At 31.8% G+C, this 144,179-nt stretch overlaps 2 protein-coding genes across 3 annotated transcripts; one reads left to right on the forward strand and one right to left on the reverse strand.

Annotated features, from left to right (window-relative positions):
- Positions 1-8,212: 8,212 nt before the first annotated feature.
- LOC139481740 (uncharacterized) lies at positions 8,213-80,022 on the forward strand. 2 transcript variants are annotated; one of them, XM_071265232.1, is made up of 12 exons: positions 8,213-8,577; positions 58,361-58,585; positions 61,945-62,037; positions 64,276-64,455; positions 66,474-66,521; positions 69,536-69,598; positions 71,526-71,741; positions 72,597-72,650; positions 73,356-73,595; positions 74,224-74,253; positions 75,495-75,980; positions 76,760-80,022. In XM_071265232.1, exons 1-12 carry the CDS (start codon positions 8,490-8,492, stop codon positions 77,449-77,451), a joined length of 2,415 nt encoding a protein of 804 aa, XP_071121333.1. In that variant the 5' UTR covers positions 8,213-8,489; the 3' UTR covers positions 77,452-80,022. The 2 variants fall into 2 exon arrangements, with proteins under 2 accessions (XP_071121333.1, XP_071121332.1); XM_071265231.1 differs by having other exon boundaries at positions 8,284-8,577; positions 58,361-58,600.
- A 4,729-nt stretch (positions 80,023-84,751) lies between these two features.
- Positions 84,752-113,641, reverse strand: LOC139483202 (GTPase IMAP family member 9-like). Its single transcript, XM_071267233.1, has 3 exons — positions 113,560-113,641; positions 108,313-108,399; positions 84,752-85,596 (listed from the first exon to the last, which is right to left on the reverse strand). The coding sequence occupies exons 1-3, from the start codon at positions 113,639-113,641 to the stop codon at positions 84,752-84,754; spliced, it is 1,014 nt and encodes a 337-aa protein (XP_071123334.1).
- Between the last annotated feature and the right edge of the window lie 30,538 nt (positions 113,642-144,179).

Genomic DNA, 144,179 nt, shown 5'->3' on the forward strand with positions numbered 1-144,179 from the left:
GCCTTCAACAATGAGCAAAGCCCATACCGCATAGTCAGCTATAATAGGCCCCGATAAGTTTCTCCCATTCCCTCATTGGGAAAGTAATATTAGTGAGTATGATGACTTGTGCCAATGTCAATAACACAAGTCATGTTTAATTCTTAAAACTTGGCAGTCTAAGTTTATTTTCTTATAAATGAGTTCCATCGATTTTTTTCAGTGTCCTGGTGGTAAGCAGTGCTTTTCCTTTTCTTTTTTTTTACATATCATGTTGAGTAAACTTTTCCAATTTCATATTTTAACAAAGTTGATGTGGTCAACGAAATGTTAAGTAAACGGTCAATTTTCTGTTGAAAGTATATGGTAAAGGGGGGGAGGGGTTTTTATCCCGAAATCCCGGGCTTAAAAAAACGAAATCCCGAGGTCCCGAATTTAAATAAATTTAAATCCCGACATCCCGAAATTCGAAAAAAGAATTCCCGTATCCCGAAAGGGTCAATTCTGAAACCCCGGGCTTATAAACACCCGATCCCGGAGTCCCGATAAAGGTCCTATCCCCATCAGTATTATATATTCTGTGCTAGAAATATGCAGTTTGGTCTTTTAAAAAGCCTTCCCAATGTCCACATTTGACACTATGGTGGTTAAACATTTGTTACATATACAATTTGGGTGTAGAAATAATATAAAAGTTTTACTGTAACAGATATGGATGGGTCTTTTTTGAAAAATGCCTATTTAAGCACTGAGTAATGGTGGCTTTAAACTTCGCAGATTTGGTTAATAAAAAAGTTGAATAAGAAACATGTACTAGTATAATATAACAGACCGCATGAACCGCATGTAGCCGCATGAACCGCATGTAGCCGCATGAACAAAACACTAGAAATAAACGTGTTGACAGAACCGTATATGCATCTTCTCCTGTTGCAATGTAAAGTCACGAACAGAAGTATTAGCTTTCCATAAAGCTTGTCTTATTTAAGCATCTATGAAATATAAGCGAAAGTGCGTTTGAAGGTATAATTGCAAATTCTTGCACAGATTTCAGCTACGATTGTTATTTAGGTTAGGCTGTGATAGCCATGTTATAATATGAAAATCGAATATGAAATCATGGCAAATATATAATTTACAACAGATGACTGTGAAATAATAAAATGTATAAGGGTATTGAAGACATCATTTCATTCATTATTTTATTTTGTTATAGTGATTTGAATTTAGTTTCAGTCATATACACCGAATGCTGCTGGTAATTTTTTTTATCAAATACTGCATAACATGACAATAATTTGTAAACTACTAGAAGAGTATGATAGGCTAATAAATATAAGAAGATGTGTATATTTGGACATTAAATTAAAAAAGTTTGCTTTGTTTATCAATCGATTTTTCAGTGTATAAATGAAGGAAATGAAATATCAGGTTCTTCTCTTGGATATACTGGAAATGTTCTTATAAATCTGAAAATATAGTATACGGTCAAATTGTTATATTTCAATAATTTTATTTGATAATATTATTAGTAAATATATGTTGTACTACGTGTGGTTTTGTTGTGTTGTCTTGTTGGTTTTTGGTTTTTTTTTTATATAAAGCAGTCTGCAACTTTTTTAATATCGCTCCTTTTGAGTACACAACTGCCCCCCCCCCCCCCCCCCCCCCCAAAAAAAAAAAAAAAAAAAACCAAAACCAAAAACACTAAATACGATAAGCACAAAGAAACCAAACATAAAGGTGCATGTTTTGCAAATGTTAGAATTATGTGTAACAGTGTTTGAAGTCGTTTAAATTTTTCAACGGATTCTTTAATGATGAGACAAATTTCGATTTATTGGTTTATCAATGAAACAAGTACAGGGGAGTCGGCACCTTTTTATTTATTTTATGATCACAAATTTATAATTCAACACTTTTATAAAAGACGGTGAATACCTTTGAAAAGTTCTTATAATGATTTCGAACAAAATTTAAATGAAACCTACGGTGCATGAAAACATATATAAAATCAATAGTTAGAATAATAAAATATATATATCATCATACGTAATATTTAAAACATCTATTTTTACGTAGAAAATTCCGTTATAAATTAGGGGAAGCAATTGTAAATTTCAAAAAAATATGATGCTGCATAAGTCTTCCATTAAGTGATGATTTCGTGAAATAAATGAATATATTTGTTTATTTAATTACCTTGGATACATTTTCAGTTAGTGGATTCACAAATATTAAGACACAATATGATTTTTTGCAAACTTCTATATACTTTTAATACCTTAAAATTCTTTTACGGAAAATATGATGGGTATATAAGCCGAACAGGAAGTATGTTAAGTGTGATGCAAGTGGAAAATGAATTGACTTCCTGCTCTATTTGTATCCAGCAGCTCAGTCAATATAGTGAAATGGTTTGCATAAATATGTACACAAAGTGTAATCATATATATCATGAACACTGTATAAAGCAGTGGATAGCTACCTGCAAAGGTAAACAGCAAACACCTACATGCCCTCTATGTAGACACAAATGGAAAAGTATAGCATACTAGTAAAGGGTGTTGAAAAACATCGAAAGATTTCTAGTATGACTAGAGAGGGTGTGTGAATGGACTATATTAACTGAGCTTCTGAACAAACTAAAACCAAATTGTAAATTAAATAGACTAATTGTCTATTTTTCTGCTATCCATTTCATTTATTGAATCATTTCATATAAAAATAGTTGATATCGATCTATAGCAAACGATTTAGAAGGATAAACAAAACATATTCAAAGGCTCATAAGAAAAGACACACTATTGACTATATAAATTGCGTCTGTCCAAAGATTTTTTTACTAGATTTACCTTCATCAGGAACACTTAAACCTAAACATTCAAAATATAGGAATGTTGAAATACGTGCGTATAAGTCTCTTTCCGACCAAAAATGTGTGTTTGTAGATCTGTGCGACAGAAATGATACAATGTTGGATACGCAATACCTGTACTCCGTAAGGTTACAGATGTTTAGCGACATGTACTACGATTTACCATCCAAAGACCAAACACGTCAATGATGAAAATAATAACTGTAGGTAACTATATGGCATTCAACAATGAGCAAAATTCATAACTTATAGTAAGCTATAAAAGACATGACAAATGGTAATTAAAAAAAATCGTCTGAACAAAAGAATACAAATTTGTGTATATAATGAAAACTTGCTAGTGTGTACGTTACGCCCAACAAAGTGTCATATAGTATAGTCTGTCAAGAACCATCTGAAGTTACATAAAAAAAAATAGGACGACTGAGTAAAATATTTGCAAGTTTCTTGAAACAAACAACATAGAATCATATTCAAAACAGTGTGGTCCTGGCCATTGATTGACGACCTAAATTATCCCAGTGACTGGGACAGATTAGGTGAACGTTTGTCTGTAACGACCATTGCTCACCTCTTACTTATTATAGAATTTAAACTATGGGGTCACCAAAGGTTCTTAACGCCTTTAATAATAAAATAATTCGAAAAATTATTCAGGAATAACCTTTATGTTTTGATTTATATTATTGATATAAATCAACACATCGTATTATTCCGGATTCGTTTTTCGAATTTTTTTTATTTAGGTGTTGAGAACCTTTGGTGACCTCACAGATTCAGTGTCTTTAACAAGTACATAGTGAGCAGTGATTGTTACCGACAAACGTTCACCTAATCTGTCCCAGTCAATGGGATAATTTAGGTCGTCAATCAATGGCCAGGACCACACTGTTTTGAATATGATTCTACTAGGTAGAGAATTAAACTACTGAATAAAATTCAATGAACTAAAGAGTTAATATGCAGTTAAAGGTATGTTTGAATTTTTCAGCACAAACCAGGAAAAGATATAGTTTTGACATGAAATGACTGCCACTTTATTTGAACCTTCAATAGGATAAAATAGTCATTAATCCTTGCACTTTCCGATTTTAACATAAAAAACATTTTTCTCCTATTTGTACTGAGTAGATTTTTTTTTTCCAGTATATTCAGTCGGCCTTTCAAGGAAATGGGTATAATTTTGTGAGCTTTACCACTATGATGTATAAGATCAATTCTTACATTTTGACCTGCAGTTTAATATTAGATAAACTTGCCTTATTGAGTAATCAGACTTAAAAGCATGGAAAAATGCATGCATATATTTTATCACTTTTTGTTTTAGCTAAGAGCAATTCAATAACCAATTTCATGTCAGATAAGGGAATTAAAGATATGCATGATTGCACATTCACCATCCCTTTATATCATTTTATACATGTATTATTCATGACACAACTTAGGTTAAATCGATGATAAAATATCTATTGAAACAGAATACAAGCATTTTGTTTGCATGTAAAATTGCAATGAGCTAAAAGTATAGAATGAGTTCATGCAATTTGCCTCGACATTTCTAACCAATGTGAAATTATTTTTTTTAAAGCACGAGGTATCGAAGTAAATATTTCATGTACAAACCTAGATAGACTTAGTAACAGTACGAAATTAATTAAAATCTAAACGATATGCAATACTAAAGAATTTTGTTCAAAGGAGTTGGGAGAAAGAAACAATTTGTAAATACAAAATACAATGTAGATGTTAAAGATGAACGATTAGTTGGTGAAAATAAAATTTTGAATGCCAATAAACATGATTATAAGTAATATATATAATTGTTTTAAAAAAGTTTATTATCTGAAATCATTGAAATTATACTCCTTTAAATACGTCATTGGTTGATGTGATCTGTTGTATTGTCCAGTATTTTTGTTGATTCAAATTATTCTTTTTACGATTTAACAATTGATATTAAATAAATCACATATCCATTGAAGACCTTCGAACTCTATTTTAAAAATATAAAGCTCTTTTTCATTGTCAAGGTATTGCATGAACCAACATCAAACCGCATGGCTACCCAAGCTATGATTGAGTAGTTAGAATATAAAACAAAATAAAACGAAAAATGAAAATATGAAAATGCTTCAAAAGATTATTTTATTTCTATTCATCACAAAAAGTGCGACCGATACTGAGTGTTTAGTTTCTATTTTATATAAAGATACCTCTTTATGTATGTCAAAGAATGACCTTTTTCATCTAAGATACATGGTAGTCATCACGACATGTCTCGGTACACGCAGTATTTTAATATTTGATAATAAAAATTAAGATCTTTTAAACAAGTAAGTAAACGTGTATCTGAGAAGACATGCTAATATGGTCATCAGCCTCTAATTCACTCTTATACAAGATATTGTATGGCATATTAAACTTGAATCGTGCTTTTGATATAATAATTGAAATGATAATTTCATTTATTATCTATGTGATACAATGTGCCTTGACGTCATTTGATGTGAGTATTATCCACAAAATTCTAAGTCTAAATCAATAGTCTGATGTCTATTAAATTATAGAGTGCAAGCGGTACATGTTAAAATTATATTACTAAGAGGCAAAGTTCCAGAAATTGGTCAGTATCCAATATCATATAAAAGGGCATACGTTCCTGTATATATATCTTACATAAAAGAGCATATAAGAGCATAAAAACAAAACAAATTACAATTTAAGTCAAAAGAACTTCACAAAGTGTAGACATGTAATGATGTTGGAGAATAAAAATGTGCTGTGTCTTCTGTAATAACAGGAAGTAGAGGCCGAGCATTACCCAGGAAGGGGTTAATTGATGCCACTGAAGTCACCTTAGACTCAATGGCAGGAGAGTGAATAACTTTGAATGTAAGCAATTGCAAAGAAACTAAATTAAAAGATTGTGCAACATGAACGCCTCCTGCTAATTAGTTGTGCCCATCTTGTTGCTCGTGACAAATAAAATCAAAATTGAAGACATCAAACACAAACAATAGACAACCAATTAAACATTTAAAAAGATGTCCAAGATATTTTTTTTTTTTTTTTTTTTTTTATTTGTTCACGTTTGTCCTGAGTAACAGCAATTAAAGAACACAAACATCAAAGCAATTTCTTTAATGTAAATAACATATATAACACTATGTAAAAATACAAAACAATAACACATTGTAATATAAACTCATGTGAAAAGTATAAAACATATGGTAGCGGTAAATACGGAACTCTGAAAAAAAGTAAAATCACAAAAATGCTGAACTCAGAGGAAAATCAATTTGGGAAGTCCATAATCACATGGCAAAATCAAATAACAAAACACATCATAAACGAATGGACAAGAACTGTCATATTCCTGACTTCGTACAGGCATTTTCAAATGTAAAAAATGGTGGATTAAACCTGGTTTTAAAGCGCTAACCCTCTCACTTTGAAAGTCTCATCAAATTCCGTTAACTAAACAGACACAATAAATAAAATAGTCAAAATATTGGTACAGCAGTCATCATCGTGTAACAATTTTAAAAGGAACAATTTAACAGACCTAAAGTGAATGTAGAGGCACTACAGAATTTTAGTATCAGTTTAAACTCTTAGATTTTCAAGGCATATAAATGCTGAAAATATTTAGCTCTGTCTTTTGACCTCTGAATAAAATAGTAGTGCTTAAAAAATTTCGTTCTAGGATATGATTTTGTTACGAAACTTAATAGTAAAAGTGGCACAGTCTTCGCCACAAAGGAAGTTCCTATCATGGGAAATTACATTGTCTAGATTGACAGAAGTGCAACATCTAGCATTAAACATATGATAAGTTCACAACACCAATGCTTGGAGGACAAGGATGTTTAAAAGAGCTAGTTTAATCAGGGTTTGCACAGTTTATACAAATTGGTTCGGTTAAATAAAGGAAGTTAGTAGAAATTTTATCTTTATTTCTTTTTACAACATGAACATCAGAAGAACTTTAAGACGGCAGATATATGTAACTATCATTTTGTCATAATTACATTAGATGTATGTTTCATTATAATACGTTATTCTGATTGGCTAACTGCACATCACATGTTATTCCGTAAGCAATTGTATTAGACAATAAAATTTATCATTCATGATGACACGAGGTCCCACAATAAAGTGCACAGGTGAATTAAATAAAACTTGATAAAAATCGTGTTTTCATGATCCTAGCTAAATAAATGTAATTATAAGTATTGAATGCTTCTTTTTGTAACTTTATAGGGTTGTAAAAGCGTTGACCGTGCGTACATTTTTAGAATGAAGCGCTTCTGCGCTTCATACAAAATGTACTTCGGTCAACGCTTTTACACCGAAATAAATTTACAAAAAGAAGCATTCACTTCTTAAATACATCTGATAGGATATTAATACTTTTGGTGAACAAAAAGATTTAGACTAAGTGAAATTCTAAAAAAAATTGAAAACAACACGTTTAAAATTTCAAGCATCATAAGCGCTTTTCTGGATTTACGTTCATCAGGAATTAACGCTCAAAGCCGAACATTTGAAATCCGAGGATGTATAAGTACCGAAACCGTTGAATAGCTATATGACAAACACACCTAAAGGAAATAGCCAAATTCATTTATAGTCAACTTTGCCTGAGGGAGTTGAAACCTTAGTTTCTTAATAATTTCAAAATGTATAAACGGACAATTTTAGAAAGGTTTGTTAAATCATGTCAGTACCGAAGTAATAACTCCTGAGCTGATGATAGTACCATCGGGGACTGATAGTCCCTCAGCAGAGGTATCGACCCAGTGATATAAAAAAATGTGTATACTCGTTTTACCTCAGACTTACAATTTTGCTTCTATTCCTCTATGTAACCATGTAATACACCTGTTATACTGGCCTTGTGGTCTTCGTCTGTCATCGCAAAGGAACATTTATGGCAGTCCTAAAACTATAAAAATCAGTGCAAACTTTGGTCTTGAAAGAAAACATCATAAAGTTGAAATACATGATGAATAATAGAAAATACCTATTAAAACCAACTACATGGTATGTATTTTTCTCATTGTTGAGGGGCGTATGGTGACCTATAAATGCTCAAAAACCACCTCATTTTATCTCTAGTGGATATTTGTCGCATTGGCAAAAAAAAACAAATCTCCTTGTTTTATATCACATACATTTTCCCTACTTCTTAAAGTTAAGATAACATACCATATTTGAGATTTACGTTATTGGCCCCACATTTCAATGGTTAAAAACCTTAATTAAAAACATAAAAATCAAGAACGCTACGTATACTGCTGTTTGTCATTGCATGCTTCAACTTGATGACTTATATTATTAATGCCAATGACTAAGTTTGGATCAATAAAATGTCTGCATCACTTCTTCAATAATTTTTACCAATATTGTAATGATACGGGCATGTGAATCTAGATCGATCAAAGGAATTCTGCCGGCATCCACGCGATGAGAGGTTGAAAGGTGTAAAATAGCCAATCTTCCAACAAAGATTCTTCGGATTTCTTCATGATTTAGTCCGGTAGACATTTTTTTCAAGTTGAGTATTGACGGAGAAGTAAGGAATACGGACATTTATTAGGAAACAGGATTGATTTTGTGGACGTCTAGAATGAATAGCATCTTTAGACTTGCTTTAGTTTGTGGACTTTTTGTTAGCTGTGTAATTTCTAAAAATATAGAAAAGGAACAAAATAAAGGTAGGTCTATTTGATTTTTCGCATCTGATTAGACTTCCTACATTTTGTCTGTTCCTGGCATTTCAAATCTCACTGTACAGTGCGGGCTTTTTATCAATGTTGAAGGGTGTCTGGTGACCTTAGCACTTTACAACTTCGTCTCATGGATAGTTTTCCCCTTGTCACTCATACGACACCTCTTTTGTGTATTAAATGTTTTGAACAAGTATTTTGTTGGTTTTTTTTTTATTTTCTACAGTACATAAGTAAAAATAAAACCGTCAAAATTTTGTGACAAATATATTTTTACACAAAACCTTAATTTATCTAATAAATTAATTAAATTGAGAACGGAAATTGGGAATATGTCAAAAACAAAACCCAACCAAAAAGCAGATTACAGCCGAAAAACACGAACGCAGCGAGAAAAATCCCGCACTGGGAGGTTGACCTCGGCCTCCTCCTAGAATGTGTACTAGTTCAGTGAACATGTTTAGGACATTTAACTTCAATTAATTGTATGTGCGTTTGAAAAGTTTGATGATAATCGTAAAAAAACAATCCATTTAAGGGGGTTTTTCACAAAGTTTTGACAAAATATTCACTTTGACCTGTTTACAAAAATATGAAAAATTCTAGAAATTTGAACCGTTCAATTAACAGGAATAATATGGTTGGCTATATAGCAGTTTGACTAACACTAATTTTGATCGTTGAAACGCTTGATTTCTCCTTATTAAAACACTCAGCTGATTTTTAAGAGTTAATTCCCTTAGGTGTTTTGTACCCCCTTAAATATATGTTGAATTAAAATAATTGGAACATGAAAATATTTAAACCCTTTGAATCCAGAGTTATATTGACCCTTTTTCTGGGTCTCGTTTGATTGTTGTCCCATTGACGTATATTTTCATACTTTTATTAAATTACTTTTCTTTTAATTTTCTTTTTGACATTTTTGTTGTTATACATCGATCGAGTTACAACGCTTTCATAGATATTCGGGAACTACTTGTATGTTTAAGCTTTAATATGGTATTCTTACATGTACATGTGCTGCATTTAACAAGTAAAGCAGGATCTGTTTACCCTTCCTGGGCGCAAGAGATCACTCTTGGTTTATATGAGACAGAAGGTTACACGGTGTTACACGGTGTTGCTCTATGTTGTGTTTTTTATACTGTTGTTTGGTTTTTTTTGTTTATAGTTTGTCATCGTATTATAAGTTTGCGTATCTCTTCAAGTATTTTCTGCCTCTCTCCTGCTGTTGATTGGATCTGTCCACTACAATAACTTGACGAAATATGACAACACATGCATGATTTTTAAAAGACACTTTATTTCGTACTTAGCATTTTTGCACCGGTTTTTAAAACATCTTAAATTATGCGAAGCATACAATCCTATAAAAGGCAACGATATCTTGGTAATGGATAAGTATTAAAGAATATAATTAGAAAAAAAATCTTAAAAAATGAAATATTTTCAATTTACTTGAGACCATTAAAAGTCAATTGTTGCGACTATTTTCATTTCAATGAGAATTTTATCTTAAAAGATGACTGACTATTATAAATGTTTTATAGACTCACAGAATCCTCGTGTGTCTATCTACAACTATTTCTTATGTCTACCATTATAAAACAAGTCTGCAATAATTGGCGTAAAGATATCCTACAATCGGTCCAAGGAAACCAAAGGAAAATATTGTGATCAAGATTTAGTTGTAGTTTGTTGTATCAAACTATAACTTATAACTTTGTTAGAATCAAATAAAAAGAATTAAGAACTGAAGGAGAGGCTGAAGGTCTCAAAAGGATATTTACACCCGTGAGTCCAAGAAACATAAGACAAATAGGTGTCCATAAAACAAAACATAGATAACTAACGACTGAGCAACACAACTGAGGTAAAAACTAGGGTTGATCTCAGTTGCTCCTCATTTTGTGATGCTCATATAAGTTCTAGTATCTAGTGATAGTTTCCACAGTCGCCATGACGACCTGGTTGGTCACTTATTGTCTTGCTTTGTAAACGTTCTGTTATATAAAACATGGAGATATGGTTTGATTGCCTATGGAAACACATTACAACAGAGTCCATATGACGTGGATAAAAGCAACAATTATTGGTGACCGGACGGCCTTTAACGATGAGCAACACCCATACCTTATAGTAAGCTTTAAAAAGCTCTGACAACATGTGGAACAATTCAAACGGCATGGTTAATGATGATACAACTAACCAAAAACAATTAGGACAGAAAGTCGCTGAATAACACCTTGACTTCGGTCATGGACATATATATAGAACGTTGTAGGCTTCAACAGTTTTTTAGCACTCAACCTAGTTTGGAATGGCTTGACTAGTCAGATTGGCACGACGCACAAACAACAGTTTACAATAAGACAAAAGATAAAAAAAATTGCGAGAAAGTGTAAATTGTTGTTATTTTAGAATCGCGATATAGCATCTATTGAGACTAGTTATATTTGTTGTCTTATTGTTTGCTACATGTTAACGTCCAGTGGCAAATATTGTATGCAATTTTGGACGAGTGTTATTTTTTGAGTTGCAGTTTGTTGATTACATGCTACACATAACACGAAAACTGAAGCCTATAACAATATAATAAGCTAGATTGTAATTACACATCCTTATTGACACTTTTATGTGTAATATCCTGTACAAATGTTTACAATAAAACATACATGACCTTTTTTATTTGAGGTGAAGTAACACTATGAATTATTTAACAACATATCAATTAAAAAATCAACAAATTTGTGTTATTGCTTTCAAATATGAAACTTATCTGATTTGCACTCCGGTACTGTCGTATTATCGACTAAGGGACTTATCATTATTTATCTGGAAGGAGGGGGGTGGGGGCTGGTCAAAATACAGGGGGGATCAAGTTTTTTTCTGTGTGTGAAAAAGGGGGGTTCAAATTTTTTTATAAATTGAAAGTGGGGGATCAATATTTTTTACACATGGAAAAAAGTATTTCACATACTTCAAGAGTCAACATGTCAAGAAGAACATTGCAACAGTCAAATCGAAGTATATTTTTAGCACCATTCATATACAGTTAAGTAAGATATCACAAGAATTTGATGTAGGAAGCTGCATAGGTGCCTCATTATCCAAATAATTCAGTCGTTGTACATGTATTTCACTCACTTTCATCACTAAATTAACAAGCATTACTGCCAAGTTTTGTTTTCATCAGCTCAATAGTTTGAGAGAAATTAAGTATATATTAAAGCGAAATCTGCATAAATACATATAGCATGCCGCATCATGAAAGAATATAATGTAGAGTAATAAATTCTCCAATAAATGATTAAATATTCATCTTAGAATCTGCAGCTGCATACAAACAGTTGAATATTGAATAAAAATTGATTCTGAGATGATGAACACCACTAATGTATCTTTTTGTTTTCATTACAAGATCCCTTCGGGTCCATTTATACCTCTTACTCCCGCAAAATTTGTACTTTTAGGCTAATAAATCAAAATTTTGAGGCTAATATCACACATTTATGAATGAAATGTGACAATTATTGAGTAACTTAATTGTTCAAGCTGAAAGCATGAACTATCTCCATATGAAAGTTTAGCGACTCAATTGACATTTCAATAAGGCCTTACGTAAAACTAAGCAGTGTTCAAGCGAAAAACATATAATAGATCCCTCTTTGTAAATAATGTGTTGTTACTGTTTAAAAAAGTAATTTTTTTAGAGTTACTAAGGATCAAGTTTTCTTTAATAGCACAATACAGGAAATGAGAAAAAAAATCAGAAAAAAATTACTCAAAGCACTGGCTTGTGCTACCTACTTAAATTCATGGAAGAGGCCTCATGGACGTGACCTATTTCAAGACAATTTTCCCTCAAATATGTTTTTTGACTTAATCCACTGAGAATATTTCATTTTCAATATTTTCGTGAAATAACATGATCAGTGTTTTGCATGTTAAAATTTTGGCATGTCTAATAGAGGGGGGATCAAAAATTTTTAAATGTTTTTACTGGGGGGATCAAATAAAAATAGTGAAATATTATAGTGGGGGTAAAGAAATTTTGTATGTTTGATTTCAAAATAACCAGCCCCCCCCCCCCCCTCCCCCTTACAAGGTAAAAAATGATAAGTCCCTAAATTCTTTCATAAATAAAACTCAGCAATACATTTGCATATTATGCAACTTATGCTCTGTCATTTATGTTTTAAAATTCATTACTATTGATTCGTTGTTGTTTGCATTAAAGCCCAGGGAAAATGATTCATGCAAATTCAGGACGAGTACATTAAACAAATAAAGCACTTACACGAATTGGTAGTTTGGGTCGGCTGGAATAAAGGGCGGGAAAGAGGTACATTTTTATGACCAGTTACCTAATATTTGTTTCATTCATATTTGATTCGGTAGTTGTTTTAGACACAGAACCTACGAAACATTATTTTTTGCCTCAAATTTCTACTATATAAATATCAATATGGCTTAAATGTTATTTCAGGTCACAAAATAAGTGTACGGAGGTCAGTTAAGGTCAAAGATGTCAACTTTAAGATGTTGATAACCTCATATGAAGATCTATGAAATATCCAGATTATTTCATCCTTTTTATTTTTCAATAAAACTAAACGTAACTTTGAAAGGATTGTAGAATTTATTATTAATATAAATTTCAAGGGCCAGACATACATAATTGTTTTCCGAATATTGATTATTTTTATACCTTACATATATTTTAAACAATTCTATTGGGTGAAACGTTATCACGTGTAATGGAATAATTCAGTTTGTTTTTCATTCAATTGCAAGGAAGGATGAATAACCCTAAAAATTTCCACAAGCTGTGAACCTATTATTCACCGGTGAATAGCCTTTTGAGTTTGTTGTTTTTTACTTGAGTTACCTCCCATGAAAATGACGTCACAGACGTAAATAAACAAAATTGCAGCGTTCACGTTAGACTGGAAGCCCATCGAAGAGGAAATAAGGCATTGGACATGAAAAGAGTGCCAGCAGCCGATGATGTCTCTTATAAAAAGGTCCTTTTCAGGGACATCAATATTTGAAAAAAAGATTTTACCTTTGTTGTACATTCGAGAAATTCTAGAACACAAAGCCGTCAAAGGTATTTTTGTGTGTGTTATGTAAAGTCCAAAGAATATAGTAAGTGTTCGAAAGACCTTTCCACTGTTAGTTCGGTATACTAAAACAATTGTGGCCCCTTAGAATCGATGAATTACCAAAATTGTCAACCCTAAAAGGTTATTTCACTTCGGGCTGCGCCCTCAATGAAAGAACCTTCTCGTGTTGACAATTTTGGATATTCACCTCTTCAACGGGCCATAATTGTATATTATTATACCTTACATATATTTTAAACAATTCTATTGGGTGAAACGTTATCACGTGACATGGAATAATTCAGTTGTTTTTCATTCAATTGCAAGGAAGGACGAATAACCCTAAAAATTGCCACCATCGGTGAATAACCCTATTATTCACCGGCGAATAACCTTTTGGGATTGTTGATTTGTACTTGAGTTATCTCCCATGAAAATGACGTCACAGACGTAAATAAACAAAATGGCAGCGTCACATTACACTGGAAGCCCACCGAGAGTCGAGGAAATAAGGCATTGGACATGAATTAGAGTGCCAGCAGCTGATGATAGCTCTTAAAGAGTAACGGTCCTTTTCAGGGCCATCAATATTTTACAAAAAGATTCTACCTTTGTTGTACACTCTAGAAATTCTAGAACACAAATGTATTTTTAAACGTCAGTTTGTCTTTGACTTTGTTATGTAAAGTTAAAAAATATAGAAAGTGTTCGAAAGGCTTTCCACTGTTAGTTCGGTATAATAAAACAATTGTAGCCCCCTAGAATCGATGAATATCCAAAATTGTCAACCCTTAAAAGTTATTTCACTTCGGGCTGCGCCCTCATTGAAATAACCTTCTCGTGTTGACAATTTTGGATATTCACCTTTTCAACGGGCCATAATAATATATTAAACTATTTCTTGCGACTGTGACAATTTAGAACGGCATAATTATTTATCAAGCTTCAGTTTAAAAGAGGATGACAGACTAAACTTTTATGATATAGCTATATTTTGCCACATATTTTCAGGAGGAGAGAGGCTTATGGATACTAATAACTTATAGTTGTCGTAAATTAACACAAACTTGATTTTAAAAACGTTTCTGTTTTTAGAAAAGAACCGATGTTATCGCTATTTAAAGAAATTTTCCTTTGATCTAATAATTTCCTTTCTCAGCAGAGTCGAGTGATATGAAAAGTATCACTAGGGTACGTGACAACATCGTCATAGGTAAAATAGCGATACACAGGTTATGTTTGGTCATATCAACTCGATTGCTTTTCTCGCTTTCGCCGTTCCGGCTCAAGCGATAGATTCAATCTCATTGAGATGATCAACGATAAAGTAGCACTCCACAGTTAGAAAATGAAATTAAAAATGAGCCACAAAATGTTTTATCATCTCCTATTTCTGGATTTTCAATACATTTACCTAACTGTTTGTGTTGTACATGTGCATATGTATGTAATCAGTATCTTCCATAGATTTGATTTTCAAAAGTTAAAAGGGTGAAAAATACTTCCTTGTATGTGTATCCATGGCAACATTCTGCATTTATTTACCATAAAATATTGCAAAAGGGGAGTGAACATGTCACATACCCCCCAAACAAAAATTTGGATCAAACTAGCATTTCAATGCCTTTCAGTGATAACTTTTTAGAAACTATTGACATTAATCTTCCTAATGATCAAATAAAATATTGTTGTCTTTCGCCTCATTTTTTCGTAAAATCTAATCACAAAGTTCGTGCGACAAAAAGTTGGAAAAACATTACAATAATTGCCGGACCAATGTATGGTATGGACATATAATACGGACAGTCATACAGTAAGCAGCCTATATAACATGTATGACATAATGTTGATGTTCATATAAACCCAATACGACGGCTATTTTAGTACTCAGTTATCCAAAATGAATTTTTTGCACACTAGTTCTCATATTTGAAAAATCCAAAATGCGAAACTACAGGTGGCACGGTAGTATACCCTGGCCCATAAGGGATAATGATAGCCTTTTTAAAATTTTCACTACTTTCTAACACTGCAAAAAATTCTACATTCACAGTTAACTGAGTACTTTCATTTTACTATTCAGAAATGAATTTGAATATGTATCATGACCGTTTACTTTTTTTGCTATTTTTAAAAACCTACGGCCACTAGTACGTTTAGGTCTTTTACGGTGCAGTGAATACAAAATTTAAAAAAAATTCTCAAAAATTCATTTTCATCTGTATGTAAAATTATTTCATATTTTTCTACACCTGATTCATCCCTCAGTTTGGGAATATATATAGTCCAATAACACTGTTTAGATATATTTACCTAAGTAGGGTACACAAAAGAGCAACCTAAATTCTGGAATGCAAATACTACCGTGCCACCTACACACCTAACTGGAGTGCTACATAATCTATAATTATTTGATTTAACCGGAATGGATATGATTTAATCCGGAATGGAATTTAAGAACAATAGATAATTCTTCAATGATAAATTAGCATTCGTTTAGATGACGCTTACAATTTGAAAATCACGACTTTACATTTAAAAAGTCTTAGCAATTCAATACTGTGGTTATAATAGATCGATGATAACTTAATAAGCTATCTAAATCGAGAATGGCAAAACTAGGAATGTTTTACTATCATGAATAAAAGACAAATCTTTACATCATGGTTATTTTATTATGACTGGCTATCTTCTTATTGAAAACTCTTGAAAAACAGTCATGACAGTCATCGATTACAAATTATTAGAAGATACCAATAAACGGATAAAAGAAATCTTATCCACGATTTTCATTGTTTGTGGACAATAATTGTTTCTCTACTTTTTATTTATTTCCTATGGTTTTATTCAATAAATGTGAAATAATCAATGAAATACCGCCGAGTCGAAAAAACGTTACATCATATAACCCATGTTTGAAAAGTGACACGCTCTCAGTACACATTAGATAACCCACTGAAACAAGCCTCCCTAAAACTCATAAATTACAAACTGTATTACATTTTAAACAAGAATGTGTCCTTAGTACACGGATGCCCCACTCGTACCATCATTTTCTATTGTCAATGGACCGTGAAATTTAGGTAAAATTTGTTAATCATGTCATAAGGAACATGTGTATTAAGTATTAAGTTGATTGAACATCAACTTGGAAAAAAAATAACTACCTTGACCAAAAACTTTAACATAAAGCGGGAAAGACAGACGGATTATTTTTATAAAAGCAGGAGCCAGACATATATTATTGTTTTTCGAAGTGTCAGGCTTCGAATTAAAAGACGATAACATGCTATACTTTATAAAGCTATATTTGGCCACCTACTAGTATATTTGGAGGATGAGAGAGAAAGAGTCTAACAGTTTTTGTAAATTAACACTAAAAATTGTTTTAAAACTTCCGTTTTCACCAAAAAAACCTACACTATTTGATTTAATCTGGAATGGGATTTAAGAGAAAAAGACAATTCTTTCGCGGAAAGAACATTTCAATTGTAGAATAGTTTTCGGTTAAGTGACAGATTACTATTTAGAAATCACGACTTTACATTTTAAAAGCATTAGCAATTTAATACCGTCGTTATAATAGATCGATAAAAACTTAATAAGCTATCTAAATCGAGAATTGCAAAACAAGGAATGTTTTACAATTATTGATAAAAGACAAATCTTTACATCATGGTAATTGTATTATGGCAGGCTATCTTATTATTGAAAATCTTGAAAAATGGTCATCGATTAGAAATTATAAGAAGATATCAATGAACAGATAAAAGAAGTCTTATGAGAGATTTTCATTGTTTGTGGACAATAATCGATTCTCTACTTTTTTAAACTTTTTCCAATGGTCTTATTCAATAAATGTGAAATAATCAATGAAATACCACACAGTCGAAAACAAACTTTACCTCCTATGACCCATGTTTGAAGAGTGCCACGCTCTAAATACACGTTAGATAACCCAATTAATCAAGTCTTTCAGAAACTCTAAGATTACAAATTTTATATCAATATAAACAAGAATGTGTCAATAATAAACGATGTCCCACTCGCACTATCATTTTCTATGTTCAGTGGATCTTGAATTGAGGTCAAAATTAAATTTGGCATAACAAATAGAACTCTCATATTATTATAAGTAACATGTGTACTAAGTTTCAAGTTATTTGGAATTCAACTTCATCAAAAACTACAATGAGCGAAAACTTTAATCTGAAACTGGGCAGACGGACGGATGGAAGGACGGACGCACAGACCGAAAAACATAATGCCCCTTAGTCCAATATTGTCGTACTCCCTCCATGTAGACTCACTTTGCTGAATTCATATATAATACCAGACAATTAAAGATTTTTCCACAGACTTTAATATTTGAAATTGAATTGCGTGTTAACTGATACAGCAAGTCTGAATATAGATAATATTTCCCTCTGGCATACCACAAGCGACAATTAATCAACCAATTAAAGAGGAACATGGATGCCGTTAGGGTATTGAAAGTCGTGGTTTAGAAGCGAAATGGTAGGATTATTATTCTTTAAACGTACTTCACATTAAATGCTTTAATATTTTATCCCATCCCTGAATGTTATATCAATAATTATATCAATATTTATATCGATGACCATAAACCACAGTTAAATTTATATGGTGTATATAAAAAAAGAAGATTGGGTATGATTGCCAATGAGACAACTCTTCACAAGAGACAACATGACAGAGAAATTAACGACGAAAGGTTACCGTTGCAACTTTATTTTGAATTAAAATAAATTCAATTCTTGCGTACGATATCTAAACTTTACTAGGTTTTGAATTCTGGAATTTTTAGGTACAGGGGAAAATGGCATTGCCTCTTTTTACTGAAATTGATTAAACATAAAAAATACATTGAAGCTCAGACTTTTCAAAATTGTTTATCCTACAATAACAACATACACCAACCTCAACCTCATAAAATATTATAGTTTCAAAATTTTGAGAACATTTAAAAGTCTGAGATTTGAACATGTCACTCTGCTTAATTATTTACAAAAAAGGTCTGTAATTGTTTGGTATATATGCATAATTATGTATTTTTCTGTATTCTTAAGTTGAAACATACAAGTCCAAGCATGTAATCATAGTCATGTTTGTTTCGACGATACCTTATACGTGTCCCTCCCTTTTCTTTATTTAAAGTTTGATAATGTTCATAAAAATAAGGTTTGAATATTTTTATTGTTTATTTCTCGCTATTTTGAACAAACCAACACGTTAAGCTTGTTGCCGATGGCTCCTACCATCCTTGATATTATTTTTGCATGTGCAGACTTTGTTGGTTTATACGTTACAAAGGATGGGAGCATTAAATCAATAATCTTTATTTTATAGTCCTTATGATATATTATATATTAATGTTGGTTATTGTTAGTTTTTTGTTGTGCCTAAGGCGATGATATTTTGATTGAAAAATAAGAATTTAATATTAACGTAATATTGAAGAGACAGGATTTTGTAATTTATTATAATTGGGTTATAACGAAGTATAATAACATGCGTATATTAAGTCGAAGGTATATAATGTACAATTATATCCAAGCTCCTTTGTTATCCCAGAAGTGATGTGAGCCAAACATTTATTTATCGTAACTATGATCAGTGATATAGATACAATGGACAAGCGTTGATTCTTCAAAAAGAAGCCATGAGCCCGACCGGCGCGACGGATTTAGGAAGCGTGGATTCTAGAAAAAGAAACCCACTGTTAATGAACAGGCTGACGTCCCCACAATGGTTTAAATCTGATTAAAATTCAGATCTATCGCAACTCGCTTACACGCCAGAGATGAGCATAACGAATCAGAGATCTATACTTTTATTCGATTGTCACATAATCATCGGTGCAATATACTTTTGTAGTTGTGTAGAATATCATAATGCTTGATGGAGATGTAGTATTTCCTTTGTTTTGGTTTAAGTGTATTTTAAATGTTTTTCTTTTAGCTCCTTTAATGGTAGTTTTTAATTTTGGTTTCTTGGGTTGACATTTCCTTTTCTTGTCTTTAATTCTACGTGCTTTTTCGAACAAAAACTTTCTTATAGGAATTTAAAAGAGAGAAGAGTGATTGTGTTATTCTGATTATAATTCTAAAATATAGATACATGTGTACTGTGGGAAATAAGCGATCCAAATATTTTCTCCTTTAAAGTAAAATTTAATATCCCATACTTATTCATAGACTCATAAATTCATAATGTACGTCAGGATAATCCTACGTGTTCATGACGTTTATGTTTATAAGCTGACGTTAATCGCTCCATAACGGATTTCAAAACCAGACAGACCTTGCTTTTGTAAACATGTAGGTAGCTCATCTTGCCATCCACTATTTTTATCAAACTATATTTAAATTTGGAGACACGAGACACGTTTTCAGTTCCTTAAATGTTTTTTCCAGTTTGCCAAAAATGATATTATATATATCTCGCATTTTCGTCAATTTTTTCGGCATCCACTGGTCTGCAGTTTAGTTTTATATCAAATGAAATGCTATCTTGGTAGTTCAAAGGTAGTGACACTGTTCCCTCTCATTCGATGTTCCACTTCCTGTTTGCTTAAAACTTCCATCATTAAGATATCAAGCACCTATTTGAAATTTTGATCGAATTAAGTCATCAACCATGATTGAGCGGGGATATTATTAATGAACATTTGTAATAGTGCATCTTGTTTAAATCTCGTTTCCTTAATGTTAATTCCATTTACTTGTTTTGTAAACGTTGATTTAGTTCAGAATGCGTGACTTTGTTTTAACTGCAGTGCAGTGAATTACGCAATTGTTCGGGTTTTTTTTTTTTAACTTTGTAGGAACTGTAGTATCAGTGATATTATTACTGTATTATCCATCAAAGCGTGACCCAATTTGCAAAGAAAATTATTACACAATCCACTACATCGCACTAGAGCTTTAGTATAAATTGATAAAAGCGATCGAAAACCATATTTTTGTCGTGTAATGATTGACGTTACGTAAGAGTAATTTGTTAAATTTCTATTTGAAAATTCTTCCATTTGCGTTAAATTCTAGTAACGACTTGAAAATGGGAGGAATCCGTGAAGTGTAATTGTAAAACAATGTTATAACATTGACGCTGTACATTCTATTTTATCTTGTTTGATTAATCTCTTCAGAGATGTTTTGACAGAGGTGCCGTGGAGTTAAAAAGACAAATCTAATTTAGCGTTTGCTAGATATGAGTAAGCAAAAAAAGATTTAAACCGATTTATTTTTCCGAACAAAGATTGCAATAAAAATCATGTAAAAAAATAGACTAATATATTGCCAAAAAGAAAATCGACAAAGTTCAAAATATATTCAATCGTCATTTGCCATACACAGAAAAGAGTAGACTTTTTCTAAGTGTTAATTTAAATAAAAATTAATTTGTACCGTACAAAGTTTATAGAAGAGGGACTAAAGAATAAACAACACGAACCCCATCAAATATAGCTGTTACTATATAGATATATTTCTGAAATAGAACATTTTAATCATGACCAGTGTTCTTCACAAAATGAAGAATAATCCAATTGAAATATACTATATTTTTAAATCTAAAAATGAAAATAATCTTTATATATAATGGTTTTGTTGTAGTGTAATGTAATACCGCTAGTAGTATAGCTACAGCGCTATTGTTCTTGTCACGAAGAATTAATAAAGTGAATAAAAAAAATTATTCTATATTGGAATTATTTTAGTAGGTTTCTCTATATGAATTGGATTTTGAATAAATCATATTCACCTGAGAAAGTGTTATTCACCGCGCTAAACGTCACGCGCTTTTACATGCAACGTTATGGTAAAATGTTTCGTGTAAAATTTGTTTTGGTATATGTTTGTCATTAAATACATTTTCTTTTCTCAGAATATGGAATAAAACAATTACTGTCTTTTGTTTCGGTAAATATGGGGTTTTATTGACTTTTGAAAAAACTGATATTCACTTCGGCCGTCGGCCTCAGTGAATATCATTTTTTCAAAAGTCAATAAAACCGCATATTTACCTCATCCAAAGACAGTAATTGTATATTGTTCTTGTCATCAAGAATGGTTTATGTGCATATGTTCTTGTTCATGATGAATGACTAAAGCACAAATGTTCTTTTCAAGAAGAATTCTTAAGATGCAAATATTCTAGATTTATTTTTCTAGATTTATTCGTTCAGTTTATGTTTATAAAGTATACTTGTTTTTGTTAATATTTATTTCTAATCGAGTTTTATAAAAGCCATTTCAATTGATATTATGTATTCTTATGTTGTAATGGTATACCTCTGTATCAGGTCAGGATAAAGGATGGCGCTTGTCAAATGTGTAAACCTGCTGCATTGGCCTTAGTCAGTAACCTGTTGTTTAGTGGTTGTCGGTTGTAGTGTGGTTCATAAGTGTTTCTAGTGTCTGTTGGAGTATCAAGGATATACGTTGAACGTATATGAGACAGAAATTTAAACATGTGTGCCTTCTAAAAACACATCAAAGTAAAACAAGAACAACATAAAACAAGTTTGTAGGGATATACTTTTTTTCCCTTTTGAACTATGTAAATGAATATTAGAATCTATCACATGTCTTTTTGCGTTTTTGTGTGTTCTGTTTGTGTGCGATTTTGTGTGTTTTTGTGTTTTTTGTTTTTGTTTATTTGTCACCTCATTGACCTGTTCACATTTAAGGAATAAAATCAGTTGCTGGAAATATATTATACTGGAAATGTCAATGATACCTTACCATGTATAATATGAACTGATGCCATCACGACTCTTTCTAATACATGTTAGTTTTCAATAGCGAGATCCGTTGGAAAAAACTACTAATGCATTCTCCTCTTGGAAAAGCTGATTAGGACCAATCTATGAAATATTAAGTTAATCCTTACATGCTATAGGATACTACAACGATTTCAGATCGATTTCTCTTTTCCTAGGATCTGCTAATGAAAGAACTATCCTTTATACTAACGTTATGAACTAACATTGCATGCGAGCAATATGATATCTTTCGGTATATGTTATTGGAATACTAATAAAACAAAAAAGCTTACGCTTGATTTGATTTGGAGAGTCACTAAAAAGTAATTTACCATGACGTTCAGATATGAAACCATTTAGTACATAGCCCCATTGCTTTCTATGCTAAATTCTGCAATTTCAAGTATTAATGGCTATGCTGCCAGAAGTTCAAATAGAGTGGCATTCCTTTCAGTTCAAAACTATACTTTGTTGAAAAAAAGGAGACTGCCATTGCGTTTGAGAACAACAAAGTATTTCGACCTAAAACTATAATGCAACAAATCAATCAAATGCAACCCCACCCTTCACCTGAACAACAAACGTTTTTAAAGTACATTGAACGGCATTACTAATCATTACTCTGAGGCATTACTAATTAATTACAAAATAAAAGAAATCACTTATTTTGAAGCCATATCTGTAAAATTTCTTTCGTCTTTCTGTCCATGCTTAATCTATACAAATGAGAAAGTTTCGCGAGGGAGCCTTCAGACATATCACTTTCGAGTATGTACATAACAGACGCGCTACTTCTTGTTACCAGAGTTTGCTTGACACATGGTCTAGACATACCATGCTGAAATGTACAAATTGATTCAAAGGTGTCTATTGGATTACTTGACCAGAAAAAGATTTAATTTTTATATCGGCAATGTTATAAAAGATCAAAAAATTTAAGGACAGGTATATGTCGAATCTCTATGACCTTGTCCCAGATATTCATGTCATCCGTCTCTTGAAGAATGATTGTTCAACAGTATTTTAAAAATACTACTCTAATATTCTTGTTAATGTAGAATTATATATATATGGTTGATAAGCAACAAACAGAACCCATCTTCATTTGCATATGTTTTATATTGAATTTTAATGGTGATAGATTATTACTAATGATATATGTTACATGCATTAGGGATACTGATTTTTATTATCTATGACTCGTTTTGCAGAATAATTTAGAATTATCTTTTTAAATCTATCATAAACTAGTAGTTAAAAAGCAATTTTTAGAAATCTCAAATTATCTCAAATTTTCTCTTTCTTTTTCAATAGAAAAAAATGTCAATTTTAGATTTATGAGAGAATCATTTCTTGCCAAATTTTTGATTGCTTATCTCACAAAACATGGACACAGACCTTTAATTTTTTATGCTTATTCTAGTTCTGTTATTCATAAACAATTAATCTATAACAATAGTTTAAACTTGGAAATTGTAAACATAGCTGCACAAATCGTTCAATAATTCCCTTTATTCCTAATATTGTTCATAAAAAAACAATCGGATTCATTCTGATGTTAGCCTTAACGTCATATAGAAATTCTATATTAGTTGAATCCCTTGATTACCATAATAATCTTATTTATAGGCTAATAGAACTGACCAGTTGAGCAGAATTGTTGTTGACGTAGATAATTTAGACAATTAGAAGAGGAGATAAAATTCACGGATTGAATTAAAATCTGCTCTTTGATAAGTTACATCGTCTCGGAGTTTAAATTCAAAAATATAGTTCTGAAAAAGAATATGGAAAAAGTATACTTTTTTGTTGTTTTTTTTTTTTTGTTTTTTTAGGGGGACAGCATTGTTGAAAATACAAAATCCAACATTTTTTTTCTATGAATCATGGCGTTAGTCTTATTAATTTCCTTGAGCAGAAATGAGTAATATCTGGAAGTTCATAGCAGAATGTCTTTTGAAAGCTGGATATATATAAATAGCGTGAATTATAAAAAAAAATCAGCCTTGCACATGCCGTAAGAATAATACATCAGTATGACAGATCATTAGAAATAGTTTTCCAATATTTTCCAGGTCTTCGTTTACCATAAAAGATCAGACCAGTGAAATGCATATTAGAATAAGGAGCATTCAGCATTGTTGAAAATACAAAATCATATCTTTAAAAAAAAAATCCAACATTTTTTTTTCTATGAATCATGGCGTTAGTCTTATTAATTTCCTTGAGCAGAAATGCGTAATATCTGGAAGTTCATAGCAGAATGTCTTTTGAAAGCTGGATATATATAAATAGCGTGAATTATAAAAAAAAAATCAGCCTTGCACATGCCGTAAGAATAATACATCAGTATGACAGATCATTAGAAATTGTTTTCCAATATTTTCCAGGTCTTCGTTTACCATAAAAGATCAGACCAGTGAAATGCATATTAGAATAAGGAGCATTCAGCATTGTTGAAAATACAAAATCATATCTTTAAAAAAAAAATCCAACATTTTTTTTTCTATGAATCATGGCGTTAGTCTTATTAATTTCCTTGAGCAGAAATGCGTAATATCTGGAAGTTCATAGCAGAATGTCTTTTGAAAGCTGGATATATATAAATAGTGTGAATTATAAAAAAATCAGCCTTGCACATGCCGTTAGAATAATACATCAGTATGACAGATCATTAGAAATTGTTTTCCAATATTTTCCAGGTCTTCGTTCACCATAAAAGATCAGACCAGTGAAATGCATATTAAAATAAGGAGAGCGATTATTAACTGTCATTTTCATATGTTTGTGTTTTTCAATTTTCATGGAAAAGATCTATTGAAAAGTATGATGATGTCATATTTATGCCATATATTTACTCCAGAGACAGTATCCGTCAATTGGATATCCGTCATATAGAATAACAAAGATACAAAACCGGATTTGAATATCCAGACGGAAGAAATTTTTAATAAATTGCAAAAGGGAAAGATCAAGCACACCAATCGCATGGAAAACATCTGTCATATTCCTGACTTGTTACAATCATTTCCTTATGTCGGAAATGGTTGTTAACAAAAGCTCATCATTTATTTGAAGGACTGCTATCTATGTTTGACCATCCGTATTCATATCCATATGTTTTTCTGTTTTCGTCATTTCGGTTTCAAACATCTGAACAGCATCGTTGCAACTCATGCATTACTCTTATTTATTGAACGCGTTTGGCGAAAATGTGTGGCCCTTTTGTTTTTGTTTTATTCGCTATTAATCACATGTTCTAAAGTGGCAGTTGTGGTATAAATGTGTATCTACGATTCATTTAACCTAATACTATTCGATATTGACGTTTTAAAGGTTTGAAGGGCAGGTTCACACTTTCCGTGTTTGTTTATTAGAGAGGTACTGATTAGCATAAAATACAGATTTTTGATAGGTTTCTGTCATATTTAGTGAAATGTCTTTCATTTAGTTTTTGAGTTTATCCAACATTAGAAACAATTGAAGTGGTAACAGCAGCGTGCCTTTCCTCTTGTATCGAGTCAGATCGTATTACCTTTGTAGAGTACATCGCTCTATAGATATAAGTATGCTCATTCCAGAAATAAACTCAAGAAAAGACATGCCAAATACTTGTGCAAGTCTGTACAACCATATATTCAAACTACCTATTATTGTCCGATAATACATATTATGTTTCACGGATTTTCCCCATTAATGAGTTGTCGAAGGAAATAGCTTTTTTGTATGAAACGGCATTGCTTTGCATTGGTAAATCAGGAAGACGAATCATCGTTTAGTTTTGTGTTTCTTTATGGTTATATCTAAATGTGTATTTTATGTACTTATTACAGTTCAAGACGTATTGTATATTTTATTAAATGTATATCAATATGCAGAAACCAGAAATGAAATACGGATAAAACATCCCTATTATTACTTGTGCCAGTTTGTGCAACCAATTATTCAAATTACCTATTATTGTCCGAAAATACATATTAATTTTGACAGAGCTTCCTCTTAATGAGTTGTGGAAGGAAATAGTTTTCTTTTGTATGAAACGGCATTGCTTTATTTTGGTAAATCAGGAAGACGAGAAAGACGTACGAATTATCGTTTATGTTTGTGTATTTGTTATATCGAATGAAAATTATTTTCAATAATTATGTAAGTTGCAACTTTCGCTTTTAAAATCCTTCGATCAGTCAGTCATTCCAAGGGTTTGCTTGAGGGATGATGTTTACCAATTGCGTTAACAATGAATCTTTTTATCCATAATTTGCTATAGGAATAGGAAAATAAAAATGATGATTCGGGTAAAATGACGTAACAACAATACTAATTTTTCAAATTTACAATTTTATTTCGATCGGAAATTATCTATGTGTATTCTATGTACTTCTTACAATTCAAGACATATTATATGTTTTATAAAATGTGCAAACACAATTGTTGCTGGTTGAAGGCTAAACAGAAAAAGCAACGTCCATACTTTTTCTGGCAATCTGTATCTTGAGCGGTTCTGGCTGTTTCTGTAAGATTTTTCTTTAGTTGTTTTACTATTGTACAAGTCACTTTAAGTTTTGAGATTCCCCTGTATAGTTTTGTCATAAATATTTTACCAGTACTAGCAAAGTGGCCTACCCTGTCAACACAAATGTTGAGAGTACGAACTTTTAACGCGGTAACGTCCAGTAGCAAGTATTTTTATGCATATTCAAAACGAGTGTTATTTTTTAAGTTGCAGTTTATTGATAACATGCTAGACAGAACACGAAAGCTGAGGCCTATAACAGTATGATAAGGCTGTGTTGTAATTACACATCCTTATTGACACTTTTATATGTAATATCCTGTACAAATATTTACAATAAAACAAACATGTCCTGTTTATTGGAGGTTAAGTGACACAATGAATTATTGAACATGTATACATTAAAAAATCAACAATTTTTTGTTATTGCTTTCAAATATGAAACCTTATTGGATTTGAGTTCTGGTACTGACGTATTATCGACTAAATGCTTTCATAAATTAAAAAAACTCTGCAAAAAATTAACATATTATGCAATACTATGCTCTGTCATTTATATTTAAAAATTCATTGCTATTGATTGCTAACCTTGTTTGCTTGATATCCTGTAGCAAATGATTCATGCAAACTCAGGACGAGTACAAATGAAACAAATAAAGCACTTAGACCAAGTTACCTAATATTTGTTTCATGCACATTTGATTCGGTAGTTGTTAAGACACAGAACCAAGAAACGCTATTTCTTCCTCAAAATTTCTACTATATTAATATAAATAAGGCTTGAATGTCATATCAAGTCACAAAATAAGTGTACGAAGGCCAGTTAATGTCAAAGATGTCAAATTCAAGTTGTTGATAACGTCATGTGAAATGTCCAGATTACTTTATCCGTTTCATTTACCAAAAACTAAACATAATTTTGAAAGGATGGAATTTATTCTTTTTGAAATTTAATAATTGTTAACCGAATATCGATTATTAACTTATTTTTGCAATTATTACAATATAGAACAACATATTTATAAGGCTTCGGTTTAATATGCATTCATATAACAATCATGTTTATGTTGTTCACCAGTGAACCGGAATATGACGTGATAAGTTCGTGCCAAACTTATCAACGTCGATGATATGGTCGGGTCAAAGTTGTTTTAAGTAGTTATCAAAGGTATCAGAATTATAATTTAATACGCCAGACGCGCGTTTCGTCTACATAATTAGACTCACCAGTGACGCTCAGATCAAAAAAGTTGAAAAGCCAAACAAGTACAAAGTTGAAGAGCATTGAGATCCCAAATTTCAAAAAGTTGTGCCAAATACGGCTAAGGTAAATCCTTAGTTTTTTGGAAAATTCAAAGTTTTGTTACAGGAAATTATTAAAAATGACCATATAATTGATATTCATGTCAATACCGAAGTGCTGACTACTGGGCTGGTGATACCCTCGTAACCTGACCTCACAAAGCCGATTTCATGAAGCGCGGAGCAGAGTGATAAAGAAAGTGGAAACACTTATATTTTCGGCACATTTTTATCAACATCTTCAAGTCAAAGTTTCTTGAGGTATGGCATCAAACAATATTTAAATTTGGAAACATAAGACACGTGTACAGTTCCTTCAATGTTTTTCTTCCACCTTGCCAAAAAGATATAATCTTTAATATCTCGCATTTTCGTCATTTTGATCGGCATCCACTAGTCTGAAGTTTCGTGTTATATGAGATGAAACTCTGTCTTGGAATATCAAAGATAGTGACACTTTTCCCGCCCCTTCGAGATACTACGTCCTGCTTACTTGAAATATCCATCATTAAAATATCACGCACATATTTGAAATTTTGATCAAATTAAGTCATCAATCGTGATTGAGCGGGGGTATAATTAATGAACATTTGTAATAGTGCATCTTGTTTAAATCTCATTTCCTAAATGTGAATTCAATTAACTTGTTTTGTAAATGTTGATTTAGTTCAAAATGCGTGCCTTTGTTTTAACTACAGTACAGTGAATTACGCAATTGTTCGTATTTTAATTTTGTAGGAGCTGTAGTATCAGTGATTTTATTACTGTATTATAAATCAAAGCGTCCCTCATTGACCAAATTTGCAAAGAAAATTATTATACAATCCACTTCATCTCACTAGAGCTTAAGTACAAATTAATAAAACCAATAGAAAACAACATCTTTGTCGTACTATGGTTGACGTTACGTAAGAGTAGTTTGTGAATTTTCTATTTGAAAAATCTTCCATTTACGTTAATTTCTAGTTATGACTTGGAAATGGAAGGAATCAGTGAAGTGCAATTGTAAAACAATTTTGTAAAATTAACGTTTTAAATTGTATTTTGTCTATGTTTGATTAATCTATTTAGAGAGATGTTCAAATGGTGTCGTAGAGTTGAAAAGACAAATCAAATTTAGTGTTTGCGAGATATGAGTTAGCAAACAAAGATTTTGCCGATTTATTTTTCCGGGCCAAGATGGCAATATGAAACCATGTAAAAAAACAGATCAATATATTGCCAAACAGATGAATGGTTAAAGCGCAAATGTTCTGTTCATGCAGAATTGTTAAGGTGCAAATGTACGTACGTGCATGTCATGAAAAATGGTTAAAGCGCAAATGTGTTTTTTATTTATTTTTCTAAATCTAATTGTTCTGTGCATGTTTGTAAACTATACTTTGGTGAGGATAAAGGATGGCGCCTGAATTTTTTTTAACTCACTGCATTGGCCTAAGTCAGTATTCTGTTGTTCATTGGTTGTCGTTTATAGTGTAGTTCTTACGTGTCTCTAGTTTCTCGTTTTTTTTTTTTTTTTGTATATATAGGTAGTTGTTTTCCCTGTTTGAATTGAGCGCACTTATCATTTTGGGGTCTTTTATAACTAACTGTACCGTGTGAGCAAAGGCTCTATGTTGAAGAAGGTATAAAGGTCAATTATTAATACAGTGTGACTTAAATAAAGAGTTCTCTCATTGGCACTCATACCACGTCTTTTTGTGTCTTTTTTCATAAAAAATGCATGGTTAAAGTTCAAATGTACTTGACATGACGAATGGTTCAAGGGCAAAAGTTTTCAGTCATGTGGTAAAGCTAAAGAATTTGCATTTTAGACGTAAAATAAGGTTTTAAATAAAACTAGAAATCAACATCGAGTTAAGAAAACATCCATTTCTTTTTACCGCCTAATTTCATGATGTTAGGTCAATTGTTTTTTTTATTTGATGTAACTATCTTTTTTTTTTCTTTTTAGTTGATTTTTTCATATTTAACCTATTTATTGTGATTTAAAGACATATGGTGCATTATAATTAACCTTAAGAAATAAATTTCAAACACTTGATAGTATGATTAAACCTTTCATGTTATGTAAACATGAAAACTGAGGAACTAAGCTTACTCTATGCATGCATGGACGAAGGCAACTAACGTTAACTTAGTACATGCTTGCATGGACTAACACAACAGAATAAGTCCATGTATGCATTGATGATGGCAACTAATGTTAATTTCGCCCATGCTTCATGGACTAACACAACAGACTGGGGAGTCCATGCAGGCATGGACGAAGGAAACTACTGTGGATGTTAGCATGAGCTAAACTAATTTTACAAATGTATTGGAAATTATTCACTTATTCAAGCAGACTTAGTTCATGCAAGCATAGGCTAAATTAACATTAGTTGCATTCGTCCATGCATGCATGGAGTAAGCTTAGTTCCTAAGTGTTATTGTTTACATAATATGAAAAGGTTTAGTCATACTATCAAGTGTTTGCAAGTTATTTCTTAATATAAGTTATAATGCACAATATGTCTTTAAATAATAATAAATAGGTTGAATATGAAAAAATCAAATAAGAAAAAAAGATGACAGTAACATAAAATTAAAAAATAATTGAACTAAAATCATGAAATTAAGCAGAAAGACGTAATGCAGGTTTTCAATATATGAAACAACCATTACAAGTGCTATTACATAAGTGCATTCTGATATAACCAAGATTATATGCAATTAATTGACCAAGTTGTAGTTGAATTTCTCTCATGAGAACATATATTGTATATAACATTAAATTTACTCTTGAAATTGTATTAGTTATTTAAACAAAAATCTAACAATAAATGGGATCTCAAGTTTAGTTACCGGAGTACGACAGTAACATTTCAAAAAGGAAATTACTTGCAGCAACTACAACGTTAGTAGTGTAATCGAGTTAGACAATATACGGAATGCTCTACAATTGTATTCTTAACTTTCATTCCGATGCTAATAAGGTCCAATTTGTTGGTTTCTGGTATATTATACCAGAGCTATTTTATACCTTGATAATGATTTTTTTTAAGTAAAAGAAAATTACTTACCGAATAAAAGGTATAAATAAATATGCTATCGTCTTTTTGGCTCCATTCACTGTCTGTCTAGACTTAAAAATAAGTTTGAATTGCCGAATTGTGTTTGCGCCGTCCATATGTAGATTTATCAACTTGACATTCTCTCTTATTAGTATTTTACTTAAATATACGATAATTAGTATGTACTGCATTCTTAGAACAAAAAATCGACCTTATAAGATTATAATTAAATTCCATAGTATGTTTCATGACGTGCAGTTTTATATTTCATATAGATACGAATGATTGATTGATTTCATTTTTGGTTGCTTAACGTCCAGTGGCAAATATTTCATGCAAGTTCAGGACGATACGTTCTACGAGTATAAGTAGACCACTTAAGTATGAGCTTAGTCATTTTGTGTTAGGGTTTTTATTTTTTTAATTGTTACCTCGAGCTCATTGACCTGTTCTGCTTTTAGAAATATAACATGTATAACATGTACATTTATTTTATATATAAAAACTATTAAAAAAAATGAGTTGCTGGAAACTGGAAATATCAATGGTACCTTATTATGTTTAATGTTAACTGATGCCACCATGACTCTCTCTAAATGTGAATTTTCAATAGCAAGATCAGTGTGAAAACTACTAATGCATTCCACTCTTGCAAAAGCTAAGTAGGACCAATCTATGAATTATTTATATGATTAAGTTGATCCTTATATGATACTACAACGATTTTTATACAGATCGATTTCTCTTTTCCTAAAATCTGCTAATGAATCAACTATCCATATACTAACGTTATGAACTAACATTGCGTGCGAGCAATATGAAATCTGTCGGTATATGTTATTGCAATACTAATAAGCGAAACGCTTACGCTTGATTTAATTTGGAGAGAAAATGGTATATATAATATACAACATTATCACAGAGGCAAAGAAATATTTTTTTGTTAGCGATTAAAGTCATGACAAAATACGCTACGATAACGTTAAGTAATAAAAACCATTAGTGCATAGCTAAATTGCTTTCTATGCTTAATTCTGAAATTTCAAGTATTAATGGCTACATTGTCAGAAGCTCAAATACAGTGGCATGCATTTGAAAACTATACCTTGTACTTTTGCTGAAAAATTCAACCTAATTATTACCTTAAATTGCATATTAGTGCATATCGGTTCATGGGAAGTTTAATAGTACAATACATGTTCTTCTGTTCGAAACAACATGCAAATGTGCTCTCCTATTATATTTGTATATACTTGTTTATTATTCAAAAGGATCTTTCAACAAGGTTCCTTGAGTGATCCCAGGTCTCCAATCTTTAATTTGATACCATAATTACCCAAATATTTCATCTATTGACACAGATACAGTAATGCGTAGGAAGTATTTCATTTTGTTTAAATATGTTGATTTATACCTTAAGAGGAATTATTTGTTAATGCAGATATTTCATATATTGTTTTGCTCTTCTTTATTGTACTTTATTCGATAGTGATATAAAATAAATAGAGTCTGCAATGAGTTGTTAAAGATATGAAACTTTATCCAAGATACTAGTCTTATAATTTAGTATGAATAAAGGCAATATTAGTATACCGATGTTTAAAAGTCTTAAATCGATTAAAAGAAAACAAATCTGGGTAACAAACTAAAACTGAGGACAACACATCAACTATAAGAGGGAAACAACCAAACAACAGAACAATGAAGTGCAATAAAAAAAAACGCATTACAACATATATACACAGAAACGAAAAACTAGATACAAATACCTCATTCCTTAGTACTAAGTACTTAGTACAGGACATATTAAGAACAAAATGTGGGTTGAACCTGGTTTTGTGGCTAGCTAAACCTCGCGCTGTATGGGAACGTTAAATATACCGCTGAAATGACAAGTGAAATAAAGTCACAGACACATGTTTTGTTTAAATAAGACTCATCTGTGGCCCTTAATGAAACCGACTGAAAGGCTGATGGGTCGAATCTTTGCGGTCGCTACTTTCTTTCATCAGCTGTATATATAAACGCTAAATTTAGATTTGTCTTCAAATACCCTTTTCTGGACATGACATTTACGTCTTATGTACTACAAACAAAGACATAAAATGTTTATCCGATACAAGGATTTGAAATCCCTTTGTTGCATCCAATTAAACTCAAAGGTAGATCTATATAGACATTAACTGCTTGATCCCGATTTATATATAAACGTCAATGAGACAACAACCCAAATAAAGTTTTGTCTTTTATATATGAAAATAATGTTAACAGTTGTTACAAAATAGGAAATGTATAGAGCCCCATCGACTCGGAACGAGAATAACCATGAATTTCACAATACAAAGATCTTGCTAGGAATATCAAAATTGTTGTTAAAAGTAATTGTTCGCGTCATTCAAAACAATTACAAAACAGCAGAGTATTGTTAGATAATTTAAACTTTATTCTGAAACTCATTTAAACCTGACAAACCATGTGTCAATAGCGTGTAAAATCAAATTAACAGATCTTTAAATCAGGAATTTGACTTCAAATTGAGCATGGACATAAAACAATTTCAAGGAAAAGAGTAGTCGTTCGCTTCGATAAAAAAAATCTCATTTCCGAATAACTAATGTTAAAATATTACACAAACTAATTTTGTTTTATATAATGCAATTTTAGGTGGTCACGAATACAATAAAATAGGATTTATGGAACTATTGGTCATATAAATCACACATTTTCTTGACATGAAAGAGCCCGTCAAAATCTATAGGGTATAACATAAGATTTAAAACATTTTGTAGCTTAGTATTTTTTGGGGGGTGGCGGGGGTTTTGTCTTTATTTATATCATACATTCCTATAGTTAAACACATATTGACATAATGTAACCCTTTGAAAAGTATTGGGGGGGGGGATATTTATAAAGCTTTTGGTATAGTCGGGTACCTTCAGATCGAAAATTATTGACAATTGTGCTGTCACTATGAAATATATATATATATAAACGGGAAAATACAACTGCGATTGAGAAAAATAAATCATTTCGATCGAAAAAAAAAAGAATCAACAAATCAATCAAAAGGAACCCCATCCTTCCACTGAACAATAGACGTTTTTATAAATACAAAGAACGGCATTACTCATAATTACTCTGAGACATTACTAATTAATTACAAAATAAAAGAAATCACTTATTTGGAAGACTCATCTGTGAATTTTCTTTCGTCTTGCTGTCCATGCTTAATCTGTTACAATAAGGAAGTCTCAAGAGGCATCCTCCAGACATATCTCTTTCGAGTATGTACATAACAGACGCGCCTCTTCTTGTTACGAGAGTTTGATTGACACATGGTCTAGACATACCATGCTGGAATGTGCGAATTGTTTCAAAGGTGTCTATTGGATTACTTGAACAGAACAAGACGTAATGTTTACACCAGATGATGAAAATTTTATGTCGAAGCTGGAAGACCTTGACCCAGAGAACCATTTCATCCTTATAATGAATTATTACTGTTAAAGTATTTTAAAAATACGACTTTAAGGTTTTTGTTAAAGTAAAATGATATAAATTAAACGATTGATAAGCAGCAAACAGAACCCATCGTCATGTGCATATGTTTTATATTGTTTTTTCGTGGTGATAAATTGTTACTAATGATATAGGTGGCATGCATTAGGGATACTGAATCTTTTAATCTATGCTTCGTTTTGCAGACTAATTTAGAATTATATTTTTAAATTTATCATATAGTTAAAAAGCAATTTTTAGATATCTTAAATTTTCTCTTTTTTTTTCACGACAAAAAAAGAAGTCAATGTTAGATATATGGGCCAACCATTTTAGCCAAATTTTCGAGTCCTTATTTCTCTTAAACACGGCTACATTTCTTTCATATTATTTTGTTCTGTAATTCATAAACAATAATATATAACAATAGTTTGAACTTGTAAATTCTAAACATAGCTGCCAAAATCGTTTACCAATTCCTTTGGTACCTAATATTGTTCATAAAAACATTCGAATTCTTTCAGATGTTAGCCTTAACGTCATATAGACATTCTATATTAGCTGAATCCCTTGCTTACCATAATTATCTTATTTATAGGCTAATAGAACTGACCAATTGATCAGAATTGTTGTTGAAGTCGATAATTCAGACAATTAGAAGAGAAGATAAAATTCTCAGATTGAAATATATTAGAAATCTGCTTCGTGAAATGTTACAGCGTCTAGGAGCTTTGAATACATAAATGTAGTTTTGAAAAATCATGTGGAAATAGTATTCTTATAGATAGAGACCCCAAGGCGGCATTTTTTGTGTTATTAATAAATTTAAATTTAGACGGAAATTCATTCATGAATATACTCATGTCAGTTGCTAACGTTGATTTATCTTACTCTCAATCTGAGTTTGTTTGTTTGTTTGTTTGTTTGCTTGGTTGGTTTTTTGTTGTTTTTTTTGTTGGGTTTTTTTTTTTTTTTTTTTTTTTTTGCATTACTGCGTTCATATAAAGACAAAATCGTATCTTTTATAAATTTCAACATATTTTTTTTTATGATTAAGCATGGCGATAGTCGAATCAATTTCATTGAGCAAAAATGCGTTATATCTGGAAGTTGACAGCACAATATTTTTGAAAGCTGGATATATAAATAGCATGATTTATCAAAAATCAGCCTTGAACATGCCGTTCTATAAATACATCAGTATGAAAAATCATCAGAAATTGTTTTCCAATATTTTCCATGTCTTCGTTTAACATAAAAGAACAGACCAGAAAATGGATATTAGAATAAGGAGAGCGATTATTAACTGTCATTTTCATATGTTTGTGTTTTTCAATTTTCATGGGAAAAAAATCTATTGAAAAGTATGATGGTATCATATTTATGCCATATATTTACTCCAGAGACAGTATCTATCAATTGGAAGTGCATATAGAATAACAAAAATACCAAACCGGATAGGAAAATCCAAGTAGAAAAATCCTTAATAAATGGCAAAAGGGAAAGATCAAGCACACAAACGCATGGAAAACATCCGTCATATTCCTTCCTTACGTTGGAAATGGTTGTTAGCAAAAGCTCATAATCGTTTTGAAGGACTGCTATATACGCAGTATGTTTGAACATCCGTATTCATATCCATATTTTTTCAGTTTTCGTCATTTCGGTTTCATACATCTGAACAGCATCGTTGCAACTCATGCATGCCTCTGATTTATGTGTGCCCTTTTTAGTTTTTTTCGCTATTCAACATTTGTAGATATGGTTTTGATTTTAAACCTTTTGGCATACAGGACTACATGTACTAAAGTGGCAGTTGTGGTGTAAATGTTAATCTTTGGCCCTTTAAACCTTATACTGTTTAATGCTATTAGATAATGACGTTTTAAAGGTTTGAAGGGCAGGTTCACACTCTCCGTGTTTGTTTATCAGAGATGTACTGATTAGCATAAAATACAGATTTTGCATAGGCTTTTGTCATATTAAGTGAATCGTCTTTCATATATTATTTGAATTTATCAAGCATTAGAAACAGGTGAAATGGTTACCTCATCGTGCCTTCCTCCTTTTTCGAGTCGGATCGTGTATCCTGTGTATAGAACATTTCTCTATAGATATAAACATGCTCATTCTAGAAATTAACTACGGAAAAGACATTTCAAATACTTGTACCAGTTTGTACAACCAATTATTCAAATTATCTATGATTGTCCAAAATTACATATTACTTGTGACGGAACTTCCTCATTAATGAGTTGTCGAATGAAATAGCTTTCCTTTGTATGAAATTGCATTGCTTTGACATACGAATCATAGTTTATTTTTGTGTTCCTTGTTATATCTAATGGTAAATATTGTCAACAATTATGTAAAGAACAACTTTCCCTTTTCGCACACCGTCATCAGTCATCACAACAGATTGCTTAATGGAGGATGTTTACAAATTGCGTGTTCATTCATTATTTTGACTCTGTATTTAATGACGGTAAAAACATAATTTCTTATTTTATATTTCGATAGCAAATCATCTATGTATATTTTATGTTCTTCTTACAGTTCAAGACATATTATATCGTTTGTTAAATGTGCAAACACAATTGTTTCTGGAGAGTACGAAATTTGCACGCGGAAATGTCCAGTGGCACGTATTTCATGCATATTCATAACGAGTGTTACTTTTTAAGATGTGTTTAATTGATTACATGCTAGACAAAACACGAAAACTGAAGCCTGCAACAGAATAATAACCTAGATTGTAAATACAAATCCTTATTGACACTTGTATATGTAATATCCTGTACAAATGTTTACAATAAAACATACATGACCTTCTTATTGAAGGTTAAGTGACACTATGAATTATTTAACAACATATCCATTAAAAAATCAACAAATTTTGTTTTTGCTTTCAAATATGAAACTTAATTGAATTTACATTCCGTATTATTGACTAAATTCTTTCATCAATAAATAAAACTTTGCAATAAATTTGCATATTATGCAACAGAATGCACTGTCATTTATGTTTTTAAATTCATTGCTATTGATTGCTTGGTTGTTTGATATCCTGTGGTAAAAAAACCATTTGGACGATTTGGTAGTTTGAGTCGACAGAGATAGAAGACTGGAAAACGGCATGACCGCACAATTTTGGCTGTAAAAATTATAATGTGGCTTATAATTTTAAAAGAATTGTAGAATTTATTCTTTTGGGAAATTCCAGGGTGCTAGACATATATAGTTGTTTTCCGAATGTCGATTACTTACAACTTACAACTCCCGTTAGCGCCATGTGCCGAATGTCGATTATTACACTATTTTTAGAGACTGTAACACTAAAAAACGACATATTTATCAGGATTCAATTTGAAAGGTGAAAACATACTATACTTTTAAAATATAGCTATATAATATGTTGCAACTTATTATCGGGAGGAGCGAACTTATGGATAATAGTTACTAACAGTTATCGTAAATTAACACCCACAATAATGTTAGAACAGTTCAATTATAAGATAACATTCAGTTAAGAGACAGATTACAATTCAGAAATCACGACTGTACAATTTAAAAAACCTAAGCTTTTTAATACTGTCGTTATAATAGATCGGTAAAAACTTAAAAAGCTATCCAAATCGAGAATTGCTAAACTTGGAATGTTGTAATATCATGGATAAAAAAAATCTTTACATCATGGTAATTCTATCATGCATGGCTATCTTCTTATTGAAAAATATTGAAAAACATTCATCGATTAAAAATTATAAGAAGATATCAATAAACGGTTAGATAAACGAATTCTTGTTCACGATTTTCATTGTTTGTGGACAATAATTGATTATCTACCTTTTTTATTTTTTCCTGTGGTCTTATTCAATAATCATAAAATAATCAATGACATATTGCCAAGTAAAAAAACATACGTTATCTCCTATAACCCGTGTTTGAAGAGTGTCAAATCACGTTAGATAAACCAATTAGGCAAGTCTTTCATAAACTCATAGATTCACAAAATTTACTTTAATAAAAACAAACAACGTCTTAATATGTTGTCGTACTCCTTTCCAGTAAATTCACTTTGCAGAAGTCATTTATGTAATCAGACAATCAATGATTTTTTTCCCACAGACTTTAATATTGAAATGGAATTGCGTATGAGACAACTAAACCAATCTTAAAATTTAATAGATAAAATATTTGCCACTGGACATATTACAAAAAACAAACACGAGTTGGTTGACCGTTATGGAATAATCGTTTCACAAATGATATCGGATATGTTCCTTTCATTTTTAGGCATGGCGTTGTCAGTTTATTTTCGATTTATGAGTTTGACTGTCCCTCTGGTATCTTTCGTTCCTCTTTTAATCAACAGAATAAGGGGGAATATTGATACCGTTTTGGGTACTGAAAGTCATGCCTAAAGCAAAAGTGGTATGACTATTATTCTTTGAATGTACTCAATATTATAATCGTTAATAAAAGTCATTGAACCACCCATCTTAATGAATGTACTTCACATCTCTGATTTTGTTATCAATATTTATGTCGAAGAGTAAAAGCTACAGTTAAATCTATATGGCTTAAATTTGCAACTTTGTTTGTTTCATATCAAAATGAATTCAATTTAGCATTTTATATAGTCCTCACTTTCCCTAAAAGTATTTTTTTGTGAACGATACCGAAATTTCACTAGATTATTAATTTTGGTAGAGTAAATGGGGGATTTGCATTGCCTTTTTTTACTAACATTGAAAAATCATAAAAAATACACTGGTGTTAAACAAGATTCCTTCAATTTTAATGGTAGACGAAAACTGCGCAGTTTTTATGCTTTAAGTACCAATACAATGCAAATATATGATGCATTAACTTTAAAAATACGTTGAAATATTTGGAAAAAAACAAAAGGCTCGTTTAATCTCGTAGTTACATGGTTTAAGACCTAATATGTAATTAAAACAATTGATTGTTTCTTTAATTGTAGTTTCATGAATTGAAAAATATGTTTATCGTGGACAAATTTGTAGTATGAAGCGCTTTCGCGATGCTCTGTTCGTTTTTGGATTCGAGCGTCACTAATGAGTCTTTTGTAGACGAAACGCGCGCGTCTGGCGTATATACAACATTTAGTCCTGGTATCTATGATCCGTTTATTCGACATAATTAAGCAACTACAAAACAATAAAAAAAAAAAAAACCATTTATGGACTAAGTATAATAAAAATTATATATTTTGTGCTTGCTTATTCAACAATAAATATTCCTTGATGGTATGATAAGTTCGCTCAGATTTATCAAAAAAATTCATCCTATAATAACAAAAGAATAATGATTTCAACAATCCTAAACTTATAAAAATCATAATTTGAAAACTATCAGAACATTAAAAACATCTAATATTATTTTGAACATTTGACTCTTTCAAATTCATTAAAAAACATTTCTTTTTAATGGTTTAAGCATATGAAGGTTGGTTTTTTTTTTTTTGCTGTAGTTATTCTTTAGTTGATAATATAAATGTCCCAAGTTATAATGCATACACATGTCTGTTCACAAGCACATCAGTAGAGTCCCTTCGTTTTCATTATTTTATGTTTAGTAAGTGTTTATTATAATAACTTTGTATATTGCTATGTTACACACACCAACACAAGCTTAATATTGCCGATGCTTCTTCCATTCTTGATATTATTTTTTACATCTGCATGTTCTGATTTTGTTGGTGTATACGTTATAAAGGAACACAGCATTAAATAAATTATTCCTTTTGATGTATTATATATTAAATGTTGGTTATTGTATTGTGTTTGTTGCTTTGCTTAAGGCAATGCTATTTTTGATTGAAAATTAAGGATTCAATCTAAACGTACTACTGAAGAGACATGATTTGTAATTACTTCCATGTGGGTTATAAACGAAGTATATCAATTTTAAGGTATAAGTTCTATGTAAAACTGTTAACGCAACGCCATGGTCAATCTTAATCAAATTCATATCTATCATAACTCGCTTACTCGTCGAAGATGAGCATAACGCAATCAGAGATCTATATTTAATTAGATTGTTGCATGATCATCGTATCCATATATTTGAGCGGGCAGGCATTATATTTTTTTTTTATGCAAAAGTGAAAAGAGTGACATTCATTTTCATTGAACTAGTACAGATTTCGTTTTTAAGCCAGATGAAACCCGCCTCCGGGGGCGGGATTTGTCTCGCTGATTTGTGTTGAAGACCCCTTAGTTGCTTTCAGCTGTGTTCTGCTCTTTGGTTGTGTTGTTGTCTCTTTGACACATTTACCATTTCAATTTTCAATTTTATTATTATTCCGATTATGATTCTAAAAAAAATACTGCATATAGTATGCGATCCTAGGGAAGTTATTTCAATGAAACTTCAAAAATATTAACGTAATACATTTTCTCCTTTATTATAAAGTTTGATATCGAATACTTATCCATAGACTCATAAATATAATATTAAATTATTAATTCATAATGAACGTCAGGATAATCCTACTTGTTCAGACGTTTACATTTATAAGCTGACGTTAATCGCTTGATAACGGATTTGAAAACCAGACAGACCTTGCTTTTGTAAACAAATGCTATATATAATGCGATCTGATAATGTTAAGGTCACTGACTTAATAATCTTATCGAGACATTTTAAATTATACATCTTTTTTATCATGATTATAGTAGCAGCATTGCACATTATACATTTATACTTGATCATACATGTAATGGCTATCCCGAACTTGCAGCACATATTTGCTACTGGGCGCTAATCAAACAACAGCCTATCAATAATTATTTGATTGCTTTGATTCTATATGCATTCATATAACAAGCGTGTTTATGTGAATCACTAATAAACCGGAATATGACGTCATAAGTTCGTGTAAAACTTATCAACGTCGATTCATTCATTATGTCGTCGATGATATGGTCGGGTCACAGTTGTTTTAAGGTCAGGTTAACTTATATACGTCACAAAGCCGATTTCATGAGGCGCAGAGCAGAGTGATAAAGACAGTGGAAACACCGATAAGTTATATTTACGGCACATTTTTATCAGCATCTACAAGCCAAAGTTAACGTTTCCGGTTCCGTCAATGTTTTTCTTCCAGTTTGCCAAAAATGATATAAAATATTTAATATATCGTATTTTTCGTCCTTTTTTATCGGCGTCTTCATGTTGAAGTTTTTTGTTATTAGGGATGAACCTCTGTCTTGATATATCAAAGAAAGTAACACTTTTCCCGCCCCTTCGAGGTTCTACTTCCTGTTTACTTAAAACGTCCCTCATTAAAATATCACGCACATATTTGAAATTTGATCAAATTTAGTCATCAACCGTGATTGAGCGGGGGTATAATTAATGATCATTTGTAATAATGCATCTTGTTTAAATCTCGTTTCCTAAATGCGAATTCAATTTACTTGTTCTGTAAACGTTGATTTAGTTCAAAATGCGTGACTTTGTTGTAACTGCAGTGCAGTGAATTACGCAATTGTTCGTTCTTTTAAATTTGTAGGAACTATAGTATCAGTGATTTTATTACTGTATCATCAATCAAAGCGTCCCTCAATTAACCAATTTACAAAGAAAATTATTCTACAATCCACTACATCTCACTAGAGCTTAGGTATAAATTGATAAAACCGATCGAAAACGATATTTTTTGTCATGTTATGTTTGACGTTACGTAAGAGTAGTTTGTGAAATTTCTATTTGGAAATTCCTCCATTTGCTGTAAATTCCAGTTAGGACTTAAACGCTACAAATGGAAAGGAATGCGTGAAGAATAATTGTAAACCAATTTTATAACTTTGACGCTGTAAATTCTATTGTATATAGGTTAATTTGTTCAGAGAGGTTTTGAAAGAGGTGTCGTAGAGTTTAAAAGACAAATCAAATTAAGTGTGTGCGAGATATGAGTTAAGCAAACAAAAATTTAACAGATTTATTTTCCGTAACAAGATAACGTTTAAATAATCATGTAAAAAAACAAACTATAAAATTTAGAATGGAAATGGGGAATGTGTCAAAGAAACAACACCCCGACCAAAGAGCAAATAACAGCCCAAGGGTCTTCAATACAGCGAGAAAATACCACATCTCGATGTGAGCCTCAGCCCCTCTTTTGCTCAAAGGAAATCGACAAAAATACACACTATATTCAATAGTCACCGGCCATAAAACACTACACAATATGCAGTCGATACTTTTTAATCATATTTTATTAACATACTATTTTAGTGGTGATCAGTGTTCTTGTAAACAAGAGGAATATACTCGTATTGAAAAAAAACTAATTCTTAAAAAGAAAATCATCTGTAAGTAAAATGGTTTTGTTGCATTAATATATTTATAATACTGTTGGTATAAATGAAGCGTAATTGTTCTGGTCATGAAGAATGGTCAAGGTGCAAATGTTCTTGTCATGATGGTTGTTAAAGATGCAGATGTTCGTTTCATTAAGAATGTCTAATTTGCAAATGCTCTTGCCATGAAGAAGGTGAAGGTTCAGATGTTCTTGTTATAAAGAATGATGAAGATGCAAAATGTTCTTGCCATGACAATGATAACAGGGCACAAAGATTGGTAAAATTGCAAATGTTCTTGCCATATATATAAAGAATGGTTAACGTGCACACACATGTTCTTGTCATTAAGAATGCATGATTGAAGTGCAAAAGTTTCCCGAGTCATGAGGAAAACATACATATGTCGCTAAAGTATTTGCATTTTAGACGTAAACAATCATTGATATATAAAGCAACCATTACATATGTTATTACATAAGTGCATTCCGATGTTTCCAAGATAAATACTAATTAATTGATCAAGTTGTAGTTAAAGAAAAATTTCTCTCATGAGAACATGCATTCGTGCAACATGAACATTTATTCTGAAATTGTATGAGTTATTTAAACAGAATTCTAACAATTAATGGGATCTCAACTTTAATTACCGGAGGACGACAGTAGAATTTCAAAAAGGAAATTACTTGCAGCAACTCCAACTGTAGTACTGTAATCGAATTAGACAATATAAGGAATGCAGTACAGTGCAATTCTGTTTTCCTTTTCTTGCAAAAAAATCATTACCAAATTAAAGGCATTTATTATGTTATCGTCTTTTTGACTCCATTCGGCACTTGTCTAGACTTTTAAAGAAAGTTTGAGTTGCTGATTGGAATTGTTTTGGCGACATCCATATGGCGATATTTAAACTTGATTTTGTTGTCTCGTCTTTTATAATATAATCATTGATTCTTATGGATGTTTTGCAAAACATATTCAAATCGAATCAATAAATATTCAAGTGTTGATGAATTTTATTCCATATTACTCTTTATGATGTGCAGTTTTCTATCATATATTTGTGTATGATTATAATTTGACCACTCTGAATAGTACCTATATTAAACTAGAATCATTGACCTCTAAATATTTGGCTGTGAGTGTTCATGGTGAAGGTAGACCACAGAAAGAGCATCAATCATGTATAAAGTGTTAATCTCATTTGTCGAAATGTTTGTAGAGTAAAATACTTTTCATTAAAAATAAAATAGCAAAAGATGACAAGCATGATAAGGTGCGTTTACACGGTACGATTTTCCATCCGATTTGATTCAGTCGCTCAGGTAAATCGTACAGCGTTGTGTTAAGTATTTTGTTTATGATATTATTTGAAGTTTTGATAAATTTATTGGTGAAAAAAGGGTATGCGTTGAATGTATATGAGAGAAAAATTCAAACATGTTTGCATCCTTAAAACACAGCAAACAAGATAACATAAATTCAAATGTTTCGGAATATACTTTTTGTCTTTTTGAACTATGAAAATGAACATTTTGAACTATCACATGTCTTTTTGGTGTTTTTGTGAGGTTTTTTGTGTGTGTTTTTGAGTGTTTTCTATTATTGGTACCTCACTGACCTGTTCCCCTTTTAGAAATAAAACATATATATAAAAAAGAAAAGCAAAATCATTTGATAGAAATATATTTAACTGGACGTTTCAATGATTCTTTATTGTGTATAATGTGAACTAATACCATCACCATTCTTTGATAGTTTTCAATAGCGAGAACAGTGTGATAATCACTAATGCATTCCCCTCTTGGAAAAGCTGTTTAAGACCAATCTATGAAATATTTTTATGATTAAAATGATCAGAAGATGCTATAGGATACTACAACGTTGTTCGCATACAGCGATTCCTCTTTTCTTAGATACTGCTCATGAAACAACTATCCATATACTAACGTTATGAACTAACATTGCGTGCGAGCAATATGAAATATGCCGGTATATGTTTTAGGAATACTTATCAAACGAAAAGCTTACGCTTGAATTGATTTGGAGAGGAAATGGTATACATAATATACGACATGATCACAGAGACAAGGACAGTTAGCATTTAGCATTTAAAGGACAGTCATGCAAAAGTAGGCTACTATAACGTTAAGGAATAAATTATTAGTGTATAGTCGCATCGCATTCTATGCTGAATTCTACAATTTCGAGTATCAATGGCTACGTTGTCAGAAGTTCAAACAAAGTGGTGCTCATTTCATTATCCTGACTTGTGCTGAAAAATTCAACGTACCTTTAATTGCGTATTATTTCACGGAAATGTTATAGTACAAAAAACATGTTCTTCTGTTAGGAACAACAGGCAAATGTGCTCTCTTGTTCTTCTGTCTTCTAACGTTTGGTTGCCGCCATCATTTCTGATTTTACTACCATGTTTGGTCAAATTACAGTTTGGGCATACGCTAAATTTACAAGGAATTTATCAAATTTAAAATTATTTCACAAAAGAGACAAGCAATAAATGTATTTTCTTGTTTATTCAAAAGGAACTTTCAACAAGGTTTCTTCAGTGATCATAAGTCCCCAATCTTTCCTTTTATACAGAAAGTACCTAAAATAGTTCACCTATATTAAAACAGGTAAAATGAATTGTTTAAGATCGATATATAACGTTATCCCAGATGCAAGTTTTATAATTTAGTATGAATAAAGTCGACAGTAGTTTACCCTTGTTCATATGTCATAAATCGATAGAGAGAAAACTCATCCGTATTACAAAGAAAAGGAGAGAAACTCGTCAACTATAAGAGGAAAACAACGAAACAACAGAACACTGAAGTACAAGAAAAACAAAAGACAATATAACATACATAGAAACGAACTATTAAATAACAACTGCCATATTCATGACTTGGTACAGGACATTTTATGAAAAAGTGAGGTTGAATCTTATCCTTTATGGCAATGTTAAATATACCGCTTAAATGACGAAGTCACAGACACATGTTTTGTTTACATAAGACTCATCTGTGGCTTCTTATGAAACAAGTTGAATGGCTACTGGATCGAACCTTTGCGGTCAAGACTTTCTTTCATCGGCTGTATATATTCACATTAAATTTAGATTTGATTTTTCAAATATCTTTTCTGGGCATGACATTTACGTCTTACGTACCTGATACAAGGATACGAAATTCCTTTATTGTATCTGATTAAAACTCAAAGGTAGACCTAACTAGATATACACTGTTGCTCAAGATGTCTAGTTAACGTCAATAAGACAGCAACCCACTTAAACTATTGTCTTTTTATATTTGACAATATAAATAATGCTAACAGTTATAAATGAGACAAAACCCAATTGAAGTTTTGTCTTTTTATATTTGAAAATAAGGCTAACAGTTGTTACCAAATAGGCAATGTATAATAAATCCATTTCGACTTGTAACAAGAATAACTATTAATTTCACAATGCAAAGATCTTGCTAGGAATATCAAATTTGTTGTTAAAAGTAATTGTTCGCTTCATTTAAAACAATTACAAAGCAGAAGAAGATTGTTGGATTATTTAAACTTCATATTGAAACAGAATTAACCCTTACAAACCATGTTTCAATGGCGTGTTAAATCAGAATAACAGATCTTAAAATCGGAAATTTGACTTCAAATTGAGCCTTGACATTCAATAATATCAAGGAAAAGAGTAGTTTGCGCTTCGATCAATACAAAATCATTTCCAAACAACAGATGTTAAGATATTACACAAACTAATTTTGTTTTATATCATGCAGTTTTAGGTGGTCACAAATACAACAAAATAGGATTTGTGGAACTATTGGTCATATAAATCACATATTTTTTTTAATTCATTTTCTTAACATGAAAGAGCTCGTCAAAATCTATAGGGTATTACATAAGGACACAAAACATTTTGTAGCTTGGTATATTTTTTGGGGGTTGAGGGGGGTTTCGTCTTTATTCATGCCATACATTTCTATAGTTCAACACATATAAAAATAAAGCAACCCTTTGAAAAGTATTTGAGTTTTTATTGATCAAAGCTTTTGGTAAAGTCGGGTACCTTCAGTGCTGAAAATTATTGTTAATTGTGCTGTCACTATGAAATATATATATATATATATAAACAATAGACTTCCGTTGCATTTGAGGAAAATAAAGCATTTCGATCTGAAATCAAATGCCACCAATCAATCAAAAGCAACCCCACCCTACTACTGAGTAATAAACGTTTTTAAAATACAGTAAATGGCATTACTAATTAATTACAAAATAAAAAAATTACTTATTTGGAAGACACATCTGTGAAATTTCTTACGTCTTGTTGTCCTTGCTTAATCTATACCAATAAGGAAGTCTCAAGAGGTAGCCTCCAGCCGTATCACTTTCGAGTATGTACATAACAGACGCGCCTCTTCTTGTTACGAGAGTTTGATTGACACATGGTCTATGCATACCATGCTCAAATATACCAATTAATTCATAGGTATCTATTTAATTACTTGACCAGCAAAAGGCTTGAATGTTTAAACTTGCGACGTGACGAATAATGAACATTTTGGACAGAAATACTGTTTGTCGAAGATCGAAGACCTTGACCAAGATATTTCTTTTATCATTCTGATGAATAAATATTACTGTTGCAGTTTTTTGAAAATACAACTGAAATGTTCTTTTTAATGGAGATTGATATAAATTATATGCTTGCTTAAGCGGCAAACAGAACCCATATTCATGTGCATATGTTTTTATATTGATTTTTAATGGTTATAAATTATTATTAATGATATAGGTGATATGCATTAGGAATAGCAAATCTTTTAATCTATGCCTCGTTTTGCAGACTAATTTAGAATTATATTTTCAAATTTATCATATAGTTAAAAAAGCATTTTTTGGAAATCTTAATTTTTCTCTTTTTTCCCCCTTAGAAAAAAATGTCAATGTTAGATCTATGAGAGAAATCAATCATTTTTTGCCAAATTTCTGATTGCTTATGTCTCAAAAACACGGACACAGACCTCTCATATTTTTTCTGCTTATTCTCGTTCTGTTATTCATAAACAATTAATCTATCACAATAGTTTTAACTTGTAAATTCTAAGCATTGCTGCCAAAATCGTTTAACAATTCCCTTGGTACCTAATATTGTTCCTAAAAACACTGGGATTAATTCTGATGTTAGCCTAAACGTCATATAGATATTCTATATTAGCTGAATCCCTTGATTACCATAATAATCTTATTTATAGGCTAATAGAACTGACCAATTGAGCAGAATTGTTGTTGAAGTCGATAATTCAGACAATTAGAAGAGAAGATAACATTCTCAGATTGAAATTTATTGGAAATCTTCTCAGTGAAATTTTTTATCGTCTAGGAGCTTTGAATACATAACTGTAGTTTTGAAAAGCCATGTGGAAATAGTAGTCTTATAAATAAATACCTTCTAGCGGCATTTTGTGTTGTTAATGAGTCTAGATTTAGACGGAAATTTGATTCATATATATACACATGGAAAAAAGTATTGCAACACCTTGATTTTTCAAAAATTGAAAAATCAGCCTCTTTTTTTGGATGATATATAATAAGATATTTGTATAATATTATTGAAACATAGTTTATGATAACATTGGCATTGAAACGAACAAAAAATGTTTAAAAAAAAATGATTTATATAACCACAAGTTTAATAACAAAATGAAGCGTTTTTTGTACAAAAAAATGCATTTTACAACTTTGACTGTAGTCGAACTTTACAATGTCAGACATTTCAAAATTAATCTTCAGATGACTGTTCACATCATGGTTGATCGTTATACGCCAAAGAATTAGTACTTTGTGCGCAGCCTCCATTCAAACAGATAACCGCATCTTAACGTCTTCTGATTCCTGCCAAAAATCGACTAATTTGTTGCTAAGGTAGCAGCAACCATTTCTGATGAAGGGCATTGTTTATTTCATGATGTGTTTGAACTGGGGTGTCCTTTCGCGCACTTCCCGCCCAAAAGTGTCCCATATATGCTCGATATGGTTCAAATCTGGGCTACGATCCGTCCACGGAAGATGACTCGAATTCCATTGGAACAATGAATCTTCCTCCATGATGCTAATTTTCAATTTTAGCGAGCTCTGCACTACATTGGATACGGAAAACTGTGTGTCTGTTATTGAACAAAGGTCTCCGAAATGGTTTTATCGCACGATAACCAGTAGCGATGAGTCAATCTCGAACAGTTCTTGTTAAAAGGTCCCTGTATGCCAAACACTCTCTTTTTTGGATTGTATTGTATGCAAGTGGTTTCCTTCTGACCAACCTTTTTTATGCTTGATTTTCCCTAGCAAATGGTATAGAGGGTCTTCTTTATTTCGGAAGGTCTTTAACATCGTTTAGTGCCATTTTTAATTCTCAAAACGACTTCTAGTGGAATAGTGATGACCAACAATACGTGCAGTTATTACAGCGACCTCCTGCTTCACTCATGCTGATAATCTGTCATCTTGCTGCAGTTAAGAGTTGTCGATGACCCATTACAAGGTGTCAATCACATAACTTTAAAATTTTGGTTATTTAAAGTGTTGAAAACAATGAGGATGAAAACACCTGTTTTGCTGTTTACGGGTAGAGTAGCTGCATGTGCAGATAAAAACTTACCGAGTCGATATTTATTGATTAAACTCAGGTGATACTTGAATAATGTTTAAGTAGTTCTATTTTACCAAATTATATCACAAAAAAAAAAGTGTTTTTTTAATTTCAATTTCAATTTGGTGTTGCAATACTTTTTTCCATGTGTATATATACTCATGTCAGTTGACAATGTTGATTTACCTTACTCTCAATCTGAGTTGTTTTTTTGGTTTGTTTTTTTAGGGAATTGTTTTTTGGTTTTTTTTTTGTAGTATTACCACGTTAATATAAAGACAAATCGTATCTTTTATAAATTCCAACTTTGAATTTGTTTATGAATCATGGTGTTAGTCCAATTAATTTCATTGAGTAGAAATGCGTTATATCTGGAAGTTGACAACAAAATGTTTTGGAAAGCTGGATATGTATATAAACAGCGTGATTTATCAAAAGATCAGCCTTGAACATGCCGTTACAATAATACATCAGTATGACAGATCATCAGAAATGTTTTCCCAATAGTTTTCATGTCTTCGTTTACCATAAAAGAACAGACCAGTGAATTGCATATTAAAATAAGAAGAGCGATTATTAACTGTCATTTTCATATGTTTGTGTTTTTCAATTTTAATAGAAAAAATCTATTGAAAAGGATGATGTTGTCATATTTATCATGTTAGTGCCATATATGTACTCCAGAGATAGTATTTAAAATATATGATATTTATTCAATCTGTCAATTGGAAGTGCATATAAAATAACTAAAATACCAAGATATAGTAAAATTCCAAATGAAAAGTTCCTTAATAAATTGCAAAAGGGAAATATCAAGCACACCAAACCAATAGAAAACATCTGTCATATGCATGACTTGTGACACACATTTCATTATGTAGTAAATGGTTGTTAACAAAAGCTCATAAACTATTTGAAAAACTGCTATAAACACAGTATGTTTAATCATACGTATTCATATTCATATTTTTCTGTTTTCGGCATTTTGGTTTCATAAATCTGAACAGCATCGTTTCAATTCATGCATAACATGAATGTATTGAACGCGTTTGGAAATTAACTTTGCTCATTTTGGTTTTATTCGCAATTTTTTTTTTTAGATTTTTTTCGATTTTTTAAACCTTTCGTCATCGAGGATTACTAAAGTGGTAGTTGTGGTCTAAATTTTTCTTTATGGTTCATTAAACCTTATACTGTTTTATGCTATTAGACATCGACTGTTTAAAGGTTTGAAGGACAGGTTTAATTAGTTCTTTCTTTGTTAACATTACAATATATTTTAATCTTATTATGGACTTACGTATAAAAAAAAGAAGATGTGCTATGATTGCCAAAACTCTCCACTAGAGACCCAATGACACCAAAATAAACAAATTTAGGTCATTGCACGGCCTTCAACAAATAACAAAGCACATACTGCAAAGTCAGCTATGTACGTGTTTGTTTATCAGAGAGGTGCTGATTAACATAAAATACAGATTTTCCATAGGCTTCTGCCATATTTACTAGTAGTGAATCATTACACGATACACAATAATCAACCTATCAAATTTGAAATGTGAAAACACTAGTTTACATACATATAGAACAAGCCACATCTATTTCTCAAGATTATTACACTGTACGATAGGGAATAAGTGTTTGGTGCCTTGATTTGAATGAGGCCGAGAAACAAGTGAAATGGAAACTTCAGCGTGCCTTTCCTCCTTTTTCGAGGCGGATCGTGTTACCTGTGCAGAGAACATTGCAAACTATTATATATGAATATGCTGAAACCAGAAATAAACTACAGAAAAGATATTTCCAAAACTTGTGCCAGTTTGTTCAACAAATTATTCAAATTACCAATTATTGTCCGAAAATGATTATTACTGTTGACGGAACTTCGTCTTAATGATTTGTCGAAGGAAAAAGATTTCTTTTGTATGAAATTGCATTGCTTTGCAATCCTAAATCAGGAAGACGTATGAATCATAGTTTATTTTATGTTCCTTGTTATATCTAATGGTAATTATTTTGAACTAAAGAACAACTGCCCCTTTTCGAACCCTGTCATAAGTCATCACAACAGTTTGCTTGGTAGAGTAGGTTTGCCAATTGCGTGCGCCATAATCATCCAGGCGATAACTTTCTATAAAATAGGTAAAAAGAAAAAGAAAGGCGTAGTTGAACGACAGGACAACACATAATGTCTTTTTTTTTAACATTATTTTAAAGTTTAATTTTGATAGAAAATTATATATGTGTATTTTATGTCACAATACTAGTTCTGAACGAATTATATGTTTCATGAAATGTGCAAAAAACAATTGTTTTTGAATTATAGCTAACTCGAAAAAGCAACGTTCCATCTTTTTTTCACATTTCTTATCCTGAACAGTAATGGCTATTCCTTTAAGATTTAATGTTTTCGTAATGCATCAATATTAAACATATCCTTTCATGTTTGAGGTTCCTCTATCTTGTATTGTCATAAAAATGTTGATAGTAGCAGCAGAAATACATACCTGTCCAAACTTAGGTTGTGAAATGTTATTTTTTAATAGCGAACTCTTAGGAAAATTTCAATTCGAAAAGTACCTTATCAAATGGTATAATATAAAACTCAAACACATCAAATTAATAGAAAAGATTCCTGACTTGGTAAAGGTATTTCCTTGTGTTGCAAATATGATTTGAAACTTCGTACGCTACAGGTTCGTTAGACTCACATTTCAATCAACCTTGATTAGTACTGCCAGTTATCTGCAATGTTCGATGGTTCTCTCCTGGTACTGCGAATTCATTTCTTTATAAAACCCGATGGCATGATATAATCAAAAGGACAAAAGGAAGATAGATATTTCACAACCATGCATCCTACCAAATTTTATTCTTACAAAAAAATGTACAAACATAACTACTCAAGGACAAAACACCAAGATTTATAATCAACTAATTGAAAACATCAGGAGAAATCACAGGCTGATACATAATATTCAGAAGCATTTTGTTCCTAATGAAATATGTGGAAATATAATGACTTCACTTAGCTGCAAGTGATCAGTTACAAAACCATTTCTTTCCACCACTAAACCTATAATATTTATCATTGTCTCAATTCAAAAAGCTAAATTGCTGTAACGACTCTGAACATCCAGGAGAATAAAATGATGACGGATCCCTTTTGTTAACTAGACATCATTATGGTCTGAATATTGACTATAGCATATGACTAATAGGTTTTATAAAAGAGCAAATGATCGGCATTTATTTTATTCTCATCAAAACAGGCTTTTTCTCATATTTCGAAATAGATACATTTGTTAGTACATCAATGTAAGTTGTCATAGTGTTGTGCATCCATTAAGTGTTGTTTTCAATTTTTACAGCACTGGGTCGATACCCTTGCTGGTAGACTATAAGTCCTTGAGGATATCATCAGCTAAGTAGTCAGTATTTCGATACTGACATGATTGGTATCAAACCGTTCTTTAATTGTCCCTTTAAAGATTAAGAAATCATTAGGAAACTAAGGTTCCAACTCATTTAGGTAAAGATTATCTTGGATGTATTTGGCTATTTGTTTAAGGTCATTTTTTGATCATATAACTCTTCTACTGCTTCGGATCTTATAGTACATCATTTGCTTTCAAATATTTACGCGTTCCTGATAAAAGACATTATAGAAAAGCGCTTCGGGCACATACAATTTATAAATTGAATTGTATTCCCTTCTTTTCTCAAGTGAGTAGTTGGTTTTTCTGTTCTGTTCTTCTTTTTTTTTTTGCTTTGGTGTGTACGGTTTTGATGATAATGGAGATTGCAAGCGGCACAATTCCTTTTACATTTGTGACATCATATTTACGACAAACGATTACCAATGATTTGGATAGTAGATTTTTCTATAATTAACATTCTTTTATGACTCCAATCGAACAATCATGTACACACCCGTGATTCAAAATGGATTTTGAGTAATTCTGAAATTATTACTCAGAATGCATTTGATTTGCATTTAGCTTTCGTCTCATTAAAATTGGTCAATACAATGGTTACAAAAGATACACGTAATAAAACCACAGATACATTGCAATTGATTCTAAAATGATACATTGAGAACTTCATTTCACCTCTTGTTTCGGATCCATGATAGAACTTAGAGGTCGTACGGCCAATTTGGTCAGAAGAACAATCTCATATTCTTACTATTTGTATGAATCTTTCGCTTATAATCTCCGTTTGGTGGTATCTTTTTCCTATTCTGCAATTTCTTCCCCTTTTTAAAACCCCTGGTTTCACCCCAGATTCACCGTGTGAACATGTAAAACGTAGACAGCGTAGTTAAATTGATATTTATTCATAATTGTCAATGATATTTTAACCACTTATCTATTTAGTTTTTGGTATTGAATAAGATTTCAAACTTGTAAAAGGTTCGACAAAATTTGGCAATTTAAGCTAAGAACTATACAAACCAAATTAAATATGTTATGATAGACAGTACACCGGGATGGTTCTGACCGCATATACGACTACGGGTCAATTGGTTAAAAAATAATAATATTCACGGTAAAATATTGGTTTATGTACGGCAGACTGTTATCTATCAGACTGTTTCCTACAGGAATGTCACAATCAGTAGAAAAGGGTAGCATTTGGTTGTCAATGATGTACATAAGATACTTAATGATCATCGAAATCCTTTCAAGTAGTGGATTAATTATTTCAATCAGTAAAGAAGTGTTAAAAACAGCTGATGCAGCTTTTCATAGCTCGTTAAGCCATAACTAATACGTTCATGAGATAAATCTGGACGTGTAACTTATGTCACAGATTTTGCGATATATTATCAGTCAAATTTTCTCGTTGATAAAAAGAGTTAAATGATGATGCCGTCATGCATAGTTCCGACTAAGGTATACTTTTAACATAACAGTAATTGTTTGTTAAACATAATACAGTCAAACTTATTTAGTGTAAATTTAAAAGAAAAATGGAAGATGATACCAGTAGGAAAACAAAACTCATAAGTAGAGATAACTGACAACAAAGAAAATATACTTTAACAAAATATTACATTGCAAGCTAAAGACCTATAATGATGAACCCCTCCAAAATCTGGGATTTACAAAGCAAAAAGACAAGTAAACGGTCCAACTGAATGACATAATTAAACAGAAAGAGGACACACAGACCTCATAGTGTTCGGTGTGAGCCAAGGCTCCTTGTTGAAGACCGTACTTTTACCTAGAATGTTTTTTCTTTTACAAATTGTTACATGAATTGAGAGTTGTCTCATTAGCACTCATACCTCATCTTCTTATATATATTAGATGGAAGCCGTTGTTTAACTTCTAATAATACGTAATGATACTGGAACCCTGTGTCCTCGGATAAGATGCTTAATCAAACATGATATTTGTCAATTTATATGATTTGGATAAATGATTTACCCTAACAGAAATTCGGTTAACTGAAAATAAACTGTTTTGGGACTACGCAAATCTTATAGCTCTCTTAGGTCACGATATGTTCCATATATAACATACAATTTACTAAAATTGCTAATGCATGCAAATTGTTCTAAGCTAGATACCGGAAATAAGCATAATAGATATATTGTAAATTTATTATGCACGAACTAGCTTTAAATCGGTGATTTTGACCTACATATTACCTTTGCAAACATATAGCAATGACTACTGTTGATATTTCGGATAGAAATCGACCTTATGCAAGTGCATATTTACATGTACATGTATACAACTTTGATTTGTTTTAGGAACATTCAACATGTTCATATACAAATAAAAGATGAATTGTGGTCTTTTTTATATGGGTCTTATAACAAACTCAATTTTCAAAACGTTACAGAGTTGTCAAGAATATTTTATTTCAAGTCGAAATACGATAGCAGTTATATTGATATCAACTTGCATAAGGTCGATTTTTATCCGACGGAGCCCATATTCAAAAGTTATAATGTTTGAGGTTTTAGATTTGTAGATTGTTTGTATAAATTAAAAAATAGGTCTGAAATATAAAACTATGCACGACTTAAAGTGTTTGGTTCTTTATCAACAAAATCATGTAAGGAATGACAATGTTGCAATCTTAATCAGATTCAATCCTTGAATTTTTCCCGTTCTGTTATGTCGAGCCTTTAAAGGATGCGTGACATATCAGAACTGGAGAAATTCAATGATTTCATTTTACTTGGATTTGACAATGTTGTGTTTCGTCGCGACAACGTTAATGTCCGTAGTGTCCTTGATATCATTTGAAACAAACTCATAAGTGAAATTGAGAATGGAAACGGGGAACTTCTCAAATGGAAAACAACCCGACAAAGGAGCTGAAAAAAAGCATAATGCCACCAAACTTTGAGGGTCTTCAAGACAGCGATAAAATTCCGCACCAGCAGGGATATCATAAAACACAGATGATCCAATATGCTTGAATAATTTAGCAATTATTCGTATGTCCCTTTCTGTGAAAAACAACACTTCATGCTTTTCGGTATTTTTACATCCCTTATTTTTAAATAATTTGGTGTTGGTCGATTTTAATGAAGGTAATCAAAAGATGCAATTCGGATGCATAAAATATGTATATTGATTTTTTCATTAATAATCAAAACAAAAGTTGGAAACTAAAAGCACTGACGAATTTTCAAATCTTTCTAACGTTGTAAAAATTTGCCTCTTTAGTCAACAACAGTTTTGTACTCTCATATCTCTCCGAGCGGAAAATTCAAGTGCAAATCAGTTTTTGTAGAGCTTGAATACTTTAAGATAAAATCGACACCACTTTTATCATAACTATTCTGTGTGTTGTGTATTTTCTATCAAAATTCGTTTTTTATTTGTTAATTAACGTTTTCATTATAGCTTCTTGTATATTTTCTTTTTAACTTTTTGTATATTTTGTTTGGCATAATTTTTTTCACATGCCCCTTAGAACGTGTTTATTCATATGTATGAATGTGTCCTTTTTTTATAACAATAAGGTACTAACAATCTGTGCTTTTGTATTCACTTATAAACATTTAAACAATAACAATGATAACGTGTCTGTGAAAAGTGTCGTATAATTTTAAATTTATCGTAATTTTCTTCTTGATATTTTTTAGGTTTCCTAAGTAATACAATCGCGCTTTCAAAGGTCGGCATAATGCCCTAATTTAAATGAGATTTTCACTTCCATTTTTTAGATACAGCTAAAACATTCGATGCACTAATCTCACTATGGTGTCAATTCTAAAGGCAATAACTAGGTTATAATTTATCGTTTTATCAACAAATGTTTTACCATAGAGATTTTGTCACTTGATGCAATTGATAATGGCATCTGTGTTTTTATCAAGTGTCTGGAACAACATCTCTTTTAATTTCAAATATTGCTTTTCTTGTTTTTGTATTGATTTTACAATGTTGAATTAGTTTCTATATTGCATTTGATTGTTTTCAGAAACGATAACTTCATTAAGTAGAATAGAAAATTCCCGCTTTCACTTAAACGTATTTTGTGCGATAATAGTATGTTTCAGGGCATGTTGTATGTTATAAATATTTTCTACGTTTCGATTTCTTCTTTTTTTAAACAGGTATTATGTAATTCTTATTCCTAGTGCTTTTAGATTTCTAGATAACAAGTTATTTCTATGCCCTAATGCAGGATTGTTACGTAACCATTTACTGCCGGATGTCAATTTCCTGTATTGTATCGCAATTTTATGTTTTCTCTCTCTTTCACGATTTATCAATTTCATCTTTCGATAATGAGATCGGAAATTGCAATCGCGGATTTATTCAAACTATTATTTTACTTTCAAATATATGCATATTAATTTCCGTACAAATAACTTGTAATTTGACTTTCAGATAAAAACTTACGGTACCACATTACTGTTGTTGTTAACCTTTGTATGAATTGAGAGTATTGCGACTGACTTTGCCAGTTATCATTGAAATGCACTTATATATTATATATATAGGTAGATAAATGAAAAGATGTATATAAAACTCTTAAAACGTTTGGTTTTTAAAAATGTTTTGGCACTGGCAATTACTCATGTGGTAAAAGGGTATGACAAAAATACCGAAAAACTTTGCAAATTCACAAAGGGAAAATCCATAAAAACTAACAAATTAAAACGCAATATTCAACGACTCATGTGAAAACAACTGCCATATTATTCATAAACAGTACTGAACCTGAATATGTGTAACCAGACATTATAAATTTTCGACAGAAGGGTTAATAAATTATATAGTTAATGTTTGGAATGAGAAAAAGCAATTTACATTCCTATTTTTTAACTTTTTGAGCGCAGAAAATTAAGCGTTGTTATGCTGATAATGTATTTCACCGGGTTATTATTTATGATTGTCCCCCTTTTTTATCTCATCCTTTGTATTTTTCTAAAACTTAGTCACTTAACCTTTTGAAAATAGACACACTATAATAAACTTAACTTATCTAATAATAACCTAATAATGACGTATCATTTTTCCGTTTACAGATTCCGTCACTTATGATATTGGAAATACCAATGGGTACGACATAAACATAGACGACAATTGGCTGAATGAAGTTCTTAATACAAATGTTAATGAAAGTAGTAAGAAGTACAACCAAATTATTATCGACCAGGAACCCAAACATGTGCAATTACCACGACTCGTATCTGATGACGAGGATAATGTCGATGGTTCCGGTTCCGGTGATGGGATGCAACTGGATAAAGGTAAAAGCGATGGAGGTACATACATATTTATAAGAACGTATTATGTGTTTTGGGCATTTCATAGCTTCTTTGTAATAGGAAAAGGTATAAAATGTGTGATAAGCCATTATTTGACACCTCAAATTTAAAAACTCAATAAACTTATTCAAACATTTAAAAGAAATTCGCATTTTTAGCCTGTCCCAAGTCAGAAAAAAAGTAAAATCACAAAAATACTGAACTTATAGGAAAATATAATCGGTAGTCCATAATCACATGGCAGCCTTTGTTAGTCTTGTATGATTTTTTTTTTTTGTTTTAGTTCATTTATATGTTTTTGAGTTTAGTATGACGTCCATGTTCACTAAACTAGTACATATTTTTATTAAGGGGCCAGCTGAGAACCACCTCCGGGTACGAGATTCTCCCATTGATGGCCTTCAGGTTTATCTGCTCTTTAATCGGGTTGTTGTCCTTTTGACATTGATGAATCACATATGAATTGTTCTTGGATGCTTTTGTCCTGAGAGGACGCAAGTGATGTCTCTTTAACGTCATTAGACCTGTTTTTTATGTAGTTTTAGTTGGATGATATCGTTGGTTGTATCCCACATAACTGCTATGCTGTAAAAACATAGCAACGAAAACTCATTGCATCACAAATATGATAAAATTATCGTAATTACTTGGTATATTGTGAAGGTTCTCTGTGTAGCTAGATAACGTGATTACTATAACGTCTGCTTCCAAATGATGTAAACTATATCATACCACAAAGTTGTAACTGTTAAAATGGTATTTTTAGTATTACCCCTGAAAACATCAACATTAAACTGGTACTATTTTTTTTTCTCATAAATTGATACTGACTGACACCTCACTGAAATAATGAGTCCTGAAACAAAACAGACCAATCAGTATCAAAGTCATTATATAGATGTAAAAAAAGTTCGACAAAATTCCAAACTTTAAAGTCAATCAAAAACATTTGAAGTTTATAAAAACTGATAACATCATACTTCTACAACCAACGACACGAGTAGAAATCAACCACAACAATCCAGTATTTGGTCTTGGCGCAGGTATTTTCCGAAGAAAATGTCGACTAAATCTGATCACAGCAGTACTGACATGACAGGAAGTATCATCATAGTTTTATTACATTGCCGTTCCATTATGATTTGCTCGAGAGTAGAAAAGTACAAGGAAAGTGTGACTAACTCCGTGGTTGTATAAGATAGATCATCACTTTGCATCGGTCTAAAGTTCAACATGCATTCTCATACAATTTATCAGCCCTTTTCTCTTCTCTCTTATATGTTATAAAGGGGAATTGGATACGGATATCAAATATAAATTTAAGCTCACATGTATGGTGTCAGCTGTCTTCATTACAAATCTATCATAAAAGACCTGTTATATATTTCCATACGACTTAAGTACTAGGCAAATTCGTTAAATAAAATTAAGAGAATTAAGGTGGAACCAAACACTTTCACTAAAATTAATTTGACTCGTTTAATTTTCATAAAATTTTGTCAAAGTATTTACTTTGACCCTTTATCAAAACTATAAAAATTTCAAAATTTTGAACCAATTGTTTTGTCAGAAAAATTACACTAGTTATATAGCAGTTTGACAAACACTAATTTTGATCATTGAGAAGCTTTTTATTCCTTTCACAACACAACGTTATTAAAACGTTTAGCTAACTTTACAGAGTTATCTCCGTGTAGTGTTAGGTACCGCCTTAAATGGGGCAGCAGAGAGAACAATCAACAGAAAATTAGACTTCCTTGTTATCAATTATTTAACATCAACGGTGAGACTTCTAACACTGTCGTAACTTTAAATGTCCAAACGGGACATATGTATACGTCACACAGGGCTCTCGATATGGAAAACTCGTCTATTCTAATAATGTAATGAATTACATAATGAATCCAGTGTACAGATTAGAGTTAAATCTTTAACCTAAAAATGGCACTTTTTAAATAGACAAGGATTAAAATTTGATCCGCCATGTGCGCGGTTTCACAGGCGCTTGGGTGTATGAAACAGATTTTTTTTTTTGATTTTTTTTTTTTGCTGATTAAAATATTCAATTTTCTATATTTATAATACATATTTATCACTTCTGTGCATGTCTCACCTAGTTTCGAGTGATTTAAACGACCCAGAGAAAATACCCAATTTTACTATCCATACTATTAGTTAAAAATCCAAAAAAAAAAATCTGTATCATACACCCAAGCGCCTGTGCGCGGTTTGTCCAAAGATTCACCAATGTCAATTTAATAAAAACTATTTACAACGCAAAATCAAATATAAATCTAAAAGGCATTACAAACCCAAAATTCAAAAAATGTCATATCGGAGCTGAGTCATTCAACTTGTACAAGAACGTTACTATATATCAGATGTATAACGACAAAATGCGCGTCTTGTTAAAACAGTTTTCAAACATGATATCTTTAATGAGTTTAAATCAATAATCCCTTAATTGTGACGCTTTTCATTATTGATCAAATGCGACACGAACTTAAAATCAATCAGCTAGAAAAATGTGTACGTTTTCTTCTTCTTCTTCTTCTTCTTCTTCTTCTTCTTCTTCTTCTTCTTCTTCTTCTTCTTCTTCTTCTTCTTCTTCTTCTTCTTCTTCTACTTCTTTTTCTTTTTTTTTGTTTTGTCTTTTACAGTTTTGTCCTCTTTTTATATTTAGATATTTTAGTGTTGATGACAGTTCTTTTGTGTGTTCTTGAAGTTTAAATTCAAGTCATTGCCGATTTAAACTTTAACATATTGAAAAGGAACTCTTTTTGTATTTGATCATTATATACCTGTGTGTGACATGTACATGTCTCATGTTATTATATGTCCTTTGAATGCTGTCTCATGCCCTTCATTTCACCTCAGGTTTTGCAATAGAAATGTCTAGATTTTTGCCTCAAAAACATCGCTTTTGCTATTGGTGGTGTTTGTTTTTCATTTTCGTCAGGGCATTGCTGATATGTAAATTGAAGTAGAAACGGAAATTACAAAGATAGATTATACTTTTAAGTGAAAGAAAACATTAATTTCGTGAGAATTAAGTGATACATCTTGTGTTAATTATCTGCGGAAATGATACTTTGATAGTTTCGTAGTTTGTCTGATATATGGTCCAAGCCCAAACAAGAAGAATTGCAAAATAAACGTTAGAATTTCGAATCGATGCCAGACATTCCAAGTATATTGTGATAGACATGTTACTTTATAGATGAAACAAATGTTTTATCTAAAAATCGATTCCGATCAAAGTCATGAAAAGATTGAAATTCAGGATCTGATACATTATTGATTACTTTGATGATTAAGTTAATATAACATTGATATTCCAGGCCATTTCACTGATCACACGCCAGGAAGACTAGAACAACAGACGATAGAAAAACAGCACGAGGCTATTCGTCGTCTGCCCGACTCTGATACAGGTATTGACGTTTAATTATAGATCAAACGTAACATTGATATGTTCGTCTCTTGATAACACAAAACAATTTACTGTTATATTGCTTATACCAAGGGAATGAAGAAATCTGAGGATTATTGATCGATTGAATCTATTATATTCAAATCATTAGATTAGTTTGAAATCATTCTTGATTTTTTTTATACTTGAGAACTGTCTCACTTCGACAGAGTTGTTTTAAAAAATTAACAAAAATAAGGGAATACAACAAAAATGTATATAAACATTTGAAATTAATATAGCAACGAAAGCAGAAACAAAACAGTCTATTTTACTATGTTGTTTGAATTATGAACGTGTTTGTCTAACATAGCTCTGCTTATAACAAGAACACTTTACCATATTAAGCATCCACGTGCAGAGGGATATTTTGCATTCTGCATATGAGGTTAAAACGTAGAATTGATCAATCAAATGTAAGCGGCAAACAACCGACCGTGCGAGGGATGTATAGCCAGTCAAAGTCGCTAAACAACAACATTATAATAACATGAATAAGCAAACACTTAATTAACCAAAGATAGATAGTTTGTATGCCCGAATAAAATGATATTTTTGAAAATAGAAACGTGTTTGCTAATTAGTTTCATCTATCAAATGACTGAATATTTCAAAATATTGCTTACTCACAACACTTTATACAGTTATCTTCCGAATGGTTTGGTCTCGAGTTTACCTAATGCAGAAAATTCAAAAACATCTGTCAAACACTGAAATTGGTATTTGTTTGCAATTCTCCAAACAACGCACTAACTGTGCGAATAAAACTACGACGCAATTGTCTAGTAGTATTAGTCCTCTGAGTATGGTACTAAACGGGATAATTACGTGACTTGATCGATAATGTTAAATAATATATATGTAGTTAAATTAATTTATTGTTTTGTATTCCTGTAAGACCTATTCAGAAGTACTATTATAGTATTACCCTCTTTACTGATTTATGTCATAAAAATGTAGCAGATTTTATCTAATTAGTTCGACATATATTAATTTTTTTTAACCGATCACAAAAAAAATGATCAAGTTTTATTTATAAACAATATTCGAAATTTTCTATATTCGAAAATGCCTGTACCAAGTCAGGAATATGAAAGTTCTTGTCCATTCGTTTTTGATGCGTTTTGTTATTTGATTTTGCCATGTAATTATGGACTTTCCGAATTGATTTTCCTCTAAGTTCAGTATTTTTGTGATTTTACTTTTTATATCACACTCGGACGTTTTCATAAAACCAATAGAAAAACAGTTACCCACTTCTCTCCTTTAATCACCATAGTTATCCACCATATTATATATAAGAAGATGTCGTATGAGCGCCAATTAGATAACTCTCGAACCATGTCACAATTTGTGAAAGTAAACCATTCTGCATACTAGTAGTAATGAAAATCATTTGAAAACGAAATAGATAATTTTTAATTTCGAACGTTTACATAAGTTATTGTCTGATTTCTAGCTCGGAAAAAATAGAAACAAGGAATAATACATTGGGCTTCAATCTTCATATTTTACAAAGGGTTGGTACTTAAGGCTAAATTTTTTACGACGAGCGAAAGCGAGGTGTTAAATATCAGTATAAAGGGCCAATCCGTGGTTTAATCAAAATAAATTCAAGCCCTACTGCATGAATGGTTTCTATTCTAAAACGACAAAAACAGAAATTATTTTGGTTCGAAGCGCTCTATGTGAAGAGACAAATGGAAGAAGTGACATTTCTAGACGATATTAATAACATACTGTGACATATCTGGATGAATCTATTTGAATATCTTACTTTAATTTAATTAGATAGGGATATTACACAAATTCATTTCATGGTTTTTTATTTATTCATGTGTTGACGACTTTCAGTTCCCATTCGTGCATTTTCCCGTAAAGTCCTTAACATTCGTATGTCATCGTTCAATGACGTCATTAACATAATCTGATGTGAGATGAATAATCTAGTAAGATTGGAACAATACAGCCCAAACAAATCATGACGCTGCCTATAAACTGACATACATATGACTGTATTCGAATTTTACCACGTTTGTACTCAAAGCTTTTGAAGAACGTCAACTTTGAATTACCACCCATAGCTATACTTGTATGCACTAGTTATATTTTATCAAAATGGGTGTGCTATTCAATTCTAAAATGAATAAACTGGTATGGCTTGATATTAATTTGTCTTCAAAAAATACTTTTTTTGTAGATGTAGACCTTTTTAATGTTGACAATGAAGAAATAAAAGAAAAATTACACCCATTAGCGACGATGGGTGCAGCAACAATCCCAACAACGCGAGTTGTCACTAAGACGTCGACAACACAAACAAATAATGCAGACATTAGCAAAGTAACAGATGATGAATTTGACGATGAAGACGACGATGGTGACTATATTTTTTATATAATTAAAAACATTAACATAAATCGTAAAAAAAAAACAATTAAACAATTACAATTTTTGACATTACAAGAATGGTGGTAAGAGATGTTCTTCCAGTATTGTTCAATAGCTATTCATCATAAGATTTAATGTTCTATCGAAATTGATATCATACATCATGTATCATATAATCCGATTAACTTTCCCCGAAGGAAAAAAACGACCTTGAAAAGTGCGGAAAATAAACTATATCTAGCAGTCAGAATATTGGATTTCAAGAATTCTGATAATAAATAAGCCCCAGGCAGTTATTCAAGTAATATGTTAAATGAATATATATTTGAAGTCAATACTTATTTTAATAAATAGTCTGCAAAGTTAAATTTGAATGTTATACACGTTATATGAATGTATGCCAAGTGTCAATAATAATTATAATGCAACAACGTTTGTAACGTTCATTTTGATTGGATAACGTCACTTATTTACATGGCATCAATTGACAATGATACTATGGGACGTACGCGCAAGCGCAGACGGCATATGACAGATTTTTAATACATGTTTTAACGTTGTTTTCTGTCAGTTTCATTAGAATGGAGATAACAATATTGTATTTTAAGCTCCGACGGCATTAATTGGGGATTTGATGGTCGCAAATTAAGTTTACTGGCGACGCGTTAGCCGTCGAAACTTAAAATACAATACAGTTATCTCCTAATTTTACTGTATATTGTGCAACTTTCGATTTAGACATGAAAGTTGTCATACGTTCACTGTAGGCATAATGATTGAAAAGTTTGGAGGCGTAAATTTAAACACATGCAATTCAAACACCACGCAATATATGTTGTTTTAGACGTGTATATTTGTTGTATATTTGTTATTCTCGTGGTGTTTTGTCTGATGCTTGGTCCGTTTCTGTGTGTGTTACGTTTCGGTGTTATGTCGTTGTTCTCCTCTTATATTTAATGCGTTTCCCTTGGTTTTAGTTTGTTACCCCGATTTTGTTTTTTGTCCCTGGATTTATGAGTTTTGAACAGCGGTATACTACTGTTGCCTTTATTTAGACGTGTATAAACTCTTTATTTCTACAAAATATGCAGTCTGTATAGAGCTAAAACACATATCAAGAAACTACAAATGTAATAGGGCCTAATTTTTTATTCATATTACAGAAATTTTTCGTTAACGAATTAATCAGAGAAACATAAGACAGTTAAACAGTTAAATTGGTTGTAATATTAGACATTTTATTCTGCTATAAAATTTTGATAATAACAGCAGCACTAGAAAATACTATTGCTTTCGCAAGGCATATTCATATTTCTAATTCCCAATACAATAATTGATAACTTGGTTTTCATCATAATTGTAATTTTCAACAAAATAATAATATGAAATATTATCTCCTATCACGGGGGAAATTAATTGTCTGATGTCTAAAACTTTGTCAGTTGCAGTAGATATTGGGAGATAATATGATGCTTATAATTAGGACTGTTTTGTTTAAATACTGCAAACCAACCTTGACAGAAAAATATATGTAATTTGTAGGAACAAATTAAGATGTAATATATATGAAAAGAACATCCATATTAAACATCAACAAATAAAATTACAAAAAGATAGAAAAAAATACATACTGATGCCCACGTTGCATGTATATATAATTACAGAAAAAGTATACAGTTTTAAGGAAAATCAGTAATTGATAACACGTAAATGATTGATTGATTTATATGTGCATTCAGTCTAGAAGAAATTATGTCATAGCTACCCACAATGAAGCTAAAGGTCAATCACACCATCAAAACAATTATGTATTCCAATTCAAATTTTAATTAAGAAGGCACACATGGTTACATATTTTCTTTTTTGACTTTTTTGTATTAGATGATATACTCTGATTTTTTGTCGCATATACTATGTACTACTAAACAAAAGATAAACAAAATTACCGAAATCTTAGGCAAAATATTGTAATAATTTAGTCTTATTATTATGATTATTTTTTTTAAGATTTTATTGAGGCCAGAACAGAACTTGGGTCTGGATTGGAAGACGAAGGTAAGAAATACAGTGTATAACGTATCAAATACGATGGTTTACCTCCACAGATCAACAATTGGCTTCCTCACAATTTATTGTGTTTCCCATAAAAGTATAAATTATCGGATTTTCTACACATTGATATCGTAAAATATCAGCCGCAAGCCCCTATGTGAACCTTTTTGACAAGTGAGCGCAGCAAACGAGCTAAAACGTTTCACATTGTGTCGAGCAGCTGATATTTTACGATATGTGTACAAAGAAAACCCGATTATCTGTTTATCGTTCTATTACTGGTTTTTTCCCTATTCCTTAGACAGTTTTACGCTTGACGAAAGCAAGCTTGACAACGTCTCCTCTCGCATTGTGACGTCGCTGATAACTTCTCCTCTCACATTATGACGTCGCTGATAATGCCTGGTCTCGTTTTGAAGCCTTGATACGAGAAATACGAAGCGACAGAGCAGGTGGTACCCAGTCTTTAGTGTTCTATGTTGCTTTTTCTGTGCTGTCGTTTGTCTGTTGATCTTTTTCTTTTTCTTTTTCAGCCATGGCGTTAACAGTTTATTTTCGACTGATGAGTTTGATAGTCTCTTTGGTATATTTTGCCTTTCTTTTACCTTTTCATTTATTTGAAATTTTCATCCTGATAAAAGGTTAACTTTAAAATCTAACAATAAAAAATATAACAAAGTTTTCAATTTAGGAATTTCTAGAACTATTCATATTCGCAATGAATAATGACCGCTTTTCTGATTTTCATAATAAATCCGATTAACTTGCAGAAAATTATTTCCCATGTTGTCTTAAAGTCATATGAAACGAGTGACTGATGAAAAATAATGTTTATCCAATTCTTGAACCAATGCATGCATATATTATAAACTTAGTCTTCTGTGCACGATTTTATCATTTTTTACGCAAAAATATCGTATAATCGTCATTTTTTTATTCTCTCTGTCTATTATGAAATAATTTAATTTTGGTTGTAACGCGTCTTCTGATTGGCTGACGTTATTTTGTTATCAGCCCGTAGACATTATTTAGTCATGTGACCGTGACGTCATCTACGTTTTTTCCTGGTTTTCTATGGTTTAAAATGGAATTTAGAATTAAATTATAAGAATAAACTCATCATAGATACCAGGACTAAATTTAGTATACGCCAGACGCTCGTTTCGTCTACAAAAGACTCATTAGTGACCCTCGAATCCAAAAAAGTTAATAAGGCCAAATAAAGTACGAAGTTGAAGAGCATTGAGGACCAAAATTCCTAAAAGTTTTGCAAAATACAGCTAAGGTAATCTATGCCTGAGGTAGAAAAGCCTTAGTGTTTCAAAAAATTCAAACATTTGTAAACAGTAAATTTATATAAATATAACCCTATCAATGATATTTCATTTTAGCACAAAAAGTGCTGACTAAATGATTGTAATAATTTTTCTGTCTATTCGAAATAACATAAAAAAATGTGATGCACACTGTTAAATAACCCGCGTTATTAAGTGTGCACCAAATTTATTATGTTATTTCTTCATAGACAGAAAAAATATTACAGTCATTCCTTAATTGAAAATATGGCCGCTCATTAATTGTCGTGTTTTGAAGCGGTAGTTTACCGATTATTACCTAATAGTAAACAATCAACAAAGAAGTATGATATTTAGCACGTGTATAACATATACAATCAGATAATAGTTTATTTAAATGACAGATCCATGCGTATTGCGATCACCGGATTTTTAGGGAAGGGTCACGCTAGGGTTACTTTGAATGCGGAAAATATGTCGGCGAATTGCTTCCAGAAGCAAGCAATTAAAAACAAGTAAACTTCTTCTAAATGTGGACAAATTAAAGATTTTTTTCAGAGAGAAAGTATATGTACATAAGTTTAATAATGACAACTATCCATGTTGTTATAAAAAAAAACATATGCATATTTTATTTTAATTTGAGGTTTCATATGACTTTAAATGAAAATGCAACGAAAATAACACTCGCTTATATTAATTTTCTACTTACATTACAAGCGCCTAAAAGATTAAACTTGTTATATTTAAGAGGACATAATATGACGAGTATTCAAATGTTTTGTTAGTTTTTCTGGCAATACTAATGGCGTGTCTGGGTGGGTTTTTTCTGCTTCACATTTGTATAGTATGTCCATGTTGATGTCCTCCCATTTCGTACTGTGAATTAAAAATCAAACTACTGTTATCATTTCTTTAATAACGCTTATAATTTGAGACCCCGGTCTAGACAACATACGCCATATCAGTGGCGCTCGAATACGAAACGTTTGAAAGCCAAATATCGTTCATATAGATAGCAATGTGCTATTTAAAAATTAAACAGTCAGAACGAAAAGGTGACTGCCAATTTTCCTAGTAATTGTCTCAGTAAGGTGAACAAATCGAAGAATTGACAAAATCTATCTAAACTACCAATGAGTCTTAATACTGCAATGTAAGGTAATTCATCGAAGATAACATTACCTCAGTAGTTAGTGTTCGTCCCCGACAAAATTTATAACAATAATTTATTAAGTTTAATTTTGCTTTATTCCATCTTAATTGCAGTTTTAAGTCATGTAAGCTCGTGGCTTTTTTATTACCTGTTCAAAATATAATCTTCTCATAACTGTAATATAAGCACATTAGACTTTATGAAAAAAAAACTATTGAATATCACAGAGAAAAGGTAACATCTTCCATTTAAAGCAGACCACTTCGAGGTACAGGCAATAATGAAATAGATTGCGCACATCCATCAAATGCGTTCAATGAGGCCGGTATTAGCGTGCATGAAAGTACCTTATTGACTATGTGTCTGTGATATAATTGTGGTAAAACTCATTTATTATTCCAGTAAAGAACCATTTGTTATTATTGTCAAATCTGCTGTATCGTCGTAAAGTTAATCGTCTATTTGCCATTTGTCAATAAACCGTACGTTGGCAATTGATAGTAACACAGTACTATATCATATATCTCACATATTCTACATAGCTTTTACTTCTGTTGTATCTTTAGTTTCAGACGACGAGGAGAAATTGAATATAACGTCTCCCATGAAAACAGAGGACATAACCAAAGGTAAATATTAAGCAAAACAAAAAGCATATTATTAGTTTTGAAAGTATGTAGTTGTTTTAGTTGACATCACCCTACAAGGTACCAAAGAAACTTTTATGCATCATTTATGCACTTTGAATTTTCGATTTCTCGTGAAACCAAATGTTGGTGATGTAAAAGAATGAAACATATTGGAGAAAATAAACCCGCGGGATAACCATTAAAACACATGTTACGTTAAAATTGAGAAGAATGGAAATAGGGAATGTGCCAAAGAGACAACAACCCGACAATAGAGCAGACAACATGTTGAACGTCTTAAATATTGATTACCTCACATTGTTAATAACTGGGGCACCATGGTTACATTTACTGATGTGCAATCTTTATAGATGGATAGCCATAGAAACATGTTTGTTTCGAATACAGAACATACCGTTCAGTCTGCTGACAATTTGTATCAAAAAGTAAAATCACAAATATACTGAACTCCGAGGACAATTCAATCGGAAAGTTCCTAATCACATGGTAAAATCAAATGACAAAACACACCAAAAACGAATGGACAACAACTGTCATATTCCTGACTTGGTACAGGCATTTTCAAATGTAGAAAATGGTGGATTGAATCTGGTTTTATAGCGCTTAACCTCTCACTTGTATGACAGTCTCGTCAAATTCCGTTATATTTACAACGATGCGTGAACAAAATAGACATAATAAATAAAATAATCAAAATATGGGTACATCAGTCATCACTGTGTTACAATTTTAAAAGAAACAATTTTACAAAAAAGCACAAAAGCATCTATTAAACATTGCTTCGCGTGTCTGACGTCAGAAAATCGAAATGCCCCAAATGATTGGAAACAAAAATAAAAACTCATAACTTGCAGTATTGTGATTGCTGTTGTAACCTTAACCTTTGACCCAGTGAAATCTAATTTTTTTAAACAAAGTTCCTTTACCTATTTACCTAGCAAATATTGCAAAAGAGCTGATTAATGACTAAAAAAATATAGTCCTTCCAACAACTTTTACAAAACATTTATTGTATTTATATGAACATTAACTCATCTTTCACGTACCGACCAAAAAAATCAATACGTTTATCTTTTTGTCCTTTGTCCTGTGGGCTGTCTACAGTGAAGTTGGTTGTCGAGTATAAATGGTGTTTAAGGCCGTACGGTGAACTATAGTTGTTAGTTTTCTGTGTCATTTGGTCTCTTGTGGAGAGTTGTCTCATTGCCAATCATACCACATCTACTTTTTCTATATTCAACAAATATGATTCAGAACCAAATCGCCTAATTTTCAGTCTTTCAATGACTGATCTAACCTTGTTCTGACACATCGACTTGAAAATCAATATTTATGCAGTACAATTTTTTTTTTTTTTTAAAAAGACATTTATCAAATCAAGTAAAGGTTTTGACATATGCCTAATCAAATTGTACAAAACTTTGCCAAAATATCAATTAAGTAATTGTTGCTGTGACTTTGGTCTTTAGAATTTTCCCCAAAAAGTTATTTTTCTAAAAGGTAAAATCTGCAAACTCTCTGTCTGAATTGTCCCTTGCATTGATAGTATTCTTTAGCGTTTAATAACGCCTGGTTTGGATATGTTATTCATTTCAGTTCAGTTCAAGAGATTTTCTAAGGCAACTGTAGTTTTCAAATGACATTCATCATATGAAAAGCCAGTTCGACTTCGTTACAACTGGGCTAAACATTCAATGGAATCAATGTAAATGTGTTGTACTTTCATTAAAACTTTAAAGATTAATTAATGAATAAGTCAAGTATACATCTGTATAACAGCATCCAAACGAACTATACAGTACAAAACAAAACAAAATAAATCCAATTATTCAAACAAAAATCATTAATAGCGTCATATCCCTAGATAATTGTGAAATAATGAATTACTGGGCAACTTTTATTTTAGACGAGTATAACTGCAGAGGCATTTCGTGCAAATATGGCGCCACTTGTCTGATTCAAAACAGCGTTAAAAACGGATGTGTCTGTGGTATGAAATGTGAGAATTTCAAAGGCGATCCTGTTTGTGGTTCCGACGGCATACTATATGAAAACCTCTGTCATTTGCAGCTAGAAGCCTGTAGTCTGCAGGTCAATATATCGCTAGACTCTTCCAGTAAATGTACGTCCATTTAATTATGTTTTGAATGTGTGTTAGCTTTTTATTTATTTGTGTAAAGCGATAGTATAGAAATGTAATATATGCAAAATTAAAAATAAGAGAAAACTCAATGAACAGTAGATTGTATCGTTTAAAAGTACTTGTTAAATAAGTTACATAATTAGCAGCAGTCTTTAACATTATTTTTGGTATATTCTAACTATTTTGATTGGTTCAACAAGAGTCTCATGTTCAACTATTTTTATAAAGGTAGACTGAAAAGAGTAGATAAAAAATTGATATTGCAGTTATTTTTATAATATCTTAAAGTCAAAAAGAAATAGAATATCAAATTCTCTGCGATGTAATAGTTACAACTTCTAGTCTTCAAATGAATATTGGTCATTTATCTTTTTTTTATGGGCCCATTCACAAAAAAATAAAAATCACAAAAATACTGAACTTAGAGGAAGATCAATTGGGAAAGTCCATAATCACATGGCAAAATCAAATAACAAAACGCATCAAAAACGAATGGACAAAAACTGTCATATTCCTGACTTGGTACAGGCATTTTCAAATGTAGAAAATTGTGGATTAAACCTGGTTCTATAGCGCTAACCCTCTCACTTTAATGACAGTCTCATCAATTTCCGATATTTTTACATTGATGCGTTAAATAAACAGACACAATAAATATAATAGTCAAAATATGGGTACATCAGTCATCATCGTTTAACAATTTTAAAAGGAACAATTTAACAGAACGTAAAAACATCTACTATCTACGAACACATTTATTGATCACAACATTGATACAACAATTGTAGCATTATCGATCAGAAATAGTATCACGACTGATTTGTATCTTTTCAGGTCTGCAAAATGACAATAATCCACTTAATTCATTACAACAATGTAAAACATCATGTAAGTATTATGTCATACTATGGATAGGTTTTACAAATAAGATATTTTATCCTTTTTTTTTTATCATACGTCGAAGTTATAAAATCAATATAGCAAAAGTATTTCCCTTGTCTCATTGTGTATAAATATGCATACAGCATGTGATGATAGACCGAAACCATATGTGTATATAATTTTGATATCACTAGTTCTCTAATCATCTAGAATATATAGATCTGGTTTTTTTTGTAGTAGTAGTAAATAATTGGTTAATATTAAACAATATGTGTTCAAAATCTTCTTCTTATCATAAAAATGCTTATTCCAAAATAACAGGACATTATTGAAAATAGCTGACTATATTCTGTCGTTCCAAGAAGGAATCGTTTAGGTCCAAAATAAAACTCGCAACAAAAAACAAACTGCTTGATGACGCACATAAATAGTCATAATATTATTTTAAAGATGTTACGCTATCCTACAAGTATATGCATACATCTTAAAGTGAAACAATTAATGTTTTAAAAAAGTACATGCAATGCAATGTCCTATATATTATATTATAATTGAAACTATATAACAAAATAAATAATAAATGATTGATATGGATTGATTTTTGTGGCGAGGTTTATTTGCTGACAGTTCAGCTCAACTGGAAGAGGAATCTTTTCTTCATATGTAGATGTAGATATATGTTTACAAGTTTTCTATCTCGTACATCTACAGACCCTTACTGGACACCGTGGTCACTTTGGATACAGTCAGGTGATAAAGAATTCAGATTTAGATACTGCAAACGTTCCGGTTCATATTTACTGGCAGACGACAGTTGTAACGACCCCCAGATGCAGGTTCGACAGTGTAACAGACGAGAAACAAGAGCGTGCAGATCTATGTCAGGAAAAACAACACAAGAATACGAATACTCGTGCAGTGGAGTACAATTATCTGAGATATCTAGAATCGGTAAGTTAAATTTTAGAGAATTTTCAATTATTATGGATTATGAATATTGCATTACAATCGAATCTAATAAAGAAATTCTATTTTTATAGCATGGAACTTTGTTTATCATTTTTCAATGCAAACCAAGTACCTTAATAGATAACAATGAAAGACGAAATATACCAAAAGCATATTCATCTCATTTGTTGAAAACAAATTGATAATGTCACGGCAAGAAACGACAAACATTTACATGACAAACAACCGTTTATAAAACACAACAAAAATACAAAAGACTTAGTAAAACGAACCCCGACAAAATCCGCGGTTGATCTCCACTGCAACTTTTTATATGTACTATTGTTGTAAAAGAAACATAAAATGTTAAGATATCAAAAAATGATTTGAAACTGGGAGTAACAATAATACTTTGAAAACATTGTGAACAATTATACCTGACCAAAATTTCTACCTGGATTGCATTATTTTCAGTTTTACTAATAAAAGATATCAGGGAGTTAAAAGAATCCTGCATATCATTTTTAATCGCTAAATTGATAGTTATATAATATAACTTCAAACGTATGAATATGTTGTGTTTAAAATTCATTGGTCATGAAATTATTTCTTTTCATTATAATTGTTTCAGATGATATTTTCCCTCATTTACACGATGAAGGTAAGTAAGAAACTACTTGTATATAATCATAAGAAATCATATCTGTTTACTCATGTTGATTTTTTAACAAAGAGATGACGTGGTTGTGTCTGATAGTTAATATGAAGAAAAATGTGATGTGGTATGATAGCCGACAAGACAACAATCCACTTCAAGTAAAACGAAGTACAATCAAATAATTATATGCAACCCGTTTGCTGTCAACAAAAACGTACCATATAGTCGGCTTTAACAGGACCCGACATGACAAATTTGAAACATACTAAATGCGAAAAATAAACGGCCTTACTCATAGGAAAAATCTTTAGTAATACCAAATATGACCGATATTGCACAACATTTATGAAACTACAGGTTTCAACATGGGACAGACAAATAAAAATTATTGTGGGGTTAAACCTGTTTATGAGCGGTCAACCCTCCTGTAACCTGCGACAGTGGTGTAATAGCACAAGATAAGTACAAACTGTAAAACTCAGCTGCAATTGGCTTAACTCAAAAGATCTGTAAAAAAAAATATATTAAAAAGTACACAAAGTAGAGAAATAATGGTACTCGCAGTTATTGAAAGACAGTTCAAAGCCATTTTACAAAGATTATATAAACCATGTACTGCCATGATTATAATATTTTTTATCATTCAATAAGTCGGGACCTATGCATTTTATTAACTAATTCGGTATCTGAATGAAACTGTTGTCCGGAAAGGAAGTCAAAACAAAAGAACAAACCTTAACAAAGCTTGGCCTATTTCTTCAGGAATATGATTAACAATTATTCGTAATGTTATTTGATTTGTATACTTTACAAACTATTGACTTCTGAAAAATTTTAATTGAGGAATTGTGGAATAAAGATATCATCTTTAGATAACATCACTTTAATAAAAAAACAATTAATGGGTTAGTACGCAAATAACAAATATAAGATTCAGTAGGCAGTTTGGCTCTTTTTTTTATGTTACCTTGTATCATAACGTAAAAAGACCGTGCAAAATCAGCAAGACAGTCAATTATAAATCATAATCGAAAAACCAAAACAACTTAATGAAAACATAGGATAAAACAAGAACAAGACAACGAGAAAGCTGAGTCCTTAAAGCATTTAAAAAAACACATAAAAAGAGCAACACGAACTTAATTTAGGACGTTGTTATATATCCGGAATGGTAAACGTATTATGCGCAACACTTTAATTGTAAAGTACCTGAAACTTATTGTCTAAATCTGGTTTCTTTTCAGTGTCAGATTGTGAATATTCATTATACGATATAGGAATAGCAAAATTTATACACAAAAAATGGACAATCGATGATCTTGATGCGAAAGGGGACAAAAATGTTTGGTGTAGAAATAGGGATCGTTTTGTTCCGTTCTTCGACTCAACGAAACAGTGCTCTGGAACCTTAGAAAAGTTTTGTCAAGAATCAGAAAAATGTATCCGTAAAAAGAAAAATATTTTGAAGTCTAAAGGTAACTTGAAACACAACTGTTGGAAAAAGTTCCTTCTTGGTGATCAGCTACCAACTGGTTTTCCAGGAATTTATGACAAATATTTTATCTGTCAGCGTTTTGCACAGGATGGTACGTATATAGGATCCACGTCAAGGAAGGCTTTCTATGGTACTGTATATGATACAAAACAACGGATTCCTCTGATGTCTTTTGGAAGACTACGAAACCTTTCTGATACTTCAAAACCACTAATGAAGTTCATGATTGAAAAGGGTAAGTTCGTTTACTTCAGAAAAAAGATTATTAAAAATCTAGATCTATTTATAACGACCCTTAAATTGATTTTATAAATAATCAATGTTCAATACCAACAAATATTTTGGCATCGTTCATTTTTTAAAGTGTTTGTGTTATTAAAATGACACCCTAACCATAGTAAACAAAAATCATCCACTGTTATATGAAAAGAGAAGCATAGTTTATAGTATTTATGACAAGAGACTCCGTGTAGTAAAACTTCATCCATAAACATGGGTTTTTTTTATCAAAACTAGGCAAATGACTAATTCAGATATGTTTAAAACATGACAACAACATGTTGTTGATTGCATGCATTTAAAAGCGATTTTCTGGGTGTACCTCCATCATGAACCCCAAAGCCAATGATATACAATAGTTATCAAAAGTACCAGGATATACAATAACCGAAACAGTTAACGAGATTTATGATCAAAAGGACCCAGTAAAAAAAGGCAAATTCATGATGGGTTTAAATTGTTCACGTTGAAATTAGTTTTTCCTCTGGTGATGAATTGTCTCATTGGCAGTCATACCACATCGTTTTCTCTCTATGTAACAAGAACCGCCAAAATTAGAACAGAATACAACAAACCATATCCACCACAAATACCCTTAGACAAAAAAGGAGTTTAAGAAATGGTGTTTAAATAAGGTAAATAACGGAAAATGGGAAAAAACTTATATAAACTTAACAGTCGACATAAGCCAAATAACAAATAAATGATTTTTCTTTTCTAACTTTTTTTCATTAGGTCTGGTTTCAACAAAAAAGCATAAAAGTGTAGTATCGACAGTATATAATTGGCTGAACGGTGCAGAAGGAAAAGGAATGTTCTACGACAATGGTGAAATCTCAGTCTGTAACCTAGATCAATTTCAAGCTGTAAACACTGATTATGACAGGGCAGAGTACAAAATGCAACAACTTCTACCGCACAGTCTCACAGGAAATGACGTCAGAGAGAAAATAGCAACATACACACTGACCAATACGGCGCCAATTCACTCTTCATTACATGGAATGTGGGAAACTGCTTTGTCAACTGCGCGTACTTTCGCAGTCGAAAAATGTGGAATTCCAGTCCTTTTAAATCCTGTGAGGAGACAACGAAACAGAGTATCACGTGACCATCCCGAGATGTATGTAATATCAGGTGCAGTATCATTAAACGATGATGATAGCACAATAGGGAATGGGGTAGCTGTTCCATATTTATTTTGGTTCGCCGGATGTTGCATCAAAGGCGCAGACACTGCTTCATATGCTTTATATGCTAGAAATGTTCCTGACAGCGTTGTCATATCTGCTCCAGTTGCCCAGCTAGAAATTCTTTTATCAGATATTTATAACACTACTTCAAACAAAACAATCAAACTGTTTCCGGCATATGATGATATATGTGGTAGCATTAAAAGTGATATTTCAGGTCAGATAAAATTATGATTTCAAAACTCATCATAAAGTCGTTAGGTTTCAATTCTAACATAATTTTTAAACCAAAAATATGTTACCGATTAGATATCCCATTTTAAATAATCTTACTTACACTTCTATCACCTGATATATTAAGATTATATAAAACATTTTTAACATGAGATTTTGTATCTGAATTGCTAACAGAAGTCAACAGAGCTATTTGGTACCTATGTATTTCGGGGTAACAAGTACGTGTTTTAAGTCATCATCATCCCAATAAAGGAATTGAAGCTCTGTGAGATCTTTTTTTTTTGGAATTTTTATATAGAAGTTGGACGTTGTAATACCCCACTTCAATAAGAACTTACGCGTTTTTCATGTTTTTGGACTTTTAGTTACCTCCAGTTTATAATCTTAATATTAGTGTCTAATTATAGACTTTATCGATGAATTTCGAATATTTAGATTTAGTCTTGAATTAACTAAATTAACAACATAATTCATAATTTTCAATTTAATATAGCATAATTATGACTATATTCTAAAAGAAATTAGGAATTGAAAATACTATTTAACATCTCGTATTATAATTGATGCTAGATTTGAATATGTCCACCTATTCTGTATGGGTTTAAAGTTTTGATGAAGGCGAAGAGTGTCACACATCATTTTTAAACAAATATGTATTGTGGAGTACACTGTTTTTAAAATATATGCCACAGAAGGGGTTTGACACAGATTTTGCGGTTTACTGATCATACAAATATGATAGAGCGAGTTTGGCTAAGTGTTCTTTTTACACGAATTGTTATATTTGACTTGTATAAGAGTTTTCACGAGAAATTGCATTACGTAAAGCATAATTACTTGTTATACTTTGAATTGGAATTTGACTCATTCTTCTATCAGAACTTACACCTGAAATTTCGAAGTGATATCGTGATCATGCATAGTTTGGTCAGTTAGTGAACAACTGTCGAATAGAAAATATTTCTTTTCTCTATTGTTTGACCACTTTTTTATGAAAGATGAATTCATGAATGTTCTTTAAAACTTGTGTTTTTGATATGCTAGTATTATACCTTTTATTGCACATTTGATTAGATCATGTATGCTCTATGTTTGAAAGGGAATGCAATAATAGATAGGTAAATGTATAATACGAATAGCATACCTCATTCGTCTATTTCAAGACCTAATCTATTGTTACATATTTTTTTATATCTACTGTCATAACATCCCAGTTTAGCTTCATAAAACATAGGAAACTGCACATTAATCGTTGTACTTATTATAGCCTAATGATGTTCATGTTTATGTCACCAGTAGTGTTTGAATGAAGATTGAATACGGAATACAAGTCCACCTTTTATGTATTCATACTAAGCTGTTACTACGCATGTATTTTGTTTTGATACTCATTAGAATCATGAACATACTAGTCAAATATATCTAGTTATAGTTTTGTCTAACAGTTTCGTGTAACATTATAGCAATGTGTTTGCTAAGTTACATCTCCATAAAAAATGCAAACAAAACTAAATAAACGTTATTCGTTCGACGTGCTTTTCTGGACTGAAATTGAATATATAAAATAGTGCTTAAAAATCACAGAATTTAATTCTTCTCTTAGTGCAATTTCTGGTTGGCGTTTTTTAATATCAATCAGTGGGCCGATTTTCAACCAGGACGTCGCTCTGGTAGACTTGTGGTTTTCTGTAGAAATTCGACACCCTTTTTCTGTGTGCATACTGCGCAGAGCTTCTGTTTTGAATTACTGAGGGTAAATACGGCATGTACTAAACATGTATATATTTATGGCAAACACAGAATGATAAGATACAACTTTCGATGTTTATAGTACTTACTGAAAGCAACTTTGAACAAAATCAATGGTGAACACCTTAGCTTGAATACATACACGTAAGAAGGCAATGGGCTAGTATAAGTGTGGTCTTTTTTCAAAACAAGCAAACATCTTTAAATCAAAATCAGCAATAAGCAGACTTCTGATTTGAAATATATTAAAAAAAAATCAATTACTGTCTTTCAAGTGCATCAATTCTGCAGCAATATTCTATAATGATACATGAATAACTAAATTCTGGAGTTTCTGTATACAAAAATTAAAACTTATCTTATAAAGGGACATTTCAGTATGAAGGCCAAAAAACAACAACTTACATAAAAGATTAAGACTAAATAGGACTATCTTCAACTTCAAAATGATTTGAACAATAAATTGCAACATATTATAGTAACGCGACTTGAAAAACGACTCGAACAATAAATTTCAAAACATAGTATAATAACCCTGGAAGTAGGTACATGCGTAATTCCAACACCCTTTTGTCATTGTGTTTTTGTTATCATGCTTTTTATAATAAAAATGGCAGAATATATAAGCTCTTCAATTCATAGTGTGATACTGTATATAAATTCTATGTATATTTTAGTTTTGTGTATAAGTGATAACTGTTATTAAAAAGGTTGTGTTTTCTATTGTGATACTGTTATATATGTGTATTGTTTTGTTAGTACCATCATTGCTTAGTGAATTGTTTATCATTTATTTGTTAATAAAATGTTTCGCAAAAATCACTTCATATGTTATCTTAAACTTATGTTATTACTAGTTAGTTTTTAAAGTGTCTTATTTTTTTTAGATTCTACCTAGCAAATATTCCGAAGATAGTGAAAGGTAAAATCACAAAAATACTGAACTACGAGGAAAATTCAAAACGGAAAGCCCCTAATCAAATGGCAAAATCAAAGGATAAAACACATCAAACGAATGGACAACAATTGTCATATTCCTGACTTAGTACAGGCATTTTCAAATGTAGAAAAAGGTTGATTTAACCTGGTTGTAAAGCGGAAAACCTCTCACTTGTATGACAGTCGCATCAAATTCCGTTATATTTACAAAGATGATTGAACAAAACAGATGTTTATATATCTCAACTTGTACGATTCGCTCGTGTATATAACAATGTTTTAGATTTTAACGAGAGAAATTTATGTATTACTGAAAAATTATTACACCAGGGTTTTCGATATCACAAACTAGTCAAAACATTTACTAAATTTTATCATCGGTATAAGGACATCATTCGTAAATATAGCTCAACATGCAGACTTCTTATACGTTCAGGTATTTCACATCCAATTTTTTATGGAAATATTCTTTATAAAGCACAAAGGTGTCAGTATTCACCTCAAAAACTAACAAAACCTTTGAATAGACTTATTAAGAAGGGATATAGTTACGATACTGTTGTCAGGTCATTTAAGATTGCATATTTTGGCGTTAATATTGATTCACTTATAGGGTCTTTGCATCGGAACTAAACACATTTATTCAAAAAACAGTTGTTGGCATGACACGGGTTATGTTCTTCTCATATATGTTATGATGGTATGATACTAAACCCCTAACGGGAAGGATTGTGCCTGATGTTCATATGATGAAATCATAATCTTTCAGTCAGTTTAATTGAAGTCTGGAGCTGGCATGTCAGTTAACTGCTAGTAGTCTGTTGTTATTTATGTATTATTGTCATTTTGTTTATTTTCTTTGGTTACATCTTCTGACATCAGACTCGGACTTCTCTTGAACTGAATTTTAATGTGCGTATTGTTATGCGTTTACTTTTCTACATTGGCTAGAGGTATAGGGGGAGGGTTGAGACCTCACAAACATGTTTAACCCCGCCGCATTTTTGCGCCTGTCCCAAGTCAGGAGCCTCTGGCCTTTGTTAGTCTTGTATTATTTTAATTTTAGTTTCTTGTGTACAATTTGGAAATTAGTATGGCGTTCATTATCACTGAACTAGTATATATTTGTTTAGGTGCCAGTTGAAGGACGCCTCCGGGTGCGGGAATTTCTCGCTACATTGAAGACCTGTTGGTGATTTTCTGCTGTTGTTTTTTTTTTCTATGGTCGGGTTGTTGTCTCTTTGGCGCATTCCCCATTTCCATTCTCAATTTTATATCAGGGTAAAACAGTCAAAATATGGTTGCATCAGTCATCACTGTGTTACAATCTCAAAACGAACAAACGTTTACAAAATTGTCTTTGAAAGCTCTTACTAAGATACTTATTGTTATTTCTTTAGCAGCAATGATGGAAATATGGTTTATTGCATTAAAAACAAGATTCCCTGGTGTTGGCAATAAGCACTGAATCAAAATCTTATATTTTCTATATGCATTGGGAATTTTAAGATACATTGTCTACTTTAGTTTATATCTCTGGCTTTCTAATGATTTAGTTTCTGAGTTCCTGATGAAGATAAATAAACAAATTCGTGTTGGACGCACGAAATTTGTATTATTTCTTTTTATATCTGAAAGCCTCATATATGTGTACGGCCTAAAATCTGTGTCCGATTCTCAAATATTTGCCTTATCTCGACGTCAATCGCAAATCTATGTCCGTTAAAAAAGATACGGCCTCAAATATGTGCCCTATTTTCAAATTTGTTTTCAATCGTGACGTTATTCGCAAATCTATGTCCGTTAAAAAAGATACGGCCTCAAATCTGTGTGCTTTTTTTAAATCTTTTTCCATTTTGTTTCGCCGTGCGCAAGTTTATGCCCGTCTTATAAGTACGGCCTTATATGATTTTTGTTTCATTAAGTCTTTTCCCATAATTCAATGTTAAGTTGGGATGTGTTCTCAATGTGTGTGCTTACAGATTGTACATGCATGTGTAACTATTGTATGATTTACACTTTATTGAATCTATGTCCGTTAAAAAAGATACGGCCTCAAATCTGTGTGCTTTTCTTAAATCTTTTTCCAGTTTGTTTCGCCATGCGCAAGTTTATGCCCGTCTTATAAGAACGGCCTTATATGATTTTTGTTTCATTAAGTCTTTTTCCAATAATTCAATGTTAAGTTGGGATGTGTTCTCCATGTTAGTGCTTACAGATTTTACATTCGTGTGTAATTATTGTATGATTTACATTTTATTATAAAACTACAACATTTTCAAATTGTTTGCCTTTCTAGATCCCATGTTTAATTGTTCTGTAGTAATTATCGTTACTTTTCTTTAATCATTACGTCTTGATAACACATACGAAATATAAGTTAATAAACAACCTGAGACAAAATGACATCTGTATACAAGCAACTAAAGATACATGTACGGCCTTCGACAATGAATTAAACATATTCTGTATCGTAAGCCATAAACACATATACCTATTTAGGTACCACATAAAAATGATTCGGGTATAATTTATTGCCGGTTTAACAACGACATTTTGTGCCACTATCTTATTTCTGGTGAAACTATTCCGGTTTCGAATCTATGTATTTTTTTTAAATCCATTGTGTACCATGACATCAACATTCAACAACCACAACATAATTCAGTGTACAAATCATTGACGTCTTGCTATGTCTTGCGTCACCACATTTCGACAAAGGACATAGATTTGAGACAAACATGGCCATAGATTTGAGTTAATAAATGACATAGATTTGTGACAATACAGGACATATATTTGAGACAATAAAAGACATAGATGTGAGACACTAAAAGGACATAAATTTGGAACGTCTATGACGCAAAATTAAAAAAGACATAGATTTGCGGAAAGGACATAGATTTGAGGCTGGACATAGATTTGAGGCTTACATATCTACGGCTTTCCATCGCCAATAATTTCATAATGTACCACTATAAAATTATTGATTTTATAAAAATCCTATGTCTGATATTTTTGGCAAAAAGCATCAAACAGTTCTATAATAGCAAGTGCAAAATTATGATATACATATGAATCCTTCTGAGAAATTATAAGACTCAAGATTGCAACAGTAGATGGATAACTGTATAGCAATAGTACTTGATCCCACACAATAGATAACCAAATTTTCTTGAACGTTCGTCTGCCGAACAATTCGTCATCATCTAACTATAATTCCATTGTGCACTTTTTTATGAACTGATCGAAATCGTCCCTAGTAAAAAATATTATAGAAAAACATTCTTCTTTAACTAAATTTATTATTATACGATTGATTATACTTGAAGAACTGGTATTGTTGATACATTGTTTGGTGTTTGTAGGTTCTGTGCATCTAACAGGTCTAAAAGATCTATCTAGATAAAAAGGCTGAACGAAAAAATAAAAGCACCATGAAATAAACGACGTTGGATCCGGCTGGTCCGAAAATATACGCACATCTGCACGTGTCAACTGTAACACATGTCATATTTTTCTTGAAGAGTAAACAAAAATTTTGTAATAGTACATGTTTTGATTGAAAGGAATTTGTATCTTAAATATTTTTATTCGAACAAAACTTAAGCTAAAGGCACTTTTTATAGCATCCTATGTTTATGGTATACATAAAATCCAAGTAACAGCATGAGACTCAAACGTTTAATTATTTTATTACAAGAAATTTAATGTATTTCAGCCGAGCAAGTGTTCCGTGCTGTTTATTTTTTAAGTAAAGGATATAACTTTTACTTCTCTTGAGTCGACATCATAACAAAAATATACCTTCACACGTGATCATTATGTCACAGTATACTATTTTGAAAGTTTTTCACTATCATATAATCTCATTTCATCAGCAGAAAATGTTAAAAATGAAAACAGTATTGTCTTTATTATTCTTACCATCACCACGCTTTGCAACGAAACCCAATTTCGAATGCTCTCGATGATTTTTTTTTTCATGAACCAAGCTTGTATTGAAAAAATATGTTGGGGAAAAAAGAGACGTTTGATCATTATGTCACAGTTTAAAATTATAATAACCATTCCACGATTTGATTAAAATGACAAAAGATTTGTTTTTCTATGATCGTGAGCCAACCGTATAGATTACATTTCGATATTTTTATGTACTGGGTGCACAATTCATGAGTCTTTGAACGCTACTTTTCGGCATGAAAAATTAAATGCAGTCATACATAAAAAAAAAAACTAAAAAAACCATTGCACTAGCATATACTTTCAGTTAATCAACAGAAAAGGTAAAGTTGAAATACAGAATTGACTTGATTATTTTTACCAAAAACATGCTACACAATAAAACCAAACAAACAATAATCAGCATGCAAATGGTAATACATATTTTGACGACAAAAAGCGAACATTGTAAATGTTTATTCACTGTTGCATCCTAAACTCAAACGACATTCTACACGTGAGCGTATAAAACAAATGATATTATGTACAGCTATGAAACAGATGAGTAAATATAGTATATATGTGAAATTCTATAAATGAATGAATAATTCTAATAGCGTTTTGGATTAATATTCCTGTCCAGCATGGAAAGAAATCAGAATTGTATTTACATCATATCACATGTACTAGTGGTTTCTTTTCGATCCAAATGCGCAGATGCACTCACTGCGTCGCTGGACTTGCCCAATTCAGCGTCTTCAAGCTTCTGTAGCAAATCTTTATTTTCGGTTTCTAGATCTTCCATTTTCTGTAGATCTTGTTTATTAATTTTCTCCTGTTTTTCCAAACGCTTTTGTAAATCTCGAATTTGTCGTCGTGAATCTTTGAGTGAATTCGAAATTTGAAGTTTGTAATTTATATATGAATCATTGGAAAAGTATTTGTCTGTTTTATAGACACCATCACCCTGCATTTTATCAATTGTTTGAAATAGATCAAAAAGACATCTTTCACGGTTTTTTTTTAAACCAGTGTTGTCGAATTCTACAAATCGTCTACCACAAGCGTCAAGCACTCTTTGAAGTTGTTTTATGTCTTTAATAGTTTGTTGACAAGGTTCTTCGAACTGGTCAATTCCAGTAAATAAAACAATTGTAAACTTCACTGCTTCTGGTCCAAATAATTCCTCTAATCGGTCGAGTACTTTTGTGTCCTCTACTGTAAATCGGTCCGACATAGATATAACTAATACAAACGCATGAGGTCCCGGGGATGTGTATTCTATTACGTTAGCTAACTCATTCTGTTGTTCTCTCCAATGACCACCAGCATTAAATATACCCGGAGTGTCAACAACAATAACTGTTCGTGTGAGAACGATTGCTGTTTTGTACGAGCATTTCGATGTAACTGATGCCATAGAACGCTTTGAAGTAAAGTGGTCTTCACCTAATATTGTATTTCCAGTTGCACTTTTACCTGAACCAGTCTTTCCAAACAACACCATTCTTACTGAAATTGACAACTTAAAAATAACAAATATAAATCATGTGTATACTAATATATAGTGATTATTCTAGTTACACCTACTATCATATTTTCAAAGTTATGACTGCGACCCTTTTTGCGAAAAACGCTAGTAAATACGAATCACTGTTCATAGTGAGCTATTAAACGCACCGACATAATAAAAGTTAAACAATTCTAACGTGAAAACTAACGGCCTAATTTATTTCAAAACAATTTACGAAAAACCAATATAACAGACATTTTCATTAAGATACACACAGGAACAATATTACCATTGCCATTTCGCAAGGGATATACAGTTTGCATATTCAAAAAGTGGTTCATATGAATACTAAATAGTTTTTCTTAATGTTTCCGACATAGTTAGTACGTTTTTTTTCTCAGTATTTGCAAATATGTTTACGCTACCTGTTTTGATTGACTGTTCCATCGAGCATAAGAGCGAATTTATAACATTATCAAGCATGAAACTTTGCCTTTAGGTGTATTTAATCAGAGGGTAGCCACGAAAAAAAAATTAATCCTATCATGGCAACCATCTTTTATTTTCAAAATGGCGTTTGTCCAGGGAAAATCCATCAAATGTTTGGTCCATTTTGCATACAATGCTTGTATTTTATATTAAAAAAAAAGTTATTTGGTGAAGTACATGAAGGTCTATTTGTCTTGCTATAGTAATAGAACACCACTTCCGGTCAAATATCGATTTAAAACTCACTTCCGGTTTTATAGATAATTGACAATTGACCGATAGTAAGACCATACTTAATTTTTTAAATCATAGTGCTTTTAAAGTAATTAATATAAGTCATGGAGTCGAAATTGAATCGAAATTATATGCCAACGCAGGTTATCAGAGTAAAGGAGAAGGGGCTTATTCAACTGCATGGTGTACGGATCACCTTCAAGTTAACTAAACGATCGAGTTGATGGAAAGCAAAATTTTAAATGTTATAATCGAATTCAGTTGTTTCACATACCCAAAATGTTATACAGTTGGTTAATGGATAATCCCTTTGACTGAATCTCAGAACTGTTCAGATATTTTACTCGGACAATACTTAAGTTATTTTTCTATCGTTTTATTGCATGTATTGATGATCACTTAGCTTTATTACCATAGTAAAACAGGAAGTAAATTTGTAAAATGGCAAAAAGTCATCACTTATCAGTTTCCTCAACATTAAGTTAGGACAGATAGTTGGGAAAGAGAATGGAAAAAATTTGTTTGTATCAGGAATCTACAACGAACCTACTGAAATCTTCAAATCAATGATATAAAATGTTGGGGAAAGATATACCTCTTTTCATGAAGTAAATATGCTACATATCCCTCTGGAGAGAGAATTGAATACACAATGAAAGGAAAAAAGTACTGTACTTAATGCAGAATACATTTTGACAATGCAAACCTTGAGAGCACATAACAGTCAAATGTCATCAATGCTTTTTGGACTTTTGATTGGATGTAAATCCTTTCAACGTTTAAAATGTACTCCTCGTTTGAAAGACCAACAGCAATTTTCATTTATGTTATGGAGCCACATTTGTCTGCTTTAAGAGGAGTAATGACAATGAAAATGAAGCTTTGCAACAGTACTAATATAACTAGATAAACAGATGTTAGTAAAAATTAAGAAGTGATGATGTCAAAGCAAAATACTTTAAGTATCACCCCTCCTGGTCTCGCCGTTGTATACAATAGTGAGAACCCATAGAAGTGACAAATAGTTGTCGAATACAGTTTCAATTAGGATTAATAAAGGATGAAAGAACCTGCATTAGATGAGCTTATAACGTACATATTTGAAATTCCGAAGAGTCGATGATGTTTTGATGAGCATATTCTGCAAACCTATACGACGAAAGATTGATACTACTAGATTTTAATTCTGCACAGGTACATTCTACGCACCTGATGGACAGTCTTCTGCAGAAAATGCCAGAACAAGAAGCACACAAAGAGATGTTCGTTTGATGTTTGGAAACATTTACGACCACCTATCGTGTTTGCTTGTGAATACAAGGACACCATGCATATGACAGCGATCGCAGATATGATTCGCTGCAAGTTAGCCACTAAAAAGACAACTTTTTATAGATGGTCTTTGAAGATATCGTTGACCTTCCTTTTGCAGTTGGTGAAAATGATAGAGCAAAGATCTGATAGAAAATCGCAGTAAAACAACGTTTCCATAAAGTAAGACTCTTATCTCAGACGACCAACTACAAAATGTTTGATTACTTTCAAAAACCCAGAAAGTTATTGTACAACTACGGCACCCCGCTCATTTTGATACCTCATTTTGTGAGTATCTTGGACTATTACTTTTTGAAAAAATAAAACTCAAAGATAAAGTTAAATGATACGTTATTCAACTTGGGTAATGCATCTCTTGAAATCAGGTACTGGAAATATATACCCGGTACTCAAATGAAGAAGTTGTAGTTGAACGCGAGTTGAATGATGATGTTGTGTGTCCGACAAAGCGTTTACTAAAGCTGTGGTCGACAAAATAGACCAGTAACTTATGAGACCAATAACACCGAAATTTCTTAATATCAAATAAAAGAAAATGTTGGCATTAGACAGGATCAGATAATATTTAGTAAGTACAATTTTTTTTTAAATCTAAAAAGTAACCTAAACTTCCTGATGCTTACATGAACATGAAACCTAGACATCTTACAAAAACAACATCAGAACATCGGGGGTGTAACTTGCATTCAAAACTATGACTATCTATTAATGAATTAACATAATGGGTAAAAGTTAACTAGGTAAGGTTGACGGGGGAAGATATCACATGATGAAATAGTTCATGGTCTTCAGCATAAAAGTATAAACCCGTAGAGTCAGGAGTGCTGGATCCATGGAACAGTTGTGGGCACCATAAAGAATTTGAAAGATTTGGCGAGCTTCCCTTAAGTGGATAACAAAACAGAATTGTTTCATATCTTTTATGATATAATTTGTCAAGTTCAATCTGACAAAACAATTTTTTTGACTACAGGCAAAAATGTTATGGCAAATTCTACTGATGACCATGATAATCTTAGTTCGTGTTATTACAAGGAAGCTGTCACAACTATGTTTTTCTTATAAAAGCGCAGCCAGGCGAGGATGTAAATCGACACTGAAAATCGGCTCATAAACTGATGTAGTGGTTTTGACAATATCTCTATTCAAGGCACTTCAAGAAAAAATTAAACACTTTGGGTAATATTTAGAAAAGGATGGCGATGACTTCCGATTCGCGAAATAGATCATGCGTCTGGTCCTAACTCAGTTACTTTGCCCTTTTTCGTGCGTTCATCGGATGTGACACTGTCTTTACTTGGTCATAACATAGAAAACAGTCAGCATTGCATACATAGGAAATAATTGATTACGTAACCGAGGGGTATGGACAATTGAAAGGAAACTTGCATTTGGCCAGTAAAGCTGATATTGGGTTTCTGTTGTTATTATGTACGATATTATAACAACGTTGGACATCTATGCATCCTGGTTTGAACTGTCTACACGCAAAACAACCGGTATGACACTATTCCAACTCACACACGTGCACTTGAGCAAAGTAAACGAGCTGCATGATAGGTCATGTTTGTGGACAGGTATTCACACATAAACAACATCTTCTTAGTCCGGGTGATTGGGATTTGGTTAGGGAGACAGTAGATGGGTTGTGGAAAATATGGTAGAGGAAAAAATAATCTATCTATTAAAAGGATTTTTCATCACAAATCTTGACCCCCATTATATCACTCAATTGCATGACGTTTTACCACCCTAACCGGAAGTAGTAATCTATTTTTATAATTCTGTCTGTTTAACATATTTCCGTGTCATTTTCAGTTGTATTTCAATAGTTATTATGATATATTTCACGTTAAACAAGTTGTGAATCTGTTTTCTATCACTTCATGTAGATTGGGTGTCTTAATTATAATCCAGAGATTTTTTAATAACTTGTCAAAATGTAGTTATTCGAGCGTCACTGATGAGTCTTTTGTAGACGAAACGCGCGTCTGGCGTATATATAAAATTAAGTCCTGGTATCTATGATGAGTTTATTTATATCATGTTTTTTTTTTAAATAATAATAAAAAAAATGGGTCACGGGGCTTATTTTTAAGCTACACGGTGTTGAAAATTGACAGATTTTGTATAGATTATGCATAAAATACCAAATTTTCTGTAATAAAGCGTAAACTACACCATAGAATTTTGAGATAACATATGAGAAGATAGCTTTAATAGTATGCTTTCAGTTAAGAAAAAGGAAAAATGGTGTCACCGGACCTGTTTTCTTGCTACATTATAAAATGGGTAAATTCCTAACACATTCTATTGTAAAATCTGAATTATCTGCCCTAGCATTTGAGTTGCCTCCCCTTATGTGGCAAACTTGGAAAAAATTTAATCAAACAAAAGTTTTCTGTTTTTTGTAAAATACAACCATAAATATGATAAAACATGTCATTTTCTATATTGAAATGAAAGTTCTTACACATGAATCACCTACTACTCTCAAAATTTGCACATTCTATTAAAGATCTAGACCTTGTTTTCTGGTATTTCCAAATCCAAGGTGGAGGAAGACACCCTAAATTCAAGATGGCTGTCGTAACAAAATTCAATAACATGATGGCTACACCTCTGATATGAGTAAGGACACCATAAAGAACGTTTGTGCTAAATCCTATGCTTGTATCATCATTTGCAAGATTATGTCAAATATCGGTACTAAGCCGCCCACTACTAGTAGTGCTATTTTTAATTAATTAAAAATATATAATTGGCGACTGGAGATAAAAGAAATAGAATTTATACTGTTCGATTTTTTTCGGTTCTTTACATACAGCTAAAAATACAACTTGTTATGAATTTTATAACATAATAATGCATTTTGATTGGTTCCTTTATATACTTGTGATTTAAAGATTTTTTTTAAAGCTGTTCATTCAGCCGTCAATAGCAGAAAACTAACCCTCCCGTTATTTATCCCACCCGATATTTATAATCAGCAGTTTCAGTCTCATTTTCTGTGGAAGTTTTATTTTTTAGCGTATGTTCCTTGCTGATGTTACTGTGGATATACGAATTTACAATATAATTGGCTGATTAAAGAACGATGGAGCAACATAGTTTATAACCGATAATTTGGATTCGAATTAATTCGCAATAGTTGAGACGCTAAGTGTAGATGTCAGATTTATCGTTATCCGCTGGATATAGACATCCGATCAAAGTGTTGTTGATAAATGGTGCTGACATTGAATGAATTAACTATAATGTCTATTATTGTTTTTTCATATGAAATTTTAAAAATTTACCAAAATTAAATGTTTTATTTTAATTCGTTTTAATTCTTACTTTGCATTTATTTAGCACTGCTTTGCATCCAGTCGTCTCATATGGTTTATACATCTGCGTCTATTTACTTCGAAAGAGCAAATTCTGATTCTGAACATAAAAAAACTTCGGTATACTATATATAGTGTCATGAAACATGAAGCTAATTTTTATCGTTCAACATCCTTTTAAGTTTAAATAATCAGCCACGAATTTCATCATTTTTTTTTTTCATTACATCATTGAGCAGGTTTAAACTAAACAGTTTTTATCTTTCTCCTCTGTTCTTTATGGATTTTAACAAAACTTTCCTAAATTTAACTTTACATGAGTTACATACATCATGTATATTATCGCATAGCTAAATCTTAATAATGAATATTTTTTTTCGATAATTTCCGTAGATGAGGATATTTGTTTAAATTTAACTAGCTGCATTCGTGTAGCTACCCAGATTTTTTCTTTGTAACCCCGTCCCCCCTTTCTGACCTTTGACCGCAGTTTTCAAAAATCTGCATCACTTTGGCACTCTTCACCGTGACTTAATCAAAAGATAATATATTTATCTATAAAATAAAACCAAAATTAGCCGTGAGGTATTTCGGTCAATTTAATTTTCAAATTTACCTTATTTGTCACCGTACTATAGTAAGTAACACTGTAAACATATATTTGCTCGTGTCTGCTCATAAGTAGCAGGGATATTCCTCTATATTATTAGCTCACCTGGCCTCAATGAGGACATTGACTGTCTTTTACAAAAAATCTTCTCCTCTGAAACTGTTAGGACAAATTTAATCAAACTTGTCACAATCATCATTAGAGTATCTATTTTAAAAATGAGTCCGATGACCCCGCACGTAAACAATAAATTGACAGATGTAAAAACCTTTAAAAAAAAGAGTTCGGTAGACCCACTTAACGTGATCAATGATATTAAAGTCTTATGAAACGAGTGAGTGGTGAAACATAATGTTTATCCAATTCTTGAACCAATGCATGTACATATCATAATATAACGGATTTCGGCCTCGTTGTTCAACAGTTTGTGTCCCCTCCCCCTTTTCACTTTTTATCAAGTTAAATCTCTGTTTAAACCGTATTGGATATTTATAAATTTTTGAATATGCTTCTTTTTATTAGAATAAGTTATCTTAGATATTTAATACTTAATCACATTGTGTTATGAACAGTAACTTGTGCAAAGATAAAAATAACGTCAAGTCCAACCTGAAACTGAGTCGCCTTTCTATTTATTTTTGTACAGTGTAAATACAGAATTTCCTTATACTGGACCTACCTTTATATATTTGTTGATGATTGTATTATGTTGTTTTAATCTCTATATATAATTACATTGAGTGAATTAGTTAACCTGGTCAAGTTTCTAGAGACTCAGAGTCTCTCTTTTTCCTTGTTATGTCCGCCATGTTTACTGTAGTCGCTTTACCATAAACCGTAAAAGTGCACTGTCGTGAACGGCAATATTAAGTTAAAATAGAGTCTTTCGAGTCGCTTTTGACGTCAATATGAAGTCTTTTAAGTCTTTTTGTTGTATATGTATTGATTTACCATTGAGCGCGTTAGTCGTGATATGACTACCGTTGCAAAAGGTTGCTTACAATCACAAGTCTAACAATAAATCATTTCTTCACTGTAACTTACAAATTGAGTCTTGCACTTCTAAAAAGGTTAGGAAATATTTTGTCAGAGTTTTACTTTATGTAAAACATAGATTTATAATTTTATATTATAAGAGACTCTAAAGATTAGAGATCATTAGAGGTACAAAAAGTGATATACTGAAAAGTACAGAAAAGTCAGAAATATAAAATATGGACTCACAGACGCAGTAACGAGTCTAAAATAATATAGAAACTGTTATTATTAACGATTCTTTACATATATATTACGAAGTCGAATATTCACAAAAAGTACAGTAAAACCCGGAGTCGCAACTTATACATTTGAGAAGTCGACATAACTTATATAATTATAGAGATTTCTATAATTACTTGTTAATAAGATTGTTTTATTTAATTGTTTACTGTAGTCGCTTTACCATAAACCGTAAAAGTGCACTGTCGTGAACGGCAATATTAAGTTAAAATAGAGTCTTTCGAGTCGCTTTTGACGTCAATATGAAGTCTTTTAAGTCTTTTTGTTGTATATGTATTGATTTACCATTGAGCGCGTTAGTCGTGATATGACTACCGTTGCAAAAGGTTGCTTACAATCACAAGTCTAACAATAAATCATTTCTTCACTGTAACTTACAAATTGAGTCTTGCACTTCTAAAAAGGTTAGGAAATATTTTGTCAGAGTTTTACTTTATGTAAAACATAGATTTATAATTTTATATTATAAGAGACTCTAAAGATTAGAGATCATTAGAGGTACAAAAAGTGATATACTGAAAAGTACAGAAAAGTCAGAAATATAAAATATGGACTCACAGACGCAGTAACGAGTCTAAAATAATATAGAAACTGTTATTATTAACGATTCTTTACATATATATTACGAAGTCGAATATTCACAAAAAGTACAGTAAAACCCGGAGTCGCAACTTATACATTTGAGAAGTCGACATAACTTATATAATTATAGAGATTTCTATAATTACTTGTTAATAAGATTGTTTTATTTAATACATGTGTACATGTATATAAAACTTGACCAGAGTACTCACTAGCTTGCATACTATTTAAGTGTTATTTATTGTGTTGATCCCATGTAAAAAGAGATACAATATTCAAATTGTCTGAATAACATATCTATAACTGATCATAGTAACACTTCTTTAAATCATTAACTTAAAACGTATTATTTATTCCTGTCTTCTGAAACAATGCATCTTTTAATATACCTATTGGATTACAGGGTTGGGTTAACCCAAGGGAGCAGTCATTAGAAAACAATATTTATTGCCGAGTATTAGTTTGTCTGACGGATTGTCTAGTTTTTGTCAGTGGGTCAGAGTTTCACTTCAAGGTAACGAAAACGCTATAACGTTAAGCACGACATTGCGTCTCAAATGGTAACGTCAATTTCTTACGTTTTACGGCGATTAATGATCATTTGGGATAAGTTTTTTATTTCGCTTGTAATTTTTGTTTTGCATATCAAAATGGATACTTCTTAATGATTAGTTGTACTAAATTTGCATGAAGTATTTCCCACTGAAAGTAACGTAAGCAACAAACAACAAAATATATCGTCTTTGGGTAATGCATGAATCTATATGAAATGAAAAGGTATATACGGTATGATGAGTACCAATGAGACAATTCTCTACCAGAGACCAATTGACATAAAACGTAATAAAATGCAATGTTTCCCCATTTAGACCCAAAAAGGAGGAAAGTATATATATTTTGCTTTAGTATAGAAAGTTTGTCGGAAATTACAAGTTAAACGGGTCTTGCTTATAAAATTCAATTTACTAATAGCGGTACAATTAGATTAAAAAATGAAACGATTGTCAGAAATAAAAGGTTAATTATAATTCATCTCCTATATTTACAAGCTTTGTATGATGTGGACAGGTGTATATAGCCAATGGCACGCTTTAGGCCCAATTTCATTTTTACTTTCAAGTTCTATACATAGGAATCTTATTGCAGAGAAATAAACAAAAATCGAAGTTTTACGCTTCCCAAATTTGAAAATTTGAAAAAGAGGATTTTTTTATCCTCTCATGATACTAACTTTTTCACAACTTAAGAATCTCATCTAAACGAAAAACCTCAGTCATCGGATTTTTTTTTAATACTTTGTGGTCTTATTGATAGTATCTGACCATCAAAAAAATTCTGTCTGAGGAAATATACAGATGATCCACCATAAATAGCGTACCCCAAATAGACAATGTTGAAAACGTATGAAAATCGTCCAGTGGACAAACTTGAAAGACATTTCATTTCTTTGAAAACGAAGTCTTTTTGACTACGCAAATTATTAAAAACTATGTAGCTGTTTTGCAAAGTTAAAGCACAATTACGGAAAAGCACTATGTAGCATGCATCTAATCTAATTTTTCAATGAATAGCGTTGCAAATGCCAATTTATTTGTAAAAAGCGGCAAAATCCGACATTGGACATCTTGCAAGACATTTGCCAGAAGCCGTTTCATTTTTATATGAAGTGTGAGTGCTGCAAAATTCGATTCTGATATGGTCTATATATGTACCTTTGTGAGCATAATTTACACAAACGAAATATCATATAATCTTATATTTTAAAACCTATAAATTAACTTTTTTCAAAATCTGACCATAATGACCACTATTTGTTTTTACCAAAAAATAGCTTTGATCGCTACAGGAACGCATATTCAGTAATATTGTAATACTTTATATATAAAGCATATCATTCATTCGGATTTTCGTGGATATAACACTGTTTTAAAGAACACAAACACCCCTGCTAAAGTTATTAAGCGTATAGTCTGTTACGTCTGACACGCATATTTTTGACGTTTTGTCAATATGTTGTCCTTATTTAAGACTATAGAAGAGTATAATAAAACAATTTTCTCTTTTTTTCGAAATAGTATTTACCTGTCTAGTCTATGGATATAAGTTTTATATATCTTAACTGTTATGATTTTATAGAAAAGCTGTTTATTAGTGTGGGCTTGTTAAATACACAGTATTGACGCAATAACGTACGTAACGTCTATAGCAACACTGAGCGAAAACGTTACAATAAAGTAAGTCCTCTGTGCACGTTTTTATCATTTTTTACGCAAATATATCGTATATTTGTCAATTTTTTTTTCTTTCGTCTGTTATGATTTAACAAATATGGCTGCTTATTAAATTCCGTGCTTGCAGCCGAAGTTTACCGATTGTCCCCTTATAGTAAACAAATAAAAAAAAGCATGGGTATTGAGCACGTGTTTAACGTGTATAATTAGATAATTGTTTATTTTAATGACAGACCCATGCATATTGCGATCATTGGATTTTTACGAGGAGGGTCACGCGTAGGTCACTATGCATACGAAAAATATGTCGGCGAATTGCTTCCTGGAAGCAAGCAATTAAAAATAAGTAAAACATCTTCTGAATGTGGATAAATAAAAGAATTTTCCTCAGAAAAAAGTATATGTACATAAGTTGCATAATGAAGACTGTCCATTCAGTTATAAAAAAAACATTTGCATATTTTTTTTTAATTTGAGGTTTCATATGACTTTAAAATAGTAACTGTTAAAGTTTTGTTGTTATTTTAAACGTAATTAATTGAAAGATGCAATAGTTAGTTAGTTTTAATTGAATTATCTAAATTGCTTTATGAAATCGTCCACACATGGACAACTACGGAAGCGTAATAGCGCCACACATTTGTTTTTCATTTTTCTTCCTATCTTTGCGTTATAAAGCAAACAATTGTTTTATCTTATTTCTTATTTAAGAGTCAAAGGAAACAGCAGTTATTAATGGAGGATGTATATATTAAAATTTATCACCTTTGTAGTCATTGCAAAGTAAAATTCTTGAATAATTAGAACATATCATTGACTAATAATGAGCAGAATAATATAAGAAGATTTGGTATGAGTGACAATAAGAAAAACTCTCCATTTAAGTCACTATTCGTAAAAGTCTTCAACACGGAGCATTGGCTTACACCGAACAGCAAACTATAAAGGCCCCAAAAATGATATACATGTTACTACTAGTATTTATATTACAAAGAAAATTGAGTAAATTGAGGTTATATCGAAGAAAAAAATCAACCCTGCTAATATAGCTTTAACCGAATATGAATATACTTCCAAAGTAAGCTCTCGTTTGAGAACTGTGTAAAGTTGGTTAGATTCAAACAAGCTACCCTTTGGCCATACATGTATAGAATGAAGATGTTTTATTAATAAAATTATGTTTTCTCCATTCAAATTGCTACCCATGCATCTTTTAAAACATTCCAACAGTACCTGCATTCGGTGTATATGTTACAGCAATTTTCTAAATTTAGGTATTTTGTAAAATACCTGAAAATTTTAGGCATTTTCTAAAATACCTGCAAGATTCAGTCATTATACGTAATGACTAATTTTTCTAGGCATTTTACAAAATGCCTGGAAAAATTGAAAGGCATTTTACAAAATGCCTGAAATTGTTTGAAAGAATGAAATGTTAGAAGAAAAAAATCAATTGATTGCTTTGAACATCTGAGTAGTTTTATTTATGATAATTACTGAATTAAAAAAGAAGAATTTCAATAAATCAAGAAGAAATTTATAGCCTTTAGAGATAAACTGTAAACAGCATTAACGAAAATTACAAACTACAAATAAGACAATACGACAAAAATAGTCAATATATCCTTTATGGAGTTATTGCCCTTTATATTCAATTTAAAAAAAAATTCTCCACTTCATATACAGGACCACATAAATTTAAACGTAGCCACAGTTTGCAATAGGCTATCTAGATTGAAAAATGTATCCGATGACACTGCCAACCATATATTTGCATCATAACAAAACACAGCCTTGTATTTTGAGTTTGTTTCTATGTGGATGTACGAATTTATAATTCTCATTATTTCTGAAAGGGGACATTAAATATATTGCCATATTTTATTTAAATGCAACACTTTCTGCACCTTAAGAACTCTACTTTTTTTTAATTTGTGGGTGATCTGCAGGTGAAATTTTCTTTCCCTGAAATGTCCAAAATACCTTCAGTTTAATTACAAGCGACAGTCTAAATTTCTGTCCCTTATCCAAGTCAATTCCCTACAGAAATAACCCATACAAATTATTACCAAATTTTTCACGTTTTAAAAACGCATGACATTCATGACATTTTTGCGACTGAAAGCGAACAAACAGCAATCGGTCAATAAAAAAACAAATCTGTTTGTCAACAAATGTTTTGCTTTACTGTTTTGAATCTAGAATTTCTAAAAAAAGTTATTGTAAATTTTGTTCTATTGACGGAACAATTTGTCTTTTTGCCATTTAGACAAAATAATCATAAATTCACTACTGGTATCTGAATTACAAAGTGAGTACGTACTTTACGTTGTTTCACTTAAAAGAACATATAATATGGCAAACAAACCTTCCCAGACGGTTTTATGAAAAATAAATTAATTCTACTGAACCATAAATTAGTTATTTTCTTTGCACGAATATCGTGTTTTTGTTTACTTTTGTCAATGATATCCTTCTTCTACAAATTGCATAAAACTGAATAGGCAATTTGTTGAATTGTTCTTCAAAATTTCAGTCATTTTACAAAATGACATTAGTAGGTATTTTTAGTCATTTTGTATAATGCCTGTCAAGTTTAGGCATTTTATAAATTGCCTGAAAATTCAGTCATTTTACAAAATGCCTAAATTTAGAAAATGCCTCTAACATATCTATCTCCAAATTGGTACGATATTCTCTTGCTTGCATTTCCGTCATGATTTTCTTGATAGAGTGTTGCTGCTCAAAAAGAAGTTATTAAACCAAAAGTTGCAAATGGTGAAATCATTTCTTCTTAAAGTTCACGGACGCCATCACGAGTTGGTTAACCGTTATGGAATAACCGTTTAATAAATGATATCAAATATGTTCTTTACGTCGTAACTACAATCCCCTTCTCTTTGATGAATTTGACATACCGAATTAAACTATTCACCGGATTTGTTATCATATAAGCAACATGACGGGTGCCACATGTGAAGCAGATTCCGCTTACCCTTCGGGAGCACCTGAGATCACCCCTAGTATTTGGTGGTATTCGTGATGTATATTGTTTAGTTTTCTATGTTGTATCATGTGTACTATTGTTTGTCTGTTTGTCTTTTTCATTTTTAGCCATGGCGTTTTCAGTTTATTTTCGATTTATAAGTTTGACTATCCCTCTGGTATCTTAAATACTTCACTATATTGAAATGAAAATTCAATGACTTTCTATCAAAGAATCTTGATCATATTCTGAGATTTAAAAAACGATTTCTTGCCTCAAATTAAAACAAAATGTTTCCTTATTTTAAATAATTCATTTTAAAGCAGAAAGATCATTTTGTCTAATTGACTTTGAAGTTTCACGATTGTTTGACATTATTTTTGATCTTTCAATTTAAATTTGCCTATATACTATACTATATCTATTTTCTTATTAAACTATATACTTTTCTTATGCACAAATCAGTCTTGATTTATTAATAATTTTTTTTATTATTGCGGTTCAAGTATTTCATTATTACTATGCATATTTATTATAGTGATTTGGCCCTTTATGTAGGGTTCTTCATCTACTAGTAAATCACTACCGAAATGAACGACAGACGGACATCTAATGAATAATTTAAATCATGATATTTGCGTTATATCGCAGCAAAGATTTACATTATAACGCAAAGATAGGAATAAAAAAAAAGAGGTGTGGCACTAATACGCTTCCGTAGACAACTGAGAATGCGTATTTACTTTTTTCAAAATAAACAAATACTTCTTTGAAAATAAAAATAAAAGTTTCATTAAATGATTTGTGCAAATTTCATTTAATTTTTGAAACACTTTTTTCGCGGTCGGGGTCATCGGAAACCTTTTTTTAATAAGATACCTAAATGCTGATTATGCCATTTTGGACAAGTTTGGTTAAATTTGTCTAAGTAGTTTCAGAGGAGAAGATTTTTGAAAATTATTACGAAAATTTACTAAAATTTGAAGCCTAGTTGGCCGAATGGTCTAGAGTGTCGGATACAGTGCAAAAGGATTTGGTGTCACGATATCTCAAAAACATGAGTTCGAATTCCAGCTAGGGAAGAACAAACAATTTGCGAAAGCAAATTTACAGATCTCACATTGTTGGGCTGATGTTTAGACGAATTGTATAATAAAAACAAGTCTAAATTGAAAAAAAGGTTAAAACCTATGATTGCGTTGGATACAAAACTACAATTTGCTTACGTGTGCATGTAAAACTAGAGGCTCTAAAGAGCCTGTGTCGCTCACCTTGGTCTATGTGCATATCAAACAAAGGTAACAGATGGATTCATGACAAAATAGTGCTTTGGTGAGGGTGATGTGTTTGTTGATCTCACTAAACTGAAATTATTGCTGCTATCAATTATCTCTATCTATAATGAACTTGGCCCAGTAGTTATAGTGGACATTTTAAAATTTACAAAATTTGTGAAAATTGTTAAAAATTGACTATAAAGGGCAATAACTCCAAGAGAGATGAATTGATCATTTTTGTCAAGATGACTTACATTATTGCTGTTTACAGTTTATCTCCATCTATAATAATATTCAAGATAATAACCAAAAGCTGCAAAAGGAGTAGGTTCAGTAAGACCCCTTTTTGGCCCCAAAATATAGCAGTTTTAAAAAATTGTGAAAATTGTAATCGTTAAGATATTTATTGAAAAGTAGAATGCTTCTGCTACATAAATATGGGCTGCTTTTGACAATATAATGCACATATATCGGGTACTAGCATCATTAAGTCATGCTAAATTACCGAAATCTTCATAATTTTAGCATTTCAGTTAATTTTTAGACGGTTTACGTCTAAAATGAAAGTGGCCGCAGTCGTGTTCATTCATTATATTGAAATGTAAGTTGTATTTGATGATAATGCATAATATATATAAACAATGATAAAGGTTGAGGATGAACACGGCTGCGGCCACTTTCATTTTTGACAAAAAACATCTGAAAAGTGACGATTTTTGGCATATTTGTTAGATTTTTCAAATTTAAGCTTGAATCAAAGCGTTTGAAATGACTTAATCAGTTAAGATCTTTCACTTAAACTAATTGAATTAATTGAAATAGAATCTTAAGTGTTTAAAAAGTGTCTAAAATCTTTCGTTAGATGAACTTGAAAATTGAGGCCGAAATCGGCCCTAACCGGACACACTCCTTTTCTTAAAATTACCAAATCAGGGGCAGCAACCCAACAATGGGTTGCCTAAATGGTCTGAAAATTGTAGGGCAGATATATCTTGACCTAAAAAAATACTTATATCCTGTCTGATTTGCTCTAAATGCTTTTGTTTCAGAGATATGACCCCTTTGTTCTTATTTTAGCCATATCGGCCATCTTTGTTGGTTGGCGGGTCACCGACAACCTTTTTTAATAAGATACCTAAATGCTGATTATGGACAAGTTTGGTTAAATTTGTCTAAGTGGTTTCAGAGGAGAAGATTTTTGAAAAAGATTACAAAAAATTACTAAAAATAGTTGAGAATTTACTATAACTCAATAGGCCAATAACTCCTTAAGGTGTCAACTGGCCATTTTGGTTATGTGACTTATTTGTAGATCTTTCTTGCTGAATATCATTGCTGTTTATAGTTGCTCTATATCTATAATAATATTCAAGATAATAACAAAAATCGGCAAAACTTACTAAAAATTACCAATTCAGGGGCAGCAACCTAACCACATGTTGTCCGATTCATCTGAAAATTTCAGAACATATAGATCTTGACAAGATAAACACCATTTTATCCCATGCCAGATTTGCTCTGTGGCCAGGTTTAGTTAAATGTGGCCTTGTACATTCAGAGAAGATTTTTGTAAAAGTTAGCGACGACGGACGGCAATTGATTAGAAAAGCTCACTTGGACCTCTTGGCCAGGTAAGCTAAACAAAACCGTTGAAGAGGGGCCTAAATACAACACAAACAACATTTTCCAAGAAGACAAAAAGAGGGAAAATTTATATTTTAACAAAACATATTGGCTCACAGGTGGAACAACTGATGTTCTTAAACCCTGCCATTGACTGCCATTAACGATTGCCAAATAAATTGATCACAAAGATGTAACAAATATGGCTATAATTTAATACCAAAAAGAAAACAATATACTTGCATCAAAGATGATAAACCACAAACATGAGTTTCAAAATTTTTTTTACACCATATCTGGATTTCGACAATTAATGACTCTTCAGTGATGTTAGGGATCGAAACAGTATTTTAAAGGCCATATAACTTACTTTAATATATAAAAAAAAATTAGTTGTAGAGGGGTCTAAATACAGCACAAACAACATTTACCAAAAAGACCAAAAAGAGTGAAAAAGTATATTTTAACAAAATGCGTTTGACTCAACTGATGTGCTGAAACCCTGATGACTGCCATTAACGATTGCCAAATAAATTAATCACAAATATGTAACAAAATGGATCTTTATATTGATTTCATCTCAAACTGAAAACAATAAACTTGCGGCAAAGATAGAAAACCACAAACATGAGGTGCTTAAATTTATTTTACGCCATATCCGGATTTCGACAATTTATGAACGTCGGAATCAGTGATGACTATACAACACATTTTATCCATCGGATCACAAGCATTGATAGTGATACAAGTTTGACAATACATTATGAATAGATAATTCGTCTGAACATCAGTCCAACAATATCAGATCATCGTCGGGATTCGACCTCATGCTACTGAGATATCGAGGCAACAAATCGCATTGCACTATGCCCGACGCGCTAAACCACTCGATCACATAGAGTGACCTAGCACGTCGGGATACATATATTAATATATATAACTCGCCTAAACATCATCCCAACAATGCTACATCTGTAAATTTGCTTTCGCAAATTTGTTGTTCTTCCCTCGCCGGGATTCGAATTCATGCTCCTGAAATATCGTGACACCAAATCGCCTGCATTGTATCTGGTGCGCTAGACCACTCCACCACCTGGGCTTAAATAAAGTTTTCGTTCGCCGGGTGTTATCTTTCCTCGTCAGTTTTAATCTAGCGTCGAAATACAGTACATGATATATAAGGCATGAAGATGTTATTTTACAGATCAGCTGAGTTATCTATTGAAAAGGATCCCACAAATTAATGCAAGATAAAGTCACAGAAATAATTATATTTATAAGTACGTCTAAACAAGTGACAACCCTACAACAGATTTATCCATTGGATCACCAGCAGTAATGGTGATACATGGCTGTGCTCATTTTGTATATACAACTCGTCTAAACATCAACCCAACAATGTTAGATCTGTAAATTTGCTTTCGCAAATGTTTTGTTTTTACCTCGCCAGGATTCGAACTCATGCTACTGAGATATTGTGACACCAAATCGCCTGCACTGTATCCGGCGCATATATATATATATATATATATATATATATATATATATATATATATATATAAGTACGTCTGAACCAGTGACATCTCTCAAACAAATTAACCATCGGATCAGCAGTAGTGACGGTGATACATAGCTGTGTACATTCTGTATATACAACTCGTCTATACATCAACCCAACAATGTAAGATCTGCAAATTGGCTTTCGCAAATTTTTTGTTCTTCCCTCGCCGGGAATATATATATATGGTCTAGCAGGACGGCTGCAGTGCAGGCGATTTGGTGTCACGATATCACAGTAGCATGGGTTCGAATCCCGGCGAGGGAAGAACCAAAAATTTGCGAAAGCAAATTTACAGATCTAACATTGTTGGGTTGATGTTTAGACGAGTTGTATATACATTATGTACACAGCCATGTATCACCATCATTGATGGAGATCCGATGGATACATCTGTTGTAGGGTTGTCACTGACTCAGACGTACTTATGAATATAATTATTTTCTGTGACTGTATCTTACATTAATTTGTAGGATCCTTTACTATAGATAATTTAGCTGATCTGTAACAATAACATCTTCATGCCTTATATATCATGTACTGTAGTACGCCACTAGATTAAAACTGACGTGGAAAGGTAACACATGGCCAGCGAAAGCTCTTTTTTTTGAGAGCCCAGGTGGTCGTGTGGTCTAGCGGGACGGCTGCAGTGCAGGCGATTTGGTGTCACGATATCACAGTAGCATGGGTTCGAATCCCGGCGAGGGAAGAACCAAAAATTTGCGAAAGCAAATTTACAGATCTAACATTGTTGGGTTGATGTTTAGACGAGTTGTATATACATTATGTACACAGCCATGTATCACCATCATTGATGGCGATCCGATGGATACATCTGTTGTAGGGTTGTCACTGACTCAGACGTACTTATGAATATAATTATTTTCTGTGACTGTATCTTACATTAATTTGTAGGATCCTTTACTATAGATAATTTAGCTGATCTGTAACAATAACATCTTCATGCCTTATATATCATGTACTGTAGTACGCCACTAGATTAAAACTGACGTGGAAAGGTAACACATGGCCAGCGAAAGCTCTTTTTTTTTAGAGCCCAGGTGGTCGTGTGGTCTAGCGGGACGGCTGCAGTGCAGGCGATTTGGTGTCACGATATCACAGTAGCATGGGTTCGAATCCCGGCGAGGGAAGAACCAAAAATTTGCGAAAGCAAATTTACAGATCTAACATTGTTGGGTTGATGTTTAGACGAGTTATATATATGTTACAGTAAATAGGTGAAATTAGGAATTACATGTAATTACTAAAATTTAGGAATTACATGTAATTCCCGATGCACTTAGTAAATACAAGTAATTCCTAAAACTACCCAGTTATTACCAGTAATTACTAATTTTTAAATGATTTTTTACACCTATTTACTAACTGTTAAAACAATGTTGTAATATGGTCAGCTGATCAAAAGTTATGGTAATACCTACTAGAAGATCAGTGAATACTCTTCGAAAGTGATCAACCTAAAATGTTCTTTCTTGTTATTGGTGCATAAGCTACGAAATATATAAATTTATAGCAAACTAAATATGATTTTTGTGTTGTTAAGTCATTAATTATAATGAAATTAGAATTCACTTTTAGCAGGCAATCTCACTGGTTCTATTTTGTTAAATATGCTGAGAAACATGGTTGATGAGTTGTGCACTTGCAAGTTAATAATTGGACCTCTTTGAATGTAATTTAATAGTAACTTGGAAAAAACTAAGATCAACTATAAGTAATATACGATAAAAGTATTATTTTACAAACTTTACTTCAAGATATTATCTTATGATCATAAACGAACTTCTGTCCAAGTTTGGTGGAAACCCAGTCATAGTGAAAAGTTAAGGTTAAATGGCATGACAACTACAAACATGTTCATTATAACATGTATAATAAAATGCGGAAAAAAAAGGATTTCATTTTTACTTGATTTAGTTACCTCTTAATATTTGTCTTATGATCATAAACAAGCTTCTTTTCAAGTTTGGTAGAATCCAGGATAATTTAAGAAAGTTATCAAAATTTAGCCACTGATGACGGAACATAGGTTGGTTCGCTATGTCTCGCGTTTTTGCGATAATAGTCACATGCATGCTCGACAAAAATTAAAATAATGTCAACAAAAGGGGTGAAATTTTAAGGTGACTAGATTCATCACAAATGTCTGACAGAATAAGTCATTGTTGTTGCTTTGACACATTCCTCAGTTCCTTTCTCAATTTTATAGTTAATAGATATAGGAAGATGTGGTATGAATGCAAATTAGAAAACTCTCAATTCAAGTAACATATATTTTTTAAAAGTAAACCATTGTATGTCAAGGTATGGCCTTCAATACTTAGCATTGACTGACCGAACAGCAAGCTATAAAAGCCTCCCAAAAATACTAGTGTAAAACCATTCAAATGGAAAAAAGGAGAGTTCCCCTATATAAAAACGAGAAACTAGGAAAACTGATGAACTATTTAGAAAAAGGAATTTAACTTTTGTCATTGGGCAACTTGAAAAGCAAAATTAATATAAACAATAGGCTCTCAAGATCCTGAATCGCTCACCTGATTTTTTTTAACTCAATTTATTCATCAATCATGATTTATATTTTAGAGTTATAATGTATATCAGTGTTTGCTTTACATTGCTTTTTTTTTGTCATATATGCCACAAAATGAATATATAAAGTTATGTAGAAAATCATCAGATATAAACTAAATTTGAACTTGATCTGCAATTTGTCAACTTAATACCAAATCTGAAATCAATATTTACAAGCATAAGGGGTAAGTGTGTAGTTAATTTTTAAAGTCCAAGGACCACAACTCTGCACAAAATCATCAGCCTGAAACAAAATTACAACGTCATCTATAACTTGTCTGGATAAAACTTTTTACCAACTTTCAAATCAATATCACTTCAAACTTCCCACAAATGTCTGTCTAAATTTTGGATTGATATCAATGTCTTGCATGCTGATTTTTAGGGAGTTTCAAAACGTATTAAACCACCATTTTCCAGTTTCGATTCACAAACTCTAAAGAGTATGCACTTTTGATGTGCCTTATATTCCTTAATCCTTAAGTATAAGCCATAAAAAATCCTATCCCTTTACTTTCTTGTTTGGTAACTTGAATTATGTCTTTAATTTTAAAACAAAAAATCAAGTCAGTAAATAGCTGTAAAAATTACAAAAATAATCAGTAAATACCAGTAATTACTGAATCAACTAGTAAATACATGTAATTACTAAATTGGCTAGTGATTACAGGTATTTACTGAAATGTTTAGTAATTACGTGTAATTCCTAATTTCACCTATTTACTGTAACATATATATATCTGTTGTAGAGTTGTCACTGACTCAGACGTACCATTTTTTATAGCTTAAACTATAGAACATTTGAGTAAAAGTTTAAAATATTCATTGATGTTCTATTAAAAAAGATATATGTTTTTAGCTGAAACTACATTGAATTGGAGTAAAAGTTTAACATATTTATTGCTGTTCGATAAATTGTGTGAATTTCTATAAATTTATTTGTATGAGTTCAAGATTATTGTTTTGATATGTTTATAAAAAAAATCTTCTCTCTCATTGAGGTCATCAGGTTCAAGAGTTCGTAACTTGTGCATCAAACGATCTGTCTAATAATATTCCTTGTATTTCTAATTTTGTTTTTTCTCAATTTTTGAAATGTGACGTTTTCAAAATCATGCCCTTCACCGTGTTAGACTTTTCGACTGTCTTTTAATGTAAATAATCTTCTTTTGCATAAGACTTTCTCCATTTTTTCCATTTTGTGTAAATTATTTTCAATTTGTCGCAGGAAACTTATTGTATCATAATATCTTGGATTATTTGTAACAATCAGAAAAGTTTTGTCTAATTTGTTCGATTATTCTGCGGTTGTTAGTGATCTCCGTGTTTCTGTAATAATTGGTCCTTTTGTCAGTGGGTGCAATCAAAAGATTCTTTCTATGACGTCATATTTTGAGGGACCATGTATAATTAGCCCTTAGTGGTGGTTATGTTATTAAAGATAATTTAATAAAACTAGATATCACTAGAATTATAATTTTCTCTAGTTTATAATGAAATAAAAATAAATTGTACTTTTAATAGTATAAAAAAAGTTTTATCCGGAGACAATGGAAAAACCATTGCCTAAACTAATCATAAAAAACTTGAATTCATGTCATGTGCACATTCATGAAGAAATGAGACATGCACATTTTTCATAATCATAACTGTATGGATTTCATAGATGTTTACCTGGTCTTTCAAAATATTCATGCTTCAGGGTACGTTCGCCTACTCCGAAAAGAGCTACAGTGGCTGCGAATAAGTTTTTAACTTGTAATGCCAAACAAACAGGATGTTTACAGTGTTGTCTCCCCTCAAAACATGAATATTTATTCTATTTTTTTAAATTATTTTAATCATTCAACCTGTTTTAATTGAAGCTAATTAACTTATTTTTACAATCAAATACAAACAACATGATACTTTTTCACCAATTATGTTGATAAAAAGGGACTTCCCTCCATGTCTATTTTTAGTCAGGCAATAACCCCCAGTTTTTATGCGAAACTGTTTATAGCACCCCGTGCCTTTTTAATTCCGTAATTCATTATTTTTTCTGTATCTTGTTGATTTTTTAAATACACTTTCAATTCTTCCAATCTGTTATTGTGTAAAATGCTTATAGACTAGATTAAACCAATATTTTTTAAAATTATTCTTGTGGTCAAATTATTTATTAATGAAACAATTTTAACGCCACATGAAAATCGGTGAAATACCATTGTACCATGGTCTTTTCTAACGCCCTGATATTCTCTTCAAATACGGTTACAATTCGTGTGCTAATCAGTTACGAACTTATCTAGTTAGTGATTTTTCAGCAGCAATTTCATCAAATTCTGAGAAAAGGATGCTTTTACCTCTCGTGACCTCCTCCTCGAGATAATATAAGAAAGATGATACCGATATGTATTTTCAGTACTGTATTAATGATGTTGAAAATGCATGGTGTTAGATTTAATAATATTCGAATTTTTCTATGATTTTTTAATTTTTAATTATTTGAAAATCTACACTAAATATATATATATATATATATATATATAAGGTCAGTTTCCGTTTCATCCTAAGTATGAAACATGATTAAGAAGAGGTAGACGTACCTGCTTGTAAATCTTTTCTGTTGTTTGGTGAATTACTAAATTCTCCTCTGAAACCTGCGGCAGTTTTTGCACGTCTATTACTTATTCCTGCAAAATATATAGATGTATGGGAAATCGATTTAAAAACTTATCAAAGATTGGCGGCTTGAATGTTTGTGTGTCAGACGCACGTTTAGTCTACAACAGATTCATCAGAAGCGTTCGTATTAATATTGTTGAAAAGTCAAATCAAATGCGCACTTGAAAACCATTTATTAACAATAAATTCCGAGAATAATAATTAACGCCATAGCGACCAATACGCCAGCGAATAATAAGAAAACGCGCCAACCTGACCTTAAAACCGAAGACTTACAATAACATGAAACGTCGTTTGATTTTCACACTGACATAATTGATACATTATTTGTTTATTTAATACCAATTTTACAAGCCTGGGATCACTTGTTATAAGTCGTAAAATTCATTTCCGCTCATTCATTCTTTTTTTTAGTGTTCTTTGATAAAAAAAAATATACCTTTTACAACTGAGGTCGAAAGTTGACAAACGAAGCACTTACTTACTTCCCACAGGTCTGAAAGGTATTGAGACTTATTCGATTCCATTTTTCAATCGTATAAAATTCCCTACGGCAAAGACTTTGTCCACATATGTTACAAATTTTAGGCAATGAGGTCCAAAGTTTGGGTCTAGAGACCAACTCAATTTTAATTCGTAAATATTAACTCCGACAAAGCTGTTACCCACACTATGTAAGAATAATAGCGATTGTCTAAGGTTGCCTCGAATAAAATACCCAAGTGGGTTAAGTTACAGAACGTATACAACAACTCAAAATACCTGTTTATGTATAATCAGTAATTCATGTTTTGTTATATCATCCACTTTGACAAGCTGATTGGCCGGTCATCCCAAGATGTCGGATAATAAAATTGGTCAGTATTTGTATAGTCTGTTTCAGTGTTTCTAGATCATTTGTTTTTACAGTCATCCTTTCAAATTACGGTTATCTTTAAACCAATTACGGTCATCCTTGTTATGAATCGCTGATCCTGTTACGGTCATCTCGATAATGATTTACGGTCATCTTAGCGCTTTTTTTTAAATCCAATTTCCTGTTTCAAACACATTTCTCGGTAGCAATTTTCGATTTCCGTGTGAATCTTTTATAAATTTAAATGGTACCAATAGATATAGGAAGATGTGATGTGAATGCAATGAGACCACTAACAATTTATAAAAGTAAATTATTATAGGTCAATGTACGGCCTTCAACACGGAGCCTTGGCTCACACCGAACAACAAGCTACAAAGGGCCCCAAAATAAATAGTGTAAACTATTCAAGCGGGAAAACCAACGGCCTAATCTATATGAAAATAAGAAAAACGAGAAACACGTATAAATTACATAAGCAAACGACAACTACTGTACATCAGAGACCTGAGTTAGGACAGGTGCAAACATTTGCAACGGGATTAAACGTTTTAATGGTACCAAACCTTCACCCTTGTCCTGAAACAATAGCATAACATCACAACATAGAAAAACAATGTATGCTTTGTAATGAAAATGATATAGAAACACTTTATTAAACAGACAATACAAATACTGACCTAATTTGTCATCCGACATCTTGGGATGACCGTGAATGCAGTTACGGTCATCAGCTTTACCCCAGTGATCATCTGTGGTTACATATCTTTAAGTTATATAAAGTGACTTGAGGATTATCAGAATTGATAAAAGATAAGTTTTGTAAAGAAAAAAAATATTTATGACCTGAAAGATACACCTACATGTAAATAATTCAGTTAGGTAATGATATCATTATTTCTTTTAAGGTGATCCTTAATTTCGTACAGGATAACCTTGATTCGTATTTGGAATATCTGTTGTTAAAAAAAATATCATTTAATCAATTAAGGATATCTAAAATATTTGTTATTAAAGTTAGGCGGTGCAGTTTAACATAAAGCCATTGTTTAACCTCTGGTGTATGCCCTTTATGACATAACCCAAGCGGAAGTTCACAGCCTGCTCATCCTTAGTCAATGGCATATAATTTCTTTATAATATTGACCAAAGTTTTTACGTTAAGATTCGCCTTTTTGTCTGGGCAAACTGAAACCGTAGCTTATGACTTTTATATACTGTGGACACATACTTCGCGGTAGCCATTTTTGTATAGAAGTTGCGATAGAGTAATGTCGCCAGACTTCACTTTTTAACTTCATTTGTAGTCCTTCATGAATGAACGTGGGGAGAGGATATGGTTTTAATTCAGCAATTTTGGACCTCATTAAAAGAAGTTCTATGAATAAACCCTTCATGCTATCTGGCCCATGCAAATTCTAAATGAGGACATTGACTGTCTTTTACAAAAATCTTTTCCTCTGAAACTGTTAAGAAAAATTTAACCAAACTAGTCCCCAAATATCACTAGAGTATCTAGTTTTAAAAAATGTGTCCGATGACCCCACCCGTGAATTAAGATAGCCGACATGGCTTAAAATAAAACAAAGGGGTAAAAGGCAGTTTTGGCTCATATTTCTGAAACCAAGGAATTTAGAGCAAATCTGACAGGATAAAATTGTTCATTAGGTCCAGATCTATCTGCCCTGACATTTTCAGACCATTTCAGCAACCCGTTGTTGAGTTGCTGCCCCTGAATTGGTAATTTTAAGAAAATTTGCAGCTTTTGATTATTATCTTCAATATTATTATATATAGTGATAAACTGATAACAGCAATAATGTACAGCAAAGTAAGACCTAAAACTAAGTCAACATGATCAACATGGCCAATCACCCCTTGACTCCTTAAGGAGTTATTGCCCATTAAGGACAATTTTTATAAATTTTATAAAAACAAATTCCACTTCACCAACATGGTCAATTGACTTCTTAAGGACATATTGCCCTTTGTAGTCAATGTTTATAAATTTTGTAAAAAAATAATTCAAATGTAACTACTGGGCCAAGTTCATTATAAATAGAGATAATTGTAAGCAGCAATTCAGTCAAGTAAGATCTACAAACTCATCACCATCACCATAACACTATTTTATCATGACTCCATCTGTGTCCTTTGTTTAACATCCACATAGACAAAGGTGAGTGACACAGGCTCTTTAGAGCCTGTAGTATTATTTTAAAAACAGTTGTTAGTCGTTTATAATTGAATTCTTATACCTTGTACATGTAATATGGAGAGGGCTTTTATATGCTGTGCCTGTTGCTCAATCCTTTTCATATTTTAATGAATAAAATATATTTAAAATAAAATCAAAACATCATTAAGTAATGTCAAACCGATAATATCTAAAGACAAATTATCATCAAGTAACAATAAAACCACACCACGTAATATCAGAGTACCAAATAAGACATGTGTGAAGTTCGATATGCGCATTCTCACTCAACCAAAAATGTCCAAAATAGAAATATGACACAAATGGTAAGTTACAGATCGAACAAATATTATTGTAGCTAAAGATTTTTTGACAGCGAAAGCATATCGTGAGATTAATTCAAATCAATGAAAAATAGATTTTTTTTTCAAAATCTGTCAACTTTTAAAAAGACAATTAACAGTCATAAAGTGTAAATGTTTTAATGCGATTTACAACTTATTGTCATATACAATCTCGAAAATTTGTTATTGTCCACTGTATCTTTGGTTGATTATACAAAAGAACTTATTTTCATTAAATACAGTTTTACTATAAAACTCATCATATTTAATAAAGCAAAAACATCTTCAGAGTCATTTAATCTTACTTTCAGATATATTGATGATGTCTTGTTTATCAATTACCAACATTCCAGTGATTGCTTCAATCTGATGTATTTTAAGGATTTTTCATTATCATATTCATGATTCTGAAATTATGACTGATGCATTCAGAATATTAGATGCATAACAAATAGATGGGATAAAAATCTCGCTTTTTTTCGGAGTTCATGAAGTTCTTTTATATTTTGTGTTTTACATTTCATGTTTTTTTTCTAAATGGTTTTATGGTATTTGAATCTTTGTAGACTTTTATATCTTCTAATCAAACCTTGCCATTGCAGTTGATGAATTGAACAATTTCTTGTTTTTAGATGAAGAAGGTCGGTTATTATCCTTCAGTATATCAGGGATTCACTTCACCACTTTTTGTATCATAATCTCAAAACATCAAAGTTATATAATATCGATGATAAACCCTCACAATCCGATAATTTTACGATCCCGGCTAACACTGTGGATGGTGTAAACTTCACACTAACACCATACACCATTACACCATACACCATTACACCATACACCTTGTACCATTACACCATACACGTTACACCATTGCACCATACACATTACACATTACACCATACACCATTCCCCATTCTATCTACACGATCCGAAATTACCCGTAATACAATTAAATTTCAAATATTAAGATTATTTTTATTGTTTATGTTTACAATCCGAAAAATTAAAATAAAAAGAACTTCGTTTTCAACCAATGAAATGTTGTACAACGTTCATGCACACCATTCCCGATCGCACGTTACACAATCACATCATTCTTCATACATCATTACACCATTCCCCTTACACCATACATCATAGCACTATACAGCTTAAACCCTTGCACCATATACCATACACCATTACACCATACACGTTTTTTGGGGAAGTTTACACCATCCAAGGGCTGTATTGTATCAAAAGCTTTCTTCACAATTGGTTTTGTACTAAGTACGTATGTACATAGTTTGTTCATCATTATTTTAAAGTCAGGAAGTTTGTGTAATAACAACAAATAGTGTGGTTTTTTTAATCTATGGAGGGAATTAGAGATTTGACGGTTTTAAGAAAAAAAAAGATGGAAGGTTTTTCGCCGATTGTATGGGCTTTCTATACAAATACTGCCCATTTTGTAAGAATTCAATTAGTAATATTTCAAATGATAATTAAGATAAATGCATTATTTTTTCGATTTTCAATTCAAGTTCATCCATCTAAAGTTGTTTGCAAACTTTTACTGAAATCTGTGACATAACCCATTTACTGTTACTTGACCTTAAATGGAAACAGCTTACATACGCTTATATCCTGACAATCAACAACATATAAGAAAATTTATGGTCAGAGATATATATTAGTTTAAATTATCCATACATGTCATATGGTATCTTGTTGGGAGTTATCTCTTGGAAGCGTTTTATGTTTAACCTTAATTTTCAAAAGGTAAACGTACCTGTTTGTAAATCTTCTCTGTTTGATGAACTACTCAATTCCTCACCGATGCCTACGACTGACGTAACAGGTATTTCACTCATATCTGCAAAATATATACCTGTATGTGAAATTAAACTCATCAAAGAAACTAGAGGCTCTAAAGAGCCTGTGTCGCTCACCTTGGTCTTGTGCATATTAAATAATGGACACGGATAAATTCATGACATAATTGTGTTTTGGTGATAGTGATGTGCTTGTAGATCTTACTTTACTGAACATTCTTGTTGCTACAATTATCTCTGTCTATAATGAACTTGGCCCAGTAATTACAGTGGAAAATATTTTCTACAAATTTACAAAAATTTATGAAAAAAGTTAAAAATTAACTATAAAGGGCAATTACTCCTTAAGGGCTCAATTGACTATTTTGGTCATGTCAACTTATTTGTAGATCTTATTTTGCTGAACGTTATTGCTGTATACAGTTTATCTATAATAATATTCAAGATAATAACAAAAAACGGCAAAATTTCCTTAAATTTACCAATTCAGGACAGTAACCTAACAACGGGTTGTCCGATCCATGTGAAAACATCAGGGCAGATAGATCTTGACCTGATAAACAAATACACCCTGTCAGATTTTCTCTTAATGCTTCCGTTTTTTCAGTTATAAGCCAAAAACTGCATTTTACTCCTATGTTCTATTATTAGCCGTGGCAGCCATTTTGGTTGATTGGCCAGGTCACGCCACACATTTTTTAAACAAATTACCCCAATGATGATTGTGGCAAAGTTTAGTTTAATTTGGCCCAGTAGTTTCAGAGAAAAAGATTTTTGTAAAAGATTACTAAGATTTACGAAAAAATGGTTAAAAATTGACTATAAAGGGCAATAACTCCTTCAGGGGTCAACTGACCATTTTGGTCATGCTGACTTATTTGTAAATTTTACTTTGCTGAACATTATTGCTGTTTACAGTTTATCTCTATCTATAATAATATTCAAGATAATAACCAAAAACAGCAAAATTTCCTTAAAATTACCAATTCAGGGGCAGCAACCCAACAATAGGTTGTCCGATTCATCTGAAAATTTCAGGACAGATAGATCTTGACCTGATAAACACTTTTACCGCATGTCAGATTTGCTCTAAATGCTTTGGTTTTTGAGTTATAAGCCAAAAACTGCATTTTACCCCTATGTTCTATTTTTAGCCATGGCGGCCATCTTGGTTGGTTGTCCGGGTCACGCCACACATTTTTTAAACTAAATATCCCAAAGATGATTGTGGCCAAGTTTGGATTAATTTGGCCCAGTAGTTTCAGAAGAGAAGATTTTTGTAAAAGATTACTAAGATTTACGAAAAATGGTTAAAAATTGACTATAAAGGTCAATAACTCCTAAAAGGGTCAACTGACCATTTTGGTCATGTTGACTTATTTGTAAATCTTACTTTGCTGAACATTATTGCTGTTTACAGTTTATCTCTATCTATAATAATATTCAAGATAATAGCCAAAAACAGCAAAAATTACCTAAAATTACCAGTTCAGGGGCAGCAACCCAATAACGTGTTGTCGGATTCATCTGAAAATTTAAGGGCAAATAGATCTTGACCTGATAAACAATTTTACCCCATGTCAGATTTGCTCTTAATGCTTTGGTTTTTGAGTTATAAGCCAAAAACTGCATTTTACCCCTATGTTCTATTTTTAGCCATGGCGGCCATGGTTGGTTGTCCGGGTCACGCCACACATTTTTTAAACTAGATACCCCAATGATGATTGTGGCCAAGTTTGGTTTAATTTGGCCCAGTAGTTTCAGAGGAGAAGATTTTTGTAAAAGTTAACGACGACGGACGACGACGACGGACGACGGACGCCAAGTGATGGGAAAAGCTCACTTGGCCCTTCGGGCCAGGTGAGCTAAAAAGGGTTATATTTTTGTACGCAAGATGTGCGTTTTGTCTGCATAAAATTCCTAAGGGACGACATCAAAAGTTCAATGAAGGATAAAAAACTTAATTCAAATAGTTTTTTCACTGACCCCCCTACCCCCCTATTAACTTAATTTGGGAAAAATTGATTGACCCATATGGGTATATGTAAAAATCAATGTCGGATAACCAAATCTTGCAGCAGTTCAACCCCCCACCCCCAAACTATTTGAATTAAGTTTTTTATCTTACATTGATCTTTTGATGTCGTCCCTAAGTAGTGCTCGTATTAAACTTATTGAATAGTCAAATCCAATACTCACCTTAATACATTAGGATTTATAAACCTTAAATTCCGGAAATATTAATTAGCAACATATGAACCAGACTCAAGCTAGCGAACAAAAAGAAAACCGAAGACTTGCAATAGCATGAAACGTCGTTTGAAATCTGATGACAATAATTTCCCGTAGGAAAACGAAATACAATTCATTTTCACACAGGCTTAATTGATAAAAGAGGGACGAAAGATATCAAAGAGCCAGTCAAACTCAGATCGAAAATAAACTGACAACGGCATGGCTAAAAAAAAAGATAAATAATAGTACACAAGACACAAAATAGAATACTTAAGACTAAGCAACACGAACCCCACCAGAAACTTTAGGGTGATCTCAGGTGCTCCGGAAGGTTAGGTAGATCCTGCTTCCCATGTGGCACCTATAGTTTTGCTCGTGATAAGTGATAAGTTATTAGTTTATTTAATACCACTTTTACAAGCCTGACATCATTTATAAGATTCGAACAATTCTTTTCGCTCATCCTTTCTTTTTTTAGGGTTCTTTGATTAAAGAATATCTTTACCTTTTACAACTAAGGTCAAAAGTTGACGAACGAACCCCATAGGTCTGGAAGGTATGGAGGCTAAATCCCATTCCATTTTTCAAGCGTATCAAATTCCCGACGTCAAAGACAAATTTTAGATAATGAGGCCCACTGTCTTGGTATGGAAACCTTTCCTCAAACCAACTTTAATACGTAAAATATTACCAACACAAAGTTGTTGTTCACACTATTTACAAATACATGACATTTACCTGAGGTTGCCTAAACTAAAATAACCAGGTGGGTTAGGTTACCTCTACAACTGAGGTCCAAAGTTGGGTATTGTGACCCTATCCCCTCTCTACTTTAATTCATAGAAAAGTTTGTTTTTTTTACAAGTTTATGTATTATAAGTTTTCCTTTTTATGGTATTTTATCTGTGACTATATAACTTTGAATGAAAAAGTGTATATTCATCTTTCATTAAGAGATATCCTTTATTCGTTCAGAGATATTGATGAATTTCATAAAAGAAATATATTTATGCATCAAGTACACATTCGAACCTTTTTCGAGATAGAATGATAGATGTAACTATAAGGATTGCCAGGAAATTTTAAATATAACAAGATAAACACTGATTAAAAGTAAATTGACAGTTATAAAAACCTTAAAAACAGATTTCGATAGACCCATTAACGTGATCACTAGTACTTATATCAAAATAGTTACATTTTGTTTTTAATTTAAACGTTATAATTGAAAGATGCAATAGTCGGTTAATTTTCATTGAAATATCTTAATTGCTAAATTGAATCGTCAACAATGGACAACTGAGAATTTGAACTTTTTTCCTTTTTTCCTTTTATACAAAGAAAATATTAAAAGGTTTCTTTGAATAGTTGTGCAAATTTCATTTAATGTTTGAAAGTGAATGCATATTTCATGCGCTTAAGGTACAAATAGACAGAGTAGCACTATGTAAAGTGGTTAGTAATAATTGAAACTCTAGTGTATTTAAATGTTTAGTTTTGAATGCTGAGCATGTAATCTTCGGAAAGAGAGTGATGTTTATGAGTATAGTTCTTGATGTCGGATTACTTTTTTTTCTTATTATGATGGGTTATATATTTACTGAAGTACATATTTTATGGTATGGAGCGTCTAAACACATTGTTTATCTATGATTTGTGTTTTTTATCTTTTACTTCTTTACTACATGTATATAATAACCTTTTCCGTTTTAATAAATAACAATCTATTTTATTATTGTCTCACATATTGATTGACAAACAGAGGTTTTCTTTCCAAATAAAAATATGATGAAGTGTTGTGATTAATTTTCCTCATACTGTTAAGAAAAATTTAACCAAACTTGTCCACAATTATCACTAGAGTATATAATTTTAAAAATGTGTCCGATGACCCCGCCCGTGAATTAGATGGCCGACATGGCTAATAATAGAACAAAGGGGTAAAATGCAGTTTTGGCTCATATTTTGATTGTTGTGATTAATTTTCCTCATACTTTTTACGACTGTACTTCGCGCTCCAAGATAAAAACTTTCAGTCGAAATTCCTTCTGTCCAATAGTAGACATACATTGTTAAAGTTTGAAAATCCTGTATGACTTTGAATTTAATCTATACTGTATAATTATGTTTGCAAATGTCTATGCAAATCCTATTTCGTAGATATCAATGCCGAAAACGAGTATGCAGGACACTTATTCAGAATGTAACTGAATCGCTCATTTGCAGCATAAACCTTAATATTAGAATCTTTTGTAAATGGAACTAATATATATATATATATAAACAACCGGCCACCGAAAGCTATATCATTTGTGAATGCTAAGTGGCCGAGTGGTTTGGCGTGTCGGATACATTGCAAGGAGATTTGGTGCTATGATATTCCAGCACCATGAGTTCGAACCCCGGCTAGGGAAGAACAAAACAAAAAATTCATTGTTTGATAATTATACTTAGACGAATTATATATATATATATAAAGTCTCAATTGAAAACAACGTTCAAACCTATGATTGCGCTGGATAAAAACCTAAATTTTTATACGTGTGCATGTAAAATTAAGTCGTTGTAGAGAGGTCTTAATACAACACAAACAACATTTTCCAAAGAGACCAAAAAAGTATATTTTAACAAAACGCATTTGGCGAAGAGGTCGAACAACTGATGTTCTTAAACTCTGATGACTGCCATTAACGAATGTCAAATAAATTCATCAGAAAGATGTTACAAAATGATCTTTATATTAATTTTGTACCGAACAGAAAACAAAAACCTTGCGGCAGAGATAGTGAACCACAAACATGAGGTGCTTAAGATTATTTTACACCATATCCGGATTTTGACAATTAATTACTTCTGAACCAGTGATAACTCTACAACAGAGTTATCCATCGGATTGCCAGAAGTGATGGTTATACATGGCTGTGTACATTCTGAATATACAACTCGTCTAAACATCAACCCAACAATGTTAGATGTGTTCTTTCGCGAATTTTTTGTTCTTCCATCGCCGGGAATATATATATATATAAATGTATAAGAATATTAATATAACTTGAATACGCTACATTAAAAAGTTCCATGAGATTTTAAATAGAATTACGAATTAATTTCGCTAGACTAACTACCTTCGTGTAGGCGTGTGCATCTCTCAATATGAAATTTCATGCATGACAAAAAAAACATTTTGTAAGCTTAAACTATATATAAACTCATCATAAATATCAGGACTAAATTTTGTATATACACCAGACGCGCGTTTCGTCTACAAAAGACTCATCAGTGACGCTCAAATCCAAAAATGTTTAAAAGGCCAAATAAAGTACGAATTTGAAGAGCATTGATGACATTTGAGTAAATATTTAACATAGATCATTGATCTTTTATAAAAAAAAATATATGTTTGTAGCTGAAACTACATAAAGTTGGAGTAAAAGTTTAACATATTTATTGATGTTCGAAAAATTGTTTGAATTTCTATTTGCATGAGTTCAAGATTATTGTTTTGATTTGTTTATAAAAAAAATCTTCTCTCTCATTGAGGTCATCAGCTTCAGGAGTTCGTAACTTGTGCATCAAAAATCTGTCTAATTGGATTCCTTGTGTTTCTAATTTTGTTTTTTTTCTCAATGATTTGAAATGTGACGTTTACCAAATCATGTCTTTCATTGTTTTAGACTTATCGATAATATTAAGCTTGAATATTAATTGTGTCCAAATTTGCCCCAACTGCTCAGGGTGCGACCTCTGCGGTCGTATCAGGCTGCGCTCAGGGAAGCATTTTATTTGCTTTTCTATTGAAACGACGTGCTATCTTTGAGTTCGCATTTCGTGATTCTCTTAGCTTCATGCCTTTGTTAAGCTCACATTTGGTGGCTCACGTTTATCTCTACTTTAACTTTTTAATGATCCACTGACGTTACAAACGCTTTTAAATTATATATTGGTTATTCAAGAGACATGTAGATTAAAATTCAAAGGTCTCTGGTTAATTCTAGAATGAATTATTAACTTTTCTCTGTGAAAAAGCCCACATCTTTGACATCCTTACTGCAACGCATACAACATGTATTTACGAATGTTTTATACAAAACAAATGGGTTTGGGAATGAATTAATTATTTTTTGGGATATTTCAAAATAGTTTTAGGGAAACGGAATATTTGTAAAAAAAAATATTGGGATATTAGGGGTAAACATTATATGGATATGGGATATTGGGACAAAAACTTAATGGGATATGGGATATTGATACCCCCTAAACAAGCCTCAGTGCTTCTTGAAATCCGTTATTCATAACTTGTTCCGTATATTGTTGCTTTTTTAAATACACTTTTAAATTTTCCAATTTTTATTGTGTAATATGCAAATAGACTAGATTCAACATATATTTTGTAAAATCATCATTGTAGTCAAATTATTTAAAAGATACTAGGACATTAATGAAACGATCTCTTCAAACACAGTTACAAGTCTTGTGCTAATCAGTTACGAACTTTAATATTTAATGATATTTCAGCAGTTATTTCATCAAATTCTGATAAAAGGACTCTTTAACCTTTCGTGACATTTCTCCTCGAGATAATATAAGAAAGATGATACCAATGTGTATTTCCAGTATTAATGATGTTGAAAATGCATGGTGTAAGAGTTTATAATAATCGTATTTTTATATGATTTTTTGATTGTATTTGAACATCTGCACTAAATTCAGGAGGTCAGTTTCCGTTTTGTCCTAAGTATGAAACATGATTACGAAGAGGTATACGTACCTGTTTGTAAATCGTTTCTGTTGTTTGATGAATTATTTAATTCTCCTCTGAAACCTGTGGCAGTTTTGGCAAGTCTGTCACTTATTTTTGCATAATATATAGATGTATGGGAAATCGATTTACAAACTTATCAAAGATTAGCGGCTTGCATTTTTGTGTGTCAGACGCACGTTTAGTCTAAATAAGATTCATCAGTAGCGTTCGTATTAATATTGTCTTTGACTTTGTCCACATATGTAACAAAAGTTTAGGTAGTGAGGTCCAAAGTTGAGTCTAGAGACCTTTCCCCAACCCAACTTTAATTCGTAATTTGGGAAGAGGGAGGGTTTCTTTACCTCGAATTTGACTGCAGTTGCAGAAGTTCAGTAATTTTATCTACCAGGGTCATTTGGACGTGTCAGCTTAAGGACTTTGCCTATTATTTTATTCTAGTGGGGATTAAATCTTATGAATTTCTTTACCAATCAAAATTGGGAGTTGTAAGAGTCTAAATACCCCAAATTTCGACTCAAAGGTCCGTTAGTATACCAGCTAGGATCATATGGTCCGTTTAAGTGCTAGTATGTCTATCACTTGTATCTTGGTGGATAAAAGGTTTGCCTGAGAGATTTGATTTACGATAGGTCGGGTCTCCATTCTCCAACTTTTAACCTCAGGTCCAGCAGTTCCGTCAATTTATCGACTCTTTTACAGACAACTTAGGGTCATTGTCTATCATTTTTACCTTATGTGGACAAAAGCTTTGCAGTTCATATTTTTTAACTCCCTAGTCTGTTTTATTTCGGTGAGAGGGATCTTCTCTTTACATGTATATGTAGATATTTATTTACAAGTATTTTATCTCTTACATTTACAGACCGTTACTTGACACCATGGTCACTTTGGATACAGTCAGGTGATATAGAGTTCATATTATCATATTTATTTATATTACACAAGATGTAGCATTCCACTATTTTCATTGGATGTTACGATCACGTGTTTCAAAGGTTATTTCAAGTATCCATAGCCTCTTTTCTATTAGAAGTTGACATTTAAAGACGTATTGTATCAGTTTCTGATACGTTGACGTATCTGAACGTATCTATGTTTTATTGCTTTAAATTGACTATTTACATGTTTAAATAATTCATGTTTGTATGGGTTTGTTTTTGTTTTGTTTTTGTTATGTTTATACATGTCTTTCGGTCATTAACACACTCTTTTTATTACACGATAGTTTTCAATTCATGTTTACTCGTTTATATCTAAACAGTCGATATACATGTATAAACCATCGTTCATCACATTTTAGGCATGAATTTAGACAATAATGCAGATAAAGTTAATGAATATATCCAAAACTGTGATAAAAATTTCTAGAACAGGGAAAAAGAGACCGGGAACAAATAGAAAAATGGTGGTGAAAATATTTGCATGTTCTCTTTTATTTTTAATATTTGAACTAAAAGTATTGTCTGCTTAGTTATAACTGTATTATTATTAGTATCAGCTCATTATTAATCCGACTCTGCTGATGTTGAATGATATAATCCCCTTTTTAGCAAATTTAAGATACGCGTATAAATATTGTTAACTTTATAAAACTCCATTGTTTTATATTCAGATTCACGCCGGGTATGGTTTAATATGATTTAAATATCGGGTGTCAATACATATACTTATATGTTAGACAATACTTGGTCATGTTTTATGAAGATTTAAGCCCAAGGCGAAGCCCAAGGCGAAGCCCAAGGCAAAGCCGAGGGCTTAAATCTTCATAAAACATGACCAAGTATTGTCTGACCTATTTAGAACATATTCACACTTTCGAGTGACCATACAAAATTATCCTTTCTCATTGTAATATTCAAACCTTAATAAGAGTTCACGTTTTATAATAAATTAAATGTTAAACATGCGTAATGATTAATTCAATTGATGGAATGGCATAGGATTGACATACTTTGTGAGGACCAAAAGGATATTTGTTTTTCTTCTACTTCAGGTAAAATTTAATACTTATATATCTTGAGATTATTTTATTATAAAAAAGCACACATTATTATATAGATCCTTTTTTGATTTCTTTTAAAATTACAAAACTCACTTTATAAATATTTGAATTTAGATCATACAATATTAGATGTTAACTTTTTATTGATAAATTTACATGTATTGTGTCTCTCCGAAAAAATCCTTTGCTTTATATATCAGCAATCTGTCATTGTTTTCTTGAAAGAAAAAAGAATTCACTCAAATGTCAGGTATATAAATTAAATAATTATTATTTAACCTACCTCCTACCCCCATTTCATTTTTTGTTTTGTTTATTCTATATATTTGTTCCTAATTTGCAAAATTCAAAATGTTTTTGTTTTAATCTTTTCTCTTTCCTCTTTAATCAGTAGGCTTTTTCCCCCAAGTAAAATGCATCAGGGGATTATACACTTCGTTAATGCAGTTGTTATGAGTTCACTTTTATTATTAACCTACAATGAAAAGTGATTTATGTATAGCATTGCATATTACATGATAAGACATGTACTATGTGTCGGTTAGTTTATGGAAAGGTATATACTATGAAATTTAGAACGAGGGGCTTGCCCCGAGCTCTTAATTTCATAGTATATATCTTTCCATACTTTATCTAAATTAGCACATATTTACAACTTAACAAGTGATCCTTTAAGTATGCTAATGATATGTTTTGGCTGACTAGGTGTAGCTCATTTGCGTAGTTTTGTAAATCTACTCACTAGTATCATTGTGAAATATGCGATTTCAAAAGGCCCTTGACTCCAGAATGAAAAAATGGTCGCTGCTGGTGTAAGTATGTTTATTGATATGAAGCGGTGTTTTCCTATACATGTACTTTACATGGTAAGAGGACAAGATAATTTTTACTAAAATCAGGCAATTATTAAATTGCAGCAGTGGAAGCTTTATATTCTTGAAATCATTTTTCAATTTCACAGAAAAACTTAAAATACAATAAACGGGGAGGGGGAAACCAGGGGGATTGGAAGCGCCTTTTACGTGATGATAATTAATTTTGAATTGAGGACGTACAGTAGGAAACCCTTTTAAAAGTGGCTGGATCGGCTACTGGTATGTACCCATAAGAAGTTTAGTGGATAGTTTACATGCATGAAAAATATCTGTCACTGGACATTAAGCAACCAATACTCATTCAATTCTTGACGATATAGATCAAATTGCTTTTATTTACCTTCACAAGGTTTCATGGTTCACTCTTTTTTGTGTATAAAGTTACTGCATGGAAGATAAATTATTGCAATTTTTAGATGGCGTTGTACTCTAATCAAGGTATATAAAACCATACGTGTTACTCTTTATTTAAATGAAAGAAATTTTTAATCGTAATAAACATGTTTAGATTCAAAGATTTATTAGTTCAATTTGAAAACTAATTACCAACTATTTAGTTTAATTTGGAACACATTTATTTCAAAAGGGCCAGTAGCAATTTTTGTTTTACGTTTTGATTACGATACAATGAAATCTTACCATTGTGGTCATTCATGCGTAGTAACTTAGTCAACGGGAAAAGTTTGTACAATGAAAATTAGAAGGCAAATTCAAGCAATATGATTGGACGAGAAGTTGTAAGTATGGCGAAGAAAAACAGAGGGAAAAAAACTTACTTTTCATTGGACGAGAAGGGATGAGTATGTTCTAAAAGTATATAGATTGACACAAAAACCAAGTGATTGTTAAATGTATGTAAATGTTGTCATCCATGTTTTCATAATTGTAATAGGTACTGTCGGTTAAATATCGTTTAAAGATCATTTTTAGGGCAATTAATGTAATAATTGATATAAGAAGTCAGGATTTGACATAAAAGAACCAAGTATGTAAGTTTATTAGAGTTTTCCCAAATTGCTACATATCAGATACGGTTAGTACGTGAAACAACCGTTAGTGCTGTTTTGCAGGTATCATTTAAAGCATGAAATTATTTTATTCATCATGATAAAATCAAAAGAATTGAAATGCGTATCCCCAAGAAAACTAGCTAAACGATTTATTTGATAACGATATCAACGTTTCAAGAACACTTTGTTTATGATTATTTATTTGAAGACTTTTTAACGAACTGGGTTATCACAGCCTTTCTAGATATTAAAAATAGATATTTGCGTTTCGGTTTGTTTTTGGTATTGTCAGAAATATAACGATTGCTTTCTTACAACAGAGACTTTGGAATAACTAAGATAATAGCTATCGAATACTTTCTAAAACACATGATACTGGTGTTGGTTGTATTTGTTAACGTGTAAAATTTGCGTAGTTTTTGTATTAAAATAGTGCTTGCATGGTTTTGAAATTTGTTTTTATTAATCAAATAATCTATTTCGGTCATTGCAGCAGAAGATTTTTTTTTTAGATAGAATAAAGGAGCTGAGGTTTCATATTGAGTGATTAAATGGAATTCTGCGATATATTTGTATCTAGAAATGTATTCTAGAGAGTAAAATGAAAAAAATATGGATGAATCAGTATTCACTATTCGGTTTCCAATAAAAAAAACAATTCATTTCTTGAATCATTGAATGTAGTTTACTAGAATAATTTTCAAAAAGTTATATAAAATATAATTTTACTGACACTTGTGTCCAACTTATATTTTATTAGAAAAAAATGAAAATGGAAATTGGGAATATGTCAAAGAGACAACAACCCGACCAAGAAGCAGATAGCAACCGAAGGTCACAAATGGGTCTTCAATGCAGTGAGAAAATCCTGCTTCCGGAGGTGGACCTCAGCTGGCCCTAAATAAAAATGTGAACAAGTTAAGTGAAAATGGACGTCATACTGTATACACTCCAAACCATATAAATGAACTAAAATTTAAAAGAAAAAACATACAAGACTAACAAAGACTTCTGTCTCTGAACTGAATAGTGTATCTATTATTTTATCCTTTATTCGTACTTTTGACGTTAGTGAAGTTCCTCAAACGTGTGAATGGCGATTTTTGCCGTCCAAAAAATATAAAAAATTGTATTAAAGATAATGAATTTGAACAATTAAAGTAAACCTACTATACTGAATTATATCATAGAATGCCAAGAAATCCTCCTGATTATTTATTACAAACAAGTAAGTTGACCTCCGATTTTATATGCTATCATTCTTATCATATATATCAAAATCTGTTGAAGATGAGACCCATTTTACAGTATGTTGTCCTTATAAAGAGATACAGAGAAAAAAAAGTATTGGATATAGGAAACAGTTTTGTACTATTTCAAAGAATTACCCAATGATAAAACATATGTCTGGCTGTTCACAAATAAGCATCTACCAACTTATATGTGCCTAGGAAATGATATTATTCAGTGTGTACATATGAGATCTGGGTGAAAACAAAATATATAAATGATATTTGATTATTATGAGATATGTTGTAATAGTTATAAGACACATCATGTGTTAGTCTCTGATCCTGTCCATAAAATGATAGAATTATTTTAGGTTCTTGTTTTTATTTTTTCCAATCATATTGTGCATATTGTTGTTGTGGAATGGTGCCCTTCATGGGTTCTAGATTTGATTTGTAAAGAAGAAAGTTTTTTTTTAATTAACCTTTAACATTGATATTTTCAATGAGGTCTATTTTGTATTCAAAAATAGCTCTTTTTTATAAATTTTTCAAAAAGCTTACCCCCCTAAATATGCTAACTTTTCTATTTTAAACTAATATACAAGTTTACAGGCAACATAAGATAAAGTATGAATGCACTTTTTGTTTAGGTTTTTTTTTTGCAGATGCAATTTCAGGGAAAAGAAATCCTAATTTTCAACCGTTCGTTGCAACGATTACTAGCAACGGTTTGTTGAAAACATAATCGAGTACACGTAATATGGTTTGATTTGAATAGGTAACATATCTACATGAAAGTTATACCAAGTTGTAGCTAAATATCATCGAAATACTTTAGATAATGATTCATATAACATACATTAACATTAAGGCCATTTATGAATAAATTTCAAAAGTTCAATGACTGATCCCCGTTCGTACTACGGTTGGTTCCGTAGCAGATCTGGAAACCTCTATTAAACAATTATCAAAAAACAATATAAAAAATGAAAAAAAAACAATAGTTGTCATCGTCCTGTCACTATTTTTTACAACTCTTTTCTCTATTCTCGATTGCTACATGTATTAAAACAATAACCAATAGATACGTTAATATACGTCAACGCATCAGATACAAATATGATACGTCTTTAAATGTCCCACTTCTATTTTCATGTATATTGACGCTATGTGTCTATGTATATTGGGGGGTCAATATGAATATAATCTTGCTAAATTTAGATTTATGACGTCACGGCGTCACATATAACAACCACAGAGAAAGCGCCGCGTGAATGGCGTGAATTGGCCTACCTTGACTATCTGTTTCAGGCAAAAATCATTTACACATAGTATTGGAAAAATGTTTGCCATAAAAACTGTTTTACGTCAGGAGGAATGGGGTGTCTATACCACAATTATAACCTCAGATGCTTATCCATGCATTTTTCAACCTGGGCAGGCAACTTTCGGTGCATGTCCTTGAATTGTAACTGGTTTGGACAAAAGCTTTGTCGAAGAGATTTCTTTACAAATTAAAGTTTTAAAAAGGGTAGAGTTTTCACACCACAACTGTCAACATCAGTTGTAGGTTCCGTGACTATGCCAACCTGGATCTATGGGTCCCGGCAATCTTATGCCATTGTTAATATTTGTACCTAGTCGGGACAAAACGCCGTAGTGACTTTTTATGAATTAAAGTTGGAATATGTAAGGTCTCCATTCTAAAACTTTGAACTTTAGTTGTAGAAATTTACTAGTCTGTGTAGTCTGCTCTAGGAAATCATAGACTATAGCATATAATTTGTACGTAGTGTGGACAAAAGCTGTGGCATTTAAATTTTTTGTGGATTAAAGTTGGAAGGGGGTAGGATACTTTTAGGCAATTTTTATTTTATTTATACCTGGTGTGGACAAAAGCTTATACATGTTATAGGCGTAGGGTATTTAAACCTTCAATGGCCATGTGCTAAACTGAGAAACTGTACAAATCCGAAGTAGTTAATATTAAAAAAATTGCAAAAAGTGTTATATGATCGCCTATCTTAACAAGAGACATAGAAATCAAAATATAGTTATGGGTCATTTCATGTAAAGACATTCTACCTCATACACAGGCTATGTTTGTATAATATCAATTGTAAATATGCAGACATTCCATGCGGAAAATGTTGTTTTCGGCAACGAAAAATTAAGAAAATATGAACTTTAAAACTTATTGTTCTAATACATGTATAAACAACAATTAAGTCTAGATATATATCCAAAAGTTAGTTAGAAGCAAAAGTTTAAGTTTGTGTAAAATGTGTAGTGCTGTGTTTTTCTTATGTTCCAAAATAAACCTATGCAATTACTATTCTTATTCACTGCGGATCCAGTAACTTTACTTTACTTTGATATGGTTAAAAATGTTTTGTATCACGAAGTTACTTATATTGTCATAATTATATAAACAGTATCAATAGTCAGTTTCAACCACAAATCATTTCAGTCAGATAAAAGTGCTTCATTGTTTTTGCAGCTCATGTATAGAAAAATTTGGTTTTGAATTGATTATAGGTCTAAACAAAAGGATGATATCTTACTAAGAACATAATTTACATTCATTATTCACAATTTAGAAACACAAAATTGCACAACGGTATGGGTAGATACCACTTAACTGTATTCTAAAAAAACAGGTAGATGGTGGATATTGTTGCGAACTTAATAAAAATGTCATATGTGACCACTCCATATAGGCAATAAGAATATGGTGTTCATACTTTTAGAACAAAAAGCTATAAAGGGCCCCAAAAATAACTAGTGTAAAACCATTCAAATGGAAAAACCAACAGTCTAATCTATATAAAAAACGAGAAACGAGAAACACGTATAAATTACATAAACAAACGACAACTACTGTACATTAGATTCCTGACTTAGGACAGGTGCAAACATTAACAGCGGAAAAACGTTTTAATGGTACCAAAACTTCTCCCTTTTCTGAAACAATAGCATAACATCACAACATAGAAAACCACACGATTAAATATCAATTGGAAGGCTTAACCCAATCAACAAACGTAAAAAAATAAGTACAATTTAAGACTAAAGATGTATTTTCGTGCGACAACTTAATATGTACATAAACATATCGTTTTGGATTCAGTAGGTTATAACCTATCACATGAATGATGATGATCATTGATCGAACGTCGTTTACGTTTTAATTTGCATAAGGGCAGTCTATGTGAAGGTGTTGGTGATAAGGACGTTTGTCGTTATAATAAAAGCTGATTTCTAGTCACCTATCAGTGTAACCAAACAGATATACAAAAGAACTAAGTGTCCGATATGCGACCAAACAAAAAAATAGTTTAGGAATTATATCGTGTAAAGGTGCTGAGGCAGAGTATATTAAAGCATCAGTTATTGTATAATTAAATTTGAAACCTTTCTGATTGTGAGATTTTTTTAAACTTGATTTATTAAAAATCCAACCCAAATCTTCCTTCCTTAATAATGACCAACTCAATTTGCAACTTATCACCGTGCAACCCCTCCGCCCTTAAAAAAATAAGGATTCGGAATACAAGCAGTAGCGGATCAAGTAAAGTTCATTAAGGGGAGGGTGGGTGTTGACTACCTTAGAGGGGGCCACGCCAGTCAAGATTCTGTTATTCCCTAAAAAATGCAGACAGTTTTTTTCTACCAAAAAATGGGAGGCGTTCCCCTTAATCCGCCTCTGGAAGAAAGATAAAAGTATTTCAACACGTTATAAAGTAACCACATATGTATATTTGCAATTGCTTTTGTCATAATTATACTTTCATAATCATATTTTTAAATATGCGACAATTTTTACTTGTTTTTAACTTTGTTTTACAAGAAAATAAACAGTTGTTAATTTTTTTTGCGAATACACAAATTTTACTTACATATTTTAATCAAATAAATGACAATAACTGGACACTTCATTGATGAGTTTTTCCCAAAACTCCTATCGATAGACGGATTGGTCTAGGCTTAGCGAACGGGTTAAATAAAGGCAACAGTAGTATACCGCTTTTCGAAAAAACTAATCCGGGTTACAAACAAAACTCCGCCCAGTCAAGTGAAATAAATCAAGTAATAACTACCAGATTAAATGATTTTTTTCACCATATTTGTTTTTATTCTCTAGAAATATTTCACAATTGTTAGGAAAAGAAAATGTCATCAGCTTATAATTTTTGAGATGTTGTCACATCAGAGTTATAGGACTTTAGTTGCCAATTTAAACAAAATGTTTACGCATATTGCCGCCACTTTCTTTTTCAACAAGTAAGGCTATTTGCTCGACTAACTACACAGGTAAATTTTACTCACATCAATTTCACGTGAATTTAAATTCATGTGAATCTCACGTGAAATTCACATCAATTTCACCTCAAACGAGCTTATTTAACAAACTTTACTAAAATTGTCTGTTTATAAATTTTGAAATTATTATGAAACTAAGGTTTCAACTCCCTCAGGCAAAGTTGGCTTTAGATGAATTTGGCTATTTATTTTAGGTATTTTTGACATAAAGCTCTTCAACGATTTTAGGTACTTATACATCTTCGGATTTCAAATGTTTGGCTTTGAGCGTTCCTGATGAAGATAAATCCAGAAAAGCGCTTCGGACGCAATAAATTATAAAACGTGTTGTTTTCCATTTTTTACATCACTGGGTCGATAACTTTGCTGGTGGACTATCAGACCCCGAGGGTATCATCAGCTCAGTAGTCAGTGCTTCGGTACTGACATGATTTAACAAACTTTACTAAAATTGTCTGTTTATAAATTTTGAAATTATTATGAAATTAAGGTTTCAACTCCCTCAGGCAAAGTTGGCTTTAGATGAATTTGGCTATTTATTTTAGGTATTTTTGACATAAAGCTCTTCAACGATTTTAGGTACTTATACATCTTCGGATTTCAAATGTTTGGCTTTGAGCGTTCCTGATGAAGATAAATCCAGAAAAGCGCTTCGGACGCAATAAATTATAAAACGTGTTGTTTTCCATTTTTTACATCACTGGGTCGATAACTTTGCTGGTGGACTATCAGACCCCGAGGGTATCATCAGCTCAGTAGTCAGTGCTTCGGTACTGACATGATTTAACAAACTTTACTAAAATTGTCTGTTTATAAATTTTGAAATTATTATGAAACTAAGGTTTCAACTCCCTCAGGCAAAGTTGGCTTTAGATGAATTTGGCTATTTATTTGAGGTATTTTGACATAAAGCTCTTCAACGGTTTTCGGTACTTATACATCTTCGGATTTCAAATGTTTGGCTTTGAGCGTTCCTGATGAAGGTAAATCCAGAAAAGCGCTTCGGACGCAATAAATTATAAAACGTGTTGTTTTCCATTTTATACGTGAAACTCAAGTGAAATAAGTTTTTGTGAGTTTCATGTAAATCTCATGTGAAACTCATGTGAATTTCACATGAAAATCACGAAAATTTTTCATGTGAAATTCATATGAATTTTTAAAATAGAGTATTTGAAATAACATGTAAATTTTCAAATTTAATTAAAATCTTGAAAATATCAATTTTTTAGTTGTTGATTTCACGTGAAATTCATGTGAAAAATTTCACATCAGATTCATGTGAATCTCAATTCACGTGAAATTCACATGAACATTTTCACGTTTATAAGCTCGATTAAAGTGAATCTAACATGAATTTTTTCATGTGAGATTCATGTGAAATTCATGTGAGCAAATTTTGCCTGTGTACAATGGTCCATTTTGTTCTTGCAATAATTCCCATTATCATATGATGATATTGCGAAGATATCTTGTGTCTATGATGGACCTGTGTATTATTTACCAAAAGATTGAAAGCCAAATAAACATAATTCTTGTTAAAAAAAAATTTGTTTAAGCTGTTACTTATTTATTCAATTTGATAAAAACTGTTTCGTCACTAACAATTTTGGCACATCACGGACCACTTTTTATCTTCTTAAATTATTAACAGCTGGTGACTACCAAAATATTTTTAAAATACATGTATGCAATTGTTTAAATTTATCTTTAGATAAATACATTTCATATGTCATCGGTAAATATATTTTAATCCAAGGATTACGTGTATCAATGTAAGAATGATAAGAAAATAACAGGGTCTGCAGAATAAATTATGATAGGCAAAAATACAAAATAATGGGACAAAAAAGGATAGAGTATAATGTGGTGCTAAAATATAAAGTATAGACAATTATTGAAGTAAAAACGATTATACAAAAAACTGGCCGACAATAATTAAATAAATAATACTACATCCCATCAAGGCTACCTAATAAGTTATATTTTTACAAAAATAATTAAAGATTCTATCGGTATAGTTTACCCAGATGTTTTTAGTTTATATACACAAACATAAAAGAAGAAATGAAAACATGAAATCTGTATTTAACTGGATTGATTTTCACTTGACCATTCTGAATTGTTCTGAAACTTTCTCAATTTTTACAAGCTAAGATCTTAGTTGACCAATAGTACAACTTCAGCCTACTGTTTTTCCTTTAATCAAAGGAAAAGGACTGTATTTTCACTACAAACAATTCATCTGAAAAAAAGTTATAGGTCTTCATGTTCAATTCGAGAATTGCAACAAAACTCATCAATTTGTACGCCGTACCGCTGTCCTTCTATGTGTACCTACTGCTGATGTTGAGGGTGTTGTTAACTATCCTAACAAACATGTATTATGTTTCATCATTAACGTCGTCTTTTAAGTATCGAACGTGACCTATTCCCGAAGATGACTGTTTTACAGAGAGTTAATATTCTATTTTCATATTACCGACTTTTGACTCGGTTATTATACAGTTTCAACAGGTTACCTTCTATGTAATTGGGCATCCTGGTACTCGATCAAGTAAGAGCTATGTGAAAAAGTGAAATCAAGCTTTTAATCAATTCAATTTTATGGGTAACATTATTTGCTTTATATGTTTCCTTAACACAACAAAATCAACAGAAAACAGAAAACTTTCCTCTCACATTGCAAACTTCATGTTTGATTTTACTTCCTTTGGTTCGAGTACTATGATGTCTAAACACAGAAAAAGGTAACCTGTTTAAAAATGGATATAAGACGTGACTCGATATTTTATTATTCAGCGGTCATGTAGTTAGTTACGTTGTAATTTTGATCGGTTTTGTGTCTTATCGTTTGTAGTTTTGATTCTATCAATTATTTTCTATGTGTACATGATTTTTTTTTTTACACAGTTTGATTTGGGAGAAAGGTCGACATAGTTAATTGTACTATTACTAACGCTATTCTATATTGATATTCTTGTAATTATAATAAAATACATCAACTAGAATAATTAGAAACATAATCTTGATTTATATACGGTTATTTACCTATGACGTTACTTTTTGTGACGTTGATTCATTCGTGTTACAGGGCCACACATGTACTTTAGTGAATTTATTTGTACTGTGTTCCCGTCATGTTATGTTGTCATTTCAGCGGTTAATTTAACATTGCTATAAAGCGTGAATGTTTGATTAGCCATAAAACCAGGTTAACCACCCCCTTTTTAACATGTCCTGTAACAAGTCAGGAATATGGCAGTTGTTATCTAATAGTTCGTTTTTATGAATGTTGCATTGTTGCTTGTGTTTTGTTGCACTTCTTTGTATGCCCCACCTACGATAGTAGAGGGGCATTATGTTTTCTGGTCTGTGCGTCCATCCGTCTGTTCGTCTCTTCGTCCATTCGTCTGTTCGTCCGTTCGTCCGTCCGTCCGTCTGTCCGCCCGTTCGTCCCACTTCAGGTTAAAGTTTTTTGTCAAAGTAGTTTTTGATGCAGTGGAAGTCCAATCAACTTGAAACTTAGTACACATGTTCCTTATGATATGATCTTTCTTATTTTAAAACAAAATTAAACGTTTGACCCCATTTTCATGGTCCACTAAACATAGATATTAAAAGTGCGAGTCTCAGGTTAAAGTTTTTGGTCAAGGTAGTTTGTGATGAAGCTGAAGTCCAATCAACTTGAAACTTAGGTAACATGTTCGCTTTTAGTTGATCTTTTTACTTTTCAGGCCAAATTAGATTTTTTATCCAATTTCACGGTCCATTGAACATGGAAAATGATAATGCGAGTGGGGCATCCGTGTACTTTGGACACATTCTTGTTTCTGTTATTTCGTTGTATTCCTCTTACAGTTGATGTGTTTCCCTCGGTCTCAGTTTGTAACCCGGATTTTTTTCTGTCAATCGGTTTACGACTTTTTAACAGCGGTATGATACGTTTTCCTTTATAGATCAGATTGATATCAACACCAAATACACGCCCTGTACAGACTATGTACCATACTGGGTCGAACAGCTCAGTCAACTTTGGAACCACTACATAATTGTTATCAGGGGTACCATGCTGATACTTTGATACGCCAGACTCGTAACACAGGACCGAGAACTACAAATAATCTAGAAGGAAGGTACAGCAAGCTAAAGAAACTGGTGTAGAACCCACATCCGAACATCTTTCAACTTATAAAACTACTGGCACATAAGAAATTCTTAAACTTCCTGATCATGATCCAGTATGCCGCCGGTTTTACGAGAGTAGCAAAAAAACGAAAACTAAATCGAAATCAACAACAGATTAGAACAGCTTCAGGTTATACAACACATTCAGAAAGTCACAACAGTACAATTGCTGATACAGCCACCCACCTTATTCAAGTGGAATAGATTTATAAACTTTAATAGATTTATATTTAGTTTCTAATGTGTGAGTTACCATGTATGATTTGTTTCGTAATATATGCTTGCTTGAATCTACTGTTGAATTTGTGTTATGAAAGAAATTAAATAATTCACTTATATGTGTTTCCATTTGTTTGATATTTATTCTAATTAAAAGCATAGAATGAACACACATACAAAAGAAAACCTATTACCTTTCCTAAAAACAAAACACTTAAAAAATTGATTAAACAATGTTTATAAAGTATTATCCTTTGTTTGCACAAGTTTTCCCTTATTACTACATGTCATATTAACTTCTCTTACGAAATGGGAAGAGAAGGAATGAACTAACTGAGTTTAGTTGGAATTTGCATATTGATTTGAGTTTAAACGACGTCTAGAAACTGGTTAGTGCAATATCTCAGACTCTGCTATATGTCCTGGTGAGTGAATGAAGTTTTAGTTTGATGATACGGCATATAAAGTAAAAGTGATCGTATCATCATTATAACAAAAAAAATCATCTTGTAAATTTAGTCACTGATGAAAGTTTATTATGATTAGCAAATTACTCTCCATCAAAGTTAATTTATAAACGGGAAATCTTTACCATCTGATTATTTTTATAGTAAAGATGTTTTACAGTGGTTACGAAATCGACGTTTGTGGGGAAAATAATTGGTACAAATCTAACTGTGTGCATGTAAAGAAAGAAGGAAGGTTTCATTTACTTGTAATCACTTCTATTCAAAAATGGAATACTTCTTTCCGTTTATACATGTTATACGAGATTAATATGCGAGGAATTCTGGATAAACATATTAAACAGCTTTAATGATATAATTGAGAACATTTTAGGGGTGAAAAAATTAACCATGTAAACGGATATGTCAGCTGTTTGGGTGAAATAAAAAGGGATGAGAATTACAGCATTGGTCATATGATCATTAAAACTATACAAAATGTGTATATCGCCTTCTGCAATAACCTATCACAATGCTTGACAACCATTAGTTATTCTTTTGCGTTCATTTTTTTTTTTTCGACCTACCGAATGACACTCATGTGGAGCTTATTGTAGATGTTAGATGAAATTTACACAAACGTAGCTGTAAAATGTGTTTAAACGATATATATATTACCGTTATCACAAAAAGATGTGCCCTTTGACGCAGTGAGAATTTTAACGGCATTAGTAGCGGTACACCTATACTTGAAATATGTCAAAATATAATCATATCTTTGATGTAGAGTAGACAATTATTTCACGTGTAAATCAATCCATGTTCTGCACTATTCAATGTAAAAACGGACGATGTGAGCAACAAAGGAAAGTAATTCTTCAACATGTTCAAGACAAAATTAATAAATTGCTCAATTAAGTACATTTAACCATATTGATTAAAAAGGAGTTTTGTATTCGCAAGCGTCATTTTTTAAAACAATATCCTCCTCAAGTAGCGTTTGAGTTATAACTGTGCGGTTATCTTTGTTAGTCAAAATCTTGCAAATACCTGTAAGACATTTTGATCGCAACTACAATTCAATTTTAAGACATATAAACAAATTCATTTGCCCTGATTTTCTTTTAAAATAATAAAGGGATTGTTTGCGCATGCGCACAACAAAACACTCAAAACAAGTCATCACATTTTGCCAAATTTAATGCTATTTTGGAAGAGTATATATTTTCCACTTTTGTTCACCCACCTGATAATTTGTATCAACTATAGATCGAAAACTCGTCACGCTCGATGAATTCAACCCAACACGTCAAAAAGACAATTAACTTGAGTAAGTATGTGTTGCCTTAATCGACGAGTGAAGCAGTTATGATATCCAGTCATGAGCGTGGTCCAAATGTGGATCGATGCAATCGAAAACTATAGCGACCTAAAGATGCGTAAAAGATTTACCCCAAAATGTGTGTACGTAGCAAATCAACGGCAACCCCTTTTACAGGTTTCAAACATGAACATGTTGAACGGGCACACGACAAAGCGGCATAAGACATGCTTATGAGAGTTTTGCCTTCACCTTACATTGGAACAGTGGTGAATCAGATAAACTCAATAACAAACTGTAGGGATCACCTGAAACCAGTTTGACTCTCAGATAGACACGACGCATAAAATCAACAACAACGAATTCATAGACAAAAGACAGAAGTTTCACCGATAAATTAAAAGTACTAAAAAAAAACTATTTCAAAGCCTATTGCATTTAAAACAAGTCATGCTTTCTCATACTTCAATACCGATCAGTGCAAATGATTTAGTGTAAAGACGTGGTAAACAGTCCGGGAAAGGCACGGCAGAATTGACAGAATGTAGGCCAATGAGTAAAATATGTATAGCAATCAAATGCGCGTCTGGCGTACTAAATTATAATCCTGGTACCTTTGATAACTATAGCAATGCGTATATCAATATGTCTTATTTTATTCTAACCAGGTTAAATAATATTAAGTGTAATTCCTGATTTTCTGTATAGCATAGAACATAGCATTTCTTATTGGAAACTACTAGACATATATTGACAAAGATTTATTCCATAACATCACAACGAGACAAACTGTACTTTTTTCGTAAATGTTTTGATACAGCTTGTGGGTCCTGAATTTTGTCATTATTTACTTAATCGAACTATCACTGTTTATAGCGCAGTCGAATTTCATTTGTGAAAAACAGTCCCTTGCAACCTTCCTCCTGTTTATTAGCCTTGTACATATATATCAAAAATTTGAGCGAAGGTAAAGTAACTCTATGTTTGTTAGACCATTTGTCAATTCTTGCAAGGCCAATTTTTTTGTCTTTATATATGTTAAGGAATATTGTTGTAAAGAAGGACGTATCCGAAAATGAAAGTGAAAAACACTCTGCTATCTATAAATAAAATTCATAATTACAAAAATGTACAATTGATATCTCCATTCTTATTAATTTTATAAGCATCAAAACAAAATCACAGGTTTATATCTATTGTTCAATGTTTGTTTTATTTTTAAATTGCAATTCATCAGAATGAAATCTTACCGGTTCGATTGGAAGGCTCTTTCTTACTGCGAATATCTCAACAAGAAGGAAGCTACCAAGGAATGAAAAGTCTTTTTCGAAAGATAACATTTCTCTACTCACATCTGATCAATACTATTATCGACATTTATTCAATAGAAAATATATGAGGCCTTTGAAAGGATATGTTATAATCACATGTTTGACCACGTTTCTTAAATATCCTCCAAGTGCAAGTTAAATATGGGTTTCACAAGTTATTCTTACAAAATACGAAAAGGATCCTACGCTATATTTTGTTTTAATGTGTATGTGATTTTTAAGGAAAAAGACAAGGTTTTTATTTTATCGCGTATGTGTTCATTTTTGGATACATGTATAAGGGTTTCAACCATATTGATATTAGTTAGTAATAGTAAAAGTTCAATGATAAGTTAATATTGATATTAATAGACCTCCGAACAAAAAGGGGTGTTCAGATCCCGGAGCCTGAAGAGCGAGGGGATTTGAACAACCCTTTTTGTGAGGAGGTCTTTTAATGTCAATATTAACTTAATCATCGAACTTTTACTGACTTACTAACCGGCAAAAATATAAGAAAAGTACATAAAAAGCACTTGCAGAAATCTATTTCCCCTGAACTGGACGAGTCTAAATATGTTCAACTTGAATGATAGTTAAACAGTACTCAGACGGATATATACAATTAACAGTTACAAAATTGAAATGAAAACGGACCGATTTATTGGCATTACATCATATAATTATTTATTTATGATTAAAAAAAAAGCATCTAAATAACACCAAATGATAGTTTTATCAAATTAGGGGGTAAATTTATACTTTTTTTGCCATTTTTTCAAAATTACGATTTCTTATTTAATAAATCACACAAATCAAAACCCCATACAGACCTCATTTATAACTGACCAATGAATAGTATGCTTTACAACTTCATGCTATATATACTTGATGTTTTTGATCTGTCAGAAATCATGACATAGATTCGTAAAGATCAGACCTTAGAAAACAGTAAGTAAACTCGTCAAACAATTAGCTTTTTAAAACAGCTTGTTTCAGAACTTCTAATCGGACAGACCTAGATGCATAAGATCCTTCACAATATTCATCCGGTAAATGTTCCTTTTGTTTCTGATTTAGAAATTTGGTAATTTTCCTACATTACGTTAAAATAAAATGCCCGGTCAACTTTAAGTAAATTGAACCTCAACTTAAAGACCTACATCGGGTAAATAAGTTCGAGGTACAATAAGTAGACAATAGAAATCCTTTGTAAGGTGAGATCGTTCCAGGTTTCTTAGATAATTATTGTGCGTTGAATAACAATAAAAAATACACAAGCAGGTTTGTAATATGATATAAAATGCGACTTAAAAGAGAACAGGCTCGTTGACGATTGCGAATTTGGAGGAGAAATCTAACATTAAACAGAAAAAAACTCATCAAAATAATATGTTAATAGCGTTAACTGACACGACAAACAATAATTGTGATATATGTTCACTCTTTCTAATGAATATGAATTTTTCAGGTAGAATTCGATGTTAAAGGGAGGGATTTTTTAACACCCAGTGGCAAATCAAATGCATAATCAGGAAGAGTATATACTTGCTTTGAACTAGTTTGACACGCTGAGCCGGATTTTTCACCAGAAGATATAATCCTACCATGACACATTAGTCTTATAGTACTGCAACCAGAGTTCATTTTTTAAATCTTTAATGGTCCGGAAGAACACACACCTAAATTATATATCGATGGAAAGAGGAAAACGTGTATAATAAGAAAAGTTGGGTCGTAAAAATCCAGAGTGGTCACAATTTTGTGAAATTGAGGTCAAAGGTCAGACCTAAAAATATCAACATTTCAACCACAACGACAAAAAGGAGAAATATTCTGATATTTATTCAATAGAATGCTACAAAAACGATTCAATCATAAGCATATGGTATAAACGATGTTAAAACGACAAATTAGACTACTTATATGAAGAGCTGCCATTACAAAATGGCGTTGATTTGGAACCTTCTGATTTTTTTCCATTTAAGACATAGCAAAAGAAGAAGTGGCCTTGACCTTTTCACATCCATAAACTTTCATATTGTGTATAGTATTTCACTATAGTATATTACAGAATTATTTTCTAAAGTATAAAACACCAGTTTATCAAATTATTTCAATATTTTTTCTATCTTTGAAAAAAACAAAATTCAAGCGCTGAAACAGGTTTTTAATTTTGCATCTTAAAGGTTGTGTATTTTGTGAAAATTAGTATCTAGTTATAGATAAATACATATTGTGTATTTGCAAAGTCTAGACAGAGCAGTTATAACACAACATATACTATAGTCACACGAGGCGAATGCGAGGTTTAAAAAAAATGAGTGTAAAACAAAGTCAGTTTGGTGCATGAACATTTTTTTAGTGGGATAATCCTGGTAAAAAAGTTAACTCATTAATTTTTTAAGGGAAGGATGAAAAATTATACAATGCAATGCCAATTTTCTAATGTTGTAATTCAAAATCAGTCATGATCCTTATATAACTTTTAAAAGTGACGCACAATAGCTCAAGTATTCATAAAATAGGGACATGAATCAATCTCTTAGTCATCATATGCGTATTCAGTACGCGGATTAGCATTACAAGACACTTCCCTTTTTTATAAGAACAAGTTCGGCGTAGGACAGAGTTTGTTCAAAGCAAACACAGTGTTTGAGTACAAATGCTATCTGGAGCGTAAATACCGTCATGATTCGTTCAAACTCGTCAGATATAGTCTTACCTTTGCATAGGAAACACAAAAGAAATGTGAGTACAAAGTTTCGATTAATGTTAATGACCCATATTCCCATATGCATATGCATGATGTATCTGCACTGCCAATCCAAAATATAATGGGGCGAATTTTGCTACAGAAACGATTGATTTTGTAATAGCCATCCATTTGCGAATTTTTGTTATCTTTAGGGACAATATACGGTTCAGAAGCGCCTTTGTGTTATTTTTATCAATTAACTAACAAATGAACTTTTGAGCCTAGGCTCCGTGTTGAAGACCGGACCGTGACCTATAATGGTTTACTTTTATAAATTGTGACTTGGATGGTGTGTTGTATCGTTGGCACTCATACCACATCTTCCTATATCTATTAACAAGCTATGCATTTCCATAGAAATACCAAAACGAGGACATAGCTCATAAGAGCACTGGTGGCAGGGTGAAGTAATTGTTCTTCTTTTAATGTATGATCCTTAATATTTTCCGACACACCTTGGTGTAATTCTGAAAGTCTTAACATAGACTTCAATTTTCCTACAGCAGATATGGCATCCTCTAAATTGAGTTCAGAGCTAAACTCTTTATTTCATACCCCTTGGCCCCACTGTGTCTGAAATGTAAGGTGTCACAATATCTAGTTAGTTCTGGAGTTTGGCAGTTTGGTAAGCATCAGAGACAATCTTGGGTAAAATTGATCGGTATATATAGAGGATGTGCTACATGAGAAAGGCTTCTTTTTTTTATGGAAGAACAAATCACATCACTAACAATCGTTATTAATGAACTGACAGCAAGTTCAAATTAAAAATTTTCAGTAACTGTTTTACTTAATTGCACAGGTGTTGACTTCAATAAGTACTTGGTTATGCATGGATAAATGATTACTCACATTAATAAGCACAACCTAAAAGACTGTCAACACGTTTAGGGGACTCAGTTTTGCGTAGTTTTCTGGGGTTTTTTTTTTAAAGGTTTGTCTTTTACACAAAAACCCTGTTTTCATATCCAAACTACAAGGAAGAAACTGAGCGCGAGCTCGTATACAAGTGTCAGGTTGTGAGGATACATGTCGATCAGTTTGATCACATGTATGAATTTCTGTTGTTTCTAATTTAAAGTTCCCCAAGGGTGACTGGGGAAACGACATATGGTCACTTGGTCTTCTCCCGACCGGCAGTAAAACGAAGTGGGGCGTCCGTTTGGCTGTGCGGGATGTATCAAGTTCGCAGTCACGTCCGGTCAGAATGGGGACGTTAAGTCCGATGCCTCGTGTAAAGGGAGTGTCACGTTCTTTGCATGTTAAAACCCTTGCATCAACTCTTTGAGGAGTCCGAAGGTGGCCTGTTGCAATGGAAAATTTCTGTCCCAATTCAATATACCATCATTTTCCAGTGGCAGTCTAAATTTTCCCGATCATCATCCCGAATGGCCTCTATTATGACAAAACCTACCTATTGTTTTTATTGTTAACTTGTTCTCGTCCTGAACATACATGAAATATTTGTCACTGGACGTTAAGCAACCAAAAATCAATCAATCAATCTAATTTAAAGACGCACCAATTTTGCCTTCTGGTGCAAGTCTCATAACATCACTGATGATTCGCCCACGGAAAGCAGAATATTAAGAGAAGTTGGTTTTAGCATCACCTTGTCACACACCAAATCTCTGCGAATCTTCAATAGTACTTTTTCCCCGACCACTTGCATGCATATTAATTGCTCTGAGGTTAAACATTGACATACAATGTATTTTCACACAATGTCAACTATAGTCATTATCCGGAAAAACCTCTTATCCGAAGGATTTGGTTAACTTTTATATAAAGTAAAAATTTTATTAACAAAAATATAACTTATTTACAGAAAATACACGAAAGAACTACTATATATATTCAAATCACTCAAAAAAAAATTAACTTCTCCTACAAAATCTACATAATCACATCGAAACTATCAAATTGATGGTGAAGGAAAAAATAAATGGTGGAGCTGATTGACGGATAGGAAATTTCCGTAATTAAAAAGGTACAAATGATGTTTTTATTTTTGAGTTTTTGGCAAAATTGATTGGAATTTGCCCAACAAAATTTGCATGCAGTATCGCAATAATATGTTTTGTCCTCTCAAATGTCAAATACTATTTTTGAATCATATGTTTTCTCGTTTTCAAAGTAAACGCGTTAAATTTCTACCTAAAAAACAGCTAACTTTAAGTTTGAAAGTTTTACTTGGAGATGGTATTATATTTATGTCTTCATCATTCCGATGATCCTTGATGATATGTGCATAGAAAATATTTACGAAAATAGCGGGAAATTTAACCAAAAAATATATTTTTGGATTTTAAGGTAACTACCCAAAACCGTAAATTGAGGGGTATCCCCATTAAAGGGATAAAATACAAAAATGTGACCATAGAAACTTTTTACGACCCGACGGAAATTAAAATATAGATATTATTCTATCATTTAAAACAATTTGCAGCCGTGTATTATTCCGGACCATTAAACTCGTTAACTAAGCGTCTTTTTCGATGTCAGTTGCAGTACTATTAGTAATAGCATACGAGTACACAAGATTTCACATTACTTTTTGTACTTTAATATAATACACATATTACCTGCATTGAGAATTGTAGCATCTTGTACGCACTTTCAAATATTTTAAGTGGAATCTAGTGGTCCTATCTCAATACGATTTTACAATTCTCCTCTCTAAACTCAAAATCTCAAAGTTAAGAAATTATGTGTTGTTTCCACTTTTTTTACATCACTTGGTCGATACCGCTACTGGCGGACGATCATTCACCGAGTGTATCATCAGCTCAGTAATCAGTATTTCGGTACTGACTTGAATTATAACATTTCTAAAATTGTCTGTTTATAAATTTATAAATTATATTGAAACAAAGGTTTTAACTCCCTCAGGAAAAGTTAACCTTATATGAATTTTGCTATTTTATTATATTATTTTGGGTCGAACAGCTTTCAAATATTTGATTTTGAGCCTTCCTGATGGTGGTTAATCCAGAAAATCCCACTTTCTTGACTAGGTACAGGACTTTTAAGAAAAAAATGGTGGGTTGAACCTGGTTTTTCGGCTAGCCAAACATCACGCTTTTATAGCAATGTTAAACAAAATACTAAAACGATAACACTAACGATAAAGACAGAACTACCGAAAAAATAAAAGCAAGAACATTACGGACAGAGAAATACACAAATGAACATTACAATAGGAAATTTCGACATGCTAATAGTTATCAAAGGTACCAGGCATATGATTTAACACACTATACGTGCGTTTTGTCTACATAAGACTCACCAGTGACGCTCAGATCAAAATAGTAAAGAAAGCCAAACAAGTACAAAGTTGAAGAGCACTGATGACCCAAAATTCCAAAAAGTTGAGCCAAATACCGCTAAGGTTATCTATGCCTGAAATAAAAAGTCCTTTATTTAGAATTATTCGTACTTTTGTAACAGTAAATTTATAAAAATGACTATATAAATGACTATAGTTCAAATTTCTTCATAAACGTTTGTCAACTGAAATAACCAAAATCAATCAGACCTAAACTTAAAACATGTCTTCTCGATTGATTTATTAATTATTTTTTTTGGTGTTTTGACGCGACTCTGAAGCACCGTATTTAGGCTATTTCGTGGCAGTCAGTTTTTTATTGGTGGAGGAAGCCGGAGTGCCCGGTGAAAACCATCGACCCCCGATAGGAAAACTGACAATGCTAGTTAATTAAGATTGGAGTCGAGTGAACCCGCACGAGCGGGATTCGAAATCACAACCTCAGTGTTGAATGTGTAGTGATTACAGTAATTACTACTTCGAGCTTGAAACAGATTGTCAGATTGTATCGGTCAGCTGAAAACGTCCGACTCAGAAATATGTATATAAATAATTATGTATGAATTGT

The sequence above is a fragment of the Mytilus edulis genome, chromosome 7 (genome assembly GCF_963676685.1).
Source record: "Mytilus edulis chromosome 7, xbMytEdul2.2, whole genome shotgun sequence".
Classification (NCBI taxonomy): Eukaryota; Metazoa; Mollusca; class Bivalvia; order Mytilida; family Mytilidae; genus Mytilus; species Mytilus edulis.

What these genes read in the sequence shown, in the direction of transcription:
- LOC139483202 (XM_071267233.1), bottom strand. Translation starts at nt 113,641, where the DNA reads ATGAGTGAAATACCTGTTACGTCAGTCGTAGGCATCGGTGAGGAATTG. An exon ending in CAGAGAAGATTTACAAACAG is followed by an intron (nt 108,400 to 113,559) that starts GTACGTTTACCT and finishes TATATTTTGCAG; the next exon opens with GAATAAGTAATAGACGTGCA. An exon ending in CAGAAAAGATTTACAAGCAG is followed by an intron (nt 85,597 to 108,312) that starts GTACGTCTACCT and finishes TGTCAATTTCAG; the next exon opens with TAAGAATGGTGTTGTTTGGA.
- LOC139481740 (XM_071265231.1), top strand. Translation starts at nt 8,490, where the DNA reads ATGAATAGCATCTTTAGACTTGCTTTAGTTTGTGGACTTTTTGTTAGC. An exon ending in CCCTCATTTACACGATGAAG is followed by an intron (nt 74,254 to 75,494) that starts GTAAGTAAGAAA and finishes GTTTCTTTTCAG; the next exon opens with TGTCAGATTGTGAATATTCA. An exon ending in GAAGTTCATGATTGAAAAGG is followed by an intron (nt 75,981 to 76,759) that starts GTAAGTTCGTTT and finishes TTTTTTCATTAG; the next exon opens with GTCTGGTTTCAACAAAAAAG.